This window comes from Homalodisca vitripennis, chromosome 1, assembly GCF_021130785.1.
Source record: "Homalodisca vitripennis isolate AUS2020 chromosome 1, UT_GWSS_2.1, whole genome shotgun sequence".
NCBI classification, from domain to species: Eukaryota; Metazoa; Arthropoda; class Insecta; order Hemiptera; family Cicadellidae; genus Homalodisca; species Homalodisca vitripennis.
In genome coordinates this window covers 221,613,347-221,731,567 of record NC_060207.1, presented here as the reverse complement: position 1 = coordinate 221,731,567, position 118,221 = coordinate 221,613,347, and the positions used below count along the sequence as shown (strand labels likewise).

Below are 118,221 nucleotides of genomic sequence, written 5' to 3'. Positions count from 1 at the left end.
TATATTTATAGACCTTTTTTTATTAAAAAAGAGCATCTTTTAAAGTAAAACATCTAAAAAAATTAAAAAGGTGAAAAATATCTTATTTAAAATCTGAAAGTTTAGAATCTTTGTTACAAACTAAAATGACCTTGAACATGAATATTTGATATCAGCTTGTTACTGATAAATTAAGTAGCTAAACAAGTTTACATTTATTACCTGACATTAAAGTTTTGTATATTAAGCATTACAAAACTGTTATTCATTTACACAATGTAGCAGAAAATGTTGAGATAGTCCAAAATATACAATTTTGTTTTCAGAGAAAATGTAAAATTTAGTATCACCCAAGATAAAACGGTTTTTGTAAAATTTATGTTTATGTGTATATGCACACAAGATCAAAAGCACCAGCCTTAAATAAAAAAAATCTAACCAATACGGATACATTTTTAGGAGTTTTAATAAAATAAATTATGAATATGGTCCAAAATAAATTAAAGATTTCTGCCTGTAAAGGAAGTGGCCTGGTTACATTGTTCTTAAAATTAACTATATTGGCAATGAGAAAAATACAGAATAAACAAATTAGTTAACAAGCAGAGCATAAGAACACGTGTGTTGAAGTTAATTTCATGGTTTCATAAAGAGCTTGAACATTTTAGCTTAACATGCAACGTTTTTCGTAGTAAGCAAATTGCTATAGGCCTTTTTTATTGTGATATTTGACTGGTATTACTCGTGAAAAATGGGATGAACAGAGAATGGACCTCATTTATGGTACTTTGAAAATTTCTATTAACAAACCTTTTTATCTTTATGTTAAGGATAGAGCTCTTAACAAAGAAGAATACCTTTTGACACCTAAAAGTCATTTGGTTTGTTACTCAAAAATGCAGTTTTAAATTATTTTCAGACCAAAGTGAATTCTGTTTGTGTATGCATGTGTGCAGAAGATGTAGAAAGAAATGTTACAGTGAATTTATTAATTGAAAAATATAGGGTTATGCCATTATGATACATTTATAAACTTACAATTAGCCATTATGAACTTTCATCGGCTGAGCATGTTGCGGATTCTCTCCCACCAGTTCATAAACAAATCAGATTTCTGTCTTTGTTTATGTACATCTTAATACACAGTAACTCTCAAATAAATTAAATTAGGGGGTTGAAGTTTGGTGTGAAATTCCATCTCTACTGTCTATATCAAAATGTAAAAGTAAACATTGGTCCTTTGGGAATTGTTTGACGAGCCAGGATATTGTCTGGCACCTAAGCCGGACCCAAAGTCGGATGTCAAGCGATTAACCTTGTTCGTAAGTCGAGTGAAATTTAAATCCTAAGTAGAATTCAATTGAAACCATAAAATAAGCCACAAAGAAGATCTTATGATAATTTACATGTAATTTTAATTGATAAATATATCCCTAACAATTTTTATATTTTTAAAGCTAACAATTTTTTTAAACCAAACCAAATCATGAATTGCCTAAAATAAAAGTTCAGTGTGTTTAAAGATGGTGAAAAATTTAATTACAGTTGATAAAAAATTATTATTGGTTAAAAATAGAACAAGCCATAAAAAATACAAATTAGTGAATGGTTTGAACACTGAAACTAAAATAATTGTGTTATGAGCGCTTTTAGGAAATTTATGAAAAGTTTATAACATTTACTTTTAATAATGTCGTATGTTCGCCAGATATTGTGGAGTAAAAAATTTTTTTCTTGTGTTTTTAATATATATTTTACCTATTAAAACGTATTACATCTATTTTCTATTATTTTATAAAAGAAAATTGATATTTCCAATAAGAAGAGCTCCTCCTCCTTCATTGTATGTACATCTGTTTCAGTGTATTTTAAATATGAAATATTTATTTGTTGTAACAATTCTGGATAGTATGAAACCAGTCTACAGTATATTGTATTGTCACCTTTGAGACCTGTAATTATACAAAAATTGTAATTTTTAATTACTTACAGCCGTAAAACTGTAAATGTTTTAGATTTTAGCTTCAGATCCATTATTAATAAATGGTAATAAACTTTTTGGTTGCACGATTATTAATAAACCATTACCATTAAATAAACAAATCTGGATTAAAATATTACACATAATTTTTCTCTTTGAACATTAAACATTATGTTTCACCATTTCCACCCTATATGACTTTTTTCTATTTCTAGATTGAGGTGTTTTTATACATAAACAAAATTAAATTCCAAATTCTATATGTTTTAATAATTTGTATCCAGATGTTATTTTTTACAATTTTTAACATTTCATTAGTTACAAATTGTGGAATTTTATAAAAATTGCTAGAGCCTTTTTGAAAATAAATCTTTTAGAGAAAAATCAAACATTTTTATGTAAAATCATAATTGTTATGGTTAAAAAATCATTATAGTTACATATAGAAAAGTTCTCTGAATCCATCACAATTTAAATTGCATTTTACTCTAAATTAATTAATTCTTTAATAATATTTGAATAAGAATTTTGGACTGACGCTATTTATACCAATTTGTTAAGCAACGGACCAATGTAAACATATTTGTAAATGTTTTGCCAAACATCATGGAGAGACATGCACTATCATCAATTTTAGTGTTACTAACATAAAAGCGATGCTTCATGCAAAATTTCAAGTCAAGGTCAGTTCGTTTGTGAGATATCGTGCAGACAGACAGACAGAAATAACATTTTTCAAGTTCTCATGAGTGATAGGCTTTCCTAACACTCAGCCAATAAATTAAATTCTCAAGGTCTCAATAACTTATCTTGTGGTCCCCTCCCAGCCAACTGCATCATGGCCTAGTCCACTCTGGACCGATCAGCTGTAAAAGCTTCCAAATCATTGTACCTTTTCTAACCTAACATATTGGTGGATTCTTTAGCAAACATTTTACCTTTATCTTTTTAAAATAAGAAATTATTTATTTTCTGTTAAAAACTGAAAAAGCTAGTTAGATGTATGAAAAAGCCTATCGCTGTTATATGAATTACCGGGTGTCCTACGAAGAGATTTAATGATTTTATATTACTTGCCCATTTATGCACCAAACATTTTCAAACTCTACAAAATTCATTAAATAGGTTTTTAAAATAATCTGTGAAAATTTCAGCTCTCTAGCAATTTATTGTTAAAACAAAATAGTGGCATTTTGAAATACTATACTTTAAAAACAGTATTTTTGGGTTTGTAAAACTATTTATTGTTTGTCATTTTCTAAAGAAATAAAAGATTTCAATAAAAAAATTGATAACAGCGCTTAAAAAATGAATTGTAAGTAAGCTCTTACAAAGAAATTCTGCGGTATCCGAAGAAGGTCCTCTTCAATTGATTGTTTTAATTCCACATCATTATTGAAGCCACAAGTATAAACTTGTTCCTTTAAGTAACCCCATAGAAAGAAATCACACACAGTTAAATCTGGGGATCGGGGTGGCCAATCTCAAAAATTGGCTAATCATGACCAATACAACAGCCATGTCATTTAGGATTCATTTGTTAAATGCTGTTGTCAGTGTGTCGCTGTGGATGGATTACAGTTTGAATAATTGTGGATTGTAATTTTAAGTTTTTTAACAGGCTATGTTCTAATTTTTTGATTGAAATGCTTTATTTCTGTAGAATATGACAATAAATAATTTTACAAAACCAAAAATACTATTTTTAAAGTATAGTTTTTCAAAATGCTACCATTTTGTTTCAACAATTGCTAGAGAGCTGAAATGTTCACAGAATATTTTTAAAACCTGTTACATGAATTTTGTAAAGTTAGAAAATGTTCAGTGCATAAATGGGCAAATAATATAAAATCAAACATTTCAACCTCTTCGTGGGATACCCGGTATATCAATGTTTGTAAACACCTATAGATACTTGACAATACATAATTACTATGAATATCTAGATTAGCACCCATCTTTATTTGCAGAATACTTGGTTTTAAATCTTGTCTTTAATAAATTTTGTACTTAAAACGTTTTACGATATTCGAGCAAGACTCGCAGGTACTAGTAGTTAATCTATTATTACAACGCTATCTTTAAATTGGAGCTAATAATCTTTTGATTTGTAGACATCAAAGGTCTAAATTTTGACTGAGTTTTGCCAATCAGAGTTTCACAAGAGTCTAGCTGGCGCCGCACCAGATACCTAGTGCCGACTAAGGTAATCACAGAAAATATGACTATCAGTGTACCATGGGTAATCTGTCTGTAGTGACGTAATGGCCCCAAATACCTCAGATTTATATCTCGAGTGGGAGCGGACACATGAAAGACACTACCAAAATCTCTTTACTACAAATAGCGTGATTAGATCATGCTTATGGTGTTCAGATTTAAAAAAGATCGTTGAGTATTCAATACTTAACATTTTGATTTACTTTACAGATGTGTAACTTTAGTTTTAATTCTTGGAATTTCACATTGAATATTAATCCACAATATTGATATTTTTTACTAAGAATTACTTAATTTAATTTTTTTTACCTCATTAAAACTGGCATAAGTCCACCAACCTTGGTCAAGTTCCTTCAAGATTTTATGAATAACAACAACCAAATGACCTGATCATGTTTGATCTGGCAATTAAAAATACACACATTGTTTTGCCAAACTTTTCTTAATGAAACTTACATTTTTGTTGTAGAAAGTCATAAATAACATAATTGAATTAACTTACTATTTACTTGACATTAATTGTTCCAATTTTACTTGACAGAATAAAAACTTCAATGTCTAATACACTTATTGGATTACTCTGTCCTTTGGAACCTTTCAGTGAAGGGAAGTCATGAATTGAAATCAATTTAATTTGCATTCAGTTTAACGTACTATACAAAATTATTTCTCATTGGAACTCCTGAATCAGCGGTGGATTACCTGATCATTGGACTACCTGAAATCTGTTTAGACATTTGCTGCTTCTACGCAATTGACTCTTTTGCCTCCCCCACACCCAACCCCTCAACCAATCCAACACTGGACAACATCCTAACAGATTCAGATTCTTTATTGGCTATTAAGTAACACAAATTACAATAAGCTTCGTCAAGTTAATACAGCTAAGTCATAATGTTACAACCATAAATTGTATATTAAAAATTTACAACAACATTTAAATTCTTAGATCATTAAAATCACAGTTAAAATATTCTTCAGTGGTATAAAAGCATTTTCTTCTTAACCAACTACATATCACACTTTTGTACTTATTACAAGGTAATTGCCTTACTGCTAATGGTAACTTGTTAAACAATATGTACTGTTGAAATTTAAAATTTTTATGAGTCTTGTCCAACCTAACATTTGGGGTCACTAAATTAAGGGCATTGTCTGGTCTCATAATTATGATAAAAACTGTGGTTATTAAAACATACCTAATTTTCTTTAACATGTAGCAGATTACTTTATATATACATGCAACTCAATGTCATGATGTTGAGATCAGGAAAAGTTGCTCTACAAGAGTCAGAAGCTGATAAACCAGTGATAGCTCTTATTGCCTTTTTTTGCCAAACAAAAGCTTTTTTGGCTGCACTTGAGTTACCCCAGAGTCTTACAACCATAGTTGAGTTGCGAATGAAACAGACCAGAGTAGACCATTAACAAAGTTTCCAAGCTGACACATGATCTTAACTTTCTTAAGAAAACAAGTTACTCTAGATAGTTTTTTGCAAAGATAGTTTAACATGTGCATCCCAGCTCAGTTTAGTTGTCAAGATAAATACCCAACAGCTTGACAGGATAAAAATAAGGATCATACAAAATGTCTATAATTATTATGTTTTAGTGAGAATAGTATATGTTCAGTCTTAGTTTCAATAATCATTAGGTTATTTACAGAGAACCAGATTTTGGCTTGTTCTAGAGAATCTGTAAGCTGGGTTTTAACATTAATAGGATCGGTATTATAACATAACAAGGTTGTATCATCTGCGTTATAACATTTAAAAACATGGTATACATTTATACTAAAATCATTAATAAATACTAAAAATAAAAAGGGTCTCAAAACAGACCCTCGCGGTACCCTGAAACTACACTTAAGAATTCTGAGGAACGGTTATTAACTAAACCTTTTGTTCTCTGTCTTTTAGATAACTTTCAATTAATTGTAATTCCAAATTCCTTATTCCATAAAATTCAAGTTTTTTTACATAAAATAGAGTGATTGACAGTGTCAAAAAGCCTTGCTCAAATCGATCAGTGCAGTTCCAGCCACCAGCTTATTTTCAAAAAACAATTCAATACAACATCAATAATTGCTTCAACACCCATTACAGTGGAGTGATTTTGGTCTAAAGCCAAATTGATAAGGATAGATCAAATTGTTTGATGTAAAATACTGAAAAAAGTTGCCTTAATTAAACAGGATTCTATTATTTTACTAATTATCGGGAATATTGTAATTAGGACGGTAGTTCTCTGGTAAATTTCTTGTCTCCTTTCTTAAATATAGGGGTAACCTTAGAAAATTTTAAACAGCTAGGAAACTGACCCTCAACTAACATACAATTAATTATATAAGTAAGAGGTACAATTATTACATCTATAATATTTTTTAAAACAAAGTTGGACATTCCATATAAGTCTTCACTACGTGAACAGCTCATTTTGGAAAACAACAGAAATAACAGTATCACAGTCAATTATATTCCATTTGAAATCATGTTCAAATAACACTAACAGGGCGAGGATAGTTCTTTAAGAGACCAAAATATGATATGTTGCTGGCATCGTCATTAACAATTGAATTTACACTATTACAACTAGGGTTGACAAAAAACTTAATGAAGACATCAGGTGTTACAGGTACAATATTATTACTAGGCCCATTCAGATTACCAGATTCATTTTTTACAACTCTCCATGCTGTTTTTACATTTATTCTTTGCATTTGTAATCATATTGTCATTAGCAATCTTTTTCGCCTTTATTAATTTCTAGATTGTAATGTTTTTTGAAGTTATTAAAAATAATCTTGTCTCTAGCATTTAAGCTTAGTTTCCATCTGTCATATAATACTAAAAGATAAGCTCTCATATCCTTAAGTTGAGGAGTATACCAGGTTTTAAGTTTACATTTAGGTTTTGCAGGTACAGTGATAAAAGGACAACAAATATTAAAATAATGGACTTAAATACATCAACAAACAATGAAAACAAACATCAATACCTATATTATTACATAGACCTAAATTAAACCAGTCAACATTATTAAGGCAAGTTTTTAGTTTCCCTAAGGTTACTTTGATTAAGATTTCGCTTCTGACGTACTTCCTGTAGGCCTACAACATTAAACTTACTGGTATATTTTTTGAGACTAAAAAAACTAACCACACACCAGCATGATCAGAAATTATATTTTGTTCTAACAATGTACTGCTAAAAGACGTTTTATCAAGATTACAATAAATGTTGTCAGGCAAGCCATACCCCTAGTTGGTTTTTCATTAGTGGAATACAAGTTTACAGATCTAAGTACATTTAAAAAGTGGTTTACATTGGTCTTATGTAACTCCAAAATATTTACATTGAGGTCTCCTACTAGGCTAAAGTATCTGTGGGGCTTTGGTGAACAGACAGTGAAGGTCTGACTATCTACTTCATTTCAACATCAAATACTTTTCAATTAGATATACCAAAGCTATGGTTTTTAGATCACCAAGACAATGAATCTTCAAGTTTCTTCAATCACTTCAGTTTCTTTACAAAATATTAAATAAAATGGTGGCTATTGCTGTAAAACAACACTATCTTTACAGAACATTAATTTACATGAACAAATTGAATGTCAGCATAAAAAGTTTTGTTTATTGAATTAGGTCTATTTACATTTTTCTCCTCGAAAAGTATCAATAATATTTCATAAATCTAAAGAATTCAGAAGTTCTTCAATATTTAAAACTGCAAGTTAACAAAATCTTTCTTTAGTCGATCTTTTTCCAGAATAGTTCTTAATTCTTCTGAGATGGAATAGTGATCTTTCTGCAGAACACTTTGATATAGTAGTGCATACAAACATCCCAGTCCAATTTATATAGTTTGGAAAACCAATTGAAGATCTCATCTTATTTATTTTAAAAGCTTCATCAGAGTAGTTTTAGCGGTGACTTTTTATTCAAATGCCCAATTTCCGTGATATTAATTGTGATTCTGTTGGCCTGAGATCTTGTATCACTAAGACCTTTAACTTTCCAGACAAGTTTTGAGTCTTTGATTATCCCTTCATGTTTGTAGGCTGAGATTTTCACAAGATATCTCACCTTCAAGTAGAGTTATGAATAATTGTATTTAGCTCCTGAAGAAGCATGAAGAATAAGCAGCTTTTGATACAGCAATCTACTGCATTGGTCTCAACCAGATTTAAGGAATGGGTTTAACCAGCGGTGGATTAAGAGGATTTAGGTGGTCAGAGGGGACGAACACCACAACATAACATCCCAACAAGGCAGTCACCTGATCAGGAAACCGGGAACAAGCCAGGAATTTAACACACCGGGGAGAAACGGTGAAATAAGCAGAGAATCTTGTAGAAGAGGGGAAATCTAACCATATTTTTTTTCTATGTCAAAGAGTTTATGAAATCACTAAATAATTTGAGCATCTTTTAAAATTGGATTTAATTAATCTCATACAGGAGGATCGACGACGTGTGGCCAATAATGTTACCAAATTGTTTAGAGTTTGTCGCCAAGGTTGCTACAGTGTGGTCTAGAAAAAAGAAACAGCGATTGGTGATGTATTTGGAAGTTCCACCTGAAACCGGTTACTCCAAGATTGCCTCCACTATTGTAGTTAAGTTTGGTTTATCTGAAAAATTTTTATTCAGTTGTTAAACATGGTGTACATGAATGGCGTCACATGATTAAGAAAGTAAACAGTTAAGTTTACTAAATATACTTTACATTATTATCTAAATAAATCTAATGCAATATAATTTTAACTATATTAAACTATTGTGAATTGTATAAAATTCAGAAAAGGAGTACAACGGCAGGTCAGTCAGGTAACTTTTAAGTTTATTTAAAAATAATTTCCTTTTTCTACTAATTTTATATTGCTTGGCAGCAAATTTAAAAAAGTTAGCTCCTATGTGTATTGGTTTTTTACAAAAAAAATGTAAGATATATTGAGCTACTGCCATATTATTTCTCGTATTATAATTGTGATTTTTACTACTTTTGCCTAAGCTATGACCATGATTTTTCACTGACATTATAGTTTCATATATATATATATATATATATATATATATATATATATATATATATATATATATATTATTATTGTTTATATATTATTATATATATGCACTGTAACCATCATGATACCCCGTTGAGGAAACTGATCCTTCACAGTTTCATTCCATTGAAGAGTTTGAATTTTTAAGTAACACGAACTGCTTTTTTTCGTATTACTAAAATTTAATCTAAATTTTTAATTGATGTGGGTCCATATAATAAGATACCAAGTATAATATGTAAATGGATATGTGAAAAATAAATCATTTTTAGAGTTTCTTGTGAGCATAATTTTGACATTCTGCGAAGAGCATATAAACCATAGTTAATTTTTGAGACTATTTCTCCTGAATGTTTATTCCATGTCAGCGAACTGTCTAACGTTAAAACTCAAAAACTGTACTTCTTTCTTAACTATAGCCACTTCATCTGTTTCTATTTAACCCTTTGAGCGCCGCCGCTCCCGCGCGCCGTTGTTCGCTAGACCACCAGGCGTTTGAGCACCGCACGGATCCAATACCGCCACGGCAAAATCACCCGTTTTTGCATGGTCACATATTAAATTACATAACTTTCGTAAATTTTGAGCTAGCCTTTTAGTTTTGGTTTTGTTTTTGAGGGGAAGAGATGTACTTTCAGTTGATGTAATAAATTACAGTTTTATTATTTTTTTTACATTTGTTTAGTAGTATGTATGCCTGTCGTAATTAAAAAAATAAAAAATCTTAAGTTTGAGGTCCAAAAACACACTGAATAAGTAACTTGGGCTCAAATAACGTTTTTTAACCTAAAAGTACGTATTGTTTTGAGCATATACTAAAAGTTACAAATATACTCCACAGAAATTGCATAAAATAATGTAATTTAAGTAAAATTCAAAAATTCCGCTGTAGGATGAAGATACACTTGTTACTATAGAAACAAGTAAATATCAATATTTTATAGTTGAAATGAAGCAGAGCAATACAATTCAAAGTTGATATAAATATATTTAAATATATTTTATATATTATGTTTAAACTATAAGGACAAAGACGTAAAGTTCACAGAGCCACTATAGTGGCCCGCAGCGCTCAAGGTACCGCCATACAGTGAGCCACTATAGTGGCTCACTGCGGTCAAAGGGTTAAGGATTAATGTTATTTCTGTTAGTCCTACCCGTATGTTGCATCACGTAGTGGTTTCAGAGTACGTGAACAAGCTGTGACCAGAACCACAACCTTCTTGACTTTATTTATTTTATAGTTGCAAGAGGTGTAAGTTAGTTGGTATTGAATAAACGTCTAACTGTGTAAATGATTTTGTGTAAGATGTAATCTGAAGGCATACAATTGAATAGGCAATAATTGATCACGTCAGTTATGATCATATTCTCTTTCATACAAATTTACAGTATCAAACCGCCCTCGTAGTTAATAAGAAAATCAGCAGACTTAACTTGAAAACTATCTTCTAGGATCCACTAATTGAAAGAACACATATTTTATACATAATTAAAAATTTTTTTTATAGCACTGCAATCTCAACCTGTAGACAACATTCCCATTCCCATGTTCTATACTGGTTGAGAAAAATGAAATGAAACGTAAGATGGCAGAACAGAGATATAAAATAACAATTAACATTTAGATAACTGAACGATTCTACTAAAATATCAACATAGTGATACTTATAGATACATTAAATTAAATGAGGTGCAGTAGTAGTTTTCTTAACTGACAACCAAACAAGCTTGATCAGATAACAAAAAAAATCACTTAAATATAAAATTCAAAATATACAATCCTTAGGGTATAAAATATTCTAGTTTATTTTAGTAAACTACAGTTTACTAAAATAACATGACATTAAATGGATCACAGAATTAAAAGAAGATATGAGAGAGTTACAAATTACAGTAGAGGATTTAAAACACAAGACAAACACATTGAAGATATTGAATGACAAATACTCTACACTACAGCTGAAAAGAAACAAACAACGAATAGGAAGAGTGGTTCCGGAGGAGGAAAGGAAATTACGGTCGGAAAGGATGAAGAAATATTGGGTGGATAAAAGAAGAAAGACTAGAAAATATAAAGTGACTAAAGTGGTCCAATGTAGGCCATAAAATTATAAATAAAATAAACTACAGTTTATTTGTTATTTTGATGTGAAAAACAATACAATAAGGAAAAAACAATGGTGAACTGTGAACTCACCATTGCACCATTGTTCTTAACTACTTTGTCTGGGACTCTTTTCTCATACACAACTGATGATAATGTTCCTGTAAATACGATCTCTGCCATTATACGGTAAGTTAGTGCATAGGATATGAACAACTAATGTGAGACCAGTGGTTTACTCTAATAATTAATTGTTCAAAAACGATGATAAGTTAATTTGTCAAAAGACATGAAGGTGTTGACTGTTTTCACAATTACAAATAAATTTCTTGCTCTTCCCATTTCATTTTATTAGAAATATGTTGAAAAAATGTCATACATAGTTCTAGAAACAAAGTTAATTAAATAAATATACTTAAGCTATAGAAATTAGGATAAAAATCACACACTATATAAATAAAATTTGATTTATTTGTAAATTTACATATAATTCACATGCATATAATAATTTTAAAATCATCACTAACATATAGACACTTTTACGACTATAAAATGTGATGTAAAGTTATAAGTCCGTGATGGGTATTAAAATAGAGACATTTCAGTTGGAAGTGAAACAATAAAATCTTTGGTTCTCCAGTTGAAACATACCTGTACGTAAGATATTGTTTGGTAACACTACACACTACGTTCTTCTGGGCTCTTGTAGGGGTAGTCTATGTACTCAAATATGTCCTGCTCACTAGTAACAGGCAGTGCTTCTCCTGGTACACCTACACAGATCCTATTGTCATTTATCTCATTGTTACAGCATGAGGGTGAATAGTATCAGATAAATGTACTAAGTACAGAGGGATTACAAAAATTAGAGAAAGCATGAGAACATCTAGTAAATTGCATTAAAATATTCTCATGATTTACTCCCTTTTTATTCTTTCCAACTTTAATTTAGATCCAATCTCATTAAACCTGGTTGGAATATTAAACAAATTAAAATATTATACATAATTTATAATAAAATATTAATAGAAAACCCTTTAAAGAATATTGTATTTCAAACTTTCTTTGTAAAGACACATTAAACATCAACTTATCAACTTAAAATTAAAAAAAGAACTGTTTGCAATATTAAAGTAATTAAATATTGCTCAAGCTTTATAATAAAAATACAAAACACAAAGACTCATAAGTAAAAATATGTGTATAAAAAGACTTAGGGTAAAATTAGCAATAAGAGACAGTAACAGCTTATTTTGGTCACAATCAGAACAAAGAGCAATTTGTCACATCCACCAAGAAAAAGTTTTATCTACATCTTACATGAAAAGTAAAATATTAAAAAGGCATAGAAAATTCCTAAAAAATATTAGACCTTTTAAAACAAAACATGCAATTGTGATAAGTTGGCATTGAAGATTAAGCCGGTAAGTAAATATAAAAAAACAAAATCTTAAGTTTTGTAAAATGTTGATACAAATATTGCTCAAGAGATTAAATTTTAAATATTATTTCCGAAAATAAGCCAATATATGCCCAGCGTTGATATTGTGTTCTGAACTGTCCATACTAACTGCCAAGCAAGATCTGTTGGGCAACAGTGTTAAAAGTTAGTGCAATATTTATTTAATTGACTTTCCCTTACAGTCGAGCACGGGAGCTACCCATAAACTCGGATACAACATTTGTGAGTGAAAATCAGCAGCCTCTCTAATTACCTAATTACTCTAATCTCTAATTACCCGTGGATCCGACTGGTCTGAGTGAGTACTCGTTGAGTGTGAACCCCTGCTGGAGTGCATGCGCTCTCATCTCCTTGTTGAACATGTCGCTGCCGGTGAAATAGAGGGTAGCACAATGGTACTGGTCGTACGGAACTATCCGCAGGTCCAGCCGTCGCGTCACCTCCCCTACTCGACATGCGCCCTGTTCCGTATAACAAATGTTGCAGTTACTCACCAATACTACTAGTAAATTGAGCAAAGCCTAATGTGAAAATGAATAAAATGAAACTTACAGAATATTTAAGGCACATAAACTTTAACTGATTTGTAACGCCACACTTATAGAGCTAAAATCAAGATGAACAATGGCTGCTTGGAGAAGGACTTTCAAGAGATCTGAAAGAATGGGTGGAGCAGAAACACCTGAGGTAAGTTTCTACCTGATCCAGTTTCTCACCTGAAATTGCTAACCACATGTTCTTCTTTTGCAGACGGTGAGAAAACAAAAGAAGGGGACTTGAGATTGCCATAAACCAACTCTCACTGGACACCATTGTTTGGAAAATGGTCACTAACAGACAGACTTGAAATACTGTCTCTGCATTTGTAGATTCTGAGGACCAAGAAATTACAAGAAAGGTAATACAACCTCGGTATTACCTATCCGATCCTATTAGGAGCCGTCTGTTGGCTTATGTAGACACCCTCTTGAAGTAATGAGGAACAGAGTCCCGAGAGGGTGTGATGCCTGGGTTGTAAGGTGCTAACGGTGTATTAGCATTTTCCCATCGTCAGAAAAAAAATCAAGATTGCCACCAAGACAGTCAGCTCTAAAGACATCATTTTAAAAGGCAAGAAGTAGACAAACTATATATTTGGAGATACTTTGAATATATAAAGCCACTTTGAGGAATTTTTCTTCAAAATCAAAATGTGGTTGATTTTTATAGCTAAAACATAACGATAATGACAATAATGATAACTAAAACAAAATGCATATGAGCAAAATAATGAATTAGCAGGTATATTCTATGACCACCTTCCACTTCTGGGACCTTCCACTTCCTGCTACAGTGGAAGTGTACCAACAGAACAGCCAGGAAAACAGGTCACTGGTAAAACCAAGCGCACATAACTGTTCGACAACAGCATCTGCCCCAGAGCTGGCAATGCAAACGATTAACGCTCTGACAAGTTACAACAGCTATGATGCAGGAAATTGTATACAGTACAAGACGGTGTAAAGAATACAGAAACGCAATTACTGTGTTACTTGGCTACTAACAAGTACTCACCATGAACTTGACATCACCATGAGATATGGTTTCTGTGATCAGTTTTTTGTCCTCCAGCAGGCTGACGATGGCAGAGAGCAGCTTGGCAGCCTTAGCCTTGCCAGCTTTGCCCTTGTCACTGGACGTGAAGTCTGGATGAGTGATAAGCATATCTACGTCTCCACTGCTGGGCAGTCCACGCCTGCATAACTCTACCAATCATTTACTTGTATTTAACACTGCCCCAAGTGGTTTTCAACAAGGAAATAAATAAGATTTCTAACGTTCAAGGTTCTACTGTTAAAGTTCTTATTGAGTTGAAGGGAATGGTGCAGGAAATTTAGCAGCAGACTGCCAGTATTTAAATCTTTTATAAAATAACAAAATCAAACATAAAAAATATTATTATTCAATAAGATTCTAGCATGAAAAAATATAGCATCATGTTCTGTTTAGAATTATGCTATATTACTTCAAGTTAAAAATTTGCTTTAACAAGATTTACTATCTTAAACTTAACATAAAATCAAACTTCACAACACAACCTTACAGAAATGTTTAACCCTTTGAGTGCCGTGACTATTTTGCAATATTGACCCCTTAAATTGTAGACCTGATTTTTGTATATTTGCAAGCTGTTCATAAAAAAAATTGTTCAATAACCACTTGACAGATTTTCATAAGTTTTTGTTTTGTTTTTGGCAATAAAATAAAGAATATAATACATATTTTTTCTGTTAAAAAAATGAAATATATTTTTAACATGTTAGTACAACAGTTTTTTAAAACTTTTATAAACCTTTGAGTGTTATTCATAATGGTACATATATTTGCAGTTTGTTAAATTCACAAAATAGTAACTGAATAGATTTGTACCTGTAACTGCCACAAACCGTCAATAGATGTTTTGGATCCATTTCAAGAACAGAATCCCTGATTACGGTCTCAATTTGAGAAATCTCCTCCCGAGGAATTCTCTTCTCAAAGTCTTCAAAATACCTGTTCACAACAAACGTGAAAATTCACTCATTGTTTCCAGTAACAAGAATGTATTCAATTCATATTCAAGCCCAACATGTCTGCCAAATATTGGTCAACATTGTAGGGTGATTACAAAACCAATAGTGTTAGAAAAAAGCCATTAATTGAAATTACTTCAACAGTGAAGTGACAAAACTGCTGATATCGTCATCAAATAACCCTTAAACCAACATTATTTCTATTCACCAAAACACCAACCACTTCTTGAAGGCACTAATGGATAATAATGCCATTGCCATACACTTGTAATTATGCCATGCCAATAAATTGCTTAACATGTGATTATAGCCGAGAGGCTTAGCATAGTCTCTCTGACATAGATAATAAAGGAAGGGAAATTACTTTTAAATCTAGTAATTTAGAAATTTGCTAGTAAATGAAAGCCATGAATAAAAACACAAATCAAGCAAGATTTATCAGATTACTTCTTGCACACAATTTGAAGCATAGCGATAAACCAAAGTCAAATGTCAATATTTTAAGAATAAGAAAAAGAATAATACATTGACACAATAGAACACAAAGGTTTTATGTGTAAGTCAAAACATCAGTATCAAAAGGAATTATAGAAAAGGAACTGTTTATAATAGAGCATACAATCTAAAGGTTAAACACAATAAATTCTTGTAAAAATTTTTACTTATTCCTACTACAAAATCAATTGGTCTAATCATGACATGGGTATTATGAGAGCCTCGTGGAGACTGTAAGCCCAATCAAGTAAGCCTTTAAATAATTTTTGAAACTATTTACACTTGTTTGAATTTTGATTACATTTGGAAGTAAATTGTAAAGTTTAGGACCAAAATAAAAAATTGATTAAGCTACGGTTTATTCAATTTTTGTATTTTTGGCTATTCGCTGATAACCTCAATGTGGGCCATGTCTTGTCACAGTAAATTGGCTTTAAGTCCATTGTTTATTATTCAATTTAAATAATTTTAATTAATTTGTGATAATATCCTCTAAAAACTGTTATTCGTGTAGAAAACTGCTTATTTTTAAGATATTCCGAGTTCTTATGGCTGCCATTTTTAAAATACTAATGATAATTTCAGGATATTGTTTTCAGTAACTGGCCTTGTTATCATAAAGATTTAAACCAAATTTGATATAATTGAACTTATTAGTTTTTAAGATATTAATAATTAATATCTTAAAAACTATTTTTGTACAAAAATTATTTTTGTATAAAAAAACTCATACAGACAGATGGGAAACTGAGCACCAGAGGCCATGTTCATGTGGTGAAATATGTTTGTCTTGACCTGAGCAATAATGTGGGATATCTTTTTCCAGAGAGTTACGGAACACCCTACATAAAAAATTCAAGTAAACTTTTTGTAACACTTCTATTTTTTTATGAAAGCCCACACTTTTATCTTCTACATAACTGCCATCAATATTAAGACACATACATATTTAAAACAACACTTTTGTATACTGCTGTCATAGAAGATTTCCCCTGACTTGACAGTGCCTATAAAGTGATCATTTTAATCCAACTGTTGTCGTTGCGGCACTGACCTTTTCGATGCCTCTTCTAATGAAAAAAACAAGTGATAGTCACTGGGTGCTAAATGGGGTTGTTTGGAGGATTAACAAATTTTCCCAAGCAAAATGCTGTCATGAGATATTGAGTTCATTTTGCCGCATGTTGACGTGCATTGTCATACAGCAAAATATTTTTCTTGATAAAAATGTCATAGAAAAACTTCTTAAAACGAAGAAATTGTGAAATCTCTGCTCATTCTCACTTTATCATTCACTTTCTGCACCATTAGTGTAACTGTAGGCATAGTTCGGGCATTTATAGATTCAGTTACATTTTGAGAGGAAATCTAAATTAAACATTTTCATAAACCATTAGAAAAATAAGGAAAACTATTAATATAATGTCAAATATATATATTGAGAAAACATAATAAACCATTTATAGTAATAGCTTCCTTTCATTACTTTAAAGTTCAAAAATTAAAATTTAAAACATATATAGATGTATCTACATTAGTCAAATTCTGAATCCCATAAGAACCCAACGATCCATATTGTCTCTATCATGGTTTAAATTTTAATTTACAATTAATTCAAATTTAATCCAATTAACTTTCTTTTCAAAGAGTGCTTAGTGTCTTTTTTTAACATTTGAAATGTGACCACAAAATTAAACAAAAAGATCAGATAGGTAAACTTACTTTAGTCCTATCAGCTGATGATGAGTCAGTTTATCCGAATTCTTCTTGAGGTCTGCTAAAGAAGTAATGCCAGCATCCACCAGCTCTTTGGCTTTGACTGGTCCGATACCAGACACCCTGGTTAATAGATTAATACTGTCATTTGTTCCGTTCTCTCGAATCTAAAAGAAAAACCCTAATGAGATACTTGTTTGCCTTCCAAAATAATCCTTTTGAAACAAGGATGTCAGAAGTTGATATGTATCGCACACTAATGCTGTCATCACTTAAGTTTGTTTCTCAAATATGGCTGATAGTTTAAACTAACCGACACTATTATTTAAGGAAAATAGAATTTATAAACTTATTTTCTTACTTAATTTGTACATATACTTTTGCAAGTGATATTTTGAGATTTATAGAGGGTAAATGTTTTTCAATAATACTCTTATGTGTTTTGAAGCTTAAATACATGGAGATTATTAACCAAGATAATTCTTAAACCTAATACAGTGGAACCTCATTAAGTCATAATAACTGGGACCGAAACATATCTGGGATAATGAAAATCCGAGTTACATGAAGATGAGGACTAGAAAAAATACTCTTTTTTTGACTCATAAATGAGTTTTTTCATATATTTTATATCATAGTAAATATTTATTTTTCTCGTTTAAAACCACACAGCAATTGTTATTTAACATTTGTACAAAGTCACATATCAATACGTACATGTTAAAAATAATTTGTTTCTGAAATCAGTACGGGTTACCCAGAGAGCCGAGATAAAGGGGTTCAGCTTAACAAGGTTCCACTGTACTAGCAAACATTGATATTCAGGTAAAAGGTATTTTCTTACCATCCACATCCTGTCCTAAACTCATTGATATTCAATAAGTTTATTATGCTACTGACGTGATAAACACAAAAAACTATGTTAATGCATCATGGGCTTTATGATCTTTTATATAGTATAAAATAATGTTAGCAAATATTGTTTTACAAACATTTAAAGCCCATTAAATCAATAGATTGTATAAATCTTATGATCAATAATATAAATAATTTTCTTATAATCAATGTAGAAATTTGATGTTTGTTTTGGTTTCATAGTAGCATTGGTGAGCAATAGCCATGGTCGCACATTTATAATCTGGTACGGATTTGTTTATTTTTTATTTCAAAGTTCGATCTCATTCTAGTTGGTTATTATTATTACTAATATAGAATTATAACTTAAGCCATAACTGTCAGCCATATTATTTTTACTTCCTGTTATTTAGTATTTAAAACAAAGCAATAATTATCTTAGCAGAGTATTCATTAAACCTTTATACAAGGTATTCAAAAACCTTAAATAGTCACATGGTAACATTGTTGAAAATCTATAATTTTTTGGAACCTCTGGTAAATAAGTATCCACATAAAACCTTCACTAAGCTTTTTTATAGTTGGCTTTTGAAACACCCTTTCTATAGTTTAGACGAGTTTTTAGAATTAAAAAACATTACATTTTAGATATATAATAATTTTTATATGTAAATTTTGACAATTGTTTATTTACTATTTAATTTATATATCTAGGCCTAGTTTATTTAAAATTAACCTTCACTGACTAATTTATGCTACTAAAGTACTGTTTTTTCCTTTTTGAATGTTAGTTTAAGTTTAAATTATTTTGATAACATTGTTTTATTTTGATCATGCCCTAGGCTGCAATATGACATTGTCAATGATTGTAAGAATTTGAACGACAAATAAAGATTTATTTATTTTATTTATTATGAACTTTTGAGAAAATACACTAGTCTGTGAAAAGATTTTGCAACATTTTACTTTTTTTATCAATAATATAGTTTTGGAAAACCCTTGTTACAAAATAATTAATTAACAATTAACTTAGTAATCAATAATATAATCTTTTTCTACGTAAACCACAGAAAAGAATGATATACAACACAATATGATAAATATATGTTTTAGATGTTTTATAAATTTAAATCTAAAACAATACAATATACTAAAAATAGGTCAGTTATTAAAGAGTAATGTAGTTGCCAACTCAAAGGATAAATTTAAAAGACACGCCTGAACAGGCAGAATTACAAATGCTGTATGAATACGAAAAGCCTCTTATCATCAAACATGTGAAATCATGCTGTTTGACAAACTTGCCATTGATAAATGGTAGTACCATCATACTAAGTTAGGTTGGAAAATTATAATAGTGGTAGTCATTGTGTTCACTTGTAAGTTGTATATGCTATTTTACATCTCTTACTTTACAACTTTACAGAGCCACTATTATGAAACTTTAAGGACATATTATAAAAACTAAAGTTAATGTAAATTATTGAAAAATTCAAGAACTGTTTTCAGTTTTGCTCTGAGATGTATATGAAACTTTTCTTAACTTCCCATTTTAAACACTTCAGAGAAGTAGGTTAACAAAATTTTAAAATGTATTCTTTAGACAATTATGAGTGCTAAATTTCATCCAAATCAGTCCACCATTTCAGGAGTTACTGTGTTCAGAAAAAGCATTGTATTACAAAAAAAATTAGTTAGTCATACACTTTTGAACAATCTGTTATTTTGGACTCAAGGAGTCTCAAGAGATTTAAATTATCTCATACTGTTCTTAATTCCGGACATGAGATTGATCTTACGGATATAACCGTAAAGCACACCCACATATATGATATGCCTACTTGAAATTAGGTAGCTTTCTTAAAAAAATTTGTTTATATATTTCTTATTCCAAGAAACAAAAAATTAAGTTAACTGTGGGCAAAAAAAGTGTTTAATTCTTCAAATGCATGTTAATTGAATTGAGGTTGAATTTCCTTCAGTGCTTTAAGGGTCTACATATGTAACCAAACTATCCTAACACACAAACAACATTATCTTTTGGTGACTTGGTGTATAGGAATATATTATTTTAACACTGTTATGAAACCCAACTTAACCCTTATAACGTCAGTATATCTTTTCTCGACTTCCAGCAAACGGCACAATATTTAAAAAAAAAAATTTTAATGTGTAAAGTTCATTTTTATTTTTACTTTCTATAATTATAGTAAGTATAAAAAAGTAAAAATTTTAAAATTATCTTGTACGTACATATATTTATGGGACATTAAATTGTAGATATAAATAAAGTCAAAATAAAAGGAACACAAAATTAGCTAAACTATAAACATTACCAGACAATTATATAAATATAATTAAAATAAATTATATATATAATAAAATTAAAAATAAATAAAAACCATATAAACAGAAAACACGACGAAGGAAACCGACTCAGCGATGGTTAGACACGCACTACCTGAAGCCAAACTGCAAACAAAACCGCGCGCGCTGTACGGCGTCTGTGCCGTGTGGCGGGGAGAGTGTCTAGACACTGCATCTATTGTTTCAAACAATGTAACGCGACAGCTATATTTTGACGCTTGACATAGGTCAATAACCCACACACATGGTTGACGCATACCGTTAGTGACATTGATCGGATTTAAAAGGAACTCTTAAATTTGCTATAGACGCAGTTTTGTGTCGATGTGCCGTACTGCGTCTTTGCCGTTTGGAGATAGTTTGTCTATGCGCCATACGGCGTCTGCGACATTATAAGGGTTAATAAGCAAAAATGTAAATGTATCTCGAAGATATCTCGAAAAAGATTTCATCTACAGACTTTTAATTCTTTCATGAGTCTTCATTTTTACACAGACAGGAATGAGTTCTATGATGGTGCAAAGTAGAAGTCAATAAAATGAACTTTATTGACTTTAAAATGAACGTAACTGAAGTCTATCATCCAGTGGACTGGCACAACTTCTCGTTTGTCTGCTAGAAGATGTAAAAATATCTTTTTACACCTCAGTGAAACCTGCTTTGTGACATGGGGGGGGGTTTTCTACTACTATCTTAAATTAATAAAACTTACCTTATCCAACTTCTTTAAGTGCCCTGTTTTTAAATATTCATCAATTTTCTCTGCAACTTTTTCACCAACACCTTCTAGTTTTCTTGCATCTTTCCCAGATGTTACGCGTGTTTTATGAGCTGCCAAGGAACTCGCTGCTTTTCTATAGGCATTGTACTTGTAAATATTGCGGTTCACATTTCGCTCATAATTTGCAAGTTCTGGAAATTACACAGATTAGAATAAGTATTCTCATTCTAAAGTTTTATACAATATTGACAACATGTAAATTACAACACAGTTACTATATGAGATTAGATACTATTATTGTACTTTACCAAATAAATGTAAATTTGGTTGGTATTGAAATAAGTTTTTACTATCATTCATTAAAAATTTGAAATGTGTCTGTTTCTTAAATAAACTTCTTAAAAAATATTGATTTATGCTGAAAAAGGATCTTGTCTATATTCCGATGAACTATAGAAATTTGTAGATAAAGATTTCCTAGAACTACAGTTTTTTTGCTTCTAATACAATAGTAGACCTTCCCTCATTAAAAATTGTACATAACTATTACTACTTCAAATGTTTAAAGCCAACACTATGTAAGTTAAATATTTAGAGCCAAACATATCATGGGTATATATGGTGTTGAATACTCATGTTTGATGCGTGATAAAAATTATTATTGCAATTGAACTTCTTTCCTAAATTTTATAAGATTTCTTTATATATTGCCATCTTTTACATGATTTAAAATGGTGTTTACCATGAATAAATAAATATCACTGTATAAATCTGTCTCAGATCAAATTAACTAGTAAATGGCATTTCATTACAAGGGTCTGCTTTCATAACATCTTTTAAACCAATTAATAGTTTATGTTTGCTGTGATTTATGTTCATGTGATTTAAAACACTATAAAAGGGTTCATAAGCGACAAATATGAGAACCTCACATGGTAAAGCCGCCTTAGCTTTTCACTACACTACTCCTATGCTGGGTGTTTTATTGCACACTGATAAATTATCGTAATACTTTCATTCTTCTAAATTATACATCAATAATAATAAACTTTAATTAAAAAAGCTCTAATTCATTTTACCGAAATTGTTCCTTAAAAGTTGTAATACTGTTAAATTTGAAAATGTCATAATTCATATAAATAATTTACAACTGTAGGTTCAACCTCCAGACTAAACCACTAATACCCAGATACACAAAATTTGGGAACTATATTCCTTTCAAAAAGTATAAAGAATTTAAGCTATAATTGTTTGACTGTTAACCCATTGGCTTATACATATTTTTACTATCAGCTCAACTGGAGTTATCCTATTAAAAATGCTAAAAACGTAGGAGTTTTGTTATATGTTTATAAAAAATGTATTTTTCAAGTTATTTGGTTATATTTTATATCTTTTTGGATTAACATGAAATGGGCTTTAATAATAAATAGATAGTGATATATTTGGTCATACGAGTAATTTAAAAATAATAATGCTGTACAAACTAAAAAAGTTTTGGAATTTTTTAAATTTTTTTTTGTACTCAAATAATATAAAATAAAATACCCCATCGTTGCTTTTATTTTATTTGAAATATATTTCTCTACCTAGCAATACTAGAATATGTGTATATATATATATATATATATATATATATATATATATGCATAGTTTGTCAGAATAAATGTTTTTTCTAAATACTGAAAATTCCAAGAATATTGATTTTTTTCTCTTGTAGTACACTAATATTCTTATAGTAACTTATTATTCATTTAAATTTCAATTAACTGTAGTATTGCAGTTTTTCTTATGTGTTACAACAATATTAGTCTAATTTATACTAACATTTGGTTGAAAAAGGAGTTAAAAAAAATTATTTAGATGGCGCTGTACTTGTCACGGAATGGTTCCGTGATACAAATTTTGAGCCCAGACTAGCTGTCACGGAACCGTTCCGTGATACAAGGCCAATGGGTTAACCCTTTGGTGCTCAATTTTTTGCACAAGTGTTTGTTGTGATTTTGTGTTAGGCTATTATGGTTTAAATGGATTTCTACTAGCTTAAAAGCTATTGCTATGATCATATTACTATAAAATACCACAAATCAAATGGTTATTTTTATGTATAGCAAAGACAAAAAATGCAAATTGGGTGTTTTGGGTCTAGTATACTTATACAAAAATACAATGACCTTGATAACTTTCACTCTAGCCAAGAATTGTTTATTTAAGGTGGACTCTCCCGCCAACTTTATCACAGACCAATAATTTTCATATACCCCAAAAATCTCTAACTTCAGACTCAAACCCACAGGTAGGGTACGATAAGCGGACCCAGTTTTTTTATATCGAAATTTACAAACTATATTACTTAATAACCACCGATATAATCAATCGATACTGATTATTTATTTTGAACAAATAATTTTAATTTGTAAACACTTTCAAATAATACACGTAAGGTAATATTTAAATTTTACATATAAGTAACATTTGATTATTAAAAATGGCAGTCAATTTTAGAAAAGTACACGACATTGCTTTGAAAAATGCTAAGACATGTTTTACATGGCTTCAACATGTTGGACTTGTACCGAAAAATCCATTATGTGAAATTTGTGGGAAAGAAACAACTGTAACTGTGAGAGGAGCAAATATGGTCGTCTTCAGTTTTCCTAATTTTGGTTATAATAATTTGTTTTATAACTGTAAATATTAAATCCATATTTTAATTTCAAACATATGATTGTTATTGAGGACTATAGATACTTTTATATCGATTGATAGTCTAGGATTTGAGATGCGAATATTAGGTATCGATGATAACATTCTTCGATATAAAAAACCGGGTCCGCTTATCGTAATTATGTATCGATGATTACATTCTTCAATATAAAAAACCGGGTCCGCTTATCGTACCCTACCCAAACCCACTACTCCAAGGCCAACTCCCATCTCTGAGAGCAGCGCTATAGACTACATTGCCCACCTGACTTGATGTGCAAATAGCTCGCTTGTCATTTTTGCTACACCACAGAGCACCCAAGATTGTCTAGGTAATCCATTTACAATGAAAGCAGTGAACGTACTGAGTCTAGAGTTTATGTTGCAAGAAGTAAAATTGAACAGAGTTAGGCATAAATGGTTGTTGGCCTAACTATAATCCAATTCAGAATCAGAATCATTTTTATTGTCATTTATCTTTACAGATTGGACAAAGTCAGTATATATAGGACATAAATACAGTTCTCAGCGAATACCACTTTACAAATTAATTAAGTTAAAACAAAACAGTAAAACTTTAGCCCACTGACAAATAAAATAATATCCTATTTAAATAAAATTTCTATGAGTTTAAGAATTCTTCTACTGAATAAAAAGCTTGGCTTATCATCCATTTAGCCACTTTTGTTTTAAACTCTTTAATGTTTGACAGTCTCCATGCTTCTGGTAACTTATTAAAAAATTTTTTATCTGTAGATATTTATGGCTCTTAGCATATTTTTCCAACCTTACAACAAGGTAAAACTAAATCTTTGGCATGTCTAGTGTGATAATTATGTACATCTGTAAATTTAATTAAAGTTTGTAACATTTTCTCTGACATAAATTAAATTCTGAAATATAAAAAATGCAAGGAACAGTCATTATATTGTAGCTGGTAAAGTAATTTCTGCAACTTTCCCTGTAGCCTAATCCAAAACATGATTCTTAAAGCTCTTTTTGCCATATAAAAATTCTGTCAGCACCCACCACTATTTCCCCATAACATATTGGGCATACAATAAATGTGAGTGAAAAAAACTAAAATATGCAGTCTTCATTAACTCCTTACTAACACAGGACTTTAATTTTTTTAGTAAGAAAACACACTCTTGACAGTTTTGATATTAAATTATTAGTATGTTCATCCCAAACAAGTTTGTGATCTAACGAGACACCAAGAAGCTTTACTGGTTTGGAAATGTCCCTCCTCTATTTCAAAATTTCTCAATGAAAATTAGTATGAGTTTCAGTCTTACTTTCATTAATTCTTAAAAGATTTGACTCAAACCATAGACTAGCCTTATTAACTACTCTGTTCGTGTCACTTAAAACGCTAGCTAAATAGTATGTCTTTTACAGTTAAAGATGTGTTCATCTGCATATAATATTGTCTTACAGCTTAGACTGATTGGCAAATCGTTCATGTATAATATAAACAGAAGGGGGCAAGGACAGAACCCTGTGGGACCCCAGCAAGAACCTCTTTTTGAGATGAATATTGATCTCCAACACAAACCATTTATGTAGTCTACCACACAAATAGGTCCTGAAGAAACTTAACTGATCGTTGCGGATCCCAAATATTCTAATTTATTTAACAAGATGTCATGTGAAATACTGTCAAAAGGCCCTGCTGAGGTCCAACAGAGTCATGCCCAAATATTCATGGGCCTCAAAACATGACAGAATCTGAGAGACAACCTCATCCAGTGCCTTCACAGTAGAGTAGCCTGGCCTAAACCCAAATTGGCTACTTGATAAAATTTTATTTACATCCAGAAATTCTAAAAATCTGTTCCTTAGCACAAGTCTCCAAAAATTTTAGAAAACACTGATACAATTGTTATTGTTCTATAATTATCTATGCATGTTCTGTCACCCTTTTTAAACAGTGATATACTTTTTGATTTTTTCAGACAATCAGGAAAATGTGAGAAAGACAAACTAAGGTTAATTACCTATGTTAAAGGCTTAATTATGAAAGGAACAATTAATTTTATTATTTTGTTTGAGAATCCAAAAAATATCCTCACAGTTTGATGATTTCAAAGCTTTAACAACTGCAAAAACTTGCTGCTCATTAACATTTTTCCAGAGAAAATTTACAGGTGATTTTTTAGCTTTTTTAAGAAAACTCATCATAACTAATACTACTATTACTCATTGTTTGTTGCTTAAGCAATATACCTTCACAATTATTAATGTAATGATCATTAAATTGTTCTGGCGTTTTATCAATGGCAGCAGATTATCCCTTCTGAAAATGGTTAACTTACCTGATTCCGACTTTATAACATTCCATGCCGCTAAACACTTATTACTAGCATTATTAATAAATTATCATCATTAAATTTATCTTAGCATCTTTGATTTTTTCCCTGTACATTCTCCTTTGTACGTTGTAAACAGTTTTTTAAGGCAGCATTGTGCCTTTAGGTAGGTATTTTTAACATATCCTCAGTGTATTAACAATATTTCTCATTTTATGACAGGTCTCATCAAACCATTTGGAGTTAAAAGCTTTTCTTGTGGCTTTGAACCTTAATAGTTTTCTGAACTCTTGGACAAAAAAAATCATATAAATATAAAGTCTTAAGATTATTTACCAAAAAATTCAAAAGCAACATTTGAGTCATCAATTTTATAAAAATCATGCCAATCACACTTAGACAAGTGTTGGACAAACAAAAGTCAGTTTCTTTGGATTTCCTAAAAGAAATATGTTTTACCTGAGAAGGCATTGACGCTACACAGAACTTAAAATAAATTATGCCATGGTCAGATATCTGATAATTCCATAGACTGCTTTTAAAACAATTTTATCTATATTTGTTACAATGTTATCGATTAATCGTTTTTGTCTTGTAGGAATACTATTTGCATGATATAAGTTGAATGATTTTAATAAGTTAACAAGTGTTACTGTTTCTACATCTTTATCCATTAATGAAGTCAATATTGAAATCAGCTCAAGAACAATATAACTTTTAGGTCTTCTTATCAACAGACAAAGTGCAAAAGGGATTCTAGATAGTTAAAGAAAATATTGCTATTGGTATCTGGTGTTGTATACAGAGAAAACAAATATTACATTAAGATTACTTACATATACAAACAGCTTCTAGAAACCTGGTAGATGTGAGATGTGAGATATCAATAATTTCAAATGAGAAAATGCTCCTTTAAATACGATAGAGGAACCTCCATACGGCTCATCTCTACAATACGCTGCAGCTAAACTTATAACCTTCTTGGAACGTACAAAGTTACCTCATCGTGAAGCAACCAATGTTCATTGACCAAAAGGACATCACAATCAAGCTTCATCTAAAAAGGACAGCTAATTCATCATGCAATTTGTTTCTCATTGATTGTATGATAAGATGTAAAACTTCACCCACATCTCTCCACCAGCCTTCCCAGGATTACAGCTTGAGTCGACAACACTTAAATTAACACAACTTTTATACCTAAACTAAGACTTGTTTCTACTGGTTGGTAGAGCTTGATGTGACGACAAGTCGTTCCCCACAAAGTTTTCTCTTCCTCCCCGGCTGCAGGTTGCCCCGAGCTTAAAGGGTTGTCGGTAGTGCATAAATTTCTCGCAGTGGTGGAGTCCGTTTCATTGCACAGCCGCCCTTCATATGTACCGCTGCCACCCTCTCCTCGCTCTGATGGTAACTGCACAGTGACCCTTGGCTATTGTATGTTCCGTTGATCGTAGACGATTCAGTCCCAGTTTCTTTTGACCAGTGCTTCACAGATTTGCCTGCAAGCCAGTTCTTTACGGAGTTATTAAGGTGCATACCATGTTGGGTGTGAAAATGTCTATCTGCCAAGCCGATCTTCACCAAAGGACACATTAGGGTATTTATGGTTAAGGCCTCTAGAGATTTATTGCATTTTCTAATTTCTTTATTTACACAAGACCATTCTTTTTAAATCATGCCTAATAGGTAAATCTACTAATACTATTTTTAAGCTATTGTATTTTTCTAATGTTTGTTTATTCAATTACGTTGATTTGCCCCATCAGCCTTCATCATGTGCAACGTCATTGGACCCACATGCAATGATCAGAGCGTCATCAGGACCAAGTTTCTCTCCATCAATGTTGTGGAAGTTAGATCTGCTCAGCTAATCCTCCAGGCCTCACAAAGCCAACACAATTGAAGGATTTCATGTGCTTATTTCAAGTGAAAAGTCACATTACGTCCATGGCTATCTGCACATAGAAGCAAACTTTGCTTTTTTTTCCTTATACTTTCTATTGTAGCTGGTGTGTTGCCTTTTTTCCTGTTGGGTTGACTGTATAGCCTTTGACGTAGCACTCTCTATAGCATGAGTCTGTTGCCTCTTTGACGCACTGACCTTATTTAGGTACGACTGCACATTCACTTCAATTCTGTACGTTCTACATTTATAATAAGAATGGTGTAGCCTATAAATAAACTAAAATTATACATAACAAAGCATTATGCACAATAATATTCGGGTAGGGTACGATAAGCGGACCCGGTTTTTTATATCAAAGAATGTAATCATCGATACCTAATATTCGCATCTCAAATCCTAGACTATCAATCGATATAAAAGTATCTATAGTCCTCAATAACAATCATATGTTTGAAATTAAAATATGGATTTAATATTTACAGTGATTAAACAAATTATTATAAGCAAAATTAGGAAAAATGAAGATGACCATGTTTGCTCCTCTCACAGTTACAGTTGTTTCTTTCCCACAAATTTCACATAATGGATTTTTCGTTACGAGTCCAACATGTTGAAGCCATGTAAAACATGTCTTATCATCTTTCAAAGCAATGTCGTGTAGTTTTCTAAAATTGACTGCCATTTTTAAAAATCAAATGTTACTTATATGTAAAATTGAAATATTACCTTACGTGTATTATTTTAAAGTGTTTACAGCTGTTGATATAGATTATTTAAGTTATTTGTTCAAAATAATTAATCAGTATCGATTGATTATATCGGTAGTTATGATTAAGTAATATCGTTTGCCAATTTCGATATAAAAAACCGGGTCCGCTTATCGTACCCTACCCTAATATTCCTTATTACTTAAATAATTATACAACTGGATATAATCCATCAATACCACTACAAATACTATCAGAACTGGGGTTTATCTTAACTATAAATTATTTTTATCCCGGAGCTGCCTTTGACACCACGAGGTGTTTTTTATAGAAATTTTCAATTGTTAGGGATTATTTAGATGCTTATTCTTGGGTTGCCTCAAGAATTAGAGCAGAGTAAAGTTAACATTTCAAGCTCCCTGTAGGCTCTTTGTATAACTCACTGGAGTTCAATTTAAAATCAACGTTAAAAGAATTCCGACAGCTTTTTGCTGTAAATATTCTTTCAAATTTGATTTAGCCTAGAACAGTTTGCCCTATTCATAATGTCAAAAAAAGATAAATGTGGATTTATCAGACTATTATAAAGCAGTCTTGAATTCATTCATGTATCATTATTTTGCAAGCAAATCAAAGAAGGAAAACTTGTTTACTAAATTAACTAAAAAGCCACTGTGTATTGTAAAATGATGATAAACAATAAGAGTAGATAGCCTAAATTACCTGTTAAAAAATCGCAAAAATCATGGTTTGGGTTGTTTTCACTGGACGGAGCTTTTCTCTTACTCATGATGAAATGTGTTTGAGATTTATTCGCTGTGTTTTTAATTCCAATTCTACTAGTAATATTCCTGTTGTTAGCGTTATTATTGTTTTTAACCCTATTTTGAGTTCCTCCAATACATGTTACGTTGTTTGTTATTGAATCACCTGTGAATAAGAATGAAACGAAAATAAAGCCCAAAATAGCTTTGGCCATTTATAAGCCAACAGCTAAACTTTTCGTATCCATTCGTATCTATTACGTAATGTAATCACGTAACTTAATGTTTTGACTAGCTAAACAAAAGAATATTCATTATTAGTATTAGGAACACTGGATTAGTGAATTTATAATCCAACAGTAGTATTTAACTAGAACAAAAATGTAAACAATATCCTATGGTAACATTGGCTTTTTTGTATGGTTTATATAATTGACAGTGAATTGTGAAATTTAAATAGCATTTTGAATCAAAACATTATTTTTTATCTCATTAGAAAAACATGGCCAGTGGCCGAAGAGGACGGGCAGAATAAGGCTTAAAAGGGGACTAGCCGTTCCTTAAAAAAGATTGTAAGTCAAGTTGCTTCAGAGCTAAACAATTTTTCTTTAAACTGTTAAAAAGAACATGATATGTCAAAAATGTTAAGAACATTTAGAAATTTTTTATCAAAGATATTTAATTTACTAGATTGTTAAAAGTGCCATATATTGTTAGTTTCAATTTTCTTTTTTTATTGAAGCTTTTTGGTAAATTAACTCTTTTTGTAATATCACAAACACGTTTTATATTATTTTAGGAAATTTAATATACATTTTCTTAATAAATAATGCTATTTATATACGTATAAAAATAACTATGGTAGGTCTTTACAGATTGTGTATCAGCACCACTCTATTACTTTTTAACAAAATATATGTAAAAAAAGGTACCTTAAACATTTTATAACGTTGGAGTTAGTTCGTTATAACGTTTTTAAATTCTAAGGACAATGGTGTTAAGATTGTTTATAATATGCTCTATACAAATGTTTTATTGGCTTTATAAGTTTCAAAGACGTTATTATCAATAATGCATTTTGTTCTGAGATGATTGTTTTTCAAAATCCGAAACAGATCTTGTACAGTTGTATCGTCTGCTAAATTTATCAGTGTCACTAGATTCAAAATAATAACAATTGGATCGTTAGTTATTTTTAACCGAACACAGTCACCCTGTTCACTATTTTAGTGTGAATTTAGAAATGAATTGGGAGATTTTTAACACACAATATGTTTTATGAAAGGAAGTGACATTTTCCAGTCTAAAGTTATTTTTCTAAGAATAATAGATCAATGAGAAGAGAGAGATGGCCTCGCCTAGAGATTCTCCTGCTTCAGAAGTGCCTTCAGAAAATGTGCTAGGAACATTATCCATTAGAGACAAATCTCTTTTAAAAAGAAACATTAACAGACATCATAATAACAACCTGAGGTGAGGGTTTATTAAATATTAAAATTATACATAATTAATAAAATATTGAGGGGCTATTGTAATCATGGAATATTCCAAGTTCTTTAATTTAGCAAGTTCAATTTCTGCAATTAAAATTGTGTAAATGATTTTTTCTTTACACATATTCAGTAAAAATACAAATTAATTAATATAAAATTAATTAAACTTTCATCTTGAGTCTTGATTAAAGGGGCTTCAGTATAGTAAGCGGCCACCACCACAATATATCACATCAGGTAACCAAATTATCGATTATAAATACCTCAACTATTGAATACAAAACATTTTAATTATAGTTATTTACAATTCATTATTTCTAGCTTTTTGTAATGTATTGAATAACAATATTGTTTTAAAATTAATTCAAACAAAATAAAATTATTTGTATGGTATTTGAGTAAAGGCTGCACATACAATGGCGATGACCATGTGTTATTTGTGTCACAAGCTGTCAGACATGTTTATCCTTCAAAATAGAAAAAAAGGAACAAAGCAAGCATTTAGATGTTGCACTACTTTGTTAGGCTACATTAATAAATACACATAGACTAGATTAGATAGTTTTTTCACTCATCATTAAATTATTATTTTTCGAGATATAAAAACAGTTGGATTATACCTTTGACTGTCCAGACATTCAAAGACTAGACTGTAATTTTAGAATATTGATGATTCAGTTGTTGTGGTGGCCGTTGGTTATACTCCATGCCTTAAAGGTTACAAAATATTTTTAAATTCATAACCCAATATCTGATGCAGTTACATTTCCTTTAACCATCTCTTTGAAAATTAGTTTGGATTGCCTTCATTTGCTTTATTATTGATCTCTGCTTTCTGTTGGTATCATACAGTAATTCTTTATTAACCTCATACAAAATCTTGTTTGCTGTTCATTAACACTCCGAAAGACGTGTTCATTAACACATATAAGAAAGTATGCCAATCTACTCAGAAGAATGAGCTGTGTAGTATGAAATTAATTAAAATTTTATTTACCAAAAGTCAAACCTTTGTTTTTAAAGATAGGCCACACTTTTTTTAATCAAAAATATATACAGAATCATATTTACAAAAAATAGACTCTATATACAAGACAGAGGTCACAAAAGTATAGTAGTGTTTACTCAGACTCATCTTCAGCATCAGTTTTTTTCTGACCCACCTTTGCATCCTTCTAGAAGTGCTGAAGCCGTAAGACACAAATTTTACTAGAGGCGGAAACTTGCGATCCATTTTGTATAACAACAAAAGATAACAATGATAAAACAACCAAACCAGTAACAGTTGCCGTCTTAAACATCTCACACAAATAGTTGTCAGATTTGAGCGGCCAGTAGAAGGAAAAATATTTATATATATGATATAAAAGGAATTTGCATTAATATAAAGGATAGGTCTAGTATGTTCTTACAAAAATGATGATATAACTGTTAATCTGAATCAAGCGACAACTATTGGAACTAAGACCAAATAATAGATGATATTTAATGCGTTGCAGATTACAACTCTGCCAGTTCATATGCAGTTATTAAATGAGTCACAAATTACGCCTTTGGCAGTTTGAAGGTTAAACAAGTTTTTTAATTGTTTTGCTACATTTGAATAATTTAAGAAATGTTTATTGTGTCAATCCATCGACGATGTGGCTTTCTTCCTTCAAAACAAAATGTTTTTGGGGGCAAAACATGAAAAAAATGTGTAAGTGAAGTTTTAATAACTTCTTATTATAAATTAAGATTATTATTTACTATAGCAGCATTATGTCTAAGGATCTAAAACCACTTTTTAGGGGCACTGGCATGCAAATTAATTATTAACATGTTCGCAATGTATGTTATATCCCAAATATCCCATTGATCTTAATGTACCGGGGCCAATAGTGTTGTTTTAAGTGGATTTTTGTAATTTTTAATTTTTGAATTCATTCAATAATTTCATAGACTTAAATTTTTGACATAGAACCAGACAATGATCAATTATTTACTTATCTGATTTGTGATTTTTGGACAGACATATCTCATTGGAAAAGGTAAAAGTATACAGGAATGTTCAAATCTTTGCAAAAAACTATATGTTTTAGATTCATTTTATAGGAGGCTAGTATTTATTTAAACACATTTAGGTAAGTTATTTTAGTATGAGACCATGCTAAAATTGCCTAATTATGTAGTGTCCTATATAATTTTTAAAGTATTTAAGTAGGCTGAAATACATAACATATTGGCGTCAGGAACAGATGATATTTTCAGACTTGTCTCTAGGCCACTATGATCACTAATATCAACAGGAACTACACAGGTACTACTCAGCTCGAGTGGAATATTGGTAAAAGTGTTATCGAGGCAGGAATTAAAACGAGTAGGCTTATTATTAAGATATTTACAATCAAACTGCCTAAATGGTATTTACAATCATACCAAAGGCCATACATACCATACCATGTAGCTTTACATGGTTACTAATAACTTGTGATAAAAACAAGTCAAATAATAAATATAGTACAATTTGAGACGGTTTTTGAACCTTTAGTGTCTACATACATTTATTTTTAACTTTTCAATAATGTATAGTCAAAAAACCAGTTAATGTCTTAGATTTGTGTAATGTTAATGAAATGCACTAAGTTCACAGCTTGGTGCTACGAGGGAATAAACCTTTTGTAATAATCCTCTTCTTCAGATGTCAAAACATAAGACTTAAGGTTAAGCATAATACGGCTTCTTGTACTTCGACACCCATATCCATGTTGGAGGAGTTGTTCCAGATCCAGTCATTACAGCCAAGACGTAATTTGATTCACCTTTTTCTTTACAAGTTGGTTAATGGTCTCAATAACTTCTGAACTACCTTGCTGTCCCAAGGGATATGCAGGCTAGGAAACAATCTCTGTGTAACATAGCTATGGTAGGAAGGCTTGATTCAATTGTGTCTCTTGACTCCTGGAATCTGGTTTTTCTAGAATTTTTCCGGTAGTTTATCTGGAAATTCCTGGAATTTCTTTGAATTTCTTTAAACGAACATAACTCCAGATTCCAGGAGTCAAGTATGAGACAGCTTCAGATACCAGATGCTGCAATAAAAGGAAGGTGAACTGGAGCTAAACTCAAAATTCAATCTCCGTGTATTGTACATGTTATGCTGCTTCTGCCACGTGATCCAGTGTGGTTGCAGAATAGTGCTCCACATGTCCGCAGTGGGCTACCATTGGCTATAGTGATCTGATATCATTCCAGCATAATCAATTCCACAATGGTGAAGGCAATACAAATACGTAGACTATTATTTACGCTAGAAACCTTCACATTTTGCTATGCCTGTTATCTGTAAAGAAGTACTCCGAATATAACGGCATATGCCCGTATTCTGCAGGAATGCCCACCCTCCTGTCTTCTCAAAATATGACACTGTGGAGTTGAATGTCTTTGTGTAGATATTGTAATTGTTCTGTCATTAAGTCAGCAGTCCCATCAGTTTCAGCGGACAATTTTAAATTTCTCAGGTAACTTTTTATTGATTATTGTCCTTCATTAAAACATCAATTGATATATATTTGTCTAGTGTCACATTATTATTAACTCTACTGTTGTCCATGTTGTGGTTACTTGTAGATACAGTGATTTCTATAGGTCCAATATAAAACACCTATGGTTTTTAAAATAAATTTTTTAATTTGATTTCAGGCAGTAGTTAAAGAAAAATTAGTTTCCACAGACAAGTAGTTTTGTTGGATTATTTCCAGTAGCATTATATCAGTTTTTTAATTATATTTTTTATAGTAATTGGTAGTTTTTTAAACTGGTTACAGTATGATAAGTTTCTTTTACACTTATTACACTTTTGCAGCTATAATTTTCTACATACATTTTTTCCTTAGCTGTCACAATTTTAGCAACATTTATGTATTTAATAACATAATAGTTATTAATATTTACATTATTACATATTTTAATAACACAATAATTTTTTCTGAATATGCTCTTAACAATTTGTGAGGTGAAATTATAGATGGAGTGTTATTCACCACTGAGTAAATAACGTTAATTTGTGACCACTTGTGTTATTGCAATTATATACAACAATTACTAGTATAAAAAAATTAAATACTTGCAAATATAACATCTAACCAAGCCTAAAGGTAATTCAAACATTATCCACACTGATTTCTTAAGTGTATGTACTTGTTTCGTAAGACTTTGCTGGAGACTTAGTTGTTATTTATGCTTCACCTTTATTCTTTCATTACTCAGTTACCAAAAGTCCTTGTCTGTTCCAGCTGTGAAGAATATAAACATATGAATAACTGACATGGGCATGAACATTAAATTAAAACTAAATAATAAATAATTAAATTTACTAGCCTATCATAAAAGTCGCAAAGAAATCATTGGAATTCAGCACAAAGTTTAAAAACCATGACACATTTCAGAGCCAATATCATTTTAGCTGGCAGTTGGATTTGGATGTTAATGTAAATTTTATTTGCACACATTACTTTAATGACACTTTCATTTTGATGTTAGTGACTTTGAACTGATGCCACTTGTGTAAACTTGACCATTTAAAATTCTTTGATTGCACAGACAAATTTAAAGAATTTAGTTTTATGTCAGCAGTTAAGGCTTCAGAAAGTTTTGAAATTGTTTCAAGCACAAAATGATGTTGTTTTAGTGCTGGATACGTGCCTGTCCACGAGGAAGATCTTCACAAGACTGGCCTGAGGGGACGAAAGACATACTTGTTTTGGACTGTTGTAGCTGTAATATGTGTTCTAGCATTAGCCAATTTAATTTTATTACTGATCATGTTAAGTGTGCTGAGAATTGGGCTGGGAATGGAAAGTTTAGAAATAATACCTGACCAATCCCTAGTAAAATTGTACGGGGAAAAAACCGATTTGGGGCAGATATACAAACGAGACGGCCTGATCGAGGGATACAGAGACAAACCATTGGTAATAACCGCAGATAAAAGTCAATTACTATTAGATATTGTTTCTGTAGAACGAGAATCTCGTAAAAGAGTCATGACTCTAGAAGAGGACCAAGTGCTCTTTGATAGAGTTCAGTCATTCCAAGTCAAAGACCCGAAGAGTGGTAAGGAAATATTCTCGACGAAAAATCCTAATTTTGGGCTTCCGAACGGTGTGCGACACCTGCACGTGGATTACGCTACCACTCCCAGAGTGACCAGTGCTGTCGATGAAAATTTGGTGCTGAGATCCGACTCATACATTCGGTTCAAAGGAAATGAAGGAACGAGGATGGAGGGGAAGAACATTCTGTGGTCGGCGGACCAGTTTTTGTTTCTAAAAAGTGTTAACGGAAGTATAATTTTAAATGGTACCAAAGGAGTGTCCATCGATATGAGTCAAATGCCACAAGCTCCCAGTGGAACCTCGGGTTCTCCGTTTATCAGTCAGTTCAAGGTGTGTGTCTGCATGCCCTCAGGGAAATTGTTCAGGGTGGCAGTGCACGCTGGTCAAAGCTCACACACTGCCTGTATGAGGACCAACATGGCCCAACACATCGACCCATGCAAACTATCCTAATAAATATCTTTTAAAATAAGTCATTGAAAAGTTCATATCAAAATATTAATGTTAATGTGGAAGAGTTAAAGGTATCTGCGAATTAATATTCCTAGTAGTAGTCTATTACGCTTGTTCACAGTTTTTTTTTTTTATTCCAATTACTAATTTTATACCGTCTCTTGAGTATTAATAACATATGTTGAATATCAAAGTCTGACTTCCAGGCACAAAAGACATGTTATAGTGGAAAATCCTATTAAAAATTGGCTCTTTTATAAGCTGATATTGACCATAAATCCGCTTTCTGTAAAAACCCTTAAGTTGTTGACACATTTTGTTTCCTCAGGTCCCACTTAAGGCCAAACTGGTGGGTGCATTACTATGTTGTTGTTTTACGTACTGTGTTAAGTAATACATAAGGAGACATATCAGTAATAAGCTACGTAATTAAGAGGGCATACAGGGTAGCTGTCTGCTGTATACCTGAGGCTTAAATCTGTGTTATAAGTCCAAAAATATTTCACTTTAAAAACTTAGTTTTTAATCTTTGAATTCTAATAAACAGTTTAACATAGGAAGATCGGTATTAAATATAAATTATAAGCCATTAATATCAACAGATATTCAATTATTTATTTAACAATTCATTAGACACTGAAATTGAACTTTCTGAAGTGCAATATTTTTTGACTTAGACAGATTTTTATTTATAACCTGTTATAACCGTGTTCATATGCACAGCCAGCAGCTAAACTCGTATCCTCTTAGTATTTAGATAAACTGGTTTATTTTCAGTTTTTTGTACATTAATGTATTATTAGCTTAACCCTCTCCCAGTTGATTTACTGCAAAGCGCTTTTGGTCCAAGCGTGGTTAAACCAATTCATTCGTTGGATATATATTCGCGTTTTGTAGGTTTACCCAGTCCATTGGAACAAAACTTGTACGTAATTGTGAATGTTATTTACAGCACTGTTAAAGTACAACAAGAAACACGGTTTTTAGTGCTATGTACCCTGTCAAAAACTTAGAGTACAAATACACAGACAGCGAAATTATCAGTTCCTATGGGATAAAATACACAGATCACGTCATGTAGCATTGTAATCTGTGTATTTTGTTTCACAGTTACGCGTTATTTCACTGTCTGTGTGTTTTTACCCCTCACTGGGAGAAGGTTAATAAAAAAATATATTTATTTGTCTTGATAAAATCTAGTCACTGTCACAAAGTATTTTTAAAGTATTGAAATAAACTAATGTACTGTTTTCTTTTTCACTAAACCCTTTTCTTTGTTTTTAGTGATTGTTTTGTATCAATGAAAAACGGCAAATGTCTGAAAAAATCCTGTTTCCTTCTAAACCCTTTTCTTTGAATCAATTCAACCAGTTTGCCAATGAATTTGCCAACATCCTGGAGATAATAATTTACAATTTGCTCTTCTGTTTCAGTGAAAATAAATTGAGTTACCTCGTAAGGGAATTGATTGGTGTTGCTAAGTATACAACTAATTGGTGTTGTTTTGCTCAAATTTAGAATATAATTAGTGAGTAGGCTTGTCAAGTTCTAGTCAATCAGCAAATTGTAGAGTAGGTTTGTGTGTGTGTGACGGATTACTGCCCCACTTCTGTTGATATTAATTAAGTCAATGATGTTATATATACATACTGTAGTACTTGTAAATAATTAATAGGTATAGGCCAAATGGTTGTTCTGTATTAGGTTAGAATAGTAATTCTAAATTAGGCCTACAGTATGGTTTATGAAAATATATTGATTTTATATGATTGTGTTTTATTTTTTACCTAACATTGGTTACACAGGGAATACAAAAATGCCAATGGTGCATTGTTGTGGGTATATCACAAGATTTTAATGTCAAGCGTGGCTTTTGCTTAGATGGGTGACCACTGAACGATCCTGTTCTTGCAAGCAGTCCGCCTGCCTGGTCATTGGTGTTTTGGAAGTCGCCTTTAAGCCATTGGTCCCTAGGTTGTCAGAGATAGCTTCTTAGCCCTAACTTCGCCTGGCAAAACAAGATATTTTTAACCTTTAGCTCTTTTTCTTATACAAGGCAGTTTCAACACTATAAGTAGCACAAAAATTACTGTAGCGGCACAGTGTTTTAGGTCAACCATTCATACATTTTTTTTAAACCTTATTACAAATAAAAACTTGACTCCAAATGTAACATATTACACATCATTCTATTCATAAAAGAACACAGAAATATTTTGGAATGAATTTCTAATTTTGAGCCGCTTACTACCATTGATGATTCTTCAAGAACTATGTAAATGCATAGTCAATCATTTTAATATATATCTTGTTCTATACATAACATGTAGTCATGTAAATTTAATGTATAAATACAGTTTATACATTAAATTCTTAATTCTATACTGATTTCAGAAATATAGTTGTTACGGTTTAAAATTATATTCATACATAGATGTATGTAAAAAATGGAAACTCCTCTCCTTCCTGAATTGAATATCATACTTTAAGTGTATAAAGAAACAAATACAATATACAGGGTGTTTTAGGAGGTTGTTTCACTGCACAACCTTATTCCTCTCATGAAAATAATGAAAAAAGTTCATATAAATGTGGGTCTGGAAATTTTTTGTTGGCAAGTTATACAGGTTCAAAGATTTCAGCTCCGTCGGTGAAAATAACTCACATTGAAATTTTTATAGGGTGTTAATTGAGTTTGTTATTTAGGTAATTTTTATGTAAAATTTGCTGAAAAATCTTTAAAATCCGTCCCAGAACTCAATCTCCACAATAATTTAAGAGAAAATCGGGGTAAAGTAAAGCAAAAAAAGGTTAGAGTCGAAAACACACTTTTTAACATTTGGACTACAATAACTCCGTTAAATTGCCTATAAACAATGAAAAATGTTTAATAAAATGTGTAGATAAGTTTATTCTCAAAAACATAATGTAAATAGTCAATAAAAACGGTATAGTTTTCTTTTAAATCCAATTTTACAAAGGAACACGCAAAACTAAAAAGTATGAAAACCATGAATTGCCAAATCGGAATTGGAATAAACAAAACTCAAATGGATAAAAGACTACCAGGTGTTCCGTAAATTTCAACATTAAAAAAAAAAAAACGCTAACACATTTTAAAAAAAATTGAGATAAGTGAATTCTGTTTTCACCGATGAGATCCTTTTAACAAGACCTTTAAAATTATGTATGATTAGCCATATGCTTACATTAAAAAATTGTTAGAATTGACTCTTAATTTTGGAACACCTGTAAATAGATTTTGATGAACATATTTTCAATGGACTCTCCATGTTTTACGGGGAAAGCATTTTGTTTTATGTCAATAGACCAATCTTGTTATCCCACTATACATACTGCCTCACCCAGTACAACTACATTATTTACAGAGATAACTAATTGAGTGATGTATATATTATTGCATTGGAATGATATTAGAGTAAATAATTTCTGAGATGTGAAAGTAAATAACTTATATTGCAGCATCTGGTATCTGACACTGTCTGAGACTTGACTCCTGGAATCTGGAGTCATGTTCGTCTGAAGAGATCCAAAGAAAGTCGACTATGAGGAAGCTCAAAACGAACATTTACATTGTTTCGATATCAGCGACTCCTATAAATAGGTGAAGTGGTAGTCTCATTGTCTCATCAGGTACACAATTGAGTGCACAAACATGACTCCAGATTCCAGGAGTCAAGTCTAAGTTAGCGTCAGAGACCAGATGCTGCAATAAAAGGAAGGTGAACTGGAGCTAAACTCAAAATTCAATTAAATCAACCCTTCCTACCATAGCTACGTTAAGTGTAAATAACTTTTTTTACATTTTGGGATGACAATTTACAGTTATTTATAAATTAGAGAAAAATTACAATGAATATGGTGGAGACACTCACTTTTACATTTAAAAAAATGTTTTGCTAAATTTACAATTTTTGAACTTGTAAAACCGGGCAGTAAATTCTAAAACATAACATTCCAAAAACTGCAACTTATAATGTTCGTTTTTATTTTATACTAACAAATGCTTGTTTTGTACATAAATATTTATATTTATGTAAAAATTAAAACTTATATTTGAAAGTAATATTATTGTAAAATAGCATTCTATTGTCTGCAAAATAATTTGTTTGGAAGATTATATAAATAAAATTTACGTATAAACATAAAAAGTAATCTTTTTTATATTTGAGTCTTTTAGGTTTTTAACAATTTGTGTAAAATTATTTCCACATAATATTTACAACTTATTGTTATTAGAAACATAATAAACAATTGTCCAATAATATTGGCAAGACCTATTTTTGGCTTGAAAAGCTGAAGCAGTTTAAAGTTTTACTATCGCGCCATTTATGTTTCAAACAATAAAAAGTTCTAAAACATAAATAAAATAGCTTAAAGTAGTTGGTGACAAGATTGTCACAGTCGCGTTATTTTAATAAAAAACTACACATGTGGTTTTTATTTTCAAAATTACCCCATATAAATATGCGTGTTTTGAATAACACCACTTTTCTAACTTCAAACATTACACACATTTATGTATACCAAGAATTTAGGTGTTGGATGAGGAGAAAAATATCAGTACAAATCTGTAAGATCAGTTTAATTTAAAAGACAAATATAAAGTTATAAATCATCACAAAACATTAAGAATACTGATTCTTAGTGATTAAAATTGGCCGGTGATAATAGTGAGGATGCTGATGTCTACTGAAAAATCATATCAAAGTAATCACACTTAAAATATTAATATCATTAGTTATCCGTGGTCTCCATCGCCTCTTCCCCTCCCGTACCCTCTGCGTCCATGTCCTCATTTTCTCCTTCCTTTTCAACAGGTTTCTCAAACGCCTTATCCAGAGGTGTCACTTCCACACCGTCCCACACTGTTGTCTGGGTGATGAGTCCTGTTAAAACAAAGTGCCAGTTATTTCAGAAACTAGTTAAAACCATCAATACTCTTATAATACTTTACCTAAAAGTACTGAGTCATGAATCAAATTCCGGAATTAGTAATAAAAATCATATTTTACAATGAATTTGAACAAAACTATCCGCTTTCTTTCAGGTACCTGAAATTTCAGATAAGTTAAAACATCATAAAGAATATTTAAAGATGTTCTAACACGTTTCACGTTATTATTTCTAATTAATAATGTTATGGATATTCTGGTATATCTTGCTACAAATCATAAATTTGAGTGAATTAAATTACAAAAATAAAAATGTTTACAGAATTAAGTCTCTCAGAGCATTATTAAACATTCAATATTTGTATGAGGTTTACTGTTAATAAATTCAAAACTTGTCTCAAGCCATAGAGACATCACATTCAACATTAACTTGCTGAAAATTAAAATAACATTATATGATGTCTAACTACCGTTATCACAACAATAAGTGCTTTTCCCAACTCTGGTTTAGTTAATTTTGCAATACACTTTAGTAGTTCTGGATAATGATCCAGTGTGAAATCATCACCACTACCTGAGGTTCACAGTGTTATCCGAAAGAATCGTACAAACTAAGAGTAAAATATAAAATGTTAATCCATTAAATTCCAGATGTCATCCTAGTGTTCAGGTGAATTTCAATACTTTGGTCTACTGTAAAATTAATACCTGGAGCCCAGAAGAATAATAATACATTTTCACTATTGTGTCGAAAAAGAAAAACAACGTCTAGTGATCCTTTTTTTAAATAAAATCTGAAAATCACATGATTGGTTGGGTATCAAGATTGCATTGGCAATATGGTAATCAACATAAAACAATGCGGGAATCATTTGACCTCACTCATTTCTGACAAATAATTTAGAGGAAAGCATTTCAATTAATAGCTAGCAAAAGCAGCCTAAGGTGATTTGAGAGTACGCACCGGAATGTCCGTCCAAGACAGTTTTGAATCCTCCGTGGGCCATGATCCGGATCAGGGTCTGAGCGGTGAGACACACTTGGTCTTGCTGTTCCAGAGTCATCGTCTGGTGTACTCTATAAGTGACTCCGTTATCTATACGATCAGTTATGCCTAAAAAAAACATGTTAGTGACATTACAAAAGTATTTAAAGTGAAATTAAATTCTCAACTATTTCATAATTTATTGTTAACTATGTACGATGTAGTATTGAAACCTAGGGTACGTTTTGTTCCTCAAAACTACTAGCTGTTCATCCACATGATCAAATTAAAAATGGGGATTAACTTCATACTTGCTGAGCCAGGCAGAAATAGACCAGAAGCAAGCAGTTGCAGGACTCTTCTATAGGCTACGTTGATGGGCAAAGCTTGTCTGCTCGGATTGTTCATTATTGCACTGTGAGCCTACAAACAAAGAACATCAATCACTTGTTAATTATAAATAACTCTGTATTTTCTCTGATTGAAAACTCTGATGGATTACAACGAATAAACTGATACAACAGAGAATCAAAAGACCTAACAAAATTTAACGAAACTTAAAACAGCATTTCTTTACAGAGTTACTAGCAACTTTGCTGTTGTTTGATCTTTTAACTCTTGAGTTTAATAGGGTTCTTTCTTGAAACAATAGGACCTAATTATAAAATTTTAAGTCCAAAGAACTTCTTTATCGAGAGTTATCACACTGATGGACTGACAAAAATGATATTTTTTAGAAGAATTTATCAGGTCTTTATTAACAAAATCAGTACATTGAACAAATTAAAAATTGCTTTAAACATGTTTTCACACTAAAAATAAGTATTTAGGAGATATTTAAATTCCATAAATATTGAATAAATAGTAATCAGTAACCAATTAATAGGATAAGATTTAACTAGAGACATCTCAATTTACCAATAAAAATGTAGTAAACTCTTAAGTTCCATCACAAATTTTTTAGTTGAAAATTGTTCTTTTACACACATATATATATATATATATATATATATCTATATATATATATCAGAATCAGAATCAGAATCAGTCATTATTGTTACGTCAACGTTTATACATAGCATTGCTATAGAAACAGGTAACATTGTCATAAATAATGTAATAATGATACATACACATATACATTCATACATATGCACATCACAATTCACATATACATATTAAACTTAATAAAAATACATATAAGAGGTCAAGACAGCGTAACAAATTTAATGTAATCTATGTTAAAACACAATTTTAAAATTCAGGATCCATCAAATACTCATCAACACTATAATAGTTTTTTTTCCAACAAAAAAATCTGTTAGTTTGCTTTTAAATGTTTTTGAATTGATTAAATGTTTATATTTTTGAGGTAACTTATTGTATAGTTTTTTTGCCGTGTATATTGGAGTTTTTTCTACCAGACGCAGTCATGTATGGGATATTGAAAATTAGCTTTAAATCTTGTATTGTAATTATGATCAAAGTTATCACTTGATAAGCTTTCAAAATTTGATTGTACTGTTAGTAGGGTTTTCAGAATGTATAAATTTGGAAGTGATAAGATTTTTTAATTCTTTAAACAGAGGTTTGCAAGAAGTTCTAAATGATGAAAAGGTCATTAATCTCATAATTTTTTTTTGGATCTTAAAAACTTTATCAAAGTCAGAAGATGATCCCCAAAATTCAATACCATATTGAATTATTGAAAAAAAGAAAGAGTAGTAAATTATTATTCTAGTTTTCCAAATTAATTGAATTTCGTAACACTAGCATTTGATAACATGCCGAGTTTAATCTTCTAATAATATTTTCAATACATTTTTTCCAAGAAAAGTTTATATCCAGATCTATACCTAAAAATTTTGCACTATCACATAATTTTATTTGTTGGCCGTGGAAAATCACATCCTTATTATAGCCCTCCTTTAATTGTGCTGTTCGAAAATTTAATAGTTGAGTTTTCTCTTGATTTAATTTCAATCCGTTAACCTTAAAACCAGTATGCCAATTCATAAAAAGCTTGATTTAATTTATTTTTCAATTGAAAGTGAGAGTTTGCTTTAACAACTGCGGTTTGTGTCATCTGCAATATAATATAATTTTTGGTGAAACATTTTTAGGTAAATCATTAACATACAGAAGAAAAAGTAGAGGCCCCAAAATAGACCCTTGAGGAACGCCAACTTTAATTTCCTCCCAACGAGATCTAGATTTTACACTATTTTTAAAAATTACAGTTCTTTGAAATCGATGAACTATAATAAGAATCAATCCACAGGATTGATCTATTTGAAAAAACTGTACAGTTTAAGCTTTTTTAAAAGGATATTTATGGTTACACAATCAAAAGCCTTGGACAAATCACAAAACACACACCATGGTTCTCTGTGACCCATCCAAAGCCCAAGACACCTCATTTACAAGTTTATTAATGGCCCCTAATGTACTGTGACCCCTCCTAAATCCGAATTGATCACAAGTCAAAATTGAATTAGATTCTAAAAAAATTTGTAATTTGGTTTAGTAGTGCTAATTTTTTCAAATACTTTAGAAAATGATGGCAGTATTGAAATTGGACGGTAATTATCTGGATTTTGTTTTTGGCCTTTTTTATAGAGTGGTTTTAATTCAGCCCGTTTTAAATTTTTTGGAAAACTACAATTTTTGAATGATTGATTAATTAAAACTGATAAAGGAACAGCTATACTATACATTACATGTTTCATTACGTCCAGAGGTATTTTCATCCCACCCAGATGATTTTTTATTTTTTAATGATTTTATCACTTTAACAACATCATCTGATGACACATTACCAAAATTAAACTTAAAAAATTGACATTCAAGATCAGTTTGTGCTAAAATTTAGGGCCTCGTGTTCACAAGGTCGAGCCTTAATTTCTTTGGCCAATTCTGCAAATTTTTTGTTGAAGAATTGTGCAATTTCCTTTCCATCTTTAACAACCCTACCACTATCCAACACAACATCAGGAAAATTGTTAACAGATTTTTTTGCATCCAAGCTCAGATTTAACTACATGCCAAGCAGCTTTATTTTTTATTTTCAGAATCTTTTATGAAATTAGAATTATACATTTGCTTTGATTTATTACAGACATTTTTGAAAATTTTTTTTATAATTTTTTACATAATTTATGAAATTTGGATTGTTTGACTGTTTGGCTAGTTTACTAAGCTCCCTCTTTTTAATGCTTGAAAATTTGAATTCCTTTTGTTATCCATTTTTTATTTTTGGATTGTTTGGTTTTGTTAGCAGAGAATTTTAATGGAAATGATTCTTCAAATATATTTTGAAAGCAATTAAAGAAAATTAGAACAGTTGTCAACAAAAGTAAAATTGTTTGAAACATTCCACTTAGTGTCTTTTAATCTACTGCTAAATCTATAAAGAGCTTTTTTTAGAAAAAATCCGTCTTTTTACTCTAAGTTTAGTATTTTCATTATCAGAAATAAGATCTTTAGAAATATTCTAAAAAAGACTGCCCTGTGATCCGACAAACCCAATTCCAAATATTCATTGTCTGAGATTCAAAGGATGACTTAAATTTAAAAGTTAAAATATTATCAATGCATGAATTTGTATTAAAAGTAATCCTAGTTGGTGATGCAAAATGTGTTTTTTAAAACCGTATGATTCAATCAGAGAAAGGAATTCAAATTTCTGCTGTGGTTTATTTGTTGTTTCCATGTATATCTACATTAAAGTCTGATGCAATATAAACATTGTTTACATGGTTTTCTTTACCTAAAAGTTTTAACAAAGCCTCAAGCTTATTTAAAAATAATTTGAAATTTGAATCTTCTGGCACTCTATAAATAGAAATGATAATTATAGGCCTTTTTAAATTAATTATTTTCTATGCATGAAGCTTCAAAAACTGAAATCCATATTATAAATGCACAGATCTTCTCTGGTTTTAAATTCAAAAATTATTTTTCAAAAGAATACATGAGCCTCCATGATAATCTCTATCTCTACAATAAAAATGTGCCAGATTATAATTAGAAAAACTATTTTAAAATGGTAACACTATCCCTACTCAACCAATGTTCATTTAAACAAATAATTTGAATATTTGAATTTTGTAGAATTATTTCTAAAATCAATTTTTTTATCAAGTACTCCTCCTTGGATATTTAAATGTAATAGCCAATTATATTTCTGATCAATTTTTGGCTTCCTTACAAATAGGCCAAACATTCTTAAATTTTTAAATTTTGATTTACCTTATTTGCATGATAGCAGTGAAATTGTTACAAACTAAACAGAAGTTATCTAAATCTAAGTGTTTCTTTATATTTTTGTTTGGAGGTTCGTTTTTTAAGTCTATCCGCACCATCCTCTTCCCTCATCTACTGGAGTCTGGGTCGAAGTAGGGGGACTGTCCACAGGAACTGATACGTCTTGACACTCTATATCCTGTCCACCAGCAGATGAAAGGTTACAGATGCCATCTTTCAATCGACTCTTTCAGCTTCAACATAAACTCCTGATGTGAAAATCCATGCCTTAATTCTCTTTGTGATACCTGGTCACAGCACACAATACTTACTGAAGCACCAGTTTCTTGATGGAATGCCACTATGTTCTTGGCGAATTGTTCAGGCGGAATCATATCTCTCACACAGCCCATTGGGGAGCAGATCAATTTTTTAAGCCCTTTGGCCTTGAAGTCCTGAGTCAGTTGGGCGAAAGCATCATTGTAGTCCTGAATTATGGGTTTTGCATTATACGTCGCTTTGGTAATTAGGCTTGTATATGCAGGCTCCTCCATGGCTTACCTTTGAAACGTAAGTTTGTCTGATTTGAGGTCTGAAAGCTGTGGCCTACCAATTTTCTTTCCTGAATACAACAGCTACACAGCTGTCATATTTCTATCATGGCCAAGGTCACCAGATATAGAATGGGCGAAACCCACAGATGAGTCATACAAAAAATTATCAATTATAAGGCCCATGTCCTGTTCAATTACATGGATTCCCTGCTCCTCAATCACAGGAGACAAAACCCGAAGTCTGATTGGTAGGTTTTTCTATATTTTTTGAAAGCATTTTCACAATCATCTCTGCAATTTTCACTTTTTCCTTTCTTATTATAGTGCATACCATGAGTAGTGTAATAATGGCCGTGGCAAGATATGAGTGGTAGAATTTGGAACTTATCAGTCTTAGCCTCTTAGACTGATATATATATATATATATATATATATATATATATATATATATATATAAAGTATATATATATATATATATATATATATATAAAGTATAAATATATATATATATATATATATATATATATATATAATAAGAAAACGTAAGACATACAAATAGTGATATCAAAAACTAATATAACAGTTAAGTCCACAAAGTAAGTTTTGTTTGTATTTTTTGCAGTTTTAGTGTTGCTATCACAGTTTAACATGTGTTCAGTATCAAACCTAATCATTACATGATTTTCTACATTTTACCTCTCACAAATGAGAAAGAAATCAGTGATATTATAAACACATTAAAACCTAAAAACATCCTCTGGTATTGATGATATACCAGCGAAAACTGTTAAAACACTGCAGTACTGAATTAATACCACCCCTGACCACATGTTGTAAATATGTCCCTTGACACAAAGACTTTTCCCCTCAGCACTTGCAAGCTAAGGTCTACCCTAAGCTAAAGAAAGGAAGTGCACTGGAAGCCAGTAACTACAGGCCTATCTCCTTGCTCCCAACATTCTCCAAGGTAATGGAGAAAGTGGTTCTCAGAAGACTCATGAATCACTGTGAGACTAACCACCTCTTGACAGGTAAACAGCATGGATTTCTTAAAGGGCCGCTCTACAAACATCAGCCATCATTGCTCTAGCTGAATTCATTGTTGAAAACTTGGAATCAGGAAAGTTGGTTACAGGCATTATGCTGGACTTTAGTAAGGCTTTTGACTGCCTGGGCCACAGTCTGATCCTTGGCAAGCTTGGAAGTTTGGGTGTCGGGGGGTACTGCTATGAAGTGGTTCAGAAGTTATCTGGAGGGCCGCAGTCAGGTGGTAGAGCTGACAGAAATAAATAGAGGGCTCTCACAGGCTATAAGATCAAACCCTCTTCCCATTAAAAAGGGGTGTGCCCGCAGGGCTCGGTACTGGGGCCAGTGTTGTTCATACTGCTTACAAACGATATGCCGCGGTACTTGGGAGAACACTGTGAAGCTGTAATGTATGCGGATGACACAACGCTGTTACTTGCTGAACACTCACCAGATGAACTCGCCGTACAGTCGTATATTGCTCTGGAAATGGCTTACCAATACTGCCATAAGAACGATCTTGCCGTGAATGTTTCCAAAAACCAAGCAGCTGGCTTTCGGGAGAAGAGGGGTCTTGGTTCAAAACTGTGCCTGGTGTGTCTTTGGAAGAATACTCTGTATTTCTTGGAGTAATCATAGACAGCCAAATCTCTTGGTCTAGGCATATAGATGCCTTAACAGCTAAACTCAGCTCCTGTATATATGTTCTAAAAGCGCGTCAGACAATCAGGTAGTCTAAGAGACTGCTATGATCGCCTATTATGCGCTCTTTCAGTCACACCTAGCAATATGGGCTGGCTGTTTGGGGAGCATCAACAGCAACAAACACAAAACGCATCTTAGTATTGCAGAAAAGAGCAGTGAGAATACTGGCTGGTATAAACTCTACAGACTCATGCAAAGAAGTTTTTGCGACATTAAAAATAATGACTGTCATCTCCCTCTATATAAAAGAAGTAGTGTTGTATGTTGATGCAGGAACCCTCCCACAAGGCTCAAATATCCACAACTACAACACCAGATATGCCACACTACACAATGCCTCGCCATCACCTCACACTGTACGAGAAGACACCAGCGTATATGGGAAGAAAACTCCACAACCTCCTGCCAAATTGAATTGGAACACTGTAAACAACGAGAGGCAAAGGAAGATAGGCGCTGAAAACTACTAAAATAGAAATATATCATGACGGGAGAACTGTTGACAGATACTGAAAGAATAGCTAATTGTTTTAACGAGTATTTTGCAAACATAGCTGAAGAAACGCTTAAAATAAATTAAATAAACAATTGATTCAGTCCCAGCCACTCAACATGTCGAAGCAGTTCTAAGAGAAACTCTAAACAACTTTGGAACCAACCACAGCTGATGAAATGTACAAAATTGTAAGGTCTCTAAGGAGTTCATCTTCTTCTGGAGTAGATGAAATATCAACAAAGATCCTTAAATGTTGTGCTGATGAACTAATAACACCCCTTGTAAAAATCACAAATTTGTCCATTCAAAAAGGCATCTTCCCATCAAAATTAAAAATTGCTAAAATCTATCCGAAAATTTAAACAAGGTGACCCTCAAAACATTGCCAATTACAGACCTATCTCTCTTCTCCCATCAATCTCAAAACTTATTGAAAAAGTAACTCTTATTAGACTCCTAAAGTATCTAAGAGAGAACCAAATACTAACTGACAAGCAGCATGGATTCATCTCTGGAAAATCTACCACAACTGCAATTATTGAACTAGCTGAATATATAATTGACAATATGGAGATCAGCAACACTATCACCAGCTTATACCTTGATCTCAGTAAAGCCTTTGATTGCCTTGGACATGAACTCATATTGACCAAACTTTCAAAATGTTGGTATTAGACAAAACAGCACTCAGTTGGTTTGAAAGCTATTTCAAAGGACGAAAGCAAATAGTGGAACTAAAGGAAACAACCAAGGGACTCACACAATCACTACAATCTCACCCCCTACCAGTGAGAAGAGGAGTTTCCACAAGGCTCGGTCCTTGGACCAGTTTTGTTTATTTTATTTATAAATGACTTTCCAGAACAACTTGAGAGAATATTGTCAAATGATCATGTACGCAGACGACACAGTTCTGCTTGACAGCAAATAGAAATACTGAACAACTGGAAATTAACACATACATAGCTTTCAACATGGCTCAAGAATATACAATGAGAAACGACCTCGTTCTCAATGAGAAAAAAACAAAACAAATGACTCTAGGCAATAAAAAGGCCCTTGTAACTGAACTACCAAATATCCAAGCAGCTGATGAAGTTAAACATCTTGGCATATTACTTGACAAGAACATGCGCTGGAAAAAACCATATAGACAGCCTCTGCCTAAAGCTTAACTCAGCATTGTTTGCATTAAAGAGAACCAAGACAACTAGTACTCATGAAGCCACGAGAACAGCATATCATGCGTTATTCGAAAGCCACCTGCGTTATGGAATAGCAGTCTGGGGTTGCTTCTTCAGCTGGCAATCTCCACAGAGTTCTGGTGATGCAGAAAAAAGCAATAAGGTTAATGGCTGGAATAGGACCTAGAGAGAGCTGCAGAAACATCTTCAAAAACTGGAAAATATTGACAGTACATCCATTTACGTCATAGAAACCATTACTTTACTGCATAACTAAGAATCCTCCAAAACAAATAGATCTCCCACGGCCACTACACTAGACAAGCAGGGGATTACACTCTACCAGTCCATGGAACAGCATTATACGAGAAAAAACCATCATATGCTGGAATGAAACTGTTCAACAAGCTACCAGATCATCTGAAAGACAACCCAAGAGCTATAAAGAGAACCTTACGGTGTTGGCTGCAAGACCACGCATACTACACGCTCGATGAGTTCTTCTCATGGAATGATGAATTTTAAAAAGACCTCTCATTTAATAACACAATTCACTTTTAAAAACTGTTTGACTCTGTAACATGTCTTGATGATGTTGTTAATAAAGAATATTGTCTATTGTCTAAATGAGCTCAGGACCCTAACGGGAACAAGACTGAAGACTGCTCTGACAGCATGGCTGATCGACAAACCTTTTTATACGCTGGAAGAGTTCCTGCAATGGAAGAACTGAAAACTGTCCATTCTCTTCTTCTTTTCATTTTTAAAATGTTTGACGCCATTGTATTTCTTGACGAAACTGCAAATAAAGAAAATGTCTATGTCTTACAAAGCAGCTAACACCATATTTGGCTACTTGTTTTTCATTTTGGCCAAATCAAATGAAAATCCTGCCTTATGTGAGATTAGAATAACACAATCTATGCATACAATAACAATGACAGCTTCCCTGGCAGTACAGTGACTGAATCAAATGGAATGAAGATGCATGTTGTAACAAGCAACAGAAAGAAATCAAACAAATCTTGACAAATTTAAAAAATGTGTGCACAATGCTTGGAACAAAATTATATTCTCTTATGTGTGGGGAAAAATAACACGAATGTTTATTGTGAAATGCTTGGAAAAATGCAAAACATCATAAGCATCATGGGATGCTTACCACTGCCACCATTCTGATCCATGATGACAAGACTCATCTTCACGCATTTCAAATTACTCAACAAATTTTAGAGACTTTTGCTGAGAACCGTAATCCACCCTCCGTAAAATACAAATCTTGCTACTTGTAACTACTTTATTTTCATGTACCCAGAAATTTAACCTTGCTGACAGATTGTTTTATGATGTCAATGAACTCGTTACCTCTTCTTTTAAAGTTCAGAGAGCACTTTTTTATGATGGGGAAAATACGAACATTGGCATCTTACAACTGATGACTGTTAGTCATAAAAGAGTAGTTATTGGGATTCTTTAATAAATATTGTTTTTCGTAATATGTATTTATTTTCTTTGACTAGTAAAACAGAACTTACTCTCTGGATATATCTCATACACTCTCTTTCCACTTACTCCAACATATAATGAGAAAATTATAACACTCTGATTGGATATTATAGAAGAGTGAATGGGAAGAGAATCCATATCTCAAAATCTGAACGAACAAACAATGCTATATAATTCCAATAGGATATCATGTCTTAGATTCTTATCCATACGTAGCCTACAATACAGAACGAGACCTAAACCAACTGTAAATCTCTATCAAATGTACATTTATACTAGCTTAGACCCATTCAAACACACCAGCATTAAAAAATAATTTTGGAAATAGGCAACTAACCAACAGGTCTAGCATCCACGGAGTGAGAGGCTCTAAGCTGTCGAATCTGGTCTTGAGGTCGCGCAGCAGGCGGATTAACACCTTGACGGAGGAATGATGGGCGTTCTCCTCGAACCACCGACTGTGCCTGATGGCTGCGAGGTGGCTCTGGAGGGTCTTGTAGTCCATGTGGATCTCGGGGTCCAGCTTGCGCAGGTTGTACTGGACTGTGGCCACCAACACGCGCACGGCTGCCTCGGAGCTGCTGATCTCGAAGAAGCCTCTATCATTTGTACAGAGAGCTAACACTGAACAAGCAGAGGTACACTTACAAACAGCACTTCTTCTACATTATGATCTAAAGCATTTGTTCTAGCATAGTCTTAAAGCTTGAAAGATTTTTCATGAAAATCTATACAAATCTCATACATAATACTTTGGGAGTAAATACAAAACACAACTAATAGTAAATCATGAATTGCTTAAACCCCTAACCCCCTCACAAGGTGGGGCCCTTGTTTCTTACATCCTAATTTGTGATTCAATAATTAGTATTGATAACATGTATACATTTCTAAAAGGAAACAAATGATATTTTGTAATATTACGTTTATGGATGTTCTTGGCTCTTAACACTATTTTATTCATAACGTCCCCTTATCAGAGTAAGAGTTAATTGTCCACACTACAATTTTTTTTTAAATATATCATTGCTAAGAAATCCAATGTAAGTTAACAACTTTTTTGTAAGTGATGAAATTATGAAAAAGTACAAAACAACACACACACACACACAATATATTTCCAATAAAAAACCAAAATTACTTAAAATTTAGTTTTACCTAATCATGACTCATTCACCACAATTCATATGAGTACAGAAGTGCCCAGTGAGCAGCTGGACATCCAACAAACATTAGCTCTCGACTAGTATTGTGCTTTAAATTTCAACCAATAATACGCTACCTTCATTCGCATTTGTCTTTTTTAGGTCCTCCAATATCCTATTTCCCAGGGCTCCAACGCACATCTTGGTCGGCAGAGTTTTCAGGATGACAACAATATCCGCAACATTATGTCCCGTCAGCATGGTTCCTTTTTTAAACGATCCAACCTGACGAGCTTCCTCTACTTGCTGCAACATTGACCACATTGATCAAGAAGCATTTATAATATCCAAATTTGTCCATTATTATTTCTATTTCTCCTATAAATACATATTGTGATAATTGCTAAATAATAAACTAAACGAGTATAAAGCAATTAAACTACCTATTTAAAAGTGTATAAATCTTGAGAATATTTTTAACTTACACAGGCATCAAAGTTCCCTGGTGCGACAACCAAATTATCAAAAGCCGTCTGCACCATTGTGACTAGATTTAACACTGCTGCCTGCTCTTGTGGCGTTGGCGTCAGGTCAGTGTTACGTTTAAGCAGAGCCTAAAAAAAAGGAAAAGAAGAATAAAAACAATGTTTGCTTTTTGACAATCCTGAAAATATAACACAGTACTTATTATTTAAAAATGATAATTTGGAGCATGTACATAAAAAAAAATTAAATATGCCTTCATTAAAGAGGTGGAGTTAGGGCTGTAAAGACCTCTCTACCACTCACCTTCATATTGTATACAGTAAATTTACAATAATTGAATACAGACATATGTAAACTGTTAACATACTTATACTTTATAATAAAATCTAAACAAAATTGCTTAATTCACATAAAATAACCCAAGAACTTAAAAATATAAATCTTAATGAAAGATAAAGAAAAGAAGCTAACAATGTCAAAGAGAAAATAAAAAGAACAATAACACGTTCAATCCCTCCAAACACACTGTCTGACCTCACACACACTGCAAGCATCACCGCCCGTCACTCCCTCCCCCCACAGCAACAAGTCCCTAAACCACACACGACCCATGATACTTCTAATATCATCAGGGAGAGCATTCTAAAGGCAACAAGCCTGAACAACAGTTCAACAAAAATTGAAATGTTAAAATTTAAAACTAGAATCGCAGTAAAACCCCGTTAACCAAACTCAGTTCAACCAAAACCCAGGTCAACTAAAATATTCCATGAATGATACTATGTATATTAACACTTTGAGTGCTAAGCGCTTTGGAGGGGGTGATGCTATCAGTGCAAAATATTTGTGACATATCACCTATCTCAGTATCAAGAATTCTTTTTTTGTTTGTGTAGTGTTCCGCTAAATAATTCATACCTTTAAAAAAATAAACGTAATGAGATTGTTTTAAATGATGTAACAAGAAAAGCATGTATAACTTACAATATTTATTGAAATGATAAAACGTGTTAAAATTTTTAAATACATAACAAATTTAACATTTTTTTCATCTTTTTACTATTCCTTACATACATAGGAACAAACATACCAAGTTTCAAATGAGTAATTATCCGTAATACAGAGTTTTTATTTTTCTTATACGTTAGTGCAAAATGTTGAAAATTTGCTCACATATAAGTCGTCTCTCATATTGGCAAATAGCATTTATCAGCTGTAACAAATCAAATCAGGGTGGATAATCTATTTTTATTTATTTTATTATGTAGCCTATAATATGAGATTAAGTACAATACCATTTATCAACATTAACAGAATAATAAATATTTGAAAAAACCGATCCGGTAGGCTTTTGGCATTTCTCAGAAACACAGACCGATGTAATCGGTTCTTGGCTATCAAAGTGATAATAACCAAGCAAAATAGTTTTTTTTTAACATCAGAACACAGCACCTACCCTCCACCTCTTGGCAAAGAGTGGGAGTATGCATGACACATTGCTGAGCAACTGGCTGGGCAAATAACGTGATAATTCACCCTCCCCAACTCAACTTACACCTCCCCTATTAGTCATCTCTCATTCCTACCACCATTTCCAAAGTATAACTTACAGAAATCATTTGTACATAAGTCATTTCTCTTATACACCCATTTTAATAAGTTATTATTCAGGGTTTTAATATATTGCAACCTGTAAAGCCCAGTGCAGCCAGTAGTATGTACAATATTCAAACTATAATGTAGAACTCGCACTTTAAAAAATCTAACCAAATCATTATTGCTAATACAATAGTCGATTATATATAAATTAAATATCTACTATTGTTCATAAAATTACTACAGTTAATACCCTAAGTGGCAGTAACTGAAAAATACTTCATTCTTTTATTTTCATACACAGAATGATTCTAGATTATTGTAAACATTGTTTTGCCTAATCTTCCAGTAGAAAGAATTATTGCCTAGTAAATCTAGTAAATTTGATTACAGGAAATATAAATTAAAATTTAATGTCTAGAAAGTAATCAGAAGTATACCAAAAGTATTGAAATTTAAAGTACATACTTAGTAGCCTAATTAAAAATTTGATCTTGGCATTCATTTCTGAAAAATATGATTAAAGACAACAGAGATACTGTGTTAATGGTTAGATAGTACTATAATATAGATTATAATTATTAATTAAAGAATCCCTTAAATTAAAACTAACTAAATAGATAAACTGTTCCTATTTATTACTGAATGCAAAGATTTTTATTTGATTTGTTACTTTGTCTTACTTGGTTTTAGGACAAAGTAATCAAACTACTGTACATTTTGTATACAAGATTAAACACGTTACCTGAGTGAAAGCTTCTTCTGAACCAGCCGGAAGAGGCTTTACCCGAGGAAAGGCCTGCTCACAGAGTGCCATGTCAAATGGATGCCTCGGTACAAATGATGGAGGAAAGTTTTTCTTCGGGAAAAACGGCATCCTCATTCCACCTCCTCGCCCCATCATGAATCCACCTCGACCTCCTCTTCCACCACCACCACGAGCCATCTTCTTATCTAAAATGTGCCAGTACAGGAAAACATCAGCTTTAATAAAGTGAAGATAAATTTAAAAGTTCTTGTACTAAATGTGTTTCTGTTAAACAGCAGGCTTACAAGTATATAAATTGAACTGCACTTTACTAGATTAAAAGTTATATACCTTACATCCAGCTTATGTACCCAACATCCAATTGGTATGATTTTTAATTCCATAAAGCTAGTACAGCAAATAATAATTTTATTCCTACTATACATGAGTTGAAACAACAAACAGTATGGTCCCAGCTGATCTTCTCGCAGATCACCTCTGTGAATATTTATATAGAAGAGAGGTATTATTTTCTGAAGAGGACGCGTTCAACCATTTTCTAAAAGTAGTTAAAAATTGCTACCCAGGCAAAAACATGTAGATAGTTCGACAAGTTTCCATTTTCTATTCTAATTATTATGTTATCATTTATTTTTCGACTCCAAATGTGTTATAATTTCTTAATTATTTATGAGTTTTGCTGTTTGATCTTTCTCGTTTTGGTTAATTTAGTTTAAGTTATGATTTCCCTAATTTTGGTTATGTTCATTTATTATTTGTGACATCATCTGTAAATATTACTGTAATTATTACTGTAAATATTAAAGTCATATTTTGGGGAGGGTACGATAAGCGGACCCGGTTTTTTATATCGAAATTGGCAAACGATATTACTTAACAATAACAATCGATATAATCAATCGATACTGATTAATTATTTTGAACAGTTAACTTAAATAATCTATATCAACAGCTGTAAACACTTTCAAATAATACAGGTACGGTAATGTTTCAATTTTACATAAGTAACATTTGATCATTACAAATGGCAGTCAATTTTAGAAAACTACACGACATTGCTTTGAAAAATTATGGACTCGTACCGAAAAACCCATTATGTGAAATTTGTGGGAAAGAAACAACTGTAACTGTGAGAGAAGCAAATATGGTTGTCTTCAGTTTTCCTAATTTTTGTTATAATAATTTGTTTAATTACTGTAAATATTAAATTAATATTTTAATATAAAACATATGATTGTTATTAAGGACTATACTTTTATATCAATTAATGGTCTAGGATTTGAGATACGAATATTAGGTATTGATGATTATATTCATTCGATATAAAAAACCGGGTCCGCTTATCGTACCCTACCCATTTCATAGTGGAGCTATATTTTTGTTAACTAAAAGAAGTATATATAGATTATAGAAAATAATATAAATTTGTGGTAATTGTCACATTAACGGCCGGAGCGGCAAAATACGAGTTTCGCGTTATTAAGTTATTGGAATCGTCCTACAGAACAAAACAATATAAGGTTTGATGGGGTGGAAATAAGAAATAACGAAGTTCTAGAACATCAAAAATGGAACAACTTTTCAACCGCGGAGCAATATTTCCATCATCTACATCTGTTCTTCATCTCCTGTTCTACAGGAAAGAAAAATATCCCTCAAGATAGTACCTATCAGTAAAATATCAAATTCTAGAGGGGCTGATCAGAAATATAAATTGAATTGTAATGGAAAGGCAATTATGTACCGTGTAAAAAACTTAATAAATCATGAATACCCCCAATATGAATATGTATATAAATGGACATTAATAGAGAACACTTACCATTAGTGTGTTCCACAGAATGTACAGAAACTAAATAATCTTGTTTCGGTCGAAACGTAACCTCTTAACATGCCCGACAAAACACTCCGACACACCAATTTACTACGATTGGTCAAACTAGTGGATGGTTGATCCATGATCGTCACGCACTCACTCGATCCAAACTACAGTACACGTTATCTCTGACTTCTGCCCCAGAGCGCTCAGATAACAGATACGCTATCAGTCCCACCTGCAGATAATATTTACAGATATCCAGACACAGCACACAAACAGAACATTAAAACATTAAGAACTTAACTATTTACGTATATACCCTCTAAAATCACATTAGCCTATTTGTCATTTGCACCCCCTAAAACCATATATATTTTTTGTTCAGGAGGATGAGCAGAATACGTTGATAACGTCAAATTCGTGATTTGCCACCTCGAACTTTAACACTTTGAGTCCCAGGTTCTTAGTAATATTTATATGTGCTGTCCCAGCCATTTCAAGGGGTTTTTTAATGAAATTGTAAAAAAATTTTAAGTTATAGTTTCTTTCTTAGCAACCAATATATCAAATTAAAAAGCAGAAAAATATAAATAAAACTATTAAAAATTTTTACTTAACTTTTTTGAAGTCAATACAAATCTTGAGTCCATAAAAAAGTGTGTAAAATACTGAAGAAAAAAAAATTGGAACATAACGCATAAATTTATTTGCACATTTTTCCTCTTGACTATTTTCTACTAACCATAACATATTACACATCAAAAATAAAGCCAAGAAGTTGTAGTTCAAATATATGTATATATATCCAAGGTAAATATATAAACTTTTTTGAAATCAATGAAAATGTTGAGTCCATAAAAAGTGTGTAAAATACTGAAGAATATAAACATTGGAACATAAAGCATAAGTTTGTTTATAAATTTTTCTTCTTGACTTCTTTTTCAGCTAACCATTACATATTACACATCAAAAATAAAGCCAAGAAGTTGTAGTTTCAAATATATTTATTTATAATCAAAGTAAATAACACAGACGAAAAGTTGAATAGAGAGAATGTAGTCCTATTTACAAGTAGTTAGCTTTAGTGTGAAATAAATTTGAAACATTCAGGAAGGCAGAGGCAGTGTCACACTCTGGGCAAAACCACACAGTTTTCTTTTCTTCCAGGTTTGCCTGTGGTTTGTTTATTTTTCTCTGAACAAACTTTACACACTCTTGTTGGATGGACCTTCTTATCAGTCTTATCAAAGCATAAATTATCAGAACTATCAGAATCAAAATCATAACTTATATTGTCTGTTGTACAAGTAACCTCAAAATCGGGATCGGCATCTTCATCATCCACAAACTCCCATTCAGACCCAGAGTCGTCAATAAACTCACTTATCTTTTCAAAAACCATATTTCTATTATTATTTAGCAAAACATTAGGTTCAGCATTGTCAAAATCTGAATTATCATCGTCAGAATCTGTATTATACAATGTATCAACGATAAGCTTCGTTGTTTTGGGATCCAAAAATTCACTCATTTTACGCGTGTGAGTTGAATAACATAATAAAACAACACTGAGAGCAACACAAAATCCTAACTGTATAAATAAATAACTATAACTAAAACAACTTTTATTTCACTGTAAAACCACAAAGCGAGTCGACGTACAAAGGGTACAGACGCCACGGCACGGCACTAGCAAACAAATACGTAGTTTCTTGACTAATGTAAGATAAATAACATAATAAAAATTATAAACTGAGCACTCCAAATACAGCCATTCTTTTTGTAACGGACGGGACAGTTTTAACTGTGTTTTTTTACCCTAAAGAAAGCTGTATAAGTTAAATAATGGGTAATTAAAGTAAAAACTTACAACATAATTGGTTGCTTAAAGAGTTGATGTAAATTAATATGCCAGTGGTTAAAAAATACAATATTATTTTAAGAGTTAAAAGAGTTCAAAAACGTGTAAACGGATGGGACACAATTAGGAAGTGTAGCAAGTGATGATTCCCTTTATGAAAGTAATTCAGTTCTGTCCATATCTTTAACACAACAGGAAAAATACTAACCTATTAATTAGATTGCATAGTTTTCAGTTTTTATACTTATCTTTTATCATTATAATAAACGTTATCTAGTAATAAATCATGTTCCAAATGTAACGGATGGGACACTGATTTGTAACGGATGGGACGAGTAACCAAACATTGGTGATTTAGATCATTAACAATGAAATTTTCAATACCATAATTTTGTTTTTAATGGTGAAAACTATTTATTAAGTTAATGGAGATTAAAAAACAAGGTGTTTTTTATAAAAAAAGCAATTTTTTAATTAAAAACGCTTTTTTACAACTTACTAATTTTATAAACAACTGTAGCTAAAATAACTTATAATTCACTGTAAAACACAGAGCTAGTGTAAACAGTCCAGACGTCACGGACCAGCTGACAACTGCGTAGTTGGTGACTCGGCGTCGTATCAGCTGTTTGTTACTACTCAATTTCTGTTATAATATTTTTTTGCTTGTAACCGTTTATAAATAACCAAAGAGTAATAAAATTAGTCTAATATGACTTGCTAAACATAACACAACCTCTAAAAAAACGTCAGTAATGCGAATTACTTACCAGTCTCCACGAACTAAAAATAGACTGCCCGCTGAGCTCGGGCTTGGGATTCAAAGTGTTAATCTTATAATTTCCAAATTTGTTTATACTAAGTCTGAGCAGCGTACATGCATGACAGCATTTAAATTTTTCTAGCCTAATTGTGATTCCAAATTATCAATCATTCAAGTGTTTGAAGCTCATATGTACCCCTAGCTTCTTTTGCACATTTCTAATAAGAAATATTGGCGTAAAAGAGTTAATAATAACCAAAAACTCTCATGTTACATGGTTTCCTTGATCATTGTTACAAGGTAGGCCTAGCAATTACGAACTTTCACATGAAATAGCCTAGTTGGCCTAAAAGAAAACTGATAGACTGCTAAATGTAGACTAAATAAACATGCAAAGTACCCAAACTAATTATACAATTAATTCAAGAAATATTTTAATAAATATTTTTCTTTATAAACCTAACCTATTGCCAACCGGCAATAACCTTTAATTGCTGGCTTATATAAGTTTTAAGATAATATAACAACAGATTTATAGACTAAATTTAAATTATAATAAAAATTGTACTAATACAATCTGTTAAAAATACTTACAGTTAATATTAAATCAAAATTTCCTCAAAATGTACAAAACACAAATTCAACTGTTCAACACAGGATCAAAATTGAGTTAGACGAGATCAGATCAGACATTGGACTGGGAATGGCTGGAATGGAATTGATTGAATCAATGTAGTATGGCACGTCCAGATTCCGGAACGACGGAAACAACAGGCCACCGGCGAACAATTCAACGGCCAACAAACTTCATTATAAACATACAACACATACAAGTAGGCTCAGGCTTCATGTAACTGTGTACAAGAGAAAAAGATAATGAAATGATTGAAAGAGGATATTGCATCTACTGTTAAAATATTCTTACTCAGCAAAAGAAAGAAATTATGATTTCTAATTCGAATATATTGTGAAAACATAAAGTAAACAATAACAACAAAAACCCAAAATTTTAAATTTAATTCATCAAAATGAGTTAAAATAATAAGATAAGATTCAAGTGAATTAAAACTCTAGACAAAGTATTTCGCATAAAAACATTACCTACATATCGGCGCACAGTAGAAGAACAGAACGTCAATCAAAGACAGAACTAGTTTTACAGAATAACATTTCTGCAATACAATCCACAGATAGTTGTAAAGCCTGTTCTTTGTTAAAGTGATAAGGTTGAATATAATGAAGGGGAAAAATCAAATTATTATATACAAGAAATAGTAACCGTAATGAAATATTAACAACTTTTAGGATAGGTCCTTGATAATGAATACTACGTGGATGTGTAAGACCCCAATTATTGACTCATGTAACCCTTGTCTTCAAATTGCAAAATAAACTAAATTGTACCTTATTCGATACGCCTATAAATACACCGTACATCTGTGCTTGTTTACCTTACACAATGCTGTGCCAAATGAAATGAAAACGTTGGATCCTCATGTGTTTAGGCGTAAAGTTGAGTCTCAGCTAAAGTCTAACCCACTGGTACTCTTAAAGAAAAATATTTTGATGTCGACTGGAACACATAATTACCAACCCGCCGCCAACTAAAATTAGTTTAAGTTTGTAAATATGATTTTATTTATAGTTGACGCAGTATATCTCTTGCAAGTTTGTAAACGTTAGTTTTGTTTATTTTTGACGCAGTTTATCCAGCTTTGCTAGCCATATATGAAGAAGTTATTCAAGGTATAGTGTGCTTGACGAAACAAACGAATTATTATTCCATATTCTGATTGGCAAGTTTCTTTATTATGAAATTTTTCTTTGAAATCTTACTTAAACCCGGGAGAACTCCCGTGGTGAGAAAAAACTTCACCCAAGTGCATTATTGAAATTTATTTCTTTAAATAATTTTATTTTAATTGAACTGCTCCATGTAATCCTCAACAGACATCTATGGATGGAAGGATATACATGCATCGAGGCACTGCTCTGAGTGGTGGGAGTAGCGTGGTCGGGAGGGGGAAGCACCCCTCTCACCCCGCCAGTCGTATTCTCACCACGCGAGCGACCGCGTGACTACTCTCGATAAGTTTTTTCTCACCACGCGAGTGACCCCGTCAGTGATTTTCTTGTAAAAGTTTTTCGGTAGTTCTTAATTTGTTGTTGTTGTTTACTCGTTCTCCATCGTTTGATCGCACTTTTAGTATTTTTTCTAATACTAGTTTATGTTTTATATAGTGTGCAGACCTCAGTATGTTTTAATTAGTTTTTGCAGACCATGTTTCATAATGAATGTCAACGATGAGAATATTGCTAACTGGCTGCTTCAAGAAGAAGAAATAGAGAGTTTTTGTCAGTACTGAAAATCATTCTGATACCGATGCCGAAAGTGAACATAGTGAGCACAACACTAACTCCGAACAATCTGATACGCATCCTGATGAACATATTTCTACTGCTCCAAACCCACCACTCATTCAAGGACTTCCAAGCACGTCACAGAACAATACGAGACTTCCAAGCACTTCACGGAATACGGCAAGTAATAATGCAGCTATGTTATCCTATGTTGGCAATGACGGCACAGCTTGGCATGTTCATAACCCAATAGTTACAAGAACTGCTCCTCAAAATATTGTTCAAAAGCTCCCTTCTATACAAAGAACTTATAGGGACAAAACTGAAGTAACTGACTGTTGGAAAGCTTTCATATCAGATGATATTATAGAGAAAATAGTACAGTTTACAAACCAGCAGTTACAACGAATGCAGCAAAACTATTTTCGAGGTGAACGAGATTGCCCACTTACTAACAAAGAAGAAATCATGGCATTCTTTGGTATTGGCTTGTTGTATTTGATTGGTATAAAGAAAGGAAACCATTTAAATACTGACGAACTTTGGTCAACAGATGGAACTGCCCCAGATATCTTCCGCACTATAATGTCCAAGAGAAGATTTCATTCTCTTGAACAAGGAATTCGTTTCGATGACAGGCAAACACGAAATGCGAGGAAAAAAATAGACAACATAGCCCCAATAAGAGACATTTTTGAACAGTTTGTAAGCAACTGCCGCGCCACATAGAATGTAGGTACATTTGCCACCATTGACGAAATGCTTGAGCCCTTCAGAGGGCGATCTACATTTCGCCAATATATTGCCAATAAACCCGCCAAGTATGGCATCAAAATCTATGCTGTAGCAGATGCCAAAACATTTTTCACCGTCAGCATGGAGATTTACCCTGCAAAACAGCCCAATGGTCCTTACAAGATTCCCATTGACGTTGCCAGTGTTGTCAAACGAGTTGCAGAACCGATATTGAATGGAGGTAGGAATATGACCATGGATAACTATTACACATCCGTACCATTGGCAAATGACCTATTTACTAATCATAGAACAACAGTTGTTGGGACCCTGAGGAAATACAAGCCCCAGTTACCACCAGAAATCACAAACATCAAAGGTCGTCCTAGATGCAGCAGTATCTTTGCTTATGGTAAAGATCCAAACAAATGTACTCTTGTGTCATATGTTCCGAACAAAAAAAGTAAGAAAAATGTTATTATGCTATCGACTACGCACAGGGATGATGCAATAGACGAATCAACTGGAGATTCTTACAAGCCTGATATTATAACTTTTTATAATCAAACAAAAAGTGGAGTTGACGTAGTTGATAGGCTGAAGGGCGAATATTCAGTTTCAAGAGTGAGCAACAGATGGCCACTTACAGTTTTTTGTGGACTTCTAAACTCAGATACAGTAAATGGACAGATAATGTTTCACTTCAACACTTCGAATAAACTACCCAGAAGAGTGTTTATCAAAAATCTTGCCCTTCTCTCTCATCAAGCCATTTCAAGTGATGAGAGCTTCCATTCCAACTCTACCTGTTGCATTGCGTGAAAATTTTCAGAAAACCACAGGAGTAGCAACTACAAACAACCGTCGAAGAGAAGGAGAGAAGGCAAAGTGTGACTTTTGCCCTGCAAAAAAGAATCGATACACCCAGAATCGATGCTGTTCCTGCAAAAAAACTGCTATGTAAGGAGCACACCAAAAAGCAGACAATCACGTGCAACAACTGCTACATAAGTGAAGAAGAAGACAGCCAATAATTCACCACATCAGTACAACATTTCAGAGCTTATCGAAAATTCTTAACCTGTTCTCGTTTCTGTTTTCCTTCTAGCCTAAAAAATGTTATTATTTTTGTAACAAAAGCATGTGTATACAATTTTTTATACATTATTACTTATTTAAATTCAGTTTGAGCTAATAAATAGGTATTTGTAACTGTCTTAAGGCTTTCATTTAACCTGATTCTAAAGGTGAGAAAAAATCTCACCACGCGAGCTGTTACGTAACTTGTGCACAGGCTTTTCAAACCCATGTGGAAATAATTCTTCAAAAATAAAATAAAAGAAAAAAATAACTATGTTGACTATGTTTTTAAAGATAGCGTATACACTTAATGTGTACTTTTTGGTTTAAATGGTAAGTCTGAACGTCAAGAGCTAGCTGTAGTAAAGCGACCTTGAGTTCTACTCTATAAGAACAAAACTTGAAACACATTTATGTCCTTAATGTAGGTTATAGAATTTATGGATGATGCCTCATAGTAAAGATAAGATTTGTACGCATTGAAACGCATTTTAGTTTTCCTTGCCAAGTGTATACTTTTTAATACTCAAATGATGAAGTTAAAGATGTTGGACATTTCCTGGATAACTAATAAAAATAACGAAAACGAACCCTGCGTTTGCGTTTGGATCTGTATTAATCACATCTTTAAAATTGAGCATCTCACCTCTCATGGTTCTACGACTATAATAGGAAAGTAGATTTGTTTGAATTTTAACATTTTCACTTTGCGGCTAAAGTCAAGACGGCTGCCCAATATGTATATGATTTTGAATAAGATGTACTTATTTGTACTGTATAATGAAAATTTCATATGTTTTGTTAATTGTTCCATTTTTCAAACGTTCTTCAGTGAAGAATTAATTCCTTATTTTAGCAGACAATGTAGGTTTAATTAGAACTATGTTGTCATTTCTTATACTTAACCTGAAAAGCATTCTCTTCTAACCTTTTGTGTAATACGATTATCCATCTGATGCGGTTCCACTCTTTTAATTAATTACAGATCAGATTTGGCAAAAAAAAAACTATTGGCGCTTGTTTAACCGCAGAATAACGAACTGTTCCAAAATATTAAATACTTCGTCACTCCACCACAATTTAGTACAGTGAGAATTGTAAAAATGCTCTATTCTGGGTGGTAGAAATAACACAAATAAGTATAATAGATTCATACATTTTTATCAAAGTATTGATGAACAGCGCCTTATAATGCTTGCTACAAAATAGCTATATTTAGCGCCTTATTAAAGCTGTGCGGCAATTAATATACTTTACTGTGCTGCATAACTTGCCTATCAAACATTTACAGGCGCTTTCCGTTACCTTTATTATACGGACCTTACTTATTACTACATTCATGTGGAACAGCTTGTGGCATTTATAACTGAGACTATATTCTATGTCTATTGTTCGTAACACTAATGCACACATTTACAGCGTGATGAATATATGATTTACTATCTTTCCTAATATGCTTTGGTCACGCTAACACGCTAACCACCGAGTAGATCCAGGAATATACATTATTTCTTATAGATTTAATGTCTTCTTAAATCATGTTTTATATAAACCACCGAAGGCGGTTATTATTAAATTATTAGTTTAAAATTTGCAAAGCGTATTCAAAACTGAATATCCAATATTTTTCTAAAATTAGATTTAAGATTTGTGTTTCACACAAAGCAAATCAGATGAATTATAACGAAAAACATTTTGGTAATCTTGAATTCTCAAAATACTTAGGAGCAATCAAGTACATCTGTATTTTCTGTCTAAACCACGCCTGTCAGTTTTTAAATAGATAAAAACGGATAATAGGCTCTAAATTCAAAGTATTTTAGGGACTTCACTAAAATCGTATTTATACTATATATTATGACATACTAAAATACCTGGTTTTATACTGAATATAACATATATGATACTAAATTAAACAGTTTCGAAACGGTTAAATACAATGGGTTTATGGGCTTGAAACATTATACTATCTTGAAACATTTTTCAGTAAATAATGGAATATTTGACTATCATAATGAATATGAAGGACAATGAAGAACTAATGAAGGTTTAAATTTGTCCTTAATCAAAATATGCACAAACACAGTAACAATAGTTCGAAACTTCTAAATTGTTTGAACAATTGAAACAGCATATTGATATACTGTAGTAAAAGTTATATTTTCTGCAAACAATTATTATTACGTGCATTTAACGGGGTTTTGGGAACCAAGAATCAAACTTTTAATTTTATCCTTCCTCAAAATAGCTTATAATTTGTGATTTCAACTATTCAAATTTTAAATTGAAAATACACACCTAGAATAGGTGTTGTAATATGCCACATCGCAAGCTTTTCTTACATTATTTGAGATTTGTATTATTTTCAGGAGTTCAGCGGCATCTCAAAGTCCAGAAGCCAATGGAGGTTAAGCCATTTTATTTTTGATTATTATTTAGGACACTATATTGAACATGAAACACGATGTCGTTGCTCACCCCCTCCCCCTCCACAATGGTCGACATTTTCGAAATGCAAAAAAAAATAATTTTAGCGAAAATACTCGTGTGGTATAGTTATTAGTTACTCTAAATGCACCAAAAATAATAGTTCATGAGCATTATATAAAAACACAACCTGGTTTTTCTTGAAATCGATAAAGAACCTTCTCCTGAGAAAGAAATGATTCGTCAGCCGCACTAGTGGAGGTCGAAATAGGAAGGTACCAAAAGGGTTAAAAATACTAAATTATATTTTTTACAACTATTTTCTTAGCTTGATACGCTTAAACCAATCATCAGTTACGTTAATAAATGTTAAATCAGCGCCAACTAACCATATACATACTCTAAGTTTGGAGACTTCCATTCTCTTTATCTAGTATTCTGACGGTTATATAACTAATATGCATGTGTCTTATGGTCTGTTTAAGTGTATCTGGCTAGGAAGAATATAATGTAAAAAATTATCGTTTCATATAATTAACCCTTTTGATACCTCCTATTTTCGACCTCCGCCAAAACGCGTGGCTTACTATCTTCTATAAAAATTTTATCCCATGCACGTTTAAGCTGAAATAATATCGATGTTCTATAATATTTTAAGTAATATCACACTAAAGATTGGTAAAAAAATAATGGATTAGTAAGATATAGCCCATGATCATCTCCCCCCCTTAGCTGTGAGAGGGGTGGAATAATTTCGTTTAACTTACGTCTACGTGTCTAGGAAGTGTTAATTAACCAAAGTTTCATTTTTGTATCTGCATTAGACCAGTAGACTAGTTATTAATTTTGTCTAGGTAGAACAGGCATCGGCTGCATTGTGCGCAGTGTCGTTGATGTACCGACAAAGGCTTCGAGCCTTGATTATGGATCCTTCTGAGGGGATGAGGGATCCATAATTAAGGTGTACCGAATGTTTACTTATATGTTTCAATTGTGGTAAATTAACAAAAGCGCCACTTTTAGATGTTAAAAATAAAATAATGTATTGCCACGTTGCTACAAAATAGAGCGATAATGAACTAAACGATATCATATGGTTCCAACGTTCTATGGAAATTTTGCATACGAACTCAATAATTATAAAACTTTAAAATTGACTTCCCTTCACGTTGATGTCAACTCACAAGTGCGGGTGTCAGCATCTTAGCTCGACATTGCAGCTATAGTCGGAAAAAGTGAAGATTGGTAAATTAGAAGTCTAAAAAGCGAAGTTGAAATCAGATTCAGAGACTCGAAGTTGAAATAAGAGACTCGGTTGAACTCGCGGACAAGGCGCGCGAGATACTACTCGGCAGCAGGAACGGCAGTTACAAAGTTCACGAGAGAAAAAATTTAATACGCGTGCCAATTAGGTTATCAATCCGCCAAGAATTTAGTTCCAAGAGCATCGGATGTAACTCATATTAACAAGTAACGAGTAACAGGGTTGCGAAAATATGTTTGATATAAAATACAACTAAATAACAGTACAAAGTGTTCAAGCAAGCTTATAACGTTCGACAAATTTAATACTGTTGCCTATTTTAACTAAAAATCTTTTAAAGATTTATTGAGGTTAAATTTTATCTTTGTTAATGTTGTCAAAAATCACAAGTTTGAAAAACTAAACCAATTTGTTTTGTCTATGACCACAAAATACTATACACAAAGTCATGATCTAGATAAGAAATATGAATAATTAGTTGTAGCTTTTCAGTTAAAGTTTCCTTCATTCTAAGTTTTTTTTTCAGCTAACCATCGAACAGAAAATAAAGTTACTATAAATCATAGCATCAAAGTATTGTACTAATATATTGATATTTTAATAGTGAATTTTATCTACTATGAATTTATAGTAGCGCATTTCGTGAAGAATAAACATTTCTTAAGCGAGATTATTAAATAATATCTCACAAGAATGTCGACAACTACTGTGTATTTTCGCTTTCATTAATATTTGATTTACTTTATACTAGCAGTTACCAGCGGCTTCGCACGCAATTCCGTAGGGGTTTTTTACCTGTATGAGCTCTTCTGGTTCGAGTAAATTATATTTCCGACGCCAATGTTGAGTTTGCCTTCTTCCCACGATCATGAAAATGTGTCAAATGTTTATAGTTATGATAATTGCAATTTACTTTGTTCTTAGTAGGCTATGTTTTGTTACATAGTTGATTTTTATTTGTTTCCCGATCAAGAAATTATAGAGTATTTAACATATTAGAGAAGCCTACTTCTGTCATAAGATAACTAAGATGGATTTTATACCAGTTTTTAAATGTATTAATAGTAAAAGTCTTTTAGAAAATGTAGAGCTGGAAATGGTAAATGAATTTAAAAAAGAACAGCCCAGAGAAATTTAATCTAGCATAGTTCTTGTGGACTGCTTCAAAGAGAGTCTTCGGAGTCAAATTCTGACCTTCTTATGTTTTAGGATATTTGCTAAGGTAGATTAGTACTTACCTAATCGCTGAAATCTAAATCGGCTTGAAGATTGTGTTTACTGTTTTGACAATTTAATCACTATGAAAGTAAACAAATTGAAAATAATAAACAATGTTTACACAGAACAGTTGATTACATTTGACATTCTTATTCAATTAGTATTACACAACTTTGTAGACCTAGATGGGATTTTCGCTGGCCAGTGAGGCGTAGTTCGAAGGGATTTTCGAAATAAGAATAATATATATCCATCCCAAGAATGTCCAATAAAAATTATCCATGTAACATTTCAGTACATTTAGTTGAGTACTTTACGCGTGAAAACAAAACAAACAAAAAGGCACTTTCGCCTTTATGATATTAAATAGGATTAGTCTTATTGCAATACAGGTAGGCCTAACATAATGCATCAGCACAAAACGAACATATTGAAAAATCAATGACCTGAGTGTAAAAAACAATAAAAATTTGAACAAAGCAAATGAATAAAGTCTGACTACATTATATTATTAGTATTAAATAAAAATTATGTAAGTTAAATTTCATCTATCATTTATTAGCACGCTTGAATAAAAGACACGATCAAATTTAAAGTACATAATATATATTGCAATCATGGACGTAGCCAAGGAGGGGATTCAAGGGGTCCGGAGTCCCCCCAATTTTTTTAATTACTTTTTTAGTAAACAATTATTATTATTTAAACAATTCAGTATTACTTACTTGTTAAGAAACAAAATGGGGCCTTACTCTCTGTCCACTACGGGAAGATATCAGTTGTCTGGACTCCCCCCCTCCCCAAAGCTTTTCCTGGTTACGTTCTTCATTGCAATCTGGTAGCTATTACTTAATGAGATTTTGAAGTTATTGCGAAATTAAATTTGATTCACAAATGGCACGTTCTACTTTTAAAAGATGTGCATCTTCTTGCAATGAGAAAGATTTGTTAGTTCACAGCCGGGTCTGAAATTGGAAATAAGAAAATTTGTCTCAGAAAAGGAATATTAATTGAGAATGGTGCTTCTACAAAGAATGCAACAAACTAGGAGCTCTTGTAAATTGATAAGGGTGAAGGCCTATAATGATTTAGTTCTTTGATGAGGGTTTGAACCTCAAAGCGAGGTGGAAAGTTGGGATAACACAGAAAAGAACTCCAACTTTTCATTTGGATACTCCACAATGTCAGTGAAGCTCTCACTCAGTACAGGACGGATGGTATCCGAGGTCGTCACGGTGTGGTCGCTAATTAACGGAGGATTATCGTTAATGACGAGTGGCATGACAGTACGCGGTACGGCAGTACACAGTACGCTGTGTTACGTTAGGTCCGAGATACTTTCACTGCTACGCTGCCTGTAGAATTCTCCACAGTGGATCTGACCTGCCGCGCACCGTCCTTGTGTTGTAAAAAACCACTTTCTCACCGCCATGGAAGGGGGACTCCAGAGTTGCACGGGCTGGAGCCTCCAGCTGCATTCCTCCTGGAATCCCAGTGAGTCCAGCGTCCGTGCCAGTGGGTTTCTAAATGCTCGTATTTGTGTGTTGGTTCGTTTATCGTTTGACAGTAAAATGAAGATGTGAATGTGTACTGTGCTGAAGATGGATAAGGATGCTGTTGTGGATATGGATAAAATAACGAACGGAGGTAATTTATTCAGCTTTTTCATTTTATGGTTTGTTATTTTTGTTTGTATTCGTACACAGCTTGGATTAGAATAAAATTAATTAATTTTAAGATAGGGTTTGATTGGCACCATAACTGCAATATAAATTTTGAAATATACTTTTCTAACTTCTACTTCAGGACGATAATATTTGAGAAGAATTTATTTTCTGTATATAATTATAACCTATATTATGTTCGTAATTTGCTTTGAAACAAACACAAATTTAAAACTGTTTTATTAAACAAGATTCTTGATCCATTTCGAAGGAATTGGATTAATATTTATGCAATATTTTTTTAATTTTCTATAGATAAAACTAATTGCGATTAATATTTGGTTAGATAATTCACCCAAATTTATTTTATACGCTTTTGGGTGAATACGTACATACATGTACATACATATATATAATTCACCCAAAAATATTCTACGCTTCAATAGAAATATGTTGTGGGGTCGTACCTTACCCCATTAAAACTTATTCTTTTGACTTGTTCATGAAGATTTTGTACTTTTTATGGACATAAATACATTCCTTTCATTGCTGTGTTGAAAGAACTTTACAATTAATTACATTTATTTTAAAAATATATACAATATTTAATAGAGTTGACGTATTTAATATTACATCGTAAGCTTTATGTCTGTATACACCGTTATCAGATCATTACCAGCATTACCTTTACACTTAATTCATTTAATTTTCATTTATTTTCAATACACTTCCGGGAGCGATCATGGTGTACACATAAGAAGGCTTTAGTAATCAAAGCTGGAAGGCTTTAACACAATAATTTACGGCCTCATTGGCTCTGGGCCACTGTAAAAGATAAGACAAAGGACCCCATAGAAAGCATAAGTAAAGTTGTATGAATTTCAATACTTTGTTTGAAATTTGTATGGAATAAACAGACTATCGAAACTACTTTTTGGCTTACAAAACATCAAAAATAGAAGTAGGTAATGCAGTTTAATGTTTCAAGGAAGGTTCTCTAGCAAAAAGTTATGTCCTAGATTTAGTCCATCATAACAGGATATAGAATGAGAATAAGCAGATACAGAGAAGTTCAAGAGCAGAATGAAAAGAAAAAGAATAAGGAAGATAAAAAATGAAAGAGATAAAGAAGCCCTGGTGGTTTTTAGCCGTTTTGTTGTAGCAAAAATGTTTAATTTCTTTAATTATGCTCCTCTATAATATTCCAATTTAAACTTTCCGCATTTTCAGAATACGTTTGTCACCACATGCCCAAATTGTTAAGATTCCAAGTTTTCCTTCAGTGGGGCACATCTAGAATATTACCCAACAATTTCAAGTCAGCCTATAATGAAAAGAAACAAGAAATATATTGCCAAACTATGAACATTTGGTCCCATTAGTTCTTCTGTGGAAGGGTGACCTAAACATCCCTGAGGAGTATTGCTCCTAAAATTATATTTTGTTTTGAAAACTTATTTTGAAAGCTGAGGGAGTGTTTGTATCTTACAATAACAAAGACACGAACCATACAAGCTATTATTGAAGAATGTCGCAAAAGCAGTCTCTATTCACAAAAATCGTAAATAAAAGAAATATTTTAACATTGTTATAATGTTCGAACACATTATTTTCGTATTCAATCTGGATTATCCTTGAATAAAAATGTTATTCAAAAGTGGTCATGCTTTACCAATGAAAAACTGATAGAACTTAAAACAAGACAATATTTTGGCCTTCTTCGTTTTGCTTCGAAAGATGATCCATCTCGAGTCTCTACGGGAGAAGCTCACCTGTCATGTGACGAATATGCCGCCTCACATGTACAAAATTCTCGGCCCAAACTTCTTACCTTTACAAACGAATACAACACAATAAAATCCTTAACAAGGGCAACAAAGTAATTGCATGCGTTACTATGTTATATGATCGTACAGAGTTTGTTTAAATATTGGTTTATTCTGGGATTTTCTCGTTGCCATAATGGTTACCAATAAGACCAAAGTAAAAAATGTTAATTTCATTTTACCTTTAATTTTGAAATTTTGACAGAGTTCTTCTTTGGAACCTACATGCCAAATTTCGTATTTCTAGGACCTTTCTGCTGTACGGAAGGACATACGACAGAGAATGTTACGAAGGCTCCTAGGATCCTTAATAACATTTTCTTACAAAACTTTTCTTAAATTTGTGATATAATTATTGGCTCTTTTCGTTATTATTATTTGTTTCATATTTTAATTTATCAACAATTAATTTGCACGTGTACTGACAGCAAAATCAGTCAATGTACAGGGGTGTCAAAACTTATGCTAACGACTATTAATTGTCTTGATGGGTTAGTCGTTGAAAATGAATCTCCACATCAAATAAGAATGTGAGAAACAGTTACATTGCCATCGGCAATACCCTCGAGGGGTCGGTCCATGTGGAGTCGTTGAAAAATCTTCAGCGTAAGCATACGACTATTCATCCTCAACAGAAATATGAACATTTGATGATTTTTTCAGATATCTCTTGGGTAAAGATTTTGAGAATTTGCTCTTCACTGTTATCTTAAAGCCTTGAATACTAAGCAAAATTCATTCATTGTTTATATTTTTGCGAATATTTCAGTGAGATCTTTAATTTGTGTATGTGTACATTTTAAAATTTAGAATTGAATATCTAGAAAACGAATGAAGATAGTGGGATCCGGTATGTGTACAAATTCTTGGTTATGTTTCCCGTTGTATCTTGAGCATTTTAGTAGGTAGGCTTTTCATTCCCTTTGTGAAGTCTTCCAAAGTTAAGGAGATAAAATCAAATACAAAGTCGAATAGAAATAAAATTTATTTGTACAACTTAAAAAACACAGTAGACGAAATTGGTCTCATATGGGCCACGCAGGCTTGTGCGTGTGACGAAGCTATTTCTTGTCGATGAGCTCATTGATCAGAATAAAAATATTGTTTGAAAATACTAACTTTATATTAAAACTAAAATTAAAATTAACAACTGTAGTTTATTGTCAACAGACCTCATACATTTACGCTAGTAATATTCGCATCCTACAAACGAACAAATAAGGTATGTTATTTGTCGTTGAATAAATCAAAGAAAAGGCTCTTTTTGTGACGCTCTACGTTTTATATAATTATCATAAAATTTTCCTGCACATTATGAAACAACAGAATTACAGTCGGTCTTGGATCGCTGTGAAGTGCTCAATCATTTCGTCAAGGGCCGAGGCCGTATAAAATTAGGCCGTCGGCTGACGCGAAGCGAACAAATTGCGTTATCCCTACGGTCCATTTGATAGGGCATTGTTACACAATCGTTACCCTTAGATAGGTCCATCGTCAGAAGCAGAACTGGAGATTCGTAACTCAGCAGAGATTTTGTCACCTCACTGCTAAACTGAGCGGCACCTGCTAAATATGTAGAAGTTCACCGCCGCGCCACTCCCATAAGCGTGTGTTTCACGAACTTTCACGAGGAGTTGTTACACAACGATTGCGCCATTAAGCGGACATTTGGTCGACTTCCAAACGTAGCTCTCATTACATAGGAACATCGTAATTCGTGAACTGATAACATTTGGTACAACCAAATTGACTAAAGTTCCTTTTATAAACCTCAATGGAAGTAGCCTATATCATACCTAATAACTGAAGTTGTGAACTTTATTAAGCATAAATATGGCTCCAAAACAAGGCAACTGAAGCCTACCATAATTTCCTTAATAGACCTACTCATTTTATAATGGTTTTAATTTTATATCGTTGTAACTTCGAAACCCCTTTCTATCATCAGACCTACATCTGGCTTCGTGGGCTGATTCCTTGCACTATTTTGTTGTCACCGTCCTTACTAAACGGAAGGTTTTCACTCTTGATAATTTTGGTAGTCCAATTTCACACTCGAAACATTTTACCGTCCTTTAAGCTTTTCATGAAAGCTAGTAGAGCCAGATCTCTCTCAGTATTAACTCTCAATAAGAGAAAAGGGTTAGTTCGTTTCCTCCCCGTAGAGGCTAGAATAATCTTAATGTCAGGCTTGGTTGTCATGAATAGCAAAATTTTCCTATTCACTATGTCTCAAAAAACTTTGCTACACACAAGGACGTAGCCAGCGACGGGGTCCAAGGGTTCCGGGTCCTCCCCAAATTTTTAGTTTTTTTTATTTTTTTTTAGTAAACGATTATTATTTTTAAATAATCAGTACTACTGACATATACTGCTGAAAGATTGTTCTCAACATAGAAACGAATCAAGAACTTTTAAGGATCAAATTGGGGCCTTAACAATCTTAACAATTCTGTCCACTATAAGAAAATATCAGTTGTCTTGATCCCGTCCAAATTTTTTTCTGGCTACGTTCTTGCTAAAACAATTACATTTTGGAATACATCGGCCTTGCTATGCAAAGCTATTTTCAGTAATGCACAGCCACTTATACATGTAATTTAAGGGAGTGGAGCTTTGTTGTGATTGGCTGAAGCTCAAACGATCGCCGATAAATCTGACCAATCAGCGATTTCACTGTTACGTCTAGAGCAAATCAATTCAGTACACATTTGGGAAGTAGAACATTTAATATCTACACGAGCCCGTGAGTACTTTAAGTACACGAAACGCTAGAGAATGGAAGAATCAACCATAGCAGAACATAGTTACAAACCCAAAAATTCGACTATTACAGAGTTCCATACTATTATCCAAGGACAATAAGAAGGCTTAAAAATCAATCAAGAAGGAAAATTACTTCGAATAATAAGCATCGAATTATTGAAAAGTTAGCAGTTGTGATAAAAAGCCATTTTGGTCGGTGATTGGTCAGATTGGTTGATCTGTAATGGGTCAACCTTCAGCCAATCATATAATCACTGTAGAGGTCCACCCCTTACTAATGTATCGGATGTGCATTACCAGTTCTAGCAGTGTTGGGTTAAAACATGTATACTGAAGATAATGGAGTCGAAATATCTCAAGAGTTTAATTGCGTAATTTAAAACTTTTTACTATTGATAAACGAAAATAATACATAAATAAATACCCCTACGTTGCACAAGGATAGTATCAACCGGAAATCAACAAATATAATCAATCATTTAATTTTTAAAGCCATTTGTTTGTTATTTATTTTTGTGAAATTACCTGTTCAAAATTTCGCACTTTAATACCAATGGAAATAATTTAAACAGGTTTTATCGAACAATAAAACAAACGTATTCCAAATTATATTTATATTAATCCATTAACTGCGGTGGACGCAGCTTATTTTCCCGGCTGCCCTAAAGTCTTCGATAGATAACTCGTATCACAGTGAAAGGTGTTAATTTACCACGAGTAACTTGTGAATTTTTCTGGATAAAGATTAATATATTAAACTTTGTTTGTTTGTAGAATGGATTGTATTGGTTTTGAAAAAAAAAAAAAAAAAACAGTCCTCTAATACATTTGATTATAATTCAGAATTTTCTTGCACAGTTAGTTGAAAATTTTGGCACGCACAGAAAATAAGTGACTATCTCAAAGATAACAATATGTGAATTTCTTCTTCATGACAATGGCAAGTTCAACAACCTAAAATTTATACATAGCATAGCTACGGTTTGGGATGGGTTGATTCAATGAAAATTTCGGGTTTAGATCCATTTCAGATTTCAGAAGCTGCAATGACTGGAAGTTGAGATGGAGCTAAACTGAACATTCGAACCTAGAATTTGATCCATTACTTCTCGTAAAGGATCAATAATCTATTCTACTATCCTCGCATACTAATTGTAGTGAGTACCTAGTAAGAGAGAACAAAGAACTGATATTTAAATAGATGTCCTCGGCTAGACAGTTCCTTCCGCATGTCACTCAGAAGGGCTTGGAAGTATTGGTATTCGAGCGCTGGTGCGACGATAGGGACACAGCCTACATGATAGCGAGGCCTAGCTCTCTTACATCACAGGCCAGAAGAGACCTGTGAGAGCCAACCGTACTGTCGTCATCGTGGTGTGAAGGACGAAACTGAACATCAACATAAATCTGCCTGAGGCTGACCTTCAATGGTCGTGTTGCATCACCTCTGCGGAAGGGAATTGGCTTTGATTCGGTGGTGAAAACGTAATGGAGAATATTTGAGAATTGGACAGCGTTAGTTGCAATAAAATTGTCCTAAAAGGCGTGTGATTAGCAAAGGTTCAGTTAGTACATTGTGTTATTACCGCAATCACAGCAAGAAAGTAACTGGAGTTTATTTCAAATCCATAAACCCATGTTAGACACAACAAATTACGTTAAAAATAAACAACTTACGTTAAACACAAACAAATTACGATAATTGTCGAAATGTGTAACCACACATTTGTTAACCACACTCATTATCTTATTTGTTAACCAATAAATAAGATAATGAGTAAGGTAAGGTTAGTCCAATGGACAAAAAATTTCTTGATCTATGGTTTTCATCATTTGCAAACAATCAATTGGAGATATTTGTGTATGAAGACACAAGCAACGTGCCAGAAAGTTGGAAGCGACTAAGTAATGTTTGTCTGCCCAGTAAATATTATGAAAATGTACACATCAAAGTAGGGTCAAAAACTGAACATTATTTTAAAGATCTTGATACGAAAAAGTCAAATGTTGTATGTATAGTGTCCTTTTCAAGTTGAATTTGAAATTGAAAGTCGAATTGAACTATAGACTTGACATGTTGATTTACACTGCTACGCGAAATATTGTGTACTCTATCTTGTAACTAAAACCAGTTAAAAGAATTCGCTAGTGATTTGGCATGTCCCACTAATGGATGTTCGTAATTTGACCACATTATTAGACTTCCAGGAAGTCTTTTGTGTTTTATCCGTTGTGTTCATTGTAAATTTTATACTATGGGTACGATTATTTTTAAAAAATTACAAAATATATATAATTCTTACTCTAAATGTTTCCAAAATATATCAAAATTTTAGAGTAATAATGTAGAAAAAATAATAAATAAAAATGCCTTTATTTAGAAGCGTTCCTTAGTTACAAACTGGTTTCCAGGACAAATTTAAATCAAATCTGAATTTATAACCGCGTCTTTTACATCCTTTTTAAAACAACAAATAATGAAAAGAGACTTCAGGAAACCAGGGAGGTCATTATACAATGTCGGCCCCAAAATTATATGCAGTACAAAACAATAAATAAATTAATAACCAATTTCTAAGTTTTTTTTTGGAAAGTGGTGGAACGTACCTAAATCTTGTTGCTATGGGTACGATTATTTTAAAACATTAACAAAAAATATATAATTTGTACACTAAGTATTTTCAAAATATACCAAAATTTAGCATATTATAGCTTAAAACAAAGCTATAACAAACTATACAACCAACAAATAAACCACACCCTTACTAATTTTCAAAATGGCTAAGTGAAAACGATCTTTCTGACAAGTTTTATGGCGTCACTGTAACATCACTGTTGCCAAAACAGCAAAACAAATTTCACTACTGAAATAAGCAATTCTGTCTGTTTCAAATAGTATATAAATAGTGGTAACGTTGATTTATCTACTATATGAACTGCCAAAACACGTGCTTGTTAGATCGACATTATAATGTTGATTGCCAGTTCTTGGGTTACTTTCGAAGAAGTTTTGTTACGACAATAAAATGTCAATGAACCAAGTAAGGTTCGTCAACAGGATTACGTAATGTTAATGTAAATCTTAAGTATCCGGTAAGGGTTCGTCGAAGCGATTACTCCACCACAGAACGCATTGAAACAACAGCGGCAGCGACTATACTTTCCACTCACGCGCCCGAATCAGGGTCAAATAAGTTGGCAGTGACAGAGATTTAAAAAAAACGAACCGTTCCCGCGGTTTACACAAACAGCTGTTTTGCGTTGACGCCAAGACGATGCCTTACCAATCCAGTATTAATCACTGTTTTGTTAACAGGTGTTTTCAATAATGCACTTGGAATTTACATACAACTTGATATTTTTTTGAAAACAAATAAATATTATAAAACCGTAGGAATGAACAAGATAAATTAATGTCAAGAGAGGACATTACAATTACAATTGCAATGGTGTAAGAGTGGGGATGATTTTGAAGGCAACAACGTGATATCGAGTAAATACTTTTTACACATTTGGATAGATTTACAGCCAATAAATAAATGTTGCATTGTGCTATATTAACAGAGATCCAATCAAATAGCTGTGTTCATTTGAACGATACCTAGCGAATTTATATTGTTTCATAAACAAGGAATTTAAAGTGTCGTAGTTCTTTTGTTTATTTTTTCAAACACTCCTACCCTAATTATAATCTTAAATCAGACCTGATACAATTTTTATAAAACCCAATCAAAACTTTATCAACTAATCGACCAATTGTAGCCCGATCAGTCTTGGTCCAATATCTTTATTAAGGGTATTTTAGATTAATCAAGACATACACACACACGCTGTAAGTTAGTATAAATACGGATTCAGTTATAATAGTAGCTATCACTAATAATTAGTTTACTCAATCAAGTTATAGTATAATTAATAATTGATCAAGTTCATCTGAGAATGTCCCTTAATTTCATCAAATTTTAATCTAACATGACCTGTTTCTGATCAAAATTTTATGAAATATCTTAAATATGAGCATGTTAAACTTCAAATCAATTTTCGTAATCAATGATTTGATTAAGTAATTGTCTTGTGTTTTATAGACGCATCTGGGAAGAAGGCCAAACTTGGTGAAGTTGGGAAGTGGATTATTGAAGACGGAGAAAACGTTCCACTAGATGTTAAACAGGCATTTCTCCTCCCAGCCTGGTATGATGAAAAGAAATTCAAAAGGTATAATTATTTATTAAAGTACTTAATTTTATAATTACTCAAGGTTTAAGTATTTTTATAATCTAAATAATCTGATAAGGGGTTTAGATTAGAAATAAAAGATATGCCAAAGACGGAACCTAAAACTAATGCAATTATAAAATAATTGTAAGAACCAACCATGGCTTGACCTTCAGCCTTTGGAACATCTCACAATACTCGTACACAAATAATTAATGTGTGTTTTGCTTTCTTGATCTTCAAAAGGTATACTTAGAGCGAAGCGACATAAAGGTGAAATCGATGCTATGTCAAGCTTGGAAAATAATATCACTTAAGATAGGTTGATTAATTTCTAAAATATTTAAGGAATGCAAACATAATTTACTTCTAAATTTAAGGTACATTTTGGAAATGGTTCTTACAAAAATGAATCAAAATGAAAAGAAATTACTTAGTTTTATATACATATAAACATTTAGATTTTCGTAGTCATGTCTTATACATTTCAATTGGACAGAATTCGTCATCAATAAAGTTCGTCAATAACTACGACCTGTAAACAGAATGCGCTAGTGATGCGTAATATCTCCCAACGGTAGATCTTAGGTCTAACCATCAGATCGCGCTGTGGACAATTGCAATGAGATATCAGTTTTGCCTTTCCTTAGACATGCACTTTTGAACAGAATTAATTTACATGACACGTGTTTTCATTAAAAATAACTTATGCCAGTTTTGTTTGTACGGTGATGTAATATGAATTCAGTATTTCAGAGCCTATTTGGTTGAAGTCTCGTGATCAAGAAGACTCCAAAAGCCTAAGGATGTTCAATGATAATTTTCAACAACTTTAGCAGTAAAAGAGACCTCTCATATCACTAGTATTTAAAATTATTGATACATATAATATAGGAATAGATATATAGAATAGAAATTCGCAATATACGAGGAAATTCTCTATCCAAAAAATAGATTACGTTTCGCTCTGTAGCCGCTAGGAGTCGGGACTATTGCGGCCATTTTTAAGCCAGGGCGTTTCTCCGTTCAGTGGCTATCCAGCCGTGCTAGTTAGAGGTTACTGTCGCTCCTTGTTGTTTTACACTAGCAGTTTAAAATGTGTGACGCAATTGAAAATCCAGCGAGTAGTCAGTAATAAGGTTTTTGTTGGCCAAGCACAATAAACCAATTGAGATTTATCACCAACTCTGTGAAGTTTATGGAAGCGTTATGATTACTGAAGGTGGGGTGTGTCAGTGGTGCATTGATTGGGTTTATAAATGACCGAACTAATGCTCATGACAACGAACGAAGTGGACGGCCAAGCATTGTGACCAATGAGAATTGGATCTAAAGTCGATTAGAAGATAAAAGAAGACCGCCTATTCACAATAACAGAACTCTCACTTAGTTTTCCTTAAATTTGAAGGAGTTTGTTACACGAGATTGTTATGCAGAAGTTAGGTTACCATAAATTTTGTGCAAGATGGGTACCGAAAATCAACACACGGAAAATCGGACTCGAACTGTTATGGATGCTTTAAAGTGGGAGATGTTTCCACATCCACCTTACAGTCCGGACCTTGCACCCAGCGACTAAGACGGCTTGTTTCCAGCAATGAAGTTCAAAGTTCAAAGTTCAAAAGATCTTTATTCAGAGAATTACAAAGTTGAATACATGCAAAAAATTAACAGTACACGAAGTTTATACATCTATCGTTACATGTATTTGTAACCGTACATTCCCAATGCCCCTATAATGGCGCGTGCGGGAAGTAAAGTTGGCTTACTAAAGTACATTGCTTATTTTGCTTATTTTGACAGTCATTGCTTTACTTTTAGTTAGTTATTTCTGATCTTCTCCATGCACAAGTTATTTAACATTATTCCAATTAAACACTAAAAATATATATTTGAGACAAATGCATTCTTCCAGTATATAAATATGTTTAGATATAATATGTTTAAATTTTACTATAGTAAATTTATTATGACATAAATTAATTGATTGAGCCCACCATGTTCTCCAATTTGCTACTGCTAACAACACGCACGAATACATACTATCTATCAATAACAACGTTTGTATATATGCATGTAAATCTACATACATATAGGCCACACACCTACATACACACATATGTATATAAATAACAAGAGATAAATAATATAATATAACAATATAAACAAGTAACAAGGTATAAACATAGAAACAAATCAACAAGTAACAACAATAAATTAACATAACAACAATAACAGTACAAATAATTTTATCAATAAATAAATAAATCAACAACAAAGACAGAAAACAGGTCAAATTCCAGACTTACTCCTGATACGAACTTTATACATTTTCATTTATAAATGTTAAACATTTCATCTTAAATTTAGGCTTTCATTCAAAATATATACCATTGCCATATCTCTCAACCAATTTATTAAACATCTTTGGGCCAACATAGGAAAACTGATGTCTGGCAATTTCTTTAAAATAATTTGGTACATCGAGAAATGTCAATTGAGCAGCTCTTGTTTCCCTGTATGTCATTTTAATGGGATAATCCTGCAAGTGTTTATAAACATACATCAATACGTTAGGCTCATACACTTGTTTAAAAGTTAGGATATTGTTATCAGTGAACAAGTAACTAGCTCTGTCCGTACGCCGAAGTCCAAATACCGTTCGCAAAGCATGCCTCTGACTCATTACCACAGGCTGCAACACCGTGCTAAAGGTACCACCATAGTGTACGATCCCATATCTCATTGTGCTCTCGAACCATGACATGTATAACTGAATTAATAATTCGCTAGTCAAAAACTGTTTCATGTGGTACAACGCACAATTGATTTTTCCTCAGTTTCTAGGAATGAAGACCTAGCTTGCAACGGCGTGGAACTGTGGGAGGGTGTGACTACCTGGTTAAAGTCTCAGGCAGCAGCATTTTATAACGCTGGAATTTCAAAACTGGTTCACCACTATGATAAGTGTCTAAATTTGTTTGGTGGCTAAGTTGAAAAACTGTATTTTAGTGTCACTTTCAAATATATAATTATAATAAAATTTGTTTCTTGTACTTTGTTTCTTGTTTAAATTAAAACGTAATTTACTTTCTGGATAGCCCTCTTATGTTATATTATAGAGACTATAACAAGTAATAGCGAAGCAAAATTTGTTTTCAGAGGTCAAAAATACTTCGCTGACAATTACTTTTCTCTATTTGTGGCCAAGTTGTGCGGACTGTTGGTAGTACTGGCTGTACCGAGTATACTACGAGTGCTCGTACTGACCGGGCAGTCCTCTCACCCCGTCTCCGCCTTCCGCCGCTACCTGGACACCCTCTCCCACATGCTGGAGTGGTACGAGGGAGATGTCATGAACCCTAACTCCAGGTATGTCTTTGTCCATTTCTTTCAGCTAATCAGAGTCAAATTTGCATGGATCAGATAAAAGAGGAAGAGATCCAAATCAATCAGCATTGTCAGCCAATTTTATCTTATCCTCTCCCACATGCTGGAGTGGTACGAAGATGATGTCATGAACCCTAACCCCAGGCATGTCTTTGTCCACTTCTTTCAGGTAATCAGAGTCCATTCCCATGGATCAGATAAAACCAAATGCATCAACATTATCAGCCAATTTGATCTTATCTAGGCTGTAGCGTGTTTTCAATATTCCCGTATAGCAACATACGTCATACTTTTCGGACGACGAGAGTGCACGAGCCAACAGGAACACACACGACCCAACATTGGTGTTAGTTATTCGTTGTGCGTGCGCCGCGTCACTTGTACACATTTGTTTCATTCCTTATCACGTAACTTCTGTTTTGTAATGAGGCCTGACTGCTCACTAAAACGTTAACTACTGTGTTGCTAATATATCTTTGCTTTTCTTAAACAACCGCTCAAAAAATTATCATCTAGTTTTAAAATAATTGTGGAATGAAATAAAATCATATTAAAATGTCTTCGCTTATCAATAATATCAGGGCTTATTGATCTATAAGCAATTCAAACATAATTTTGTTGCCTCATGAAGAACAAAATACAGTAGTTATGGAACTTTCTAATTGGAGTAGTTCTAAATTTATTTTTGATGCTTGGAATTGTATCCTCTGATGATGGTATCTATATACCGAAACGCGTAAGCGGTTTTTAGTATTGTTTTGTACGGCAAGGTATGTTAAGCCTATAATTGTCGTAGATTAGTCTAATCTCAATTTAGTGGACAGTGACAAAATATTGGTTAGATTACTGATAACAATCGCAAATTTGAATCACACACAGGCGTACCATAGAGTTCTCAGTGATCTCGCGATAACTGACGTGCATACAGATCTGCCAAACGATCTGCGCGCGCAGATCGGCCGGCCGCCTGATGGGCTGGCGGGGGAGGGGTGTCTTTTTCAAGAACATTGGGCTTTTCCTTAGAGCCCACCCCTTTGATATTTTCCGTCTCCCATTTTTAAATGAACTTCGTAAAAGTATTAACTTTGTAGGAAAGAAGAGTAGTTTAAAAGATATTTTAAAACATCTTGGAATTAAGTAAAGAAACGCACAAAACAATAGAACATTTTAAATAAAAAAAACCAGAAATACCCAATAGAAGAATTGCTTTTTGTGAAACCTTAATTCAATTCAATTAATTAGGCGTTTTCGGGGCGAATGCCGACCTATTTTTCTGATAGACGAAAGTACATTCATTCCAACCACCATAATGGAGTCCGTGTTCCATATAAAAAAGGGGAGATACTAGTTATAATTCACGCTGGAGGGGAAAATGGGTTTGTTCCTAATTTATTTACAATGTGAAAGGCAAAAAAACATTGGGGGGATGACAACGATAATGTAAACACATAAATAGTTATGAAATGGGTAACTGTGAAACTGTGATTGTTCCACATACAATAATTGTGAGACAATTGCTCCATATAATAATTGTCAAGTAAAAAAGGGACCCACTTCAAATAGCAAAATCTTTACCTCAAATATTGGCTTGAAAAAAAAAAAAAATAGTATCCCTTATGGTAATGACATGTTTTCCGAGAACTTTATAGATTAACGTCCTTACACAAACCTAGATTATACGAAACTGTACAACAAGATAGCAATTATTTTAAAACCATCCCCACTATCATCTTGACCTTAATCCTGTCCAGCTGTTAATAAAGGTCACGACGCCTGCAGACACATAAACTGCAAATTTTCCCAAGATGATAAAACTGTAGAAGAGATAAATATCTAGCATGAGGATTCTTGACTGGGTAAACAAATGTACACATCTTAAGAAGGTCGAGGACACACACCTTACCGAAGAAGGTAACATCGACAACCTTGTGGATCACTCAGTAAAATTATCGACTCTGACGATAAGACATGAGCGGGATCAAGGAACTTTGATGAATAATGAATCGAAATCGAAATATAAGTGTTTGTTTTTTTTCATTATTTTAAACGGAATAATATTTTTATTTGAATGTTTACCGTGATTGTGCAGTTTATAACAATTTATAGTTGACTAATTTGTTGATTGTGACGCTTTATTTATAGCGTTGTAGATTTTTAAGGAGAAAAAACTGGTACGAATACAATATTAATTTTAACAGTCTGTTTTGATCACAAGTAAATTTGTATTTAAATAAACGTGTTCCGGAAGTTCAGTTCATTTAAATCAATCACAAAATGACAGCGTGTATGTGAGGTCAATGTTTCGAGGACGGCTAGTACAGCCTCAGCTGCTTTCAGATCGTTTGGCCCACCTGTAAATTGGCGCATTTTAGCCAATGCATTTTTTATGGCGCGCAGCCACTGTTGCGCCACTCCGCTCATAACATAACGGATCATCTATCGTTATAGATTTGAGCGCTAGTTCGATTCGTTGGGGTTGGGGCACTATTCATGCTTGTTGCATTCACATGTATGCTAGTAAGTACACCCAAATTGTCTCCGCTAAGGAAGCCGTGTGTTGAATAGGACTAGATATTGCCTTCTGAATTCCTGACAACCATTACACGAACACCCTTACATTGTGATATGACTGCAGTTAATTACTGCAATGCTTATTTAATGGTTATGTCTGTTTGTTTTCTTCATAAAACTTTTTTCAGTCGATGATGGCTATGGTATTTTAGAGTTATGTATTATTTTTATTAAGTTTCAAGTCTGTGAACATTTTTTAATACAATTTATAAGAAAAAAAAAAAAACAAAACAACAACAAACAAGCCATTGAATGTTCCTTGTTTAGTCCGGATAGACGATTGTTTAAAGCTCTAATGAAAACTGTCCATACTGAAAATTCAATTTCGCATTGATAATTGATTGTTTATCCGTTGAAGTTCCTTGCACATTTAAAAACCTAGACATTGCTTTTCATATACTGCACGTTTGTTTTTTTTTTTATTTTTTTATTTTTTTTAATTTGCTAATCAACTTCACAAACTCTGGTTTTGGATAGTTTACTTAAAGGAATAACTGAATTAATACTTTACTCACAAAGATTGAATAGTGATAGCCTAGGAAGATGGTACATTACTTATTTCAGGCAACTCATAAAAAAGATGCTGTTCTAGGGCCAGTAAATCACTACTGAATATCCGCAGTCGCCACTGCCATGCCACTCGGAGGGCAACAAAAGCAGGCTTCAGCAACATTTCCCAGCGTGACATGGCACTCACTCAGTTTGGCTTCATGGGGTTTGCAGTTCTGCGGCCCAAAGAGCTCGGCCTCACAGGTTCCCAGGAGGATCTGGAGGGGTTCCTGCACTTCTGGAGGGTCATCGGGCACCTCTTAGGAATCAAAGAACAGTAAGGACTATTCAAACAGAACAACAAAATTACTAGTTATCAGTTGGAAGATAGATAGATTTCACATGTGGACATGTCTACATGTTAAATTGAAGATGCATTAGGCTATTAGTTTAGATGTCTAATTTGTACAACATCTCTTTAAGAACTCTTTAATGTTGGCATGATAATAGGATCATAACAATTATACAAGATACAAGACAAAAATTGTTATAACAATATAAATTTCTTTCTAAAAACGTGAACTTGATAAGTTACAATTAATCCAAAATTATGTTTGTAAACATAATCAATCATAAGGGTTCAATTCTATTAGAAATAAATTTTAAATATCCACCATTATGAAACCAACTCATAGCAAAATAAGTAAGAATAAATGTTGCATAAATTGCTATACAATTTGTAAGAAAAATGAGGTCATAAAAGAATTGGATTTATTCAAAAGTATTAGAGAATGAGCGTTGAATCAGGTATTTAATTTTTACACACAATTCACAAAATGTATAATATATATTAGGTAAAACTAAAATATGGTTCACGAATTAAAAGGATGTTTCTTTGACTTATGTTTGGCCCTCTTATAAAATGTATGTGCTCGCTTGTACTTATTTGGGCGTAGAGCAAAAACGTACCTATTTTAACCCCTCTTTATAAACCTGAGCTAGACTTGACCAGTATTAGATGGATGTCAGCTACAATTTCATTATCTAAAAAAATATTAAAGCACATGATTTGTAATAAATTAAAGTTTTCCCATTTGATATGTCCAGGTACAACCTGTGTCAAGGGGATGTGGAGACGACACGAGCAGCATGTCAGGCGATGTTGGACCGAGTCTTCAACGTTGGGCTGCGACAACCTTCCGCTGATTTCCAGCACATGTCCCGTGCTCTTCTCGAGGGGATGTGGGCTCTTGTGCCCTTCATCAATCCTGAGGCCTTCCTCTCCTTCACCCTACTGTTGTGTGGCATCGACACTTTCCAGTTGTCTAAATTCTACAGCCGGACCCTCTTCCATCTCCAGGTCTTCGTCCAGGCCGTAATCCTAAACTCTGTGATTGGTTTCATCGTCAGGCCCATCCTCAACTTCAACATGTGGCTCTCCATCTTCATCACGCAAAGATTTCCTTACCTCGCCTTCCTCGCTTTCGGGAGAAGCATCACACCCCCAGAACAGTTCACTATAAAGAGCTCTCTGGTTTCTGAGAACTGACTGTTTAGAGGCTTTCTTTTACAGGTCACATTTGTGTAAAATGTAAATAAATGTATATACTGTGTAAATATTTGTATGTGATATAATATATTGTATTTTTATACATTACGTTTATTGAAGAATTAATATAAATAACAACTAATGTATTTTTTTGTAAGTTAAATTGAAAAGATGTAATTTTAGAGTGTAAATATGCAAAATTTTATATATTTCATGAATGTCTGAAAAATAGTATTGTAAATTTTATCAACAGAAATTAGCAATAGTTTACGTAAACATTTTCAACTAAAAACAGGATACCTGTTAAATGTAGTAATGTAATAAAACTTTATTTTCAAAAAAGTGTTATATAAATCTCTCTCATTATGTAAAAATAAAACTAAAGAACAGGTCCCCTACGTACTTGAATGTGTACATGTCCTATGCTGAACACGCAAATATTATGTGTTGTTTGACTCGAAGATTTATTTTTTTAGTTATTTTTAAATGGGTATTAATATTTGTGTATATTTTAATAACAATATATACACATTATGTAAAGTGATATTGAATAAGACTATCATCATCAAGGCTTTCTGCTTCTAACTGCATTGAAAAATTGCAGGTCACAACTACAATCTTGAAATATTTGGACTTTACTGTGGGGAAGTGGTATATCCAGGGGGAGGGGGAGGGGAGGGTTGATATCGGGATGTATCACCCACTTAAATTTTGGAAGAACATACTTTAAAACATTATAAATTATGGCCCAATAATAGTAATTCGTAGGTAACCGATTCATTAGTTAATGCTACATATCTCAACCATTTCTATCAGTCTTATCAATTGGAAGTCAATTTTAATTATCGGACCTCCACTGCGATAGTTATAACTCATGCTCATTGCAATGCTACCTCACTTACTTTACTACCTTACTTTGGCTGGAAAATGAGACCGGAAATTCAAAATATAGAAGTGACTTTATATACTGTTGATATTAGAGACCTACTTGAGACTGATTGTATTTTTACCTTCCAAATAAAAATAATTTTAAAATAGGTTAATTTATGACAACTTATCGATCAAATTTAATCTTAAAGCTAATGAACTTTGTTAATTATTTGAAAATTTCATTTACACCTCAATCATTTAATGAGGCCAAGGTCAAATACAGCCATTTAAATACAAGTCGCTGTGACGTATATGGTAACGTAAACCCGGGCGGGCCACTAGCTGTAGCCTGCCGAGTTGAGAGGACAACTACCTGTAATTCCACTTGAGTTTAGCGAGAGATTAAGTATGGGCCTAGCGAGTGTAAAGGGTTAAACAAAGCGGTAGTTCGATGGAATCAAAGGGATTCTAGATAAAAAAGCTTTCTCCCGCACGACACCTGTGAAGAAAGTTACTTCAATAATGTTTACGTGTCAAGCTTTAACCTGTAGTCACATGTCATTGCAAAGATTCTGTGGCATCAGACTCCACAGAAGCATTATCGGAACACAAACTTTCAACTCAAGATTATGAGGTGGAATTCCAGATAGATTTTAAATGTGTAAAACAACAGATTCAAAAAAAGTCCAAAGATTAAAATTTCATTATTTCAGTAGTTCACTATCACATTATGTTGTTCTTGAAAAATTAGTGATCAGTAAGGCATGAGTGAGCGAGTGCTATTTGGCCATTAAAAAATCCTACCAAATCGACCAAAATAGGCTTACCAATATAGAAATCACTTTCTATGTAAGCAGTTGGAGAGTTACCCACTCAGAATTGATAAGGAGTAGATTGGTATTGGTATCTGAGGAAATGCAGAACAATGATTACGCAGGAAAAGAGAACAGCGGAAATCAGAAAAAATATTTAATACACAGTATTTAATAAAAAAATTATCATAAATATTGAAAACACAAATCACTGATATTAAGTACCTACCAGAAATTAAAACAGATTCTATTTTAAAATAATCACTGAGCTTTATGATTGAGAAAAAAACAGTGACTATATAAAATTTCTGGTATTGAACCAAATGAACAGAAAACAATTTATGTTAAAACCTGCCATTGAATTTCTTAAATATCATATATTCACTCTTAAATATTTACACATAAAATAATGAACAAACAGTAGTTAGAACACTTTTGAGAACAGTCTTAAAATTAGAAATAAAAAATAACAAAAGTTGACTCCATTTTGTCAAATAAAAATACTTTCCAATACAAAAGTAACAACTTTCTTAAAGCGTATACTGTAAGGAACACTAACAATGAAAATATAAGATATTAATTGAAAAGCAAAGCACTTATAAGCTTCATAACAAGATAGCAATGACTGCCCAATATAAAATTAATCAACATTAAAATTTCACATTACCGATTTCAAATGAAAGAAATTGATGCGCTCTGAAAATAAAAGCAAGCTTACAAACGGTCGTTATGACACAGTATTTAGACATGAATAAATCACAGGTATCACAAAATACAAAAAGTTCCGACTCGGAAACAACTGTTTCCGTACAAAATCACTAACACCTAGACAGAGTTCCATCGTAAGCTCAAACAAGTGCGGTATCAAACCAAGTCAGAAATCTCTTGGACCCAAAATATAGTGTCGATATCAATACATGGCACCGAAATACAATCATATCCACTTAACGGGGAGAAACCATACGTGTACTGGAGATCAAAAACTTAAAATTAAACGAATAGCCAGATCCTAAATAAATCTACTTTGATACACACGGATACTTCAGGGATCTACTGGTGTGAATTTTCTAGACTGGATGGAAATACTTATTATAGCCAAGGGTTAAGTTGTAGTACAAATCCACTGTAGCGTAATAATAGATCACTCAAATTTGATTAATTCAGTACTATTCATCAATAAACACTCATCGACATAAACTTTGATATACATTTTAATAAGGTAATCAATTAATTTGAACAGTTTTATTGATAACTGTATAAATATGTTAAATCAAAATTCAAATCGATATCATATGTTTTTCAATACATAAGCATGAACTTTAAATAAATGCAACGACAGAAAGAATGAAATTTTATATTAATTACGAATCACCACCAATTGATGAAAGTGAGTCTCAAATGAAACTTCGAGATCAAGAAATATAACATCAAAACAAAATCTGATTAGTAACATTTCAATACACATACTGTCTTGAACAATTTCGTCATCGTTAAAAGTCTGAAAAGAATATCACACAAATGGAAACTTCCAATAATTTTGGTAAAAGCCGAGTTCTCAGTAGAGGTAATATATGAAACTCCAATTGGTACAATGACGATCGTACAACAGTGATGGAGACAAGGTGGGATGAGCTCGGGTGCAGATGATGTGACGTGTGATGTGTAATTGACCGTGGGACGTGGCCTCGGTTATCTCCAAGCTCAACTGTCCCCTCTGGCCTCGGATTGCAGTGACGCTGCCTCGTCCTGGCAGCACGCTTCCGACGCCTCCATACACTCTCCTTCCTCGTCACTCCTGCAGCATAATCATAGGATGGGTTTTAGGACTATGATCAGAACATCATGCATAAATACCTAAGAGGGTCATTATAGTCAACGGGCTGGATGGAAGATACGAAAAGGATATGTAACACCCACTGATGTACACAACAAGGTAGGAGTACGTCACACCACGAATTGCGCATCAGGCTTTGCTGTGGTTCCATACAAATTGTCAAGTCTCTAGCTCATTTAATTCTCAAAATATCCTACAAACAGGGAGAGTCATAAAAAAAGTTTACATCCCCCTAGCAGAAAGATGAGAAATTGTGTCAACCCACGTGACACTGTTTTATGCTAAATTTAGTTTACAGATGAAAGCTTTCTAGAAATATCTTGCAACATGGTATATTCCCATTTGTAATCATTAAGTTAGGTTTCATAACAGAGTATTTAAATTATAAAAGTTCCGAAGAGCTAAGGAGGCTACTACAATACAAGAATGTGCTGTCATAAAATCTTGTCAATGAATTTTAACACTGCATTTTCACTCAAGTTTTTTTTTAATTTTTACTCCATGAATGAAAGTTCACTAATTGAAATCACATATGATGTACTCAGTTTGTAACACACACCATCATCAACAAACTCATCTTTGCCTATATAGAAATGAAGCTTCATGCAAAATTTCAAGTACATAGGTCAGTTTGTTTTCGAGATGTCGTGCAGACAGATAGACCAACAGACAGAAATTAAATTTTTCCCAGCCCCTCAAGTGATACGCTTCGCTAATGCACACTCAACTAGGTGATGGAAGGGAGATAAATTTAGCATAAAGTCATCATACTCAGATCATCATCAAATAACATCAATTACTTTGTTGGACGAACACAACCAAAAGTTCTTATACTTAACTACTTTATTCTTAACTAGCCAATCACCTCACATCACTTGTATGGGGAGCTCGGTGGAAAGTCCAATCACCTGATATGTTTTATCACCGATCTTCGCTTTGTGCTGTCATCATTGGCTTTTTAACTCCTCACAAATGATATAATCTATTCTAAAGAATATTTCTTTTCATTGGCTGAGCATTAATAGGCTACTTTATAACAATTTAAAAATTATACAACAGTTCTTAAAATAATTTAAGTAGTTAAGGGTTGAAAAACTATGATGTTATTCTCGTACTTCAGCCCAAAGACCCAAAAAGGTATGTAATACATTTTTAGTAATAAAGAACATTTGAGGTTCAACAGAATGTTCATAATTAAAAAAAGCAATATTGAAGAAAATTCTTAATTACATGACACTGAAAGGAGTGACTTGTTACAGCACTTCATAATTGTTATACGAAATAAAATATTGTCAGAACACCTTTGATGAGCATCTGTTTGTTTACTGCAATCTACAGGATATGTTTACAGCAACTTACTATGTATTTATAGAAAAAGAAGTTTGTAAAATTCATGAATTACAATGGAAATGACAAGTTTAGCTTAATTTCACCTTCCGCTTAGTGCAGCGTTTTAATCTAACACTGCCCAAGACTTGACTCCTGGAATCCACATCCATCCGAAGAAATAAAAAAAAATCAGCAACAAAAATGTTAGAAACTAACTCTTTGCATTATTTCAACATCAGATACATCAGGACCACAAAAGAGGTCTGTATGGTTTACCGAGCAGTTATTAAGTGTAATCTAGATGAAGAGGTGTTCTCATTGTCTCATCAGATCTCTTCTGTAATCTAGATTCTGCACTAAGCATACAGTGAAATGGAGCTAAACTCAAAATTCACAATAGAAAATTACTGTGTTGTAGAACCTATAATTTGAACAAAATCTTTCTGGCATTGTGAATGTATGTTTCATCGGATTACAACATACAATGAAAACAGTCTGGGAATGTAAGAATGCTCTAGCTGAGCTGGCTACGAATAACAGAGTAACACTCGGTTGGGTGATGGGCCATGAGGAGGGCATTCATTGAAATGAAAAAGCAGACATCCTTGCCAAAAAAGGAGCGGAGTCCATAATGGTGGGGCCTGAGCCAGGCTGCGGTATAGCTTTCTCCAACAGCAAAGCTCTTGTAAAAGATTGGGAAAAGAGGATAAGAAACATTAATTATTGGAGAAAAGCTTCAGGATTAAGACTATCCAAAATGTTTATCTCTCCTTACGCTAAAGGGTGGGCAGCTCTCCTAGATCAGAGTAAGGAGAATATAAGACTGATATTAGGAATGTTGACAGGACATGGCCCCCTAAGGAAACATCTTATGAGAGTGGGTCTTAACCAGATTGACGAATGTAGACTCTGTGGAGAAGAGGAGGAATCAGCTGAGCATATTTGGTTAAATTGTCCTACCATTTCAAAAATTCGGAAAAGATTCCTGGGAGCATATCTCCTCAGCTCCCAAGGATATCAGAGAATAGGAGCCCTCAAATCTGATAGGCTTCTGTAAAAGCGTCGGATTTTGAGGACACAAATTTAAGTAAGGGAGGCGCAAAGGTCCTTTTTAGGACTAAGCGTGGGGACAAACCGTCCTTTTCCCTCAGGACAAAATAAAAAAAAACAAAAAAAACCATAAAGTGAATATCTTGCAACTTTGAAAATTAATAACATTATTTGCAGTTTGTTAGCAGAGGAAGAAGGATGCTACTCTTGATTGTATTTCTCTGTACCTTTTATGTTTGGCGTTCTGTGGAGTGCACGCAGTTTGTGGTGAGCAAGGATGGCTGTTCTCGTCCCGCAGTGTCTGGCTCGGGTGAATCTTCTCTGCGTCCCTTTTCGCTTGGATTACGGCCCAAATGTCCTTCAGCTCTCCTGTCAGATCGCGATCCTTCAGAACCATAAAGTTCCTGGAGAACTTGATGTTTTCATTCATGGCTTCGATGAAATCCAACATCAGATCTATGAGGCCATCCCGTTCCTGGAATAACATTATAAATTAATTAAGTGTTTTCATTTAATTAGTACATGATTTTTAATAACACTGATGGATAAAATATACTAAGTATTAATACAATTTCATGCATCAAATCTTATTGATACTTAACTATCCAGTTGATATATTTAACATGTATAATAAATATGTATTTCTTAAACGATTTCCATTGTTTTTGATTACATCATGTTATAAACTCACAATAGCAACAAAATATAGCTTAATATTAGAAGAATATATACTTTATATCTTCTTGGACTTTTCAATCTATTTGTTGTAGATCATATATTCTAATCATCTTACTTTTTCAACGGTTTCTTATTTTTAAACATTTATTAAGCTGTTAAATACTGAGGGAAATTTGCATTTCATAAAATTTGTAAATGCAATTCGTGGAATAAATTATTTCTTATTCAATGTAATTTTAATTACAAGAAATAGGATTATTTTAAATATTTCATCAAACATTTCAATAATTAATAATAATAGTTATCATACATTCTTAGCCTTGTATTCTCCTTGAAAATTTTGACATACTCTGTAGGATATGGCAATCAATCATAATATCTTTATTCACAAACTGTACACTAGATACAGTTGGATAGTGTCACAAGCTAACATCATAGTAAAGCTTATTACATTTAGTCATTAAAATTAAATAGGACTGACTTAAACTAAATTACGATTGTCATTAAGCAATGTCTATTATCATTAAATTCCTCTACGAAGTAAAAAGCTGTACTCAGCAGGTTTGGTTTTAATTTTCTTATGAACAGTAGCCTACATTATATTTTTCAACTTTCATTTAATTTGGAAAGTTTCAAAAGGACATTTTACCTTTACAACTAGTGTTTTGTTTTTACATTTCTAGTATATATCTCTTAGAGATTATCTGGTTTCTAATATTATACAAGGACTGTTTTTTTTTCCAACCTCCGATCTCACGCCATGATGGCCAGACAAGTGGCAAGTCCATGCGTGCACAGTAACTGATTGCGTGAATTCAAGTAGCCAGTTTGTGCTGAGTTGCACTGACATAAACATGGCCGCCTCTATTGATTCTCCTGCCAAATGTGAATTGAGGAGTGTTATTCGCTTTCTACAAGCATAAGGCAACAATGCTGCAGAAATCCATTGGAGAATGTGCCGTATTTATGGAAAAAACATAATGAAAGACGATGTTGTGCGTGAATAGTGTCCAAAGTTTAAAGATGCGCATTTGTCAAATTCAACAATCAATTAAAAAAAGCATTCAGCGATTTTTGTCGATATTAGTCAACATCTTTAGCATCCAGCCAGCACAAATCTTTTTGGAGCCTAAATGTTCTGTGGCAACAGAGTTAAGAGAAGATCTTGATAGTTCTGGAAATTCCAAAGACAAAGCACTTATTTTGAACCTATGCTTTTCTCTAAACACTTTGTCAACTCGTTCAACAAGGCCATCTGTAGTGACAGACTTGAGTCCTTGACCTCCTTCATCGTGCACGTCAGTTCGGCCATCTTTGAACTTTTGACACCATTCATGCACAACTCGTGTTTTCTCCAAAAAAAAGGCACATTCTCTGATGGATTTCTTCCGCACTACTTTCTTCTGCTTGCAGAAAACAAATTAACACTCCTCAATTCATATTTGACGGGAGGATCAATAGAGGGGGCCATGTTTATATGACTGCAACTCAGCACAAACTGGCTACTTACTCAGCAGTGACAGATGTTGTACTTGGGAAGTTGTGGAACGTGAACAACTACTGCGCACACAGTGGACCTGCCACTTGTCTGGCCATCGTAGTGTGAGATCGGAGAAAAAATACGCCCTTGTAGTTATGGATATTATATAATAAAACATTAAGTTGATGTTGGATTATGTATTATACTGTTTCAAAAATATAAAGATTATGAATTGTCAAAATGCCAATTTCAAAAAACATCTGTCTGACTGAATCTTTTGGTTTTAAGGTTGCACATAGTTCTAATAGATTTTTCTGCATGAGAAGGATTTGATCAAGGTTGCATTCATGTTGAACCATAAACTTATACCGTAGGCTATATGAGTATGAATAAATGAAAGTAAATGGTTTTTAAAGTTACACAATTTTGTTATTCTGTGTAAGACACACAATCCCAACGACTAAAATAATTTCTGTGGTTGGCCCAACTTAATGTAGGCCTACTGTCAATATTTAAACTCAGAAATCTTGTAGTGTAAATTTTTTCTATTATATGAGTGTCAAAAGATATTGCCAAATTAAAAATTCTCTAACTTGTCTGGTTGTAGCATTTTTAATTTTTTGAACGTTTTTTCTAACACTTTTTTTTAATGCAGTTGAAGGTCACGCTCTCAAATGATGAGTATCAAATCTAGAGGAAAAGACAATGATACAAACAATAATACAATAACAACCAACAGATATACTGATGGTAGGCAGATAAATTAAAAGAGCTGACATCTTTGCCACAAAGCTACCTCTTTAAAAATGTACAATGAAAGAAGCGATTAGCTAATTCCTTTAAGAAATCGTTAGCGATTCTAATACAGAATTAGAGGCACTGTCCATCTCTAAGATTCTTTCCTACAGCATGTCTGCAAGAGGGAAAAATATACAATTCCACAGACATCTAAAGTATCACTGAAAAGGCATAAAAAGGTTTTGTGAACTTCCCTCCAAGAACCAGACATACAACTTTTGGATGACAGAAAAGTATTCTGAAAAGATCAGATGGTCTATTTCTGTACTGCCAATATTTGTGTGAAAAATACCTGCTATCCTAAAATCAAGTTGCATTTTTAATACTTTTATTTAGTGGATATTAAGGACATCAATTAGAAATTGATTGTAAATAATATTAAATCTGTTAGTCAAAGTCAAAGTCAAATCATTTATTGCCACAAACAATACAAGGATTGCACAGGCAGAGGTCAAATTAAAGTAAAATTATCTAAATTACTAAATTTAACATTACATACAGAACCAAAACATAACATACTAAAACTAGTCTTTCTTCTCAAGTAAGTAATCCTGGACACTGTAATATTCCTTTTGAATTAAAAATTCTTTCAATTGGCTTTTGAATTTGTTGGGCTCCTTAACATTCTTTAGATACTGTGGTAGAGAATTAAACAATGATATGCAGGAGGAATATGTTTTATTTCTGAAAAAAGTGGTGCTATGGCGAGGTAGGGTTATGTTATTGTTGTGACGGAGTTGGTATCTATGAGTATGTGTAATATGAGAAGTAAATAAACCAAAATTCTTGATTAGAAATGTCAGGCTGTTGAGGATGTATATTGATGGAAAAGTGAGTATGCCTTTCTCTCGAAATAGCGATCTGCATGACTGATTTCCGGCCAAGTGAAAAACTATCCGAACAGCTCTCTTCTGCAACCTGAAAACATACTGCGTCTTGGTGCTTTCATGGCCCCATATTGGTACTGCATAAGATAAATAAGGGTAAAAAACAACCATGATAAGCCAACAAGAGGATGTCAGCACTTTTGAAACAGGCAAGTCGAGACAATAAAAAAATACTGCTACTTAGCTTACCTGTAACTTTCTCAATATGGTTTGAGAAGTTCAGATTACGGTCAAAAACAACACCAAGATAATTAACAGTGGCTGACGGACTAAACTCGGTATCCCCTATGATAATATTCAAACATTTATTATCCAACTGGTTTCTGATTGCAAAATCAACTAGCTTGGTCTTTGCTGTATTAATACATAAAGAGTTTTCCTCCAGCCACTGAAATAATGAGCTCCCGTCTATGAAAATTTGATTCTCCAGCTGTGGTTTACTCTTACTGGAGACTACGAGGGATGTGTCATCAGCAAATAAGTACAAGTGAGAGTCCGAAATACACCCGGCTATGTCATTTACAAAGAGTTAATGATTAGAAAATCATTTTCAGCCGAAATACTAACTATTGTGACCGTTATAACCTTTCCTACTAAACGGTGACATAGTTGACAGGGCAGTGACAACAACTTATGTCAACAGCAGTGTAACAATAGCCTGCTCCGTTTCTTTGTTTTCTTTTTAGAAATACATTAATATTTGTTAGGATGGAAATAGGATATGAAATATTCTTCAATCTTAACGTATGTAATAAAGGTTGTAAATAAATTCAAAACAAAATAATGTACTATTTTAGGAATTCTAACATTTTTGTAGGTTAAAATGGTCAATAATGGACATTACTAAAATCTTCATAACATGCGTGTTTTGTTTTCAAATTTTATGTTTCATAAAAAGCAATTTTGTCACTTTTTATGAAAAGGTGGGTTATTATATTATTTAAAACAAGATATTACAATGTTATATATGCATCCTCATATAATAATACTACAGAAAAAGTATTTTTCAAAGTAAAATGGTTTAGTTTTTATAATAAGGAAAAAAGGTCTTTGACAGTTCAATGTTTTCAAAATTAAAATTTTTTTTTCTGTTCTTACAATTGCAACTGGATATGCCATTACAGTTTTATTGTATCCACATTTTAAGAATGAAACAAAAAATATTTACCATGCTCTTTTTGGTACCTAGGTATTTTTTTTTAAACAAAGTCGTTCCTCGCCTTCTAACTCTTAATGATTTATAACTAGATACACACAATCTTTTGTTATGTTGCATTATAAAAAGAGGTTTAGTTGACACAATAATTTATGTAAACCGATCTTGCAAGTCAACATCAGTATATTGAATTACAAATAAAACAAAAACGGCTGATGTTGAGTCGTAATTTTAGAATCTAAGCAAATCGAATGCCTCTGCGATTATTAGGATATTTGTTAAGTATGAATATACTCACTAATAAAAGTAAAGACTGTAAAATAATTACAGCGGAAGAGCAACAAAATGGAATAATAACGAATTTTGCAATCTCGGAAAACCTCTGTTGGAATACCTGGTTCCACGCACAAGCTGCATATTTGAGGTTAAATGTAAGATACAGTAACGAGGTCCTAATTTTGTCACAAGAAGACATATTTTCTATTCTATTCATGTAATATAAATTATATTTTCTATTCTATTCATGTAATACAAATTATATTTTCTATTCTATTCATGTAATATAAATTTTTAAAATTGTTGAGGGTATTTGAACAGTGCAATCAATGTATAATCTGTTTATGGACAAAAAAACTGTTCACTCTGTCTGCTATGAGAATAATGAGCATACTATTAGGTAAAACTTTGAGCACAACACTTTTAGATTGAATTCCATGGTAATAAATCCCAATCAACTGACCTGAGGATTTTCCGCCATTTTCCCACTTCGTTTGAGCACGTTAGGATTTACCATGACAGCGAACACCAAGGGCTTCTCTTTGCTGGTCTTGACTTGCTTGGGGGACACGCCACACCTGTCACTCAAAGGCACTTTGACACCTCCATACAACGGTATGGGAGCATTTTGCTGGGACGGTACACCGATTTTACACCAGGACATCACGTTTATGAAACACGTTATCTGTGTGCCCTGGAAAACAAACAAAAAAAAAACACTCGAAAATTATAGTCAAATACACATGGTAATCAATTTATTAGCCAAGATAGTAAATCACTAATTTCAATCAATCAACGTTTTATATGCGAAGACATGATATAGCACACTACTAATCACTACTTTGTAATATGATATGATAATAAAATTATATAACATTTAATCATAGTTAAATTATGTAACGTAATGTGTATCACATGTTAACCCTGGAAGTGGCAAAAGACTACAACTAGCTTTCTTTAGTTCTTTTTGCAGTCACCTTCCTATTATCAGTGTTACTATGTATTGGTACAATATTAGTGAATTGAATTTCAGGGGGTTTTCTTAAACAAACTATTGCAGTAGAACATACAATTCAAATAGGTCACCAACAGTCATTTTCTCCAGTAGACTAGACCTACCGATCTACCCTTGCACCCCAGAATCTCAAAATTTGCGGTTAGTGGTGTGCCGCTCCTTGACATCCATAAAGTTGCTCAGATTTAAGTGACAATTTGATTTTTACTGTACCCAGTGTGGGTTCAACTGGAAGGTGTAAACCAGCAAGAAAGTGAACCTAGGAGGGGAGGCTCAAAGCATAATACAAACACTGAAAATATATAAAGTTTCAATACAAACTTTGATTTGCCACTTCTGGTCACCAGTAACATTTTACTACTTAAAAAAATTGTTTGTACAAGTAATATTTTATTGTTAGATTTAACACGTGAAAGGTTTAGAGTAAACCTTTTTTGACACAATTAGTATACCTTTAAAATAAAAAGAACTGTTTAAAAATTATTTTTCTGAAGCTTTACTTGGGAAATTTTGTTTTCAACTTTAGTTTATTTTCTCTTTGAATGCAATAAAATAATTATTAAATTTATTTTTAAATAGCTAATTATGTTTGAATTTTGGCTGTAATGTACTAATCAATAAAATATATTTTACCTTAATGATTTACATTTTACAAATATTTAAATGATAATGTGCACAACTAGCAAAAAAGTGCCTGACATTACAGGCTTAGCAACAATACTTCCAGGCTTAAAAACTATTTATACATTATTAATGATACGAAATACACCCAATCACATACGTGATCTGAGACAGATTTATGAGAGTGTAAAAGAAACAAGAAAATACATACTCTTTTGAAATTATAAAAATAATAATAGGTACATGAAATGTGGCCACTAGAGTTGTAAGAGCTGTGCAGGATTAATTGGTCTGCCCAAATCTCTCTCTTGTAAGAACCTACTTGAATTAAAAGAGGTCAGTTTTGTTCCCAACACCCAGCACCCTCTCTACCAATCTTTTCCTTTCCCATTTTAACTTTTTCTACTTGTTTCCACTGATGTGACACTATAAATTTACTAAGATAAACAGACAAAAATAACTAATTTGAATGAACTAGACTATATTTAGTTTTCTAGGATAAATTATCTATTCAAAATAAAAACGTGAAAGGCATTCAATAATTAAAGAGACAGACTGGTCAGCAGGAAAATATACAGTTGGCAAGAAAAGTTTGTTACTTTGACAACTTTTAATAGGCAACACTGAAATAAACCTTCTTAAGCTGATGAGTCATTCATAATCTCAAATTAGGTCTAATAATGGCAAGTCCACTTAAAAATCCACACTGGTTGAACAATGTTCTGTGATTAAATCTTTACTTGCTGAAGGTGAATTTTTTGTGGGTAGAGCAGTTTAAAAATAGATAAGTGATTGAAAAAACTGTTTAAATATTATCATGTATTAAATTATTTAATCATATTATTTATATTAAATCGGCAAATCTTAAGAACAGCGACTACCGCTCCGCTCCGATCGCCGTAATTTTTTGCATTCTAACACAGGTTAACGTAATTTCACCGAAAAAAAATAGTCCCGATTATCGCCGAAGCCGTTTACTCCCCCCCCCACCAAAAAAATTTTTGGAAAAAATAAAATTAATAAAACCTGACTGACAGTGCATTTATTCGTTTTTTTGGTGTTATTAGTTCGCAGGGCACGTAATTTCACCGAAAAAAGTAGTCCCGATTATCGCCGTAGCCGTTTACTCCCCCCCCAAAAAAAATTTTTGGAAAAAAACAAAATTTGAAAAACCTGACTGACAATGCATTTATTCGTTTTTTTTTGGTGTTATTAGTTCGTAGGGCAGTAGTCCATGTACTAATTCTAGTATAAACTCGTCTTATCTTATCAGTAATAAACGCGCGCCGCTTATCTTTTGCCTGTAATGAAACCTGCGTTAGTTCTGTCTGAGTTTTGTGTGTGTAAGCAGTCATGGCGTGATCTGGGCTTGGACTTTGCAAGCTCGAGTTAATTTTTTTTCTAAAAGAGCAAGCAGCGCAAAGCGCTGCGCAGCGGGCAAGCATCGCGTGATCTGAGTTTTGAATAGGGAAGCTAGGGTCTTTTTAGCGTGTGACAAGAACCATCGCACGCCATTTCAATAACTTCACTAATTATTCCTTGTCCATGTGGGTTTGTTTGTTTACGTCTGGCGGTCTATCGAAGCCGTCCTACAGGTCACGTGATCCGCCCGGCCAATCGGAAACTTTCCTGTTTGTCACGTGACTACTGTCAACTCATCAAAACGACCATGGTCGGCCATTGTTTTTAGTTTGATAGTCGAAAATCTTGTTATTTATGTGTTTTGTATTGCCAACATTGTACTGCCGTAAAAACTGGTTTTTATATGTTAGCGATAATCGGGACTCTTTTTTTCGGTGAAATTACGTTAACCTGTGTTAGTACGAAAAACCTTACGGCGATCGGAGCGGTAGTCGCTGATCTTAATATTTACCATTAAATCATGTGAAAATTATACTTTTGATAAAGAAAACAACACACAATATGATAAAGTCCATTTAAAACTAATTTTTTTAATAATCAATAATGCAAACATACAATTAACTCAATGTTTGTGGTATATATCACCCAGTGTAATTTCCCTATAACGCGCCAAGTGGGATATCTCCTCAAAATCTTAATTTGAGTTCCCTGAAATTCCGTCATAATGCAAATTCCGTGCTTGTTTGTTCTTCAATTGTGATGTTCATAGAGTGTGACGCATCAAAACAGTTGTCGCCAATCACAATAGTTTTTGTTCACTTTTACAACCTGCACGTGCATTCAACCTGCCATTTCTCCGCTTGAAGCGAGTAAACACGCTCGTGAAAGACAACAGCTGAGCACATATTGTTCGTTTACTCACCTTTTCTAAACATAAAATGTGTTGTTATATATTATTTGGCCAATATATTCAATAAAAAACTTAGAAAAATAATTTTAGAAAAAAAATACTTACAAATTAGTCGCAACAGTAGTGTAATGACTCATTTCATACACCCATCTCACATTCATATGAATACTTAATTTAATTTAGAAATTTATTAGTAATAATAATTAAATAATTAAGGAATAATTATTTATAAATTGTCTCAAATTTTAATACAAACAATAATAAATACAAAATTAAATATATCAAAATTAATCAAAATTCACCTTATTACATATAAAACTCAAAAGTTATAAAGTAAACTAAAGTCAGTGATACAGTGTGCAGGGATGATTGTTGAAGAGTGAAGAGAGCAGAGGTTTAAAAGTTTAGAGGAGAGAGGGATATAGAAGAAGTGAAGCAAGATTGTTGTATTGAATGGATATACCGGTTACATTTTATTCAGCAGTATTTGATTCAAAAGAAAGGTTAATTTATTAAATTCATATTATCACTGAAGTAGAGAGAAGCAGAAGACAGACATTGGGTGAGAAAATTCCTTTTAAATTTAACAGTGATCCATTGGAAGAATATAAGACTCAGGAACATTCGATTTGGCTAACAATTCAAAATTAATATAATTAAAATTTAACAAAATTATTTTTCAAAATTACAATAATATCTTTTATTAAAAACAATACCTAATATTTCTATTTCATTTAACCAGCACGACCACCCTGCCCTAAAATTTAAGAACTGTATTTAAAAATTTACCATTATTGTATCCTCCATCTTGTTTCAAAATTCAAACCTGTACTTAGTATGTCAATTAATTTATCATCATTAAAGTTCACATTTGTATCATACTGAGTTATTTATTATTTCTAGCTATAATCATCAGAATACAAATTAAGTTTAACCATTTATTTAAAGTGTATAGTAGTAGTTTATTACAGTAGGTTTTAAAAATTTATTATTTAGCCTACCAAGATAAAATAATAAATAACCAGTAGTAGGTTAACTATAAGCATTCTTTTTCAGTATTTTACAAGGGTGGATTGGATACAATTATTGTTTAATTACTATTTACAATAACGGTTTTTGCACAGGTTGTTACTACTTTAGGCTGTCCTGCACAGATATTGTTACCCCCCTACTTTTACTACACAGTTACTACTCTCGAGGTATCTCATTGTCTGATACCTAACTTTTTATGGTCCGTCCGTAACAACAACTTCCATTATCATGTTTATGACGGTTTTTTGTGATTGCCGTAAAATGCTATGAATGCTTTTTTGTTTTACTTTAAGCGCTTTGTTCTGTTTGACCAATCACCAACAAGTATTATATTCAACTGTTTCTTAAAACCTGATATTAAGTTATAAAGTATTAGGAAATACTAAAAAAAGAGTTATAGTTCACTTTTACATATAAATTGTACAGTAAAGGCATATTTTGTGCATTTTCGTGACTGTTATAGAATTTTATTCTTTTAATTTTATTTGCTACTTAATATATTATATTTTCTGTTTTACAACAACAACAATAATGACATATAATTAAAAAGTAAACCTATACAAAAAACATATTTTTTAAAATTTATTTTGAAAACAAAGTAAAAAAATTTGTTTTTTTATCACCAACAATTTTTAAATAGAATATTATATAGGCTACATTTTGAGCATTTTCCAATTATGTATTTTTTTGTCTACATACTAACAATATTTTATTTAATAAAAATGCATTTATTGTAACAAAATAAATAAACAAATAACTGATGTGAGTACACTATTATACATTTGCATATAATCTCAGAAATTGTTTTTAAAGACATTACAGTTTGTTGTATTTGGATGTTTAACGTTCAATATGAAACCTTTTCATTAATTTTATAAAACATTAACATTATTTTTAAGCTATTAATGTAAAACATTATTCTTGGGAAGACAGTTCATATAATAATACAAGATTTAGACCCAGACTACAAAAAGTAGTGCAATCTAGGTGAAGAGGTATTGTCATTGTCTCATCAACTACATTTTTTTAGTCTGGGTGTCTCTCCTATAATGAAATGAGTTTATTTTGAGCTTCTTTGTTGCTGACTTTTTTATCTCGTCAGACAAACAAGACTCCGGATTCCAGGAGTCGAGTCTGTGACAGCGTTAAATTTCAAACGCTGCAATAAGCGGAAGGTGAACTTGAGTTTAACTCAATATTCACAATGAATCAACCCTTCCCACTGTAGCTACGTCAAGTGTTATATATCTATTACGTTGTTACCTTGAGAGTATCTTGAACACACATGTGAGGCTGTGGAGGACTGCGGAACACCCTTGGCGTGTTGCGAGACATCGGCCGGTTCCCTGGCAGTGGAGACAGAACGCTCTCCATGCTGTTGCTCATTGCTCCCGTCTGCGTCTCAATGTCTCATCTGCAGAGCCATTACATATTAAAATACAAAGTCACAAAAGTGTGCTAAGTTTCTATTCCATCTGAAGCTTAAACTGGTAGTTGCCAATTACAGGAATTTTGAAGGATGTCTCTGTAATGTTAGTGTAAGACACTTCCTGAAAAAATAAATTACATTTTAAAAATTTTACCATCTTTTTTGAAACTACGTTGAACCTTCCAATATTTTTATGTTGAACCTTCAGATATTTTTTTTTTTTTTTGGATTCTGACTCGTTTAGCAGTCACAATTACCTTGGATGCTCTAATTTGGTTTTAAATAATTTTGTACATGCAATTTAGGCTATACTGAACAACTAGTAAAATTATATATTAAAATATGCATGATTCAACTGCCAATGTGTCATCTGATTCCAAAAGATTTTGAATTGGTTCATTAAAACCCTAACTGGTTATAAAATAATAATTCAACATAATACACATATTACTGTTTTTTATAAGATCACGGCTCGTAATGGACAAACGTTAATTGATGGAATGAAACTCACTAATTTTGAAATTCTAAAAGGTCATTCATTTTTTTTATAAATGACTAAATATTCATTAATAACATGACTAAATACACAGCCAAAAATGTACAATTTAAACTATATTACATAGGATACCTTGCATTGTACAGTAGCTCATACAATTTTAAAAACTGTTTATTAACAGCATAAAATATAAACAAATTGTTAAAATATAAATTATGAAAGATGTGATGAGTACATCTTTCTGAATGTAATGCTATTTTAGTTGGCACATTGATCAATGCATAAAAACCAAGATTATTCACTAAATTAAAGTATTTGTGTGCACTTGTGTTATTTTCTGCTAATCTAATGTTATTATCACCAATGAAAATGATATTTACAGTTAAATTGGAATAATGTAATTTAATTCTTCAATAAAAACAGTCGGTCTTTGTAATGTATATACACAACAAAGTTTGAAAAAAGATTTAAAGATATTTTAGTAGTTGTTTTTATTTTATTCAGAAGACCACCTTATGCCGTAAGGTTTAAATATCATGAATATCTGTATAAAATATTCTGGAATTTCATTAGGTTTTAACAGTGGTAAGTTGAGATCTACAATAAACGTGTAACTATTCGTAAGTAAAAACCTTATAGTAACATCAATTAATGCTGAATTTTATTGGTTTATTGGTTTTTTTTGGTTTGGTTTTATTGGGAAATTATTCAGTAACTAATCGTTATTTTGAAAATTTAAGGACTATTGCAGAAAAGGTGTAAATTGGAGAAGAAATTCTTTTTAGTCAGCAGCTATTAGGTAACAAAAATATCTATGCAAAATTACAACACAAGTTATTTGCTCATGCAGTTTAGGTAGTTTGATCATCTCCAGTGACACTAAGGAAGTAAACTCCAAGATCAGAGCGCACACTTGTATTTTAGTGTGTATCAATAAGATAACATTTCAAGATACTTGATTCGATATGTGCACCAAAGCTTATGACATCAGTCCTAGTACAATTTGGTATACTATCACGACCTTTAATGCTGTCACACATCAATGAGACAAAATATGTTATGAAAATTCCTAACCTTTGCACTTGCTTACTCAGGATTTTCAGGGTGGGTAAGGTTGATGGTAAGGGACACCTCTTGTTGAGATATCATAAGGAGGAAGAACGGGAAACTAGATCTGTTCCAGCCTCCTTCAAAGATGGTTAGAAAGGTATTCCCTCCACCCAGCAGGGATCACTTCTGGCTGGTTTATACCTACCAGTTGAACCCACCACTGGGCACAGCAAAAACCGATGTGCCACTTCAATCTGGGCAACCTTATGGATGTCCAGTAGCGGCACATCACTAACCGCAAATGTTGAGATTCTGGGGTTCATGGGCAATTCGATAGGTCTAGTCTACTGTGGAAGATGACTGTTGGAGTTGGTGGGGTTTGTTCCCTTACCTCAGAGGTTCTTGTTAACTTCAACAAGGGTGTGCCACCCCCTGCCTATTTTGATTGGAGAGGCTGGTTCAGAGCTGGCCTCCCCTTCTTCTGGGATGACTTTGAGATGTAGTGCCCTAATTCTTCCTCATGGGATCTCGATAGGAGGCGGCCCCTACTCCCTAACCTTACCCATCCTGAATATCCTATCACTCCGGAAGCAACGCAAAGGCTCTTACAGGACTAAGTGCAATTTATAAGCTTCTTGTCCTAAAAAAAAAAAAATAAATAAATAAAAGGTATTCCCTCAAGGTAGCAACAGGCATTAAGACTACAGGAGCTCCATCCACACCAACAGTCCCCCCCTCCCCAATAGATTAGACCTATTGATTCACTTTCACCACAATATCTAGACTTTTATGGTTAGTGATGAACCGCTCTTGGACACCCATGGGTTGCATACATAAAATTGACACACCGGTTTTTGCTGTAGGCAGTGCAGGTTCAAATGGAAGATATAAGCCAGCCAGAAATGAACCATCCTGGGGTCCTCTTTTATATTATTATACAATCTAAATATTTCCTATTCATTTTGATAAATTTTCAACTATATTAAACGTCTTACCACCACAGGCCAATTTAAGTGACCGTCAGATTAGATTTGAAGTCTGCCATAGGCCAGTTTCTTTGGCTCAAGCATTCATACAGAGATGGCTGTGTACCTATTGAAAAACTACAAAATAATATATCTAAGAGTATAAGAATGAAACATATTTAGTAGGTTGTGCCACGACAGCTCCATCTTAAGTTAACTGATTAACAATGTTTGTAAGGGTGTGTAGCCTAAATAGAATTCAGAACAGGTTTTTACTTTTTTATTTCTTTAGTGTTTTTTTTTTTTGACTGTGCAACTTGAAATTAGTTTTTCTGAGCACACTGGATTATTGGGATAGCAATAATAGAATTACACTTTAATTTCAAAATTTTACATAAAAGTTACTTATTCAGGTGACAGTAATAATATAAATTTTTACACCCTGTGGTTTAATAGTAAATTTAATTCTGAACACTAACATATAAAGTGTAAGAACCAAAATTGTGTTATTGTGACAAAAGTAAGAGATTAGGCTACATATGTTTCCCAAAGAAACTTTTTTGTAAAAAGATTCACATTTCAATCATTTTTACTTACATTTCTTTATTTATGAATATTTCAACTAAAAGTTATTGCTGTATTCCCACAGGATGTTTAACAAAATATGTAATTTTAACACATTATAAAATATTACTCATATACATTTTTAAATAAAATGTTGACAATGTTTACAATTTATTTTTATATTAATGAAATTAAAAAGCTGGTACATGTTTTTAAAACTATATGTATACATGTGGAACAATCAAAGATGAAAAAAAAAATAAAACAAACATTATAGATCTATCCATTTCATATACAGATTTATGACTGTTCAAACAGATGTGAGTAAATTAGTGATTTCACCGTGATGTTTTTCAGACGTGGTGTGAGATGTCGAGTCGGTAACGTTCAAACAGTCATCACGTGCCAAGTATGCATACCTCTGTGATGGTACAAAGTTAAGCATCATTTATGTGATAAGTCCACCCATTTGTTTTTTTAGGGGCTTTGTTGTCCCTATTTTGCAATAAGCATTAGCCGTTGAGATGATTGGACATCAAAGGTGCGACACACTTCACTTGCCGGGTTAGTATTTTCTAAAACCATTATTTAAAAGTATCAATTAGAAATGTTATACCTCGAAGGTGTCACTATTGATAAGAGACTATAGTTAATGTTCCCTCACTAACTAACAGCTAACGTTTCCTGGACGAATAATCAACTGATGGTTTAAGACTAATAAAAAGCAAAATCTCATTATTAAATTATTTCATATTAATTTTTTAACATCCAAATAAAATATTGTTTTATTAGGAATATTGATTACAAGTTAATGTTATACATAACGTAGTACTATAAATAAAGGATAATTCATAACTTACAGGGCGGGACAATTTCTTTCCCACTCCCTTCTCTTAGCAAAGAGAAAGTTGTCGCAATCTTTACCAGTCAACAGACACAGCTGTTGTCAAACCAAGCAGGACAATACAATCTTCGATTTCACATGAATGTTATCAGCTGACAACAAAGCTGATTACCACAGTGATGAGGGAAATATTTTACATTTCATATTAATCTGCAGCTTCACCAATCGTACCAATAATACGCACAGCATGTAAAATTAATATCTTATCTCTCCTACATTCAAAATATACGGGTTTAATAAATTAATAAAAAAACTGTTTGTACCTGACAAATACGAGGGGTATTAGAAAAATAAGGTTCCCTAAGCCGCCAAGACAGAATGCGATATGTTGGGAGAAATCAGCCAACACTGTCTTACCCATCAGCTGTCCCTCTCTCTATCCATACCACTCACGCCTGGCTATGTCCAACAGTGCCGCCCTAGCTACCTTCGAAGATGGACCTCCTTATCGTTGTTACCACCAGATGCGAAATTCGTGCTGTTATACGTTTTTTAAATGCAAAACAGATTTCACCTATTGAAATTCATCGTCAGCTAATCGAAGTTTATGGGGAAAACTGCATATCTGTTTAACACGTTCGGAAATGGTGTAGAGAATTCAGTGAAGGCCAAATGGAAATACAAAATGAAAACCGAAGTGGACGGTCTGTCATAACATCCGTGTTTTGGGACAGGAAGGGCATGCTTTTCATCGACTTTTTGCCTCATGGAACAACAGTAAACTCTGAAAGATATTCCGACACATTAAGAAAACTGAGACGCGCGATCCAGAACCGTCGGAGAGGAAGATTGTCCAGTGGTGTGAGGCTTCTCCATGAAAACGCTCGACCTCATGTCTCACGTCAAACTCAAGAACTGCTGACAACTTTTTCCTGGACTATTGTGCCCCATCCCCCCTACAGCCCAGACCTAACCCCAAGTGATTATCACTTTTTCCAAAAATTAAAGGAATACTTGGGTGGCCAACGCTTCAGTACCGATGATGAAGTCAAGGAAGAGGTTACCCGATTTCTCAAAAGATTGGCGGCAGAATTCTACAACATGGGGATAGAAAAGTTGGAGCATCGTCTACAAAAGTGTTTGGACAGAAACGGTGATTATGTGGAAAAATAGCTTAACTTTTAAATTGATGTATAACACTAAGTAGAAATATAGAGCTGTCTATTTTAAAAAATCATGGGAACCTTATTTTTCTAATACCCCTCGTAGAAACAGATTCTCTAAGAGTTGGTGGCAATGTGGCGAAACTTGTATGCAATTGCTAGACAATGAACTTTTAAACCTGTAAAATAAATTTCTAGAGTTGTAAAGATCATTCTCACAAAAAAAATATTCTCTTCAGTACGATAATTCTAATTAGGCTATCAGTAATAAGTCTTCTTATGAAATGTGACTGACACTAATTTCACTTCTACTTTGTACAATAGTCTCCCTCTCAACAGAAATATGATTGGGCTTATGCTGGGTAACCGAAAAGTTGCCAACCGAAATCATAAAAAAACCTCAGAAAGGTAATAAAAACTATTGTGATTATTTAATGGATAATACTTCCTTTACAATGCAGCTTCGAGGATTTCCTCTCCGTCATTATACTCTTCACTACAGCTGCTTTCAGACTTAGTTACCGATGTTTAATACGAACCACTTGGTTTCGTCATTAATTAAATGCTTCTTTTTGAAGTATTCATTTTCCATTTTAACTTCTTTTTCAAAAAGATTTGTCTACTGTTAGTTCTACAGACATAGCTTTTATTTTATTTTACATGACTGAATTTAATCGTACATTTTATTAATTGCATTTTTGGAGCTACACATTTTTTAACTATTCCAAAAACCATCACAAATGGATTAGGATTTGGTTGGTATGGCAGTAATCGAAGAATAGAATGACCAAATTCGTTGAGGATATTGTCAAAAACTAAGTGTTATTATATCTATCTTTTTGTGCAGTTTTCTTAGTTCATACAATTCAGGTTTTGGTATTGAAGATTCGCATTCAATTTATACTCATCTAATCTCATAGATAAGTCATATCAGCTTTTTTTCGAGTTCAAATTAGGAGCACTATATATTTCAATATTGTGAAATGACGCATTGTCAACACATTAGGTGCCAGGGCAATTTGGAAACTTACACCTCGTATTGCCAAACTGCATTGCTCATGATACTGATACCATTTGTTTCATACATAAAAGAGATCGTCATGATTACTATTCCAACAGCTTATTTACTTTATTAAATGTATAAATATAACCGATCTGGTTGACATGTCATTTTACGAAGTAAAACAGTGATCGTAAAATCCCTTATTATAATTATTTGACGTATTTAGAACTGTATTATTCGCTTTTTTTTCTCTTAACATAATATTTTATTTTAGTAAAAATACATTCATTACAATTTAATGAACACTTACTGTATGTTATTTATGTCATAAGTTTTATTTCCCAATCACATTGTTGAAAATTAAATTGTCGTGCCGATTGGAACGATAAAAATACCATTATTTAGCTTTGTTGTCAGGCAGTTAATTGACAAAGTATAGTGGTAATGTTTTTTTTTTTTTATCTAGAAGGTCTTTGGTTCAGCTGAAAAAGTTCAGGACTTTGCCGCTAGACTATGTTAGTTACCTGTAACATATGTTATGCCGTACCCTAACAACTGCGTAGTTGTCAACTTCAATATAGCCTGGCTGTCTTACCGATCGGTGCGACGGGGAGGAACTCAATGTGTTAATGACAATGACTAAATTTCGTGGAAGGTAAGGAATCGATTGTTTTTTTGTCCAAGTCATTAAGTTTTCTTGGTCCATTAGCTTGTGATAGTCACCTTCTGTATAGTTCCAGCCTTCCAAATTAGATGAAACATCAGACTCGACCATATATACAACTGGTTTGTTTTTTCTGAATTCTTTTACTTTTATCAAGGTAATCCCTAAGGCTCTTATCATTCCGTTCAATAACAATTTTTTTTGTTTTCAATTTTCTTCCAATCCAATCCTAATTCTTTAATAATAGGTCTAAGACTTACATTGCTTTTGAAATTTAAATCTTCTGATAGTCTAAATCTTTGGAATAAAGGACGTACACAACATTTTTTTGGTAAGTTTTATTTTTACATACGGTAATATATTATTTCTTAAATTTACTGATATTGTGTTGCTTACGTACTTTTTTAATTTTCAGAAAAGTTCTTGAAAATATGCTAATTAGGCCTTACCAGTAAGACATTAAGTGCCCACTGGTTCCAAGGTTAATTTGCTTTTTTAAGTATTTTCCTTTGAAAAAAAAAGACAGAGGAGACTTAATAATCTGCCTACACTTGTTATTCGATTGCTATTATCGAATAACTCCATGTATGTAAAAATCGTATAATGTAATATAATAGTATAATAAATTACCGTAACAAGAAGAATCTCGTACATTACAATTTTAAATACATACATTTTACATTAACATTACAAAACCAACTATGGCCTAGACGACATCACAGAAACCTTGCAATATTTATAACTTGCCCTTGTACATGAAAGCCCAAACCTTAATTTTTCGACATAGTTTCCACCGATGTTCAAACATTTGTCTTATGGGTGATCAATTTGTCTATACCCTTTTTGTAGAAGGTTCCCGCCAACGAATGTAGCCATGACACTATGGCAGTTTTCATTTCATTGTCAGGTTCTAAGTGTTGGCCGCCTAGCTTACACTTCATGTGCAGGAATGTCTGTTCTCTTTGATTTTATCGTCAACTGCCCTTACCAGATTATCGGTGACGAAAGAAGGTCGACCGCTCTGATTCTCATCATTCATATTTGTTCGACTGCCATTGAACATTCTAACCCAATTTCTCACCATTCCTTGACTCATCACATCTTCCCTGTAAACATCTCGAAGCTGACGATACATTTCAGCCGGTTTCACATTCCTTGTGTTCAAAAATCTTATTACAGAACGAATCTCACAATCGGCGGGATCACAAACTGTCTTAAACATTTTAAATGTTCAGAGAAAACTGAAAACACAACATAGAACAACTAAAATTGTGTGAGTCTATAGCCAGTGGACAAGGACGACTAGTTCGCTTGCACGGAACACCGATTGCACCGCTACGGTGGCAGTAGAATGAAATGGTACTTACTTTCTGAACACGCAACGTACAATAACTTATACTGATTATATCAAAACACAGTATCAATAATTATATTGATATAGTTTCCAATCACCAGAAAAATTTTTTAATCGATAATTATTTTTATATCTACTTCAAACATTTTAATTACTTACAAAATATCAATTATTTAACACATGCACTAACAAGCATTGACTATATTAAAGTCAACAATATTTTTCTTCAACCACGATTTTAATCCTTTTATTTGAACATAGAAAAGACAACAACACACTAGATCATTTGATTCAACAATAGATAAATCAAGTTTGTTGGAAATGTTGGTGCAAGATAGGGATACCAAAACACGAGTAAGTTATTTCACTTGGACCACGAGGCCAGCATAATTTTTAAATGTACTGTAGACCGACAAACAAAATATAAGTCAATAACATAGGCTAAATCAAATGTTTGAGACAACAAAAAGACATTGTGTTCATGTCTCAATAGTTTACGTTTATCCAGTGCATTCAGTCAGAGTGCACCTACAGATGATAACAGTCTACGGAGAGATTTTGGTTTGTCAACTATATTTGACATTGGCCTGTAGTGGATACATTTTTTTAATGTCTTACCTCTTACTATAGTATGCCACCTTATTTCTTGTGGTGAATTATATATTGCAATGATGTAGAACCATTTAAACATTAGGAACTACATATCTGAGTTCTATATTAATCAAATTTCCATACCAGAACTTGAGACCTAAACCAGGTTATTGGATTGAAATGTCTATATGCTAGGTTCAGGTATCAAAGATTTTGTTTAGTAGTATATGATAAAATATATAGTAAGATAAGTTACAACATATCAGTTTTTGACATGACCTCCTGTCTTGATATGTGAACAATCCAAAATTAGATTTTTATATTAAAAATACAACATACCTATGGTGGAATTGTTGAAACTAAATATTTTGTGAAAGTTGTTGACTTCCAAGTTGGCTAGTCTAAAAATAACATTAGGCTTACAATTAGCTGTAGGCTAGGCTCCTTATTGTTATATATATATAAGAAATTAAATATATTAATATGTACTGTAGCATTAATTTTAATGGGATTATAACGAAGAGACTTACTAATGTCACATGCGAGACTAATTTATTACTAAACACAAATTATGCTGCCAAAAGTGTCAAATTTAAGCTGCTACATATAATAAATTTCTCAGGAAATGTTGATCACGATCGGTTTCTGCAGAGTGCTGATCAGCTGTTCCATCAGAATTTGAGTAACATTTTCAACAAAGTTCTAAAGTGAATGTTACAATAATGATCTTAATTTATTCACGAGATCAATACAAAACTATAGAATTTGCAATAGTATTCTACGAGTGCTTGGAGAATACCACACATAAATACTTAACTTCAGAATAAGTTGAACTTAGAACAAAGCCCATCCATATTACGAGGACTGGGCTGCTTCCTTTGTTTACAATCGATTGCTGGAATGCTGGTCCAGGTCCAGTCCAGTCCACTCCAGAGGAAAATAACTTTGACAGCTCGTTCATGCCATATAGATCGCATTTTGATTAGATTTGAAAAAATAACTTATACTATATAAACATCTTTTCATTTTACAGAGTATTACATTTCATGTAATGGAAGATTCCAAATTTACAAATACGTTAATAAATTTATACTATTTAAAATAAAAATTAGCAAAGAATAATATATGTATAACATTATTTAGTTTGTTATATATAACATTGTTTCCACCTAACACTTTGATATAGTTATATATCTCGAACACACATTTCACAGCTTAAGTGCGGATAATTTCACCGATGATTCAAAATGTTACTGAACGCTTTAAGAATATTTGTATGAATAGAACTAAACTATCTATTCTATCAGAACTCTAGGACTTTACTGTGTTGATTAATTATTACACTCTTCCTCTTTATCATCTTTGTAAGATACAATTATTATTTATTTTCCCGCCATTTTTAAAATACAAATATTTACATGTAAAAATTTAAATTATACTTAGCAATTCGTTACAGGACTATATAAGACTAAAACACTTCAATAAGCAATAATTATAAAACATGTCACTATCAAAATATACAATCTTGCATAGATTAACGCACAAATGTCCATACAAAACAATTATGTAATCAATCTTGTCCATACAATTAAACATTTGGTAAAGAGTTTCATAGTTACACACGAGATAGTTTTGCAAGATGTATTACAAAACTCCCGCAGACTTTAGCTAGCGTCTAAAATTATATATATATTATTTTTACAAACTTCCATACGTTTACAATATTATTGTACACTTGTATCATCAGTCCAGACATTACGCTAAGCTTTCGATAGTTGAAATTATTTTGTAGTCGGAACACCATGAGCTCGTATCCTTCTTGGGACATGAAAGCAAAAAGCAACCTCTCAAGCAGATTATGTTTTTAAACTTGTTACGCTTATCTATACTCAATATGATAGTTCCACAACGTCCTACACATTTACCACTATAAAAAAACAAGCTTCAGACTTAGATCCGTGTTGTATATAAAAGACCTAGGTTGCAATACCACCCTACTTAGCACAGCTCAAATACTATAAACGCATTACAGTATAATGCTATACGTTGTAAACTTGTATGATCATATATATGATATAAATCTGAGGCATGTGTTCATGACGTCATAACACACAATGATGAAGTAAAAATTAACTGTGCAGTTCTCTAATGCACTTACTTCGGCTGTATCACAATAATTGTATAATCTATCTTGTGTTAAAAAGGTCTGTTTCTAGCCACCCAGGGCCCGAGCTTACTCTTTTGGCCGCGAGGTAGCAGGTAATGTAGGACCCATGCATTGTTTCGCTGTTTATTCTTGACATACGCCATTTCCACAGAACAATCACTATCATCTCTAGTAATTTATTCCTTTATAAAATTATCACTATGGTGTTGTTCATTGTTTTGCAGGCATATATTTCACAGTTACAATACATATTACCTAATATAACTATATAAAATAGTAGGTATTTTAAACTAAGAACCGCATTTTGACTGTAGTAAAACACATCTCATAGGACACCTTCATACTTAACCAACTAGCGGATTTAAATTTTTGTATCTTGTTTCTGTATCAATTTTGATCGAAATAGTCTATTTGGGATACCCTAATGAAAAATTATCAGTGTCTATTCATTATAATGGTTGTGTTCATTTTTACTATTGGCTTACACGATAATCTTATTTTAAAGAAATTTGGCATTTATGAGAAACTACTTTAAAAATATTCCAGATAATTTAAAATTTTCCGATTTATATATAGTTGTAAAATTTTCTCAAAAGTGATATTAGTAGCTTTAATTAACGTATCAAAATTTATAGAGATCATTATAGTCTTAACAGCATGGAAACCATTTCCCTTAAAACGTACTTCAACAGTTATACAGTAGATTATTAAATTTAAGATCAGTTCTTTGTAAAAATACTATTGTGAATTCTGTTAAAAAAAAAAACTAAAATAAAATCGTAACAACATTTATTCTATAATCCATCAAACCTATGAATTAACAATGCAGCGCATAACAAGCTTTTATAAAACACAACTGAACAATAAAATAGTTTATTCAACAACGCAACACTAAAAAGAATACAGAACGTTCAACTAACCTCTGTTTTTGTTCATCCAGAACACTAACAACTGCTGACTGAATGTTGGTTATCGCAGCTGATAATTTTGTAACAATACTATCATCCATGATGTACAATTTTGGTCAAACTTGACACTGCTTTACAACAGTTTTAACGCTTAACGATTACATTAGTTTTAACATTACAAGCAATTTTTTACGATCATTTTTTCCATTTTTACTACAAATATAATTTTATGAAAACAAAACTTTAAAAATATCTGCTTTTATTATTTATTGGAATGTTATCAATATTTAACTCCTAACGTTCAAAAAAATATTGCAGACTAAATTCACCAGAAAATATTGGTA

The 118,221-nt window shown here is 32.6% G+C and overlaps 5 protein-coding genes across 8 annotated transcripts; 2 read left to right on the top strand and 3 right to left on the bottom strand.

Annotated features, from left to right (window-relative positions):
- Positions 1–11,806: 11,806 nt before the first annotated feature.
- On the bottom strand, positions 11,807–30,133 carry LOC124353086 (DNA polymerase beta-like). The gene is made up of 7 exons (XM_046802901.1): positions 29,876–30,133; positions 21,513–21,712; positions 17,585–17,745; positions 15,225–15,347; positions 14,370–14,550; positions 13,093–13,276; positions 11,807–12,126 (listed from the first exon to the last, which is right to left on the bottom strand). Exons 1-7 carry the CDS (start codon positions 30,129–30,131, stop codon positions 12,032–12,034), a joined length of 1,200 nt encoding a protein of 399 aa, XP_046658857.1. The 5' UTR covers positions 30,132–30,133; the 3' UTR covers positions 11,807–12,031.
- An 816-nt stretch (positions 30,134–30,949) lies between these two features.
- LOC124353084 (beta-sarcoglycan-like) lies at positions 30,950–38,727 on the top strand. 2 transcript variants are annotated; one of them, XR_006921566.1, is made up of 3 exons: positions 30,950–31,389; positions 36,079–38,200; positions 38,243–38,727. XR_006921566.1 is itself a non-coding variant. In XM_046802900.1 (2 exons), exons 1-2 carry the CDS (start codon positions 31,265–31,267, stop codon positions 36,956–36,958), a joined length of 1,005 nt encoding a protein of 334 aa, XP_046658856.1. In that variant the 5' UTR covers positions 30,950–31,264; the 3' UTR covers positions 36,959–38,727. The 2 variants fall into 2 exon arrangements, 1 of the variants encoding a protein (XP_046658856.1); XM_046802900.1 differs by having other exon boundaries at positions 36,079–38,727.
- A 2,822-nt stretch (positions 38,728–41,549) lies between these two features.
- On the bottom strand, positions 41,550–61,747 carry LOC124353083 (interleukin enhancer-binding factor 2 homolog). The gene is made up of 8 exons (XM_046802899.1): positions 61,609–61,747; positions 56,548–56,756; positions 54,206–54,334; positions 53,858–54,026; positions 52,913–53,199; positions 43,171–43,282; positions 42,839–42,988; positions 41,550–41,868 (listed from the first exon to the last, which is right to left on the bottom strand). The coding sequence occupies exons 2-8, from the start codon at positions 56,746–56,748 to the stop codon at positions 41,717–41,719; spliced, it is 1,200 nt and encodes a 399-aa protein (XP_046658855.1). The 5' UTR covers positions 56,749–56,756; positions 61,609–61,747; the 3' UTR covers positions 41,550–41,716.
- Positions 61,748–71,399: 9,652 nt separating this feature from the next.
- On the top strand, positions 71,400–88,961 carry LOC124353082. Of its 2 annotated transcripts, XM_046802897.1 has the most exons (5): positions 71,404–71,746; positions 80,441–80,570; positions 83,733–83,942; positions 87,124–87,357; positions 88,128–88,961. In XM_046802897.1, the coding sequence occupies exons 1-5, from the start codon at positions 71,683–71,685 to the stop codon at positions 88,567–88,569; spliced, it is 1,080 nt and encodes a 359-aa protein (XP_046658853.1). In that variant the 5' UTR covers positions 71,404–71,682; the 3' UTR covers positions 88,570–88,961. The 2 variants fall into 2 exon arrangements, with proteins under 2 accessions (XP_046658854.1, XP_046658853.1); XM_046802898.1 differs by lacking the exon at positions 83,733–83,942 and having other exon boundaries at positions 71,400–71,746.
- Positions 88,962–90,394: 1,433 nt separating this feature from the next.
- Positions 90,395–115,740, bottom strand: LOC124353081 (PIH1 domain-containing protein 2-like). Of its 2 annotated transcripts, none has more exons than XM_046802895.1 (5): positions 115,619–115,740; positions 105,943–106,093; positions 100,203–100,433; positions 94,692–94,939; positions 90,395–92,046 (listed from the first exon to the last, which is right to left on the bottom strand). In XM_046802895.1, exons 2-5 carry the CDS (start codon positions 106,063–106,065, stop codon positions 91,953–91,955), a joined length of 696 nt encoding a protein of 231 aa, XP_046658851.1. In that variant the 5' UTR covers positions 106,066–106,093; positions 115,619–115,740; the 3' UTR covers positions 90,395–91,952. The 2 variants fall into 2 exon arrangements, with proteins under 2 accessions (XP_046658851.1, XP_046658852.1); XM_046802896.1 differs by lacking the exon at positions 115,619–115,740 and adding an exon at positions 115,333–115,577.
- Between the last annotated feature and the right edge of the window lie 2,481 nt (positions 115,741–118,221).

What these genes read in the sequence shown, in the direction of transcription:
- LOC124353082 (XM_046802897.1), top strand. Translation starts at nt 71,683, where the DNA reads ATGTGTACTGTGCTGAAGATGGATAAGGATGCTGTTGTGGATATGGAT. An exon ending in GATGAAAAGAAATTCAAAAG is followed by an intron (nt 80,571 to 83,732) that starts GTATAATTATTT and finishes ATTTGTTTTCAG; the next exon opens with AGGTCAAAAATACTTCGCTG. An exon ending in CTCTTAGGAATCAAAGAACA is followed by an intron (nt 87,358 to 88,127) that starts GTAAGGACTATT and finishes TGATATGTCCAG; the next exon opens with GTACAACCTGTGTCAAGGGG.
- LOC124353084 (XM_046802900.1), top strand. Translation starts at nt 31,265, where the DNA reads ATGGCCTCGCCTAGAGATTCTCCTGCTTCAGAAGTGCCTTCAGAAAAT. An exon ending in CATCATAATAACAACCTGAG is followed by an intron (nt 31,390 to 36,078) that starts GTGAGGGTTTAT and finishes ATGTTGTTTTAG; the next exon opens with TGCTGGATACGTGCCTGTCC.
- LOC124353083 (XM_046802899.1), bottom strand. Translation starts at nt 56,748, where the DNA reads ATGGCTCGTGGTGGTGGTGGAAGAGGAGGTCGAGGTGGATTCATGATG. An exon ending in ATTTCTGCCTGGCTCAGCAA is followed by an intron (nt 42,989 to 43,170) that starts GTATGAAGTTAA and finishes TGTTTTTTTTAG; the next exon opens with GCATAACTGATCGTATAGAT. An exon ending in TGTCTTGGACGGACATTCCG is followed by an intron (nt 41,869 to 42,838) that starts GTGCGTACTCTC and finishes TTGTTTTAACAG; the next exon opens with GACTCATCACCCAGACAACA.
- LOC124353086 (XM_046802901.1), bottom strand. Translation starts at nt 30,131, where the DNA reads ATGGCCAAAGCTATTTTGGGCTTTATTTTCGTTTCATTCTTATTCACA. An exon ending in CATCAGCTGATAGGACTAAA is followed by an intron (nt 15,348 to 17,584) that starts GTAAGTTTACCT and finishes TGTTGTGAACAG; the next exon opens with GTATTTTGAAGACTTTGAGA. An exon ending in CAGACCAGTCGGATCCACGG is followed by an intron (nt 12,127 to 13,092) that starts GTAATTAGAGAT and finishes GGATCTGTGTAG; the next exon opens with GTGTACCAGGAGAAGCACTG.
- LOC124353081 (XM_046802895.1), bottom strand. Translation starts at nt 106,065, where the DNA reads ATGAGCAACAGCATGGAGAGCGTTCTGTCTCCACTGCCAGGGAACCGG. An exon ending in GTGTTCAAGATACTCTCAAG is followed by an intron (nt 100,434 to 105,942) that starts GTAACAACGTAA and finishes TTTGTTTTCCAG; the next exon opens with GGCACACAGATAACGTGTTT. An exon ending in AAATGGCGGAAAATCCTCAG is followed by an intron (nt 94,940 to 100,202) that starts GTCAGTTGATTG and finishes ATGTTATTCCAG; the next exon opens with GAACGGGATGGCCTCATAGA.